This window comes from Myotis daubentonii, chromosome 2 (assembly GCF_963259705.1).
Source record: "Myotis daubentonii chromosome 2, mMyoDau2.1, whole genome shotgun sequence".
In the NCBI taxonomy this organism is placed as follows: Eukaryota; Metazoa; Chordata; class Mammalia; order Chiroptera; family Vespertilionidae; genus Myotis; species Myotis daubentonii.
The window spans coordinates 156549841-156694019 of NC_081841.1; positions in this window are offsets into that span (position 1 = coordinate 156549841).

The window sequence follows — 144179 nt, forward strand, 5'->3', positions numbered from 1 at the left end:
GAGAGCAACCAGAGACCAGAATGACCGTGGCCCTTGGCCTGGCTGGCTCTGCCCCCCAGTGGGGCCTCTACCCCAATCCAGGGCCCCCATCAGGACAGGCTGGCCGGCCCCAATCCATGCACTGAACCTCTATTCTATATAATAAAAGGGTAGTATGCAAATTGACCCTAATGGAGGAATGACCACTCAAACAGTCGCTATGGGGCACACTGACCACCTCTCGGTTCCTTCCCCCAGCCAGCAGCTCCAATTGCCCGATGGTGAACAGGGAGCCAGGGGTGGGTGGTGGAGGATGCTGGTAGCACCAGGCCAAGGCCCCTGCCCTGCTGGTCACCCCACACACAGAAGGTGACCCACAGCGGGGGCAGGGCCGGCAAGTGGGTGGAAATGGTCGACCTCTCAGTCCTTTCCCCTGGCCTCAGACTCCAATCACCAGATGTTGAACAAGGAATTGGGGGGCGGGGGGTGGCAGCAGGGGGCAGGGCCAGCTGTGGGCAGCTGGGGAAGATGACTATGATCACAGGCCACGCCTAGAGACCATACCCATGCACAAATTTCATGCGCCAGGCCTCTAGTATAATATAGTAAGACAAGCATAGGATACCTGTTATCCTATGCTTGTCCTACTATATTATACTAGAGGCCTGGCGTATATATATACACACACACACATACATTCCCACTCAAGAAGGGATAAGATATAAAATAAAAAAGAGTCACTGGTCCCAGTAGTACAGTAATCTTTCTCCTATATCCTAGTTACCTAGCTGCCTGCCTGCTGGTTTTCCCTGAACTTTATGGCTAGAACTGTTTCTTGACATCTTAACAAAGCTCACATTCTTATGTTAATTCCTGATGCTCTCCTTAAGTATTTAGGTGACAGTGGTTTTGTTGTTGTTGACAGTGGTTTTGTTTTTGTTGTCAGTAGTTTTGTTTTAGTCATTGTTTAGTTTTTTGTTCATTTTAATGTATTACTAGAAGCTCTTCAGAAAAAGTAGTTCAGAAAATCTAGCTCAGAAAATATTGGTAAGAGAAATAAGATTCAAATCATGTTGGTGAACTTCTTAACCAACCTGTCCAATTTGACTTTGATCTCACTGGCTCAAAGAAATCAAATAAAAACCTCCATAAGGTCATTAAAATGGCTTGACCTTATGAAATAAAATATAAAATTTTCACATTAAATTTACCTTTTTTATTTTTCCGAAAATATTATATACATTAAATGTAAAATAATATATAGACTGACATATATGAGTCTGCATAAAAACATATGAAGATAGGTATCTTCAAATATAGGAAAATACATTTGCATTTCATTGATTCTTCATAAAATAATAAAAACATAAAATAAGATAGTAAACATATAATAGACAATATTAAATATTATAAAAAGATATATAAATTACACATACATATAATATAGGTGCATAAGTACCAATTAACATGCTATACTAAGTTACACAGATAAATTTAACTTTCACAGATTCAACTTACAATTTTCCAAAACATAATTCCGGGGTTTTGAAAAAAAATTATGAATATTATTAAAGAGACCATGTTCTTGCCTCATTATTCTAAGTGATGGATTAAACAGTAGCAAAGGAATGTTAAACATACCCTGCTATTAGGGTCACTGAAGGAGGAACGCACGAGGCCAAAAGGGGTGAAGAATTATAAATTTATTGTTACATCTGCTCGCAGAAGGGCTGATGTCAAAACGACATCAGTGGATTAGAGTAGGGGGAGCAGGATATTTGTGCCTCTTGTAAATGTCAGAGTAACTGGTGGAACCAGGTGCAGATGAGGGCCAGGTGTAGGCGGTCACTGAAAACTGGGTGAGGCGGTCTAGTAGAAACTGAAGGCTGCTAATCATGAGATCTACAGTGAGAATAACAGGAAAATTGCCAGGAGGGGCAAGAGCCCCCAGCACAGCATAATGGAGCTTTCAGGGAGGGCGAGAGCCCCAAGCAGAGCATAATGGAGTGCAAGAATGTGCCTATCACCTGTCAGATAGTGGACTTTTCTTATAGCCAAGGCAGTACTCTAGGTTTGTGGGAGGATGAGAGAGAAATAACCAATACTACCATACTGGACATGTATTGCATTATATTAAAGAAACAAATATTAGTTCTAATTTTTTGGTTAACTCTGCTCATCAGCTCCACCTATATCTCTATTTGGATTCCTATGGGAAATTAATTGTGATACCTAACTAACTACCTTATTGAAGACTTTCAGGAACTAATTCTATTTATATGTTGGAGTTTTTCACTAAAAGAACATAATTATTACCCTCAGGAAACAACAATGTAGCTGAATGGGTAAGACACTTAAAATAATAAGAAACAATAAAGTCGGAATGTGACCAGAGTCAAATTAGTGATTTTTATTGTGAGTGTTCCTGTAGTTTGGAAGAGTAATAGTACTTCAGAGGAAGAACAAGCTTCACAGAAGTGAGATTGAATGCTCTTTAAAGATGCGTAAGAACACTGGGAAGAAGACATTCCTGCAAAACGACAGAGGTGTGCATATGGAAATCTATAAGCTCCTCTGAAACTTAACACTAAAAATTATTATATTAAATATTTATTGATAAAACAGTAAAGGTGAAGTTAAGGGATTTATTTTGGCAAGTTTGAAGCATACAATTTAAAGACAGCTATAATTATTTTCCCACACTGATGTAGACTCCAGAATCCAGGAAGATCTCTGAGCAGGTGAAGGAAAGAAGTTTTAAAACTTTCTATTTTTTAAATTCTGGTCAAGATGGTGGCATAGGTAAACACATTACTTGCATCATCCCTTAAATACATAAAAATGACAACTAAGCTACAGAATAACCATTCAGAGCTGCCTGAAATCTAACTGAATGGAATTCCTACAACTAAGGATTTAAAAAAGAAACTACAGTGGGGCTTTGCCTTACGAGTTTAATTCGTTCCGTGACGGAGCTCGTGACTCAAATTACTCGTATGTCAAATCAATTTTCACCATTACAATGAATTGAAATGCCATTAATCCGTTCCAGACACCCAAAAAACACCACAATTGTTTTGTTAAACGTTTTTAAATAAGAAAAATGTATTTAAAAATAACGAATATTGTATAAAAACACAATACTGAACAATAGAATGTAGTGCAATAAACTTGTTTTGTTAAGTTTAATGTACAGCATTTACCTTGGAGATCAAATGACTTAAAGATGCTGATGGAGTTGGAGGAGAAAGGCTGAACTGAATAACTGAATCTTACTTGCTGATTTTTGCCCTTTTCGCCACGCTTTCATCACTTTCATCTACAGGAGTTTTTGATAAAAACCTGTCCAATGAGATCGTTTCATCCTCCCTTTCAGAATATTTCTGAAATGAGTTAGGCAAGTGTCATTAAATAGCTCCATTGCACGCCCAGTTGCAATTTTTTCTGGGTGTTTCTTTGGAATAAAGTCTGAAAGTTTCTCCCACATTCCCAACATTTCCTTTATCTCACGTATAGAGATAACCACCTCCTCCTCCTCCGTGTCATCTATTTCCTGCAAAACCGTCCTGTGCTGCTGCGTCTGTAGCTCCTTTAGCTCCTGCATTGTCAGTTCCTCGGAGTGCTCCTCGATGAGCTCGTTGATGTCACCTTCCTTTATATCTGTACTCACTGCCTCACCACGTCTGACAATGGATTGAATGCCTGTCCTCTTTTTAAAATTTTCGAACCAGCCCCGACTGGCTTTAAACGGCTCGCCCGATGCCTCGTCCATTGAAGTGCCTGCGCTCTGCAGCAGCAAATCAGTGTGAATAGCTCGTGCCTTCTCTCAGATTGTAGCCTTCGTCACGGTATCTCCTGCGAGCTGCTTCTCCGCTAACCACACCATTAGCAGCTTCTCCATATTTTCATGGATAGATGTCCGCTGTTTAGAAATTATTTTAACGCCCTTGGCTGTAGTTGTAGCCTGTATCGACTCCTTCTGCTTCAGGATGGTGCAGGTCGTAGAAGTGCTGCGCTCGTACCGCTTTGCCAAGACGATTACATGCACGCCTTGTTCATGTTTTTCGATAATTTCTTTAATTCAATGCACATCATCCGCTTCTTCTTCTCAGCCCTGTCCTTCGCACTTACTTTCTTCAGATCCATGGTTGGAAAAATGAAGTTTTGCAAAATAACTGCAAGCACAAAAGCGAGCACAACACTGATGCTTCAACTAAGAGCTATGCTAACCCCTTAAAGTGAACGAGTGAGACACGTGATGCTGGGCTGATGTTGTTGTGTTCACTGTGACGTTCGCGGCGCCAACTAGTGGTGGGGTATCTGAAGCTGGCTCGTAACCCGAATTTTAGCTCGCAACTCAAAGCAAAAACTCGGCCGAGAGACTGCTCGTATCTCAAAAAACTCCTTAGTCAGGACACTCGTAAGTCAAGGCCCCACTGTATATATAGACTGGTAGGAGGGGTGGAGACATGAGATGGGTTAGTCCCACACCAACTTGTTGCAGATAAGAATTGGGAGGGATATTTCCCAATTCCCCTCTGACGGTCCCCATTGAGGAGCAAGGGGTTACAGCCTCACACAAGGATAACCCCCAGCCCAGGATTCCAGTGCCAGAAAGAGAACTATCCATTATTTCTGGCTATGAAAACCAGTGGGGATTGTGACTGAGTGAGATAAAGAGCTAATGGAGACCCAGGCAGTTCCTCTTAAAGGGACCACACATGGACTTACTGGGACTCACTCACTCTGAGTTCCAGCACTGCGGCAGCAGTTTGAAAGGCACCAGAGAGATATGGGGAGGAACTAAATTTTCTGGAATCAGGGAAATAGGTTGGAAGATAGCTTCCTGCCAGAAAAAAGTGCTGGCAGAGGCCATTGTTCTTCTTCTGAGCGACCCATTCTCCATAGAGCCCAGTAGGCAGGTGCCATATCTGAGTCACACTATTTGTCCTGCCCTGGTGATTCCTGAGACCATGCTTTACCCAACTTTAGGGTCTACCCAAGCTGTTTCTAATGATTTTTTTTTAAAATAAATAGCCTGTTTTGGCTCACAGTTCAGATTTTCCTATAATCTCTCAAACAAGAAGCATCTTTTTGTACCTCTCACTAAGTGGTCCCAGGCCTGATACTAGAAGCAGCCAAACTTAGTTCATAGCTTGGCCTCACCTGGGCACCTTCAAGCCCAACACAATTAGAAGCCATCAGTAGATCATATTGTAGCTCATGTTGGGTGGCATTAGGCAGAACACATATGTGGGTTGACCTTGGCCTGCAACTTCTGGGAGGCCCCAGAGCCAGCATCTCTGGTGGATAGCTTCAGACCATGTCAAAACATCACCCAACCACCTGCATAAGCAACACACTAAAGTGATGGAAGTAAGTCCTGCTCTGTAAGATGGACCCCTGAACAGCTGACCTCCATGGTGGTCAGTTGCCACAGCCAGGCCTTGTAGCCAATTGTCCTGGGGTTAAATCCCTCTCATTGATATGTCAATGGTAATCAAGGCTCAACTACAGCAGGAGCATGTACACAGTCCACACAGGATGGGGATGGGAACTTGAAGTGCTCAGCTTGGATAATCAGGGGGGCTATGCCACTGGACCATACAGAACATCCACTACATTAAGCTACTCTATCAAGCCCAATAGACATAGCAGCTCTACCTAACTCATAGAAACAAACACAGGGAAGCTGCTAAAATAATGAGACAAAGAACATTTTCCAAATGTAAAAAAATGATATGTAGGCAAGTAATCTACTAGATTCAGAATTCAAAATAATGATTATAAGAAAGCTTAATAAACTTAATGACAACTTCAACAGCATAAAAAGAGAAAATTGAAGCCATAAAAAAGAATCAGTCAGAAATGAAGGATATACTAACTGAAATGAAGAACAATTTATAGGGAATCAACAGTAGGGTAGAGAATGCTGAGAGTCCAATCAGTGATTTGGGATACAAGGACGCAAAAAAACAAAACATAAAAAACAACAACAACAACAAAAAACCCATTCAGACCAGCAGGAAACAAACACTCATAAAAAAGAATAAAAAAAGTTAAGATAGTGCAAGGAGACTCTGGGACAACTTCAGGAATACCAACAATCACATCATGGGGGTGCTGGAAGGAAAAGAGAGAATGAAATTGAAAATCTATTTTAAAAAAATGACAGAAAACCTTTTTAATCTTGTGAAGGAAATAGACATACATATCCAGAAAGAATAGTGAGTCCCAAACAGATGAATTCAAAGAGGCTCATACCAAGACATATCATAATTCAAATTCAAAAAGTTGAAGATAAAGAGAGAATATTAAAAGAAAGAGAAAAGCAGTTACCTATAAGCAAGCTCCTGTAAGATTGTCAGCTGACTTCTCAACAGAAACTTTGCAGAGCAGAAGGGATTGACAAGAAACATTAAAAAAAAAAACAAAAAGCAAGGGCCTACAACCAAGGTTACTCTACCCAGCAAAGCTATCATTTAGAATCAAATGACATAGAAAGAGCTTCCCAGAAGAAAAAGATAAAGGAGTTCATCATTAGCAAATTAGTATTGCTAAAATGTTTAAAGATCTTCTTGAAGAAGAAAAAATAGATTAAAAAATATGAATAATAAATATACATCTATCAATGACTGAGTCTAAAAATTAAAACAAATAAAGAAGCAGAACAGAAACAGACTCATAGATACAGAGGACATTTTGATGGTTGCCAGATGGGAGGGGGGATGGAGGAAGGAGTAAGGATTAAAAGTACAAAGTGGTTGTTACAGAATACTTATGGGGATGTAAAGTACAGTATAGGGAATATAGTCAATAATATTGTAATAACTATGTATAATATCAGATGGGTATGAGATTTATTAGGATGATCACTTAGTGATTTATGTAATGTCTAATCACTGCGGTATACACCTGAACGTAATATGATATTACATATCAACTTTCAATTTTAATTGAAAAATAAAAATTGATTAAAATAAAGAAAAACAAAATTTTTATTTTTTTTCTATTTTCTCCTATCTCAGTTCTGCACCGTACAGAGTAATACAAGGCAATCACATAACTGCATCTTAAACAACCCCAGTAGATTAATGAAAGACACTCAAGTCAAATAGATCAAACATCAAGGTTAAGGTAAAAATTTAAACAATAGACTGTGGCCTGGACCAACTTCTGTTAAATTTAGTAAAGTATAGCTATAGAAATAAAAAAAAATACATTATGACTAAAATTTAATATAATATCATAAACTTTTAGGGCAATGGTATCATTCTAAATTAAATCTTTAAAAGCCCTCATTTAACAGAACAGAAAATATAGAACAGTGAGAGTGAATTTACCTTAAATAAATAGCTTGTGAATGATTAAGACAAATTTGAAAGCCAGGTTTTTTCATTTGTTTTAAATTAGGTCCTAGAAGATTAATACTTGCCATAATTCATAAATAATTCAGAATCTATTAGAGCTACTCACGTAACCAGATTCTAACTGGTCAACAGTACTATTAACAAGTGTAGAAAACCTACTTAGAACCAGAACATTAGATATACAATAAGTTCAGTAGTCTTGCCAATAGTACTTTTATTTATTTATTTATTTATTTATTTTTATTTTCATATTTATTTATTTATTTATTTATTTTTATTGCTTAAAGTATTACAAAGGGTATTACATATGTGTCCATTATTTGCCCCCGCCCTAGACAGTCCCCTAGCCTCCCCTATCCCCCGGTGTCTTATGTCCATTGGTTATGCTTATATGCATGCATACAAGTCCTTTGGTTGATCTCTTACCCCCCTACCTCCTGCACCCCAACCCTCCCCGGCCTTCCCGCTGCAGTTTGACAATCTGTTTGAGGCAGCTCTGCCTCTGTATCTATTATTGTTCAAAAGTTCATAATGGTCTCTATTATCCATGAATGAGTGAGAACATGTGGTATTTTTCCTTCATTGACTGGCTTATTTCACTTAGCATAATGCTCTCCAGTTCCATCCATGCTGTTGTAAATGGTAAGAGTTCCTTCCTTTTTACAGCAGCATAGTATTCCATCGTGTAGATGTACCACAGTTTTCTAATCCATTCATCTACTGATGGGCACTTAGGCTGTTTCCAGATCTTAGCTATGGTGAATTGTGCTGCTATGAACATAGGGGTGCATATATCCTTTCTGATTGGTGTTTCTGGTTTCTTGGGATATATTCCTAGAAGTGGGATCACAGGGTCAAATGGGAGTTCCATTTTCAGTTTTTTGAGGAAACTCCATACTGTCTTCCATAGTGGCTGCACCAGTCTGCATTCCCACCAGCAGTGCACAAGTGTTCCTTTTTCTCCACATCCTCTCCAGCACTTGTCGTTTGTTGATTTGTTGATGATAGCCAGTCTGACAGGTGTGAGATGGTACCTCATTGCTGTTTTGATTTGCATCTCTCGGATGATTAGTGACTTTGAGCATGTTTTCATATGTCTCTTGGCTTTCTGAATGTCCTCTTTTGAAAGGTGTCTATTTAGGTCCTTTGCCCATTTTTTGATTGGATTGTTTTTTTTTTAAATAGAAATACACATTGCTCAGATAGCAAATGAATTTCAGAGAAATGGGTTTATTCTTAAATAAAATAAGTTGTGACTGGAGCCCTTTTCTTTTGTGAACCAAAATTTAAATGGTGATCAGTAATTGGATATATAAAAAATCTTGTGTTAAAATGGAAAGCAAAATTTTGGAAAACTGAATCTCTCTCTCTCTCTCTCTCTCTCTCTCTCTATATATATATATATATATATATATATATATATATACACACACATATCAGTACAATGAAGTGAATTAATTATGCAAGTAATAATAATAATAATAATAATAATAATAATAATAAAACCTTGACAGTATTTGCTTAGGAAGTTTTCAATATTCACTATTTTTGGAAGTGTCAATGAAGTACTGAAGGGGTAGTCATAATAATCTGGCTGGTCATAATAATCTGGCCACTCAGTGTATATATACCTGTGTGAATAAATGTTTTATAATCTTATTTTACCAAGTATTGGACTTTGTGATATAGCTGGGCCTGTTTTCTCATTTGAAAAATGAAATAACAATATTATTTATCCCATAGATATTAGTTGCAGATGAAATAACATGATTTATGGTAAAGGCTCAGTGTAGTGTCTGGTACATGGAAAGCATTTAACAAAAGATAGCTAATTTTGTTAAAGACCATATGTGATTTAGCTATAATTTGGGGTAGTATCTCATTATAATAGGAAATGTGAGAAAGAACATATACTCTGCTGCCAGTTCAAAATTTAAAAAATACAAAAAGTTGAAAATGTAGGTAGTGTGGTTTCTTCTACCACTAGTTGAAAAAATTAAATTTAATATAATTTTTCTGTAACTGAAAACCAAATATATTTGTATTTATTTTTGAAAAGGTAAGAATAGGAAATAATCTCAAGTATTTTGATTCACATGAAGACTAATGTTTAATAATCTTTTAAAAATTCAAGAGTGTAATTTTGCAATTAAAGACTAATAGAGCCACATGTTTAGGTTAATATTTCCTTAAACATTTTAGAGAAATTTAATTTTAGAGAAAAAAAAATATGACACAGGACCTAAGTTATCAGTGGTATATATTCATTAAGATATGTTCTATAATCCTATAGGTCACACCAGTCCTGAATTAATTTATTATTGGCAAACTGAGCTCTATACTTTTTCTATGCCACTATAGCTTTCTTGCACTTACTTTGATTAAATTATTGGGGTGCAATGGTCCACAAAACCATACAGATTTCAAGTGCACAACTCAATGAAACATCATCTGCTTACTGCATCGTGTGCCTGTCGCCCAAAGCAGTTTCTTTCTGTCCCCATTTATCTCCCCTTTGCGCACTTCCATCTACCACTTGTTCTTTACTTTATGCTATTTTCAGTATTATGTCAATGCTTTAAACCACAGTCCTCTATTTGATCTGAGATTTTGCCATGTAAATTTTTAATGGACTGAGTGTCACCTTGAGATTTCATGTCTTCACAGGTTCCATTCATCTCATTCTTTTGTATCACTTTCCTTCAGTTCAGTATCTGAACTTCACACTAGTTTTTTCTTTTATTTTTATCATCAGATCCCTTCTTTTCTTTCTCCTTGAAATTTCTATCTGATTTTCTGCCCCAACTTTTTCTTCTGTGATTTTATGGCTTTTTCTTGTGTTTTTTTTTTTCTTTTTTTTTTTGATCCTCTTTAATCCTCACTAGAAGATCTACGCAGAGTCCATGTGCTGCTTTCTCATAAAATGATAATCTTTCCAGACTCAGCATTTCCTACTATGAAAAAGTCTCCATGCACTTATAAACTTTCATTTTGTTTTAATTGGGCATCAAAACTTCAATTGTTGAGCTTATAGATCTAAGCAATTTTCTGTCTTATTTTAACTGTTCAACTAATTTCATCATTCCCTGGGCTGCTTCTACTTTCCTTTCAGATCCTAATTCTTCAATCTGCTTCAGAAATGCATCAATTTGCCTGTTAGAACCTGATTTTTTATTTTATTTTATTTTATTTTTTATATTGGACCAGCTCCTCTCAAAAGACTGTTGGTTTTGAGAGAAGATCAAATAAATATGGCAGTGATGGCGAACCTTTTGAGCTTGGTGTGTCAGCATTTTGAAAAACCCTAACTTAACTCTGGTGCCACATATAGGCATTTTTTGATATTTTCAACCATAGTAAAACAAATATTTATATTTTTGATATTTATTTTATATATTTAAATGCCATTTAACAAAGAAAAATCAACCAAAAAAATGAGTTCGCGTGTCACCTCTGTCACGCGTGTCATAGGTTCGCCATCACTGAAATATGGCCTCATCTAATTCTACATGACACTTTCACAAGTAAGCTCTATAAATATTTTTTAAAATCTCTCACAGCCAAGTTTCATAAAATGAGAGTCTTAGACTATTTTTGTAGGTTGTCACCCATTACCTTTGTGAACACATTGCTTCTCTTTATCTTTGTTACTCCTGTTTTCTTTGTTAATCTTACTTTTCTCTCTCTAGTTACAGATATTTGGCTGACTGTCTGACACATTTGCTTTTGCTTAGACTTCTAAGAAAGAGAAAATCCATACCATCAATTCTCTTTAATTTCCCTAGTTACTGCATTGGCTCTCTCAAACTCCAAAAGTTGCCACTCAAATATAGGGCTTGATCACCAAATATTTATCTAAGCTATAGTAATTCAATTGAGTGAAGATTTTATCTAAATGACCTAAGTCCGTCTCTTCTCCCTTGCACACTATAACTTCTGTTTCCAAAATACTTCCTTTTAATGTATAGCTACTCAAAATATATGATGGTCGAAAGCCAATAAAATAATATATTGAAGTCTGAATTATAGAGTTACAAGTTTTAGAATATAGTAGCCAATTCATTGTAATAGATGGAATGATAGATAAATTATCTTAATTCTACATGTCCTAAAACTACCTAGGATAAAATCAAGGAACCAAAGACTTTTACCTTCAGATAGATAAGGAATTGGGGGGGTAAAATCTAGCTATTCATAAACACTATAGGTATTTTTTTAAAGAAGCAGAAATATCCTTTTTTCATCTTATTTCTCTTGATATCCTGAAACATCTGCCTCACTGAAAGAAAAATATATTCAGAAAAATGTTTTGACATAGAAAGTGTGTATGGGGGGAGGCATTACTTAATTTGATAGAACTTAAAGTAATTTTTTATTAACAAATTTAAGTTCATATTTGATATTAGTCTGCTTTTGACAAAGTATTTTATGGCTTTGTTTCTCATGGTATTTTGAAGCAATTATATCATAGGCAAAGAGCTTTACCACATATGGATTGGTCATCCTTGGGTGAAGGAAGGGGTGTCAAAGGCTGGAATATGATGGCTAAGGGGGAAAAAAGCCATATGGCATTTAGAACTAAGTTCATTTTGTGAACTGGCATATATATTTTATAAGGATTATATGCATATAAAGTTAGTTAATATCCTTGAATATTTAACTAAATAGAAATTTCTCCCATGACATTATTTGAGGATAACGTTCATATTTGATTATGGAATTACATATTTTACTAAAGCATTACAAAAAACTATGTTTAATTTTACCAATCATGAGCACTAATTTTATTTTAAATTACTAGTCATTCTTTTTAACTTGAGAAAATTGGATTCTTTAAACAAGATATTATGTGGAAATGAATCCTCTTATAGGAGGCAGAGAGGTCATTATAGTGCATCTATGAACTTGTCTGATTTATGTAAAAGAAATATAATGCAATCCTCTAATTTTTTAAAAAATATAAGAATATATTGACTCAATCTCCACTGACTGGATTGAATTTGAGAAAATGAGGTTGCTTGGAAAGAAGGCAAAAATTCACCCAGTAACATGATTAGATTCATGTAGACCAAAATAGAACATTCCCTTTTTTACATGCCAATGCTTTCAGGTAGATTGTGTTTACAAAAGTTTAGAATTCAGCTGTGAGACTTTAAAATAAAGTTCTTCATCTAGAGCAGAAAGAGCCATTTTACTCTGAGTGTACTTTGACTTATTTCAGAGAAAACTAGAAAAATGCCATTTTTACAAGGCACCTTGTGTGACTTCCTCCACTGCTCAAGTGAGGCTAGGACATCATTTTTATTCCTGTCACTCCTTCCTCTGCCTGCTTGGCAAACTTAAAACTGCCACCCTTTTTTCTACATGCCTATCTGTTTTTACTCTCATACCACTCAAAATAAACAAAGTAAAGATTTATACCTGTATTTCAACTCACTGAAATGCTGAGTTAGCTAAGAGAAGTAATGACAACATAAGTGGGAAAAGAGAGAATTTAATAAATCTCCATGGCCATACCCTCTGCTCAGTCCCCAATGTTACTAAAAACAGTTTCTTCCTTACGTCTCGGCATAGACATCTTGCTTTTTAAGTTCCTGTTTCAATGGCTCTGATGTGGTATTAACATATGCAGCCTGGAGACTGACTAAATGGCTAATTACTACTCTAAATAGTATTGCTTTAGTCACTGATCTACTGAACATAATCAGTAGTATCAGTTACAAGATCTAAATGAAATTTGGGAAGGTCCTGAGATTTTGGAATACTTTCTGAGAGAGCTCCTTGCAATAATTTTAAAATAATAGTTTTGCAGTGATTGGCAGAGTTCTCCAGAGGAAAATTAAAGACATGTAAGGCCCAAGAGAAAGAAAGACTTGTTCTACTTACGTTTGCAGGGTTATCAGGAAATGATTATATAACTATGGGACTCGGTGCAAAATGAAAGTTCAGGGCCCCTTGTTCAACATTATTAGGAGTTTCAATAGAGAGACAGTAGAGCATTAAAAACCAAACATGAGACTCTTCTAAGCTCAAGTCCCTGAGGGAATGGCAGATCGCATGCCCAGGAAGTTGGGTCTACCGGGATATATTAAAGTTATTTATTTATTTTTTGTAGATAGTTTATGAATTTGTAACTTTCATTGTATATCATGACATATTCTCTCTTTATTTTTTTTCTGCTAGCAGCAATATTCCTTAAAAATATAATGCTATTTTGTGATTATATCAAGATAGATTTGAAGGTGATCAACATGGCTTGCTACGTCTTATTGTAGGTTAAGAATGGGAAAAGTATTTTAACCAAAAGATAGTAGCAAGAGTATAATCTAGATTCCACAAGTCACAGCAGAAGCCAACAGGTATTTGGAGCTAGTTTAGATCCTGTTCCTAAAGCTGTGTAAAATGAGACTCTGGTTCCAAGGCCAAATATGTTATTGGGAGCAAACAAGGCTCTCCTATAATTCCTAAATTGGAACCTTAAAGGCATTCTCAATAAGGTGATTCACTCCTAGTGTAATTAGTATCCACTATGGCACATTTGAGAACTTTCCATTCGTGTCCTTAGGCAGAAATTCAGAATGACCTTTCAGAACCACACCATTTTGGGAACTGGGTTTCTACTTAACAAGAAAAACCTTCCAAATGTAAGATTCTGAAAAGAATTTGCTGTAATGAGACTTTGCTGTAGTCAGACTTAAAAACAAAAACAAAAAGCAAAATTGAAAGCAGAGGAAAGCTTACTTGCTCTGTGTGCTGTAACTTGACCTTACATACCAGGTAGGAGAGGGATGTGATTAGCAGTAGATTTATCAGTACAGTTTATTTTCAAGGAATAAAATAATGACAAGAATCAATTGCCACATTATTTAACCTCAATGAGGACAAAACTGAATTATTAAAGCAATAATAGGCTAAATAAAAATATTCTAGTTACAATACTATTTTAATGGCAAGATGATATTATGAAAGATTCAGTAGTGCCTTGTTTTCTGCAGGGTATAGAATCCCAGTGGATGCTTGAATATGCAGTTAGTACTGAACCTTATATACACTATGTTTAATTTATGTCACACATAGTAAGATATTAACAATAACTATTAATAAAATATTATTATGTAATATTGGTTACAAGGTTAAATGGCTTACTAATAAAGTTCTATATAAAATCTCTCTAGCAAATTATACATGACAATATTAAAACCTAGTTACAGCTCTGTCTAATAGGAAAAAGTGACATGTTACAAGCATTTTCAATCTAGTTTCATTAACTCTGGTATTATATAGGCCATATTACTGACATTCCTTGTTCAACTGTTATGGTTTTATTTGTTTAAGTCTCCAAGTGCTTTCAGATACTCTGCCATGATTCCTTGATAAATATGCATGTGAAGAGGAGAAGACAGACTTGGAAATCTCATGTAATTCAGGAAGACACAGATTTAAGAGTAGCGGCCAATTTTCCCTTCTAATATTCTAGACTCCATAAGTTTGACTTGCATGATCTGAATATGCAGTATCTTTTAAATAGAAAATTTCATTTGAAATATACATAGTACTCTTTTAACATTATACTATCCTATCCTATATAATAAACAGGCAATATGCAAATTAACCACCACACCCTCACAAGATGGCTGCCTATGACCAGGCTGGCAGGGGGGTTAGTGACAGACAACCAAATGACTGAACAAGCAGGCTGCGTGGGGCAACCAGGTCGGCGGGGGGGGGGGGGCTGTGAGGGGTGACCAGGCTGGCAGGACGGCAGTTGGGGGTGACCAGGCCAGCAGGGGGGGAAATTAGGGGCAACCAGGCCAGCAGAGGGGGGCAGTTGGAGGTGACCAGGATGGCAGGGGGACAGTTGGGGGTAATTAGGAATGCGGGGGGGTAGTGAGGCAACTAGGCCGGCAGGGGGGGCAGTTGGGGGTGACCAGGCCAGCAGGAGGGGAAATTAGAGGCAACCAGGATGGCAAAGGGGCGCAGTTAGGGGCGATCAGGCTGGCAGAGTGGACAGTTAGAAGCGATCAGGCCAGCACGCAGAGGCAGTGAGGGGCAATCAGGCAGGCAGGCAGGCAGGTGAGCGATTAGGAACCAGTGGTACAAGATTGTGAGAGGGATGTCCCAGATTGGAGAGGGTGCAGTCTGGGCTGAGAGGACCCCCCATGCACAAATTTCTTGCACCGGGCCTCTTGGTTATATATATATTAAGTAGTTGATATTATTGCATTGTATGAGGTACACACTCTTAATTCTCTTTCAATTATTCAAAAAAAAAGATTAAGTTTTGATAATATTTGAAAAGTTGGGGAGAGTGATGTCATCAAGTTGGCAACAGAGGCCATTTCCACCTTCAGTCCTGCTCCCAAGAAGATTAACTAGCAGCTATCCATAGACCAGATACCACTGTGAAAATTCTAGAACCCAAGAGTGAGGCTGAAGCCCATCCTGGACCATAAATACTGAGAAGGACCTCATTAGAAGGGTAAGAGGGGAAGTTTCATTTTAACTGCATCAATTCTCCTCCAGGTAAACACAGTACCTCACCAACAGCATTCCCCTGAGCCTAGTTTCTCCAGTGGGAAAAGTGAACCCAAGGTATACATCCAGAGCTCATCTCCCAAAGATGAGGGGGAATCTGTGAGGCTCAACCACTAGGGATCAGACAGCAACAAAGAAGGGGGTGGGGCTTACAGCAAGCAGTGCTAGTGTTTTGGCAGACCAAGGCCTTGCTTATAGCAGTGCCCAAGCAAAGATCCCAGCCATTGGCTTTGTCTATGTGTAGAGCTGAGCAAGTGGCCTCATTGTCCAGGGAACTCAGATGGCAGTTCTGCCTAATTTGAGTTCCCAACCAACAGCCTCTACTGGCTGGCTATGAAACTCATTCATTTGACCCACAGGTCAGGGAAGCAAGTTCAAAGCTCCACCTAACTGCTAAACACATTTTACAGCCCACCAGGGTAGGAGAGCAAATATGAAGCTCATGCAACTGGTGAACATAGTCTCCATCCCATCCTATCAGGAAGCCTGGTCAGAGAATCCAAGCAGTCCTTCATGTAGACCTGCATGGGCAGGGGACCAAGCCAGCAGCCTGCCCAACTGCTGAGCATAGTCCTTGGTCTTGAGAAGCCAGGAAGCCTGAACAGTGACCCTAGGCAGCTTGGTACTTGACTGATGTACAGCTGATAACACCACCCAGCAATGTAGCCTAGCCTCTGACCCTGCTCAATAATGTTGTACATAGATTGTGGCTTTGTCCAAACAAGAACCTTGGCTGATGACCCCACTAAATCATGGAACATAAACTGCAGCCTCAACCAATCTAGGAGCTCATTAGGAATCATGCTTGACTATGAAGTAAAGTCTGAAGCCTCAGCTAACTTCAGGGTACAGCTGAGGCCCTGCCCAATCAGAGAGCTCAGAAAGTAACCTGAATAACAGGGAAAAATAAACAACGGCCCACTCACATGTGAAGCCAAGCTTGTGGTCCTGCCCAAATCGGAGGCAGAGCCAGCAGCACCCTCTGATTGGGGAGCAGAGCCTGAAGACCCACCTGGCTAGGGGCAATTATGGAGCCCAGCCTGAAGCTCCATGCAATTGCTGAGTGTAAGTTGTAGCATCATCTTGCTAGAGAACACAGCCTGTGACTCCACAGAGCCCAGCAAAGTGGCCCTACCTGAACATAGTCAGCAGCCCCATCTAACCAGAGAGCCCACACAGCAGCCCCAATTGAACACAGAGCCTAACTATCAGGCCACCCAATTGTGGAGCTCAGCCAGTGACACTACTCCCCACTCCACTCTAATCTCAGAGCGTGGGCAGTGGCCCTGTGCAAGATCAGCTGACGCATCCAGTACACCAAACTGAGCACGCCTGTGAAGGTCTTTCTCTGCTAAAGCAGACCTGTAAAGTCTGGAAGAGGAGACTACTAACTCAAATGTGGATGTCAATGCAAGGATACAAAGAGCACAAATAATCGGATAAACCCAATTAATAAAGTTTCAATAACAGGCCCTAAAGAAATGGAGATCTATGAGCTGTCTGACAAACAATTCAGAATAATCCTTTTAAAGCAGTTTAGTAAATACAAAAACACATAGACAACTAAATAAGATTTTAAAAACACCCCACAATGCATGGAAAAGTGAGTTAAACAAAAATATAAAAACTACCAAAAAAAACCCAAAAAAAACAAAGAGGATGGAAGACTCCTAAACTCATTTTACAAGGCCAGCCTTACCCTGATGGTGTAGTGAAAATTAAAAATAAAGGAATAAGAAAAAAATTATTTCATAGCAACTTTGTTAGTAACTTAAGATATTTTATGTTCTTATTTATCTGGTATATTACATAGTTTTAACTGATTATCTCTCCTCACATTATTTTCCATGCAGCTTTGATCTAAATAAATGGTCAATAGATGACAATAGAGTTATAGTCAGAATAAGGATATCGAGGTCAACAACAGACTGCACAGATGATGATGGTCCCATCTTATCTAATGAAAGAGTAATATGCAAATTAACCATCACTCCATCTCTCCATCACAAAGATGGTGGCATCCACCGAGCTGGAGCGAGCAGGAGGCTTGAGTTGCCACTGGCGATGGAGGAAGCCAAGCGTCCCACCTGTCCTGGCTGGCCCTCAGCTCTGCTCAAGGCTACAAAGTTTCAATCATAGAAGATAAATAAATCCAATATACCTGCTAAAAAAAAAAAAAAGAAAGAAAGAAAAGAAAACAAAAGAAAAAAAGGACAGGCTGGGAGCTTGGGTCGCCGGGGGGCGTGGCCAGCCAGATAATGGCCATCAGCCCCTCACCCAGGCTTTCCAGGCACCCCAGCGGGACCACTCCACCCTGAAGGGGATGTGTCCAGCCTGAAAACAACCCTCAGCCCCACACCCAGGCTGGCCACACCCCCATGGGGTGAGGGTCCCCACTGGGGGGCTTGACCAGCCTGCAAACAGTCATCAGACGGACCCCCACCCTGAAGAGGGTGTGGCCAGCTTGAAAACGGCCCTCAGCCCCTCACCCAGGCTGGCCAGGCACCCCAGTGGGACCCCCACCGTGATCCGGGATATCCTTCAGGGAAAACCAGCCAGCCCTACCCATGCACCAGGCCTCTATTCTATATAATAAAGGGTAATATGCAAATTGACCCTAACAGTAGAAAGACTGGGAATGACTGGTCACTATGACACACACTGACCACCAGGGGGCAGACGCTCAATGCAGGAGCTGCCCCCTGGTGGTCCGTGTGTTCCCACAGGGGGAGCTCTGCTCAGCCACAAGCCAGGCTGATGGCTGCCAGCACAGCGGTGGTGGTGGGAGCCTCTACCGCCTCCTGAGCAGCACTAAGGAAGTCCAACTACAGCTTAGGCCTGGTTCCCGCTGGCAATTGGACATCCCCCGAGGGCTCCTGGGCTGCCAGAGGGATGTCTGACACCAGCTTATGCCCAAACCCCCCAGGGAGTGGGCCCAAGACAGCAGGTGGACATCCCCCGAGGGGCCGCAGACTGCGAGAGGGCACAGGCCGGGCTGAGGGACCCGCCCCCCCCCCCCCCCCCGCCAAGTGCACAAATTTTTGTACACCGGGCCTCTAGTAGATTATAATGGAGCTCAAAAGTTCTTTCATAGCCCTTCATTAGATCTTAGCCTGGTCAATGTAAGGGTGGGATAAAAGTCAGTTTACAGTTGTGAATACACAAAAAGAGTTTATTCTTGTATTATTATCTATTAACTAGGGGCCCGGTGCACGAAATTCGTGCACTGGGTGTGTGTGTGGGGGGGGAGTGTCCCTCAGCCTAGCCTGGCCCCTCTCACATACTGGGAAGCCCTCAGGAGTTGACCCCCATCACCCTCCAATCACAGGATCGGCCCCTTGCCCAGGCCTGACCCCTCTGGCCTAGGCGTCCAGCCCGGGTAGCGGGGACCTGCAGTGGCAGCGGGGGGCGCTACGATCGCACGGGCTCCGCCCCTGTCCCTGCAGGATGCCTCTGGCTGAGGTGTCCGGCCCGGGCAGAGGGGACCCGCAGCTGCAGCGGCCCCGCGATTGTGGGCTTCGCTTTAGGCCCAGGCAAGGGACCCCTAGCTCCTGGGACTGCCAGCTTCGACCGTGCCCAGCTCCCATCGCTGGCTCCACCCCTACTTCCTGCTATCACTGGCCAGGGCGGCAAAGGTGCCTGATTCTCAGATCGTGGCTGGGGGGCAGGGCAAAGGCGGCCCCAGGGCCGCCTTTGCCCTGCCCCCCAGCTCTTAGCTCCCCCCTGGGTTTCTGATCACTGTCAGTGGCAGGGGGCTTCTTCCTGCTTTCCCTTTCGCCTCCCTGCATTGTGCCTACATATGCAAATTAACCGCCATCTTGTTGGCAGTTAACTGCCAATCTTAGTTGGCAGTTAATTTGCATATAGCCCTGATTAGCCAATGAAAAGGGTATCGTCGTACGCCAATTACCATTTTTCTCTTTTATTAGTATAGATTATTTTTTTATTTTCCACACAAACTCTAAACCTACTTTTGCTCAGCTCTGTATTTCTGAATTGTGCCATCTCAGTTTGTTGTTAGTAATGCTACTGCCTAGAAATGCCTGAGGGCACTTACCTTGGCTTCTTAGTGAATATCTCACACACCTCTCGCCTTTCTAAACCAATGTTACTATTGAGCCTACCCTAGTGGTTCTTACTACAATTGCAAGGCACTCTTCAACAGTAACCATTAGGGAATTTTAAAGGAAAAGGAGTTTATTAATTACAGGCCCTGGAGTGTGTAATACATGCCTAGGGACGAGAAAGAACGAGCCAGCATGGGCCTGGGGTTCTGTTTTTATTGGGGTCTAGGATGTGTGCCTAGAGTTTCACAGGCTCACTCTTTATTGGTGAATTTAAAACATCAGAGTGAAAATATAAAGGTGGGAAGAGAAAAAAAAAGCAGCCCAAATGGGTAGTTACTGAACAAAGGAGCCTCAATGGGGGGAGGCGGGCTGGCTCTTTATATCCTCTTCAACTGGCCATGTGAGCTAGCCTCAGTTGGAGCTGATGCGTCTCTGAAATGGATGCCTGTTTATAGTGGATGCCTGGGTGATCTAGGTGATCATGCCCTTGCATTACAAAAACAAAAACCAACTGTCAGTGCTTACACTACAATCACTCGCCCGTTTGTGGTGATGCTGGTGTAAACAAACACACTGCGCTGTCAGTCGCATAAAAGGTTAGTGCATAAAATTGCAGTAGGTTTGTGGAAGTGCACTCTATGATGTTCACACAGGGAAGTTATTTCCTAAGGATGAATTTCTCAGAACATATCCTCTTGGTTAAGCAGCTCATGTCTGTGTTGTTCTTTTTTGAATACTTCTTACATGTTTATACCAAATTGTGACATTAATTATAGGCATTATTTTTGAAGTTAATGTTTTATAAATTAACTTTTTGCAATTTTTAGCTTATTAATGTAAAGACATAATAGCAATGAATTTCAATGCACACATCATGAACATAGAAAACAATCTTACAATTTTTAGGTAAGAAATGTAAAAATGTGGCATTTGATGAGCCATGTTACTCTCTCTGAACCCACAAAGAAATTTACACATATAAACATGCATGTGGATTATTTTTTGTTTTTTAATATTTATTATATTGTAATCATATCTCACATTATTTTTAACACATTTCACACAAATTATGAATTGCTTATGTATTGAATCCTAGTGTTATCTGAGACAGTCTATATTTATTTATTCTTTTTTTATGTGTATATTTTACATACTTTGAAATATATTTATATGACATGTTTTATAAATATGTTTTATATAACATATTTTATATGATGGATATAAAATGGTTTCTTATCAGTCTTCTATTGATGAACAACCATTGAGAATGGGTGTTTCTTAACTTCTAATCCTTTTACCTCTGAAAGATATATATTAATAATTTGTACTTCTAAATTTTAAAATTTTTATCTGTTTTTATATCAATAGATATTGTGTGATTGCTTCACCTCCCCCACCCCCAAATATAGCAAAATATACTTTAATCAACAATAAAATATCCTTAATTATTTTTAACCCTTAATTATTTTTGAATTATATAAATTCAAGCCGTTTATCTGATTAATAATGACTTGAGTAACATGATATAATTTATATTTTAGATATAATTGTTATTGAGAAAGATTAACCTTATCATAAGGCTTCTATCATTTTAATAAACTATTTATATATATAAAAGCCTAAGTGAGCATTACGACCGGACAACCGGATGACCGGCAGGTAGCTATGATGTGCATTGGCCACCAGAGGGCAGATGGTCAATGCAGGAGCTGCCCCTGGTGGTCAGTGCACTCCCACAACCAACCTCCCACGGTCTCACCTCCAGGGCGGCCAGGTGGTCAGTGTGCTCCCACAGCCAACCTCCCATGCCTGGCCAACCTCCTCCCACAGTCCCTCCCCCTGGCTGGCTGGCCCCAATCGGCCCCGATCACCGGCCAGGCCAAGGGACCCCACCAATGCACGAATTCATGCACCAAGCCTCTAGTGCCTGTATAATTTCAAGAGGAACATTCTTTATATTAAAGTTTTAAGTGTCAGAGTGTCTTTTTCTGAAGAAAACAAATCCAAAATAATTTTCAATTTATTTTTGTATATTCAGTTAGTTTATTTGCACACTTAAAATGTAATAGTTTTTAAAAAAAGTCATATTTAACCTCATAATATAATTATAGTCAATAAAAATAAAAAAGATACTGAGATGGTGACAATCATTGATTTTTCAGATATGAATTTTTCCTCTGACATCTGGTATATGTATAGCTTGATAAATTACATCAGTTCAATCTGGTTAGCTTACTTCTCAGCTCCTAGACCAACATAATTCTCCAACCAAGTATAAAATTGGATACATGTGAGTGAAATATAAAGCTACTCAGACATTTTTTGAAGAATTAATATAGGAATCATTTTTATTCATACATTAAACTCAACAGAGAATATATAGGTATATGTGTGAATAGTGAAAAACTATTTTGAAGTAGAGTTGACAACACATACTATTAAGTTCCCGGAGGCCCAAGTTTTTGATTTTACCTTCTTGGTTCCAATAGACTTCCTTTCAAGTAAAATAATGTGTTGAATATTTCAGAAGTCTTACGCTCTCTGGGGAAGTTATTTATCACCTCAAATTAATAAGTTTAAAAAGCATATTTAGTTTAAGTATTGTGTGAGCTTTGTAATTATATATAGCTTTTTGTAACTTTTATGAAACTCATTGGAGATATAATTATTTAAGCTGGAAGTGTTTTTTCATTTCTTGGCTTTCCAAGATGCATCTTGTTTCTAGTGTGGGGTAAAAGAGGTTCCTTTACAGGTCACGTGAACTTTTTGTGTTCTATAGTTACAATCCTATGCAAAGCCAGCTTCATCTATGTGGACCAGGTTCAGAAGGTTTCTTGGTTTCATGCTGTACTGTCTCTGTCCTTTTTAATAAGTCATAATTTATAATTATTAAGAATTAATTTTTGTTTAATTATTACTAATTAATAATATTTATGTTGCATTGGGCCAGTTCATGATGACAGTCCAAAATCCCATCCTCTTACCCATTAAAAAAGTCTCTCAAATGTTTAATGAAATATATGCTGGTCAAAATCAACCTCTCTGAGACCACCTGAAAAATAAACCCAAATCTTCCAACTTTTCACCATTGGCACATATGGAACTACATCTGATTAATCTCACTCATACCCAACCCTTATCATCCTTGACCATCATGCAGAAATGCAAGCCTCACTACTCATTCTGATCATATATAACCTCATTTACATAAAGTCACATACTCTTGCTTTAGCTGATTTTCCTGAGATTGTCAGTCTGAAACTTGCATTATCCCTTTCAAGTGTTTCATACATCACTTTGCTTCCCTTGCACCATTCTCATTTGATAGGTTATTCAGAGTCCTCACAACCCTGGCACCTGGAGGTAGTGTCTCAAAATGTCTTCCACTGCATTTGTGCACCTGTACTATGGGCCTTGTATTCTCAAGAAACAAAGTCCTTTCACTTTTGAAGGCTCAAGTGAGCTGCTTGCGCTAGTGTATCTCATATTGCTGTTTTTATGCCCTCTAATCATTGGAGACATTGAGACCCATCAAATCCAACTATGTTACGGGCATATTCAATCTTTTATAAATGATTCATCATGCAAGGTAACCCCTGCTCCCCATTCCTTCAATTCCACATTTTCATCTCAAGCTACTAACTCATATATTTGGTGCTGTCACTAGTCAGGTCTATTCTTCATGTGAAATCTTTTTTTAAAAATATATTTTATTGATTTTTTTACAGAGAGGAAGGGAGAGGGATAGAGAGTTAGAAACATCAATGAGAGAGAAACATCGATCAGCTGCCTCCTGCACACTCCCCACTGGGGATGTGCCCGCAACCAAGGTACATGCTCTTGGCCGGAATCGAACCTGGGACCCTTGAGTCCATAGGGCGATGCTCTAGCCACTGAGCCAAACCAGTTAGGGCCTTCATGTGAAATCTTAAGACCAACATATTCTCTACTACAACTTCCTAAACTTTAACTTCTATATTCTTTTACCCCTCTGCAACTACTCCACCTGGACTTTTAAAGTTAAAATATTAGTAATCATATCAGCTACTTTCTAAACTCAGATTGTTTAAAACAGAAAACATTTTCTTCCCTCCAGTTTCCTGCATCATCCACTTTATAGAACAACAACAACAAAATATCCATTAATTGCCCATCAAAATTTTTAGGACTCTTCTTACCTGCCCACCTCTTTTACCATTAAACATTCAATTAATTGTCAGTTGGGACATTTTATTTTCCAAATGTTTTCTTTCCTTCTGTCTCTTTTCTTAGTAATAGGACTGTTGTTTTAGCCTTTTAACATGGCTTTCTGTTTCCAGTTTTACCCCTATTTTCTCCAGTCCAACTTACATACTTTAACAGGAAAAATAAATCTAGTGTTTTAATCTCATCAGCTAGATTCATTGTTTTGCCACCACCATAAGTAAAATCTAGTCTTTAAAATATTCTAAAAGGTCTGGTTGTCTGACTATGATCTATAGCCCCAGTCAGATCACCTGATATTTTATCCTGGCATACTCATGCTAATTTACTTGCTTTTTTTTCTAATTAGAAACTGTATATACTAATGTTGGTCTTAATCAGAATCCTTTCTTTGTTGTACCTTTAAAAAACCCTTTTAATATGTACATAATTTGTATAACACAAGTTAAATTTTGATGATTACTCATTTGTTAAATTTTATTACTACTTTTTTATTCTGTGAAGAAAGGGAGTTTTCTATACTTCTTTTAATCTCAGGAAGCTGTCATATTGTCTGGAAAAAAGTAACTGATTTAAAATAGTCATCACTGAGTGAAGGAATAATTTTTACAAGGGGTACATTTGGCTCAGAGTAAACCTTAAGTGTTTGAAATAGAGCTCAATTCATATCTTAAGTAGAAGTGCAGTCTAATTCATGCTGCTATTCTACAGTAAGAGTCAAGCTGATTCAACTATAGGAAAAGATCCACTGTCTTCTTTTGCAGTGGCAAGGCCTGAATACTTTAGCTGTAATGTATTTCTTGCCCTTTCCCATCATCTTCCAATGAGAAAATGAGGTAAAGAGTAATTTAAGCAACAATGGTGACATTTTCCTATACAGGTAGAGTTTACCCTAAAGCTTTAGGTTTTCCAATGTTGTTTTCTTTACATTGTTGCATGCAACCTTGGATGCCAATATATTAAAATAAGGCAAACAATATTAACTTAGAGAAATACATTAGCTGGCAGTATTTTTATTCTAAGACTAGTTATTTTCTATTACTGACATAATACATATTTTCAGTTTCTGTAATTATATTTTTCTGGAGTTTACTGATGAATAAGAATTTTGATTTTTACTATACTTAGATGAAAATTTGGTACAAGGCAAATAAAATGATGAGAGATAATATATGAAAAAGAACAGGTACAAGTGAGTCTTCAACTTAGATGTGTCAATTTAGGAAAATAAAAAGTAAATTTACATTCAGAAAAGATTTTAAGGTCTATCCTTTGAGAAACTCTATAATAATACAACTTCACTTATACAATTGAAAGCATATTATTCTGATAAGAAATCTACTTACAAGTCACAGGCTGTTGTTTAGGGAGAATTATTATATGCAAATATTTTGCATCTGTTAGGACAATAAGATGGATAGAGCTCTTTTTCCTGTGGGGGAAATATGTTTAGTGGTGCTTCCAAGTTATTTGGTAAAATACAAGTGAGAAAAAGAGAAGAAGACAGCATAGCTCATTCCTTTCTGTGTCATTAAGGTAAAACTTACGGGTCATATTGCTTCTTCTCTAGTATTGGCAATGGAGATGGTTCCCACTATCTCATGGTACAAGTCCCAGGTACTCACATGATAAGACTTCTGAGCTTTCTTTATAGAAATCCTTACTATAAAATTATTCAGTCTTCTTTTTTGTATGTGTGTGTGTGTTTCTTATCTTTTGAGAAAAGGCAGCAAAAGACTCCATGTGAATATTTCACTATCAAGTTCTGCAAGGCAAATGTTATACGTCAAACTAAAGAGATGTTTGACTTCAATATATGATTCAAGACAAGTTAGCATTAAATTTCTATTCAAAGTATTAAATAATCAAAACAATGGACAGATTCATCTGATTTAGATAGATAAATGTTAAGTAGAACTATACCATGCAGTGAGTTTCTTTGGCTTATCATGCCATTTTTTCATTCAATCACAGTGTTGGAAGACTAGGTTTTTTTTATTATATATATATATATATATATATATATATATATATATATATATATCGTTATATGGCTATTATAAAAATTATATATGTACTCTACTTATATATTGTGTTGCTGATAATACACTATCATAATTAATGTAGCTTCAAAATACGTCAGAAAGTCAGGCAGTGTTATTTCAAAATTTGTTCATTGTTTCAAAGTTGTTTTGTTTAGTCTAGATCCATTAAAATTTTCAAGGAATTTTTAGAATAATTGTCAATTAAAAAAAGTAATTCTCACCCAAAGATATGTTTTATTAGAGAGAGAAGAAGGGAGAGAGAGAGAGAGAGAGAGAGAGAGAGAGAGAGAGAGAAATATCAATTGGTTGCCTCCCATACATGCCTTGCCCTAAACAGAACCCACAATCTAGTTATTGTCCTGACCAGGAATCACACTCAAAACCCTTTGGTGAACAGAATGATGTGTCAACCAGCTGAACAAACCAGCCAGGGCAATCCTGTCAATTTTTAATTTAAAAAAAAAAGATTTTTCTTGGATGATGTGTATAATCTATAGATCAATTGTGGAAGAATAGATATCTTAATAATAATAAGTCTTTTGATCCATGAACATAGTATATCTTTCTATTATTTATGTCTTTGATTTCTTTCAGCATTATTTTATTGTTTTCAGTGTATGGGTCTTTCACATCTTTTGCCATAGTTATTATTAGGTATTTCATACCTTACTGATATTACTATGAAATGTATTATTTCAATTTGTTCTTTGGTAACATATAAAATATAACTGGCTTTGTATGATTATTCCGTATCCTGCAGAAAAGCCTCATTATATTTTTAATAGATACCACAAATTTTGTTCTAATAAGCAATTATGACAAAAAATAAAGGCCATGTTACTTCTTTGTTTATACATAGGTGATCAATTACTGTGTAAGAAAAAACTGTTTGATTTCTTCCATTCCAATACAGATGCCTTTCATTTGTTTGTTTCATTGAACAGATTAGGATCTCCAGTACAATGTTGAATAAAAGTGGTAAGAGAGGACATCCTCATTTTGTTCCAAATTTTAGAGGAAACACATTTAGCTTTTCAAAAATATGATGTTAGCTGTAGGTTTTTCATATATGCTTTTTATCAAATTGATACATTTTTCTCTGAGATATACTTTCTCTGGTATTAATACATCCATCTGAACTTTATTTATTGATTAGTCTCAGAATTTTATATATATTTTCATCCTTTTTCTTTCAACTAATATTTGTGTTTAAATTTAAACTATATTTTTGGTAAACAGAAGATAATTGCGTCTGACTTTTTATACAATCTGATAATCTCTACTTTTAATTATGGCTGTACAGAACAGCTACGTTTAATGTAATTGCTGACAAAGTGAGCTGTCAGACTATAAACGAGCTGTACATTTTCTATTTTCTTTATCTTTGTTTCCATTTCCTCTTTTATTAGTTGAATTCAGTAAGTTTTATGAGAGTACTTTATATTTTTGTTGGGTTGATAGCTATTACTATTTTGTTAATATAGTGGTTACTTTGGAATTTATCAGATACTTCTGAGACTAACTTAAAATGAAATACCACTTCACATTTACTATAAGAACCTTGCAATACTATACCTACATTTCTCCCTTCCTAGTCTTAATGCTATTATTGTTATGCATTTATGTTACATATATGATAAAGAAAACTTGTATTACAGTCTTTTTGTTTGTCTATCCATCATTGATCCATCTATATGTATGTAATAAAAATAATTATTTTTAATTTAACCTACATAGTTACAATTTGGGGTGCTGTTTTTTTTTTTAATTTCTTTGTGTCAACTGGTGTCATTTTCCTTGTTTTATTTTAGACAAAAGGCCCAGTGCACGTATTTGTGCATGGGTGGGGTTCAGCTGGCCCACCCCGATTGGGGCCCATTGGGCCAAGCTGGCGGGGAGGAGTGGTAGTAGAAGGTTAGCTGGCTGGCCCCGCTCCCAATCGGGGTTTTGGGGGCCAACTGGGGGCTGGGCCGGTTGGGTGGGGAGTGATCAGGGACTGGTTCAGGCCAGTTGGCTCCCGCAGTGCATGTAATAGCCACTGGTTGTTCTGGCTGTTCTGGTTGTTCCACCATTTTTGTTGCTGGGCTTTTATATATAAACACTAGAGGCCCGGTGCACAAAAATTTGTGCACTCGGGGGAGCGGAGGGTCCCTCAGTCCGGCCTGTGCCCTCTTGCAGTCTGGGACCCCTCAGGAGATAACGACCTGCTGGCTTAGGCCTGCTCCTGGGTGGCAGAGGGCAGGCCCAATCCCTAGGTGCAGCCCCTGGTCGGGCTCAGAGCAGGGCCGATTGGGGAGTTGGGGCGCCACCCCCTGTCATGCACAGAGCAGGGCGATCGGGAGATTCTGATGCCACCCTCAGTCACGCTTAGGGTAGGGCCAATTGGGGGGTTGGGGCACCGTCCCCTGTCACACTCAAGGCAGGGTCGATGGGGAGGTTGCAGTGCCACCCCCTGTCACACACAGAGCAGGGCCAATCAGGGGGTTGGGGCACTGCCCCCTGTCACTCACAGAGCAAGGCCCATCAGGGGGGTTGGGGCACTGTACCCTGTCACGCATAGAGCAGGGCCAATCAGGGGGTTGGGGCACCGCCCTCTATCACCCACAGAGCAGGGCCGATGGGAAGGTTATGGCTCTACCCAGTCACACACAGAGCAGGGCCCGTGGTGTGTGTGTGGGGGGGGGGTTGGGGCGCTGCACCCTGTCACACACAGAGTAGGGCCAATCAGGGGGTTGGGGCACCGCCCTCTATCATCCACAGAGCAGGGCCGATGGGAAGGTTATGGCTCTACCCCGTCACACACAGAGCAGGGCCCGTGGTGGCGGGGGGGGGGGGGGGGTTTGGGGCGCCGCACCCTGTCACACACAGAGCAGGGCTGATCAGGGGGTTGGGGCACCACACCCTGTCACACACAGAGCTGCAGGGCGATCAGGGGGTTGGGGGAGCTCCCTCTATCAGGCACAGAGCAGGGCTAATCAGGGGGTTGGGGCGCCTTCCCCTGTCACGAACAGAGCAGGGTGGATAGGGAGGTTGTGGCCCTGCCCCCTGTCACAAACAGAGCCGCAGAGCAATCAAGGGGTTTGGGCGCTGCCCCCTGCCATGCTAATCCTGGTGCCGGGAGGCCTTGCGGCTCCACTGATCCCGGTGCTGGGAGGCATATTACCCTTTTACTATATAGGGTAGAGGCCTGGTGCACAGGAGGGTGCCGGCTGGTTTGCCCTGAAGGGTGTCCTGGATCAGGGTGGGCGTCCCCACTGGGGTGCCTGGCCAGTCTGGGTGAGGGGCTCAGGGCTGTTTTCAGGCTGGGGGTGACTGAAGCTCCCAACTGCTCCTTTTTTTCCTTTTTTTTTTTTTATTCTGGGCCTGCTTTAGCTTTGAGGCTTGGCTCCAGCTCTTAGGCCTCCGCTGCTGAAAGTAGGTTTCTGGCCTTTGCTTACAATGTTGCAATCCTGCTGGCTGAAGCCCGGCGGACTAAAGCAGGTTTCTGGGGTTTTGTTTAGCTTCTATATTTGTTACATAGTTGCTGAGAGTTGCAGCTCAGAGGCCTGCAGTGGCAGGCGGGGAACGTTGGAGTCCTCCATCACTGAAGCAAGCAAGCCTCATGTTAGTTTCAAGCTGCCTGGCTGCTGGCCGCCATCTTGGCTGGCAGTTAATTTGCATATTGCCCTGATTAGCCAATGGGAAGGGTAGCGGTCGTACGCCAATTACCATGTTTCTCTTTTATTAGATAGGATTATTTCATTGTTATGTTTTAAAGGTCATCATGTTTTTCTTCAATTTCTGCTTTGTCAATAATATTATTCAGAATATTTTTCATTTCAGGTATTGTAGTTTTATTTTCATCTAGAAGTTTGATGTTGATCTTTTCATATGTATTATAACCCTAGTTAACTATTTGAACATATGGAATATAGCTTTAACTGCTTTAATGAACTTGTGTACTACAGTCTTGGACCACTTTTATTTGATTGATTTTGCTTCTCATTATAGTTTATATTTTTTCACTTCTTTGTTACCTAGTTGTCTTCAATTGTTAGACATTTAAAAATTTCCTTTGTTTAATTTTTTCTTCAACTTTGTTATATGGCACAGTTAATTATTTGGAAACAGTTTAACGTTCTGGGTTTTACTGTTGAGATTTATTAAATGGTACCACAGAAGTATTTATTCTAATACTAGCTATTTTCTATTACTAACAGTATATCCTTCCACATACTTTTCTAAGAAATTATGAGCTTTTTCATTCTGCTTGTTATAAACAGGTACTATTCCCTCTACTTTTGAATAGTCCTTTCCCAACACTTGGGTAGTTTCCTTAAGCACGTGGAATAATTAGTTACCTGCAGTTGCAAAAAATAGTAGCAAGTCCCATGTACCCCTCACTCTGCTCCTCCAACTGTGATATCTCATATAGCTTTAGTAGAGTATCACTCCATGGATCCTAAAACCAACTACATGCTGATGACCCCACATTTAATTACTTACTTAATTATCTTTTTTAATTTTTCAATTACAGTCCACATTCAACATTGCTCTATATTAGTTTCGGATGTACAACATACTAGTCAGAAAGCCGTGTACACAGTTCTCTTGAAAGACACTTTATCTTTGTCTCCCTGCACATTGAGTTCCAATCTCTTCAATCCAGCATGATTATCATGTTCCTCCTGGTTTCCCTTTACCTGTAACAGTGCCTGGAATCTTGCTTTGTGAGCTAGGCAATCAAAGGACTCATTTCTTTTTTTAAAATATTTGAGTAATCACTCTCCTTCAGTATCTTGAAAAAGGCTGTTTCATGTACTGTTTCCTTCCTCCCTCCCTCCCTCCCTCCCTCCCTCCCTCCCTTCCTTCCTTCCTTCCTTCCTTCCTTCCTTCCTCCCTTCCTTCCTTCCTTCCTTCCTTCCTTTTTCTTTCATTTTTTTCTTTCTTTTTAATCCTTCCTTTTTAATCCTTCCTTCCTCCTTTCCTCCTCCTCTACCTCCTCCTCCTCCTTTCTCTTCTCTCTTTCTTTCTCCCTAGATTGTCTATATATAATTTTTGTCTTTTTTTCCCCTTTCCTTTTTTCATTCTTTGTTATTGCTTCAAGTGAGAGGGTACGTCCAGTCCCTATTATTCTATCTGGGCTAGAAACAGGAGCACAAGTTCTTCTTTCATCCTAACTTGAATTAAATGATTAAAATATTATTTTCCCAGGATTTTTTCATCTTAACTGCTTTTTTACATTTTCTAATTTCTGGGCAGATAATGTGGGAATATTCATATTACTAAACACATTTTACTGATCTAACCAAAACCACTGCAACAGAATCGTAATATGTATTATATGAAAATATCATGCCTTTTGAGAAAGAAATTATACAAGTAAATCTTTAAAAATCATCCGTGGATTACCAAGCACCAAACATCCAAGCACTAATTTGTGTAAACTTCTCTATTGTAATTACATGCTAGTATATCAAAAGTAAGGTAATTGAAAGTAGGTATCATATTTAAATTTTATTGCAAATGATAAAAACTACTCCAAATTTATTTTCAAAATAGTAGAGTTCAAAGTTTAATCTCAGAGTTAGAAAATCAGGATGTTTTATATTCATAAATTCATAAATACAAAAAATCAACAACAGTTTTTCCATTTTCTCTGAGTCTCTATTACTTGTGAATACTGACCTAAAGAGACATCCTGAATATTGAGTAAAATTGAAATCCACCAGGGAAATAAAACAAAATAAAAAATCCCACAAAGATATTTTACAGAGAGGTATTGGCACTGAAAAACGACAACATAGTTAATTCTTCCATTCTCTCTTAATATAAATCCTCCCAATTTTTTGATCCCATCATTTAAGTTGTTCCATCATATTTTAGTTAAGATGAAAATGCTGATTTAGCCCTCACCAGTTTGGCTCAGTGGATAGAGCGTCGTCCTGCGGACTGAAAGGTCCCAGGTTCGATTTCGGTCAAGGGCATGTACCTTGGTTGTGGGCACAGCCTCAGTAGGAGCTGTGCAGGAGGCAGCTGATTGATGTTTCTCTCTCATCGATGTTTCTAACTCTCTATCCCTCTCCCTTCCTCTCTGTAAAAAGTCAATAAAATATATATTAAAAAAAAAGAAAATGCTGATTATATAAGCAAATATCTAGCAATATTACTAAGGAGAAAAGGTGCCAAAATAATCTACCAGGGCAAACTATCACAAGTATAAACAATCAAACTAAAAGATTTCCTATGAAAATCAATTATTAGAATTGAACTAAGGCCACCTAAAGAAATGGAAAAGGGTTGAATTTAGAATTAACAGATTGGTTCCACTCTTTACTATTATTGAAGATTCTAAGATCAATTTTTCAAAAGCATTTCTGTGACGTGATCTTCATATAAATTATCTGCCTCATAGGCTTACCATTCAAACAGATTTTTCTTGGGATCTTAAAATCATAGTGCACATTCTCTCTGGTTGAGGTAACTTTTGTTAAGCTTTCATAAGTACTCACTTAGATCAAGCTGTTTTTTAAATCCTGGCCAAAGAAGTCAGCAAAGGTAGCTAGCATCAAAGCTGTATTGTGCAATAGGCTATATGTATGTATTGTTGCCTATACTTGATTTGCAAGATCTTCAAAACCATCTTTAATTTGCTCAGATTATCTGTGCCTGCATCAGACATTTTCTTTAATGTTTTTAATAACACAATCTTACATTCAGAAAGGTAAATTAATATCTGGCTTAAACTAATATGTAAATTCAAGAGTATTTGTTATTACAACTACCAAAAATAAACAAACAAAAAAAACCCCACCTAAAGTTATTTTGGATGGTAAAAAAGAAAGAAAGAAAAATGAAAGAAGGAAAGAGTAAAAGAGAGAATGAGAGAAATATAATTTAATTACTTTGAGATTCTGCTTAAAATGATGCACATTTTCATGTTTGGAAACTTGATTTAACTCTAAAATATACTGCAGATCTCAATTTTCTGTAAATTCTATAAGAACTATTAATCAAAATCAATAAGACAGGACTTAACATGTGATTATTAGAAGCACATCTTCCCCAGATACACAAATTATCTTTGAGGCTTGGAAAAAAACAAACCAATGGAAACAAATATCTGATCAATATTATATTCTGTTAACCAAAAGCTGATTTTGATTGAATAGGGAGGATTTCTATAATACTTTAAAATTATTTTAAAATAGTACCTAAAAGAGGTTACTAATATAGTTTACAAAGCATTCAATGGAAATTTATTAATGAAAACCAGAATATGGTCTTTCAGTTAGCATTGCTCTTTTGTGTTTGTTATAATTAAGAGTTATAATTATGGAATCTAGCATTTGTATTCACATCTTTCTTTCAGATAGCTCTGGAGATTTGGGTACCTGCAAATCCAACCTAGTGGTCTCATTTCTTTTTCCTTTATGATCTTCTTAGTTTGCTTAAAGCAAACATGTTCAGAGGGGAGGACACCTGAATATTGTGGGCTTATTTGCAGAATACCATGTAATATTGATGAATCCATCCCGAAATAGGTTAAAAAAAAAACTTTCAACTATCATCTTTGCTAGTTCTGCCTTAAATAACAATAGGCTGTATAATTCCAAATTTTAGGGTAAATTGCCAAAAAGACATCAAATTGAGAAAAATCAGCCCATGGTGTTTTTTCCTCCACTATAAAATTGGGGTTGTGGGGGAAACAGAAACATTAGTTCATTTTAGTCTTCCATAGAAGCACAGTTTTAGAACTACATTTCTGAAAAATAGTTCTTTACCATTTTAAAAATTGTTTTACCTTTTGAGGCAAGACTGATATTTTTCATTTTAAATACTTCACTCATGCCCTTCTGTGTGGTTCAGGGACTGAGTATTGACACAGGAACCAAGAGGTCACCTGTTCGATTCAGGTCAGGACACCTGACTGTAGCTTTACCCCAGTAGGGGGATATGATGTTTCTCTCTCATAGATATTTCTCTCAATCCCTCTCCCTTCCTCTCTCTCTAAAAATCAATAAAATATATTTTTAAAAAATTTAAATACCTGGCTCAGGTCCCACCAACTTCCATGAGGTTCAAATGGCGTATGCTGTCTTTCTGTGCTATTTCTCTGTATCAAAGGTTCTGACTTTCAGAAGCAAATTTTCTATCACAAAGCTTTCTTTTAGGCTCCAAAATTAAATTATTTACCTTGTCTAAGTGATCCCCTCATACTTTTGTTTAATTATAAAGTTAAATGCTACAAATGTATCATACTTCAGAAAATTAGTTTGTGTTATCTAATTTGGGCTGAGAAGTCTTCTTTGAAACTTATAAGGCCTTGGGCATTAGGTTCATCTTAATAAGTCTATGTAAACATTCAAACAAGCATAACTTCCACCAAGGGAATAAAAAGAGCTGATTTATAATAACCTTAGTTAGATCCTCTTTTATTATATTCCATTCGTTTGTTTAAGCAGAGGGAAAGGAGAGTTGGCAAAGTGGCCTGAAAAATGTGGTGTCTGGGATCAGATAGCAAAGACTAAAAGTCCAGGAGAGGTAGTAAAGTGTAAACTGAGCCAAATAGATGGTGACAGAAGATGTGACTGTGTATGGTAAACAAACAATGCAATATACAAATAATATATTATAGAATTGTACACTTCAAACCTATATGATTTTATTGACCAATGCCATCCCAATAAGTTTATTAAAAAATAAAGTAAAAGGACTTGTATGCATGCATATAAGCCTAACCAATGGACATAGACACCAGGGGGGTGAGGGCATGAGTGGGGGTGTGGGTGGCAATGGGGGAATAAGGACACTTTTGTAGTACCTTAATCAATAAAGAAAAAAAAAGAAAATATACATTCAACAAAGTACAAGAGACCTTCTGTAATAAAAGAACAAATGAATTAGAACAAAAAAAATTAAAGTTGAATCACAAAACAATTCTAGCTATATTACTTAAAAGTCTGTGACTCTGGGCAAATTGCCTGTTTATATCTCAGTTTTCTCATTTATGTAATCATTGTACCAAAGTGATATGTAATTATATGAGAATCATAGAGTGATTCTGAATATTAAATTACACAATATAAATATTCAATATGCTACCTGCCAAATAACCAGGTTGTAATCAATATCACTCATTATTATTATGAAAAATATTTATTCACTCAACAGCATATATCGAGTACATGTTCTTGGATAGAGATAAAATGATGACCAAAAGAAACACCCTCTCCACTGGGCAACTGTAGTTAACAACAAACAATAAAAGCAACACAACTAATAATGTATGGTGATAAGCTACAATAAGAAATTAAAAAGTAGAGAGCAGTTACTCAAAGAACATACAACAAGAGGATTGCATATTCCAAAAATGTTTTAAGTTAAAAATTTGCCTGGGAGAATTAATGAATGCTTCTCTGAGAAAGGTTCAGATCTTTATGCAAGACATTTCAATGATGAACAGGAATACACTCAGGAAAGGGTGTGTTAAGAAAAGGGGAGTCACTATACAAGTAGAGATAACAAGTTTGTGAGGCCTAGAGGCAGAGAAAATGATAAAGGACATGGAGTCTTGAAGGCAGAGGGTGATGGGGGGGTTGGTGATCGAAGGGCCTTGCTAGCAGATAAGAGACACATCACTCAGGGCCCAGATGCCCAAAGTATGGATTGAGGTCAGAGGATGGTAGAAATGTTTTGTAGATCAGGGGGAGGAGAGCCAGGGATGTGGCGAAATAGTTCAGATTTTATTTTAATATAATTTTCATTGACTCTAGTAAGGAGAATGGATTACAGGTGGCAACATTAATGAAGGAATATAATGCAGATGGCAGTTGAGTTGAAAGAGGACAATATCTTAGAATTGGTGTAGACAACGGGGATGGAGAGAAGTGGGACAAATATGGGGGCATTTTTCAAGTAAAAGTGACAGTTCTAGGTAAAATATTGAAAATTGTGGGAAAGAGGATTTGGGCAAGTAAGACCCAGATTTCTGGTTTGCACAAACCAATGCATAGAGAGCTATCCCCTGACAGGGAAGAAGGACATTGAGCAAAGAGAAGGGGGATCATGAGCTCAATTTTCTACATGTATTTATGCTGTCTCTGTGATTATCACCACAGGGGTTAAGCAGAGAGGTGGATTTGTCAGACCACAGGTCAGGGGGAGGTCTAGGTTTTGAATTGCAAATATAGAAATAGAGTTTAGGGATGGTAACTAAAACCATGGAATCAGATGACTGCATTCTGTGAGAATTCAGAAAATCAAAAAATAAGCAGTCAAACATGATATCTCTTCTACTCACATTTGTACACACTACAAGAATATAAATATTTCTCTTTGGTTTCTCAGTTTATTACATATAAATTTTGGACAAAATTATTCATCTCAAAATACATATACTGATCTGAATAGCTGGGATTTTATACACTTTCCAACAACTAAGTGTGGACAATAGAGAAAAATTATTAAAAGCATAGGTCAGGAGGCTATTACTGTAAAAGTTAGAATTCTTAATGATATAATGGTTGAGGTATTAGAATACTGAGGTTTGTGTATGTATGTCTTACAGGGTGGAATAAGATAAAGGCTGGGTTTGGGCAGCAAATTAGTTTACTGCTGCCTTTATATTTCACCTCCATGATAATTTGACCTTTCTAGAATTCTGAGAATATGGGCAGCTTTTCCCTGAGCATCCTTCAGCTGTTGTTTGAACAACTTAAATCAACGGAGCTGCTTATACTTGTCTAGAACAATGTTTCTAACTTGTCTGAGACCAGATGAATAGAGAGATCAGAATATGTAGGAAGAGAACAGAAAAGAGGCCAACTATTGCTGTATATATGAACATATTTTTTAGCATACCAGTCAGACTTGATAAAACTAATTGCTAAATATCAAGTCACTGACATCACAGTACAATGATATAATAATGACCCCAGTAATCAAGATTATCATGCAGGGTTTATATAGTTTATATACTCATTCATCATTATAAACATTATCTTGATTTGCTGCATAAGTTATGATACGAAACAAAAGTAGATCAACATTACAAATTATTTTATTATTTTCCACTCAGTATATAACTTTGGAAATGTTGTCTCTTCTGTGAAATGAACCTTATTTTTACCATATGTTAATATAATATTGATAATGACTAATTATCAAGGTTAGTAGTATAAATTCAATCAATCTTGATAACAGAACCAATGTTCTATGAAGGTTTAGGTACATGCTATACCCCTGAGAATACAAACCAGTGCTAACTTGTTTGTCCAGTGAGAAATTTAAATTAATCTAAAGGATTTAAGCATTAATAAGAATTTAAAAATAAAATAAAATTTGATTTTTAATATTTTACATATACAAAATCCCATAGGAGACTTCCATTCCAATAGTAAATATGATTTAAGGTGGTGTTAGGCTTGTTTTCAGAATACTTTTCACTTACAACTCTTTGTGAATAAAAACACTGATGTATATTTTTAAAAGGTGGGGGACTGGAAGCTAATTCTGATGGTGTTTTCTCTAACTGAGAGAAACCAATTAGTCATTGGTTTTATTTTTTATTATAATTTCTTATGTCAATATTCCATTAATATTTTCAAATCCTCCAACTTGCAAGAAAGTCTTTCAGAAATTACTCATGCCATATATGACTACATACAACTATATTTGTTATAAAGCAACTTGTTTTTTAAATGATCAAACATTAATATTCCCAGAACATCAAATATTTTAAGCTGACTTGAAGACATCACAAAACAAAATAATTCATCTACTTTTTTATTGAACTGAGTCACAATATATCAATTTCAATAAAATAACAATTAGTAAATGTTTTATCTGTCTTTTAAATATATAAGGTGAATTGGTAAATGTTTATGAGTGATTGCCAAAACTGGGTAAAACCCAACATATTTTATTTAAAAGAAATAATAAATTGGTCTAAAACTACAGGTAATGAGTGAATGCATAAATCAAATAACTTCATGGTGCTATTGGTACCCAAAATTCTAACCTTCTTGGTGAAATATCTTATTTGAGTAATAAATAAACTTACATTTGATTTCCTATATGTCGGGGGGAAACAAAACTTTGACATACTTGAAAAATGCAAATTAAACTACTTCCTCTTTAAAATAATTATCTCACATTTATTTTGTGATTATGTTCAAGGCTGTTAAGATTCAAATTTAAACCAACATAATCCATAACATGAAGCAATTCAAGGATTTCTTTATATCTCTACACTCACATTTGTCAACATAATTAAAGTACACATACATATTATTTTGTTTTATGTATTTATCTGTGACTTAATTCACAAGAAGCTGATTCAATCAGCCAAGTTTAAAAAGTTGCTTCTGTTTCTAATTTGTTAGGTAATTGATTTTTTTTAACATACTCATTATCATTTCCTGTTTCTCCTATACATATCTTCAATATGTGTTTTGATATCACATAAGACAAATGCAGATCTTTTGATATCCTCCCTTCATGCCAAACCTAGTAATTCTCTGTTGCAGAGTAATGAGTCATTCTCCAAAAATGTAAAACTTTGAAGAAGTTTCATGCATGTGAAGGTTTTCTATAAGTCTTAAAAGTAGAACTCTACCCAAAGAGGTAAAATATTAGAAATAAACAAGAAATGATGTTGACCTGCTTGGTAAGGATACACAATCCCATACTGAGCCAACAAATCAGAAACGCTGAAAGCCAGTGGGCTCAGCAACAGTTCAATTCTAAGACTTTGAACAAGACAAAAGTAAAGAGGGATAAAAAGAAGTTGGGATGGAGAATAACACTCTATTTCATGGATGGGAGGTGGGGGGGGGGGGAGAATGCTACTGTCCAGGAGGCTACTCATGTGTGCACCTCATTCCTCCTGGAATATAGATTCAAGCCACAGGGACCCCAGATAACTTGCTAAGTCAGTTATTAGGCCAGTCTGTAAGGTGCAGTTGAGTGATGGTTAAACACGTTTCACCTGACATCAGATAGCTGGAAGACTGATATAATTTAATGACAGAAAATGCTGTATCCTCAGAAACATGAGAACCACTCCCCCTAGAGACTTATCAAAGTGAATCTATGTTCAAATTGTGATTACAACTCTGAGAACTTGCCAAAGGAAAGCAGTATGTTTGAAGCGGTAGAAATTAATGAACAAACTTTTAACGAGATGACAACTTGGGACATAAAAACCCTGCTGGCATCTCTTAGCCAAAATGTTCAACCTGCAACCTTTCAGACTTACTAAGCAGCAAAGCACACAGGGGTTGGGGAAAGGAGTGAAAAGTGGGAGATGCTTGGATGTCCCGTGGGGACTGACTGTACCTGTGTCCACAGCCTTCACCTGTTGCCTGGCTCGAGTTGGCCGGCTCCACTTTGAGCTCCTGCAGGACCAGCCCTTTTTCGTGTGGCCCAGAAAAGTCCATGCCGGGCACTTCCTCCTCCTCTAGGGACTCAACGTAGAAGAGAGTCCTGGCAGGCGGGGGGGTGCCCTGCCTGGGCGCCCCTTGCTGCAGCCGCGTGGCCACTGGCAGCAGGGTGCCATTCAGTGGGTTGAAGGGAGAGGAGGAAGAGGATGGGGAGGAAGACGAAGTGGAGGAGGAAGAAGAAGAAGGCTTCTTCCAGAATGTGCTCACGCTGCCCTTCTCTTGGCTTTTGAGCAGGCGGTTCTGGCTGGGTCCCCAATGCTCGAAACTGCCGCTGCCGTCCTGCTGCAGGCAGCCGCCCCCCGCCGGGCCGCCCGGGGACGGGGAAGGGTGACTGAAGAGTTTCCAGCGGAGTCGCAGGATGTGTTTCACATCGAAGTCTTTTCGTCCAGAGCCCGACATGCTCGATGCAAGGACGGCTCAGGCACCTCAGCGGGCGCGGGAGTGGACGGGCCAGCTGGCGGGGGAAGCCTGCGGAGCCGGGGGTTGCAGGACGAGGCTGGGTGGGCTCTCTGCACCGGGAGCAGGCGACGCAGCCAGGCGGGGTGCGCGCTCCGCCAGGCGATCACAGGGCTCGGACAGCAGAGCTGAGCGGCTCAGCGGCGGTCAGGTCCGCAGGACTTGCGCGTGGGGAGCCCACCGGCCGGGAGCAGAGGCAGGAGAGGGAAGCTGAGGGCTGAGATTCCCCGATCTCCGCTCAGGAGCTCCGTCCTTACGGTGGGAGGGACGACCCTGATGCTGGAGAAGCGCGAGAGAGGGAGGTCCGAGCGCTCCGAAGCTCAGGGAGGTGGAGGCAGCTGGATACACCTCCCTGGGATGCGCCCGCGGCACCGCTTCAGTTGGAAAGGTGTGGGGTCTCCAGTCCTTGCAGCTGAGTTCAGCGCCTGGAGAGCGCCAAGAGGGAGAGAGAGAAAGAGCCCCAAGTCTCCAAGAAGCGCTCCCCTCACCCAGCCTGCTGCGTGCACCTGCGCCCCTGTCCCTCGTCCCTCTGAGATGCTCTGAGAGCTTGCCTGGTGTGTTTCTGAGAAAGTCAAATGCCTTCTGCAAGGTGGAGAAGGGGTGGTTTTATATAGTCAGTTTGTAAGAGAGAAAAAGAAATATTCCGGAAAATATAGGGAGGCGAAAGGAAACGCTGTCAAGGTCCTCACAGTACAATTTTCTCTCTGCCTCAGCGCCTCCTCCTCCCCGTAAGTGACGCAGCTGTGCACTGGGCCCTACGCGGAGAGATGGAGGGAGGGCGGAAGGCTTCAATCTTCTTTATGCAAGTGAAGCTGCTGCTCTCATTGTCCCTTGGCGTGGGTCCTGTCCCCTTTTGCATTCTCCCCATCGCATTACTGGGTAGCAATAGAAGGAAAGCAAACAGGCATCATGCTTTAGCATCAGTAAACACCAAACAGGAATCATAGCAGCGTAAACTTAATAGGCTGCCATCGGTGTGCAGGTTGAAGGTTAATGGCTTGAATTATTTAATAAACCGCATCCTTTAACCTTTAGCCTTAGTGTCTCTGTGGTGAGACACCGAAGTAACCGGGGGGATGCTGGCGTCCAAGGATGATGATGCCACCATCTGACACTTCCATTGTGATGCTGTCATTCATACCCTCCGGCAGTACCCCACCCTGGGGTGGCCAGAGGCAGGCAGTAGAAATCGGAAGGTGAGCACCTGAGTACAGGGGACCAGAGTTGCAAAAGCGGTGCATTGATGTGTAACGTTAGACTGAGAACTCTTCTCAGCGCAAACTGAGATTGGAATAAAATGCTAAAAGAGAATTTGAAGGCATAAGTCTCTTAGTACATAAATCATAACATAAAATGTTTAGAAGAATTTAGGCAATAAAGAAATACAGTAGTCTATCTATATTTGGAGGAAATCTTCCCAAGACCCTCAGTGGGAGCCTGATACCAGGAATAGTACAGCGTCTTATGTATACTGTGCACACACCCCCCCCCCCCCATACATACCTTTTACTTAAAGAAAGCACTTCACGGTTTCTCTTTGGCATATCCACATTGCCAGCATCACAACTCTTGTGGTCTTGTGGTTTGGGGCCATCATTAATTAGAAGAAGGGTAACTTGAGCACAAGCACTGCCATACCTGAATAGTCTGGTAACCGAGAAGGTTTCTAAGGGACCTCCTGGCAGGAGGCATGCACAGTGTTCATAAGCTGGACCAAAGGATAGTTCACATCCTGGGCTGGACTGAGTGGGACAGTGGGAGACTTCATCATGCTACTCAGAATGACACATAATTTAATATTTATGACTTATTTCTGGAATTTTCTATTTAATATTTTCGGCCCAGGGTTGAGTGCCGGTAACTGAAACCGGAGAAAGAGAAACTGCGGTTAAGGAGGTATTACTGGACGTATATCCAAAGGCTACTATCCTACAAAAATCTGTTTGAAGAAGAGAAGATGATGGGGCTGGGTGGGAAGAGATCAGCCAAAGAACCTGTATGACATATACATAACCCATGGACACAGACAATAGGGTAGTGGATGCCTGGGGCGGGAAGCAAAGGCGGGCTACAAGGGGTCAATGGGAGAAAAAAAGGGACATGTAATACTTTTAACAATACAGGCTTTTTTCTTAAAGAAGGGAAGACGTGTCTGCCCCTACATTTATATTAAGAAGGATGATGATTATGATGCATTTCTAGATGTGACTGGTTGGAGATTTTTCATACCAATCCCCTTTGCTGAAGGTAGGAGATTAGAGAATTAGTGGATTCCCTAACATAGCCAGGAGTTTGGTAGTTGTCCATTCATGAAATCGCCAGTTTCAGCAACCCTAACAGGGCACAGGAATCAAACATTAAAGTGCAATTGTATTAATGTTCTTGTACTGGTTATTGAGCAGTACATTTAAATAGAAACCAAAGCTAAATTTGAAGGCCTTCCTAGACACAGTTTGACATTTTAATAAAACAAGAAATTAAGCACAAAATAATTCCTACTTTGGAGGGAAGAAAAGTCACTATTATGCATTTTAAATATTGATTTATACCACAGCAGCTGATCTGTAATCCCTTGTGCCTTGATTTTTCTTTCAGTATTCAGTGTTTTTGTTGTTAAAAAAGCAAAAGCCCTTTAAAGCAAACAATAGTGACAGGCCATTTTTATCCAAGAACTGAATCAAGTAAGTATTTCCTTTAGGGAAGGAAACAGTGTATGAAATTACACAACAAAAACAGGACAGAGAAAACTTTCCATCAGAGATTATGTAGAAATTTGAGTGCATATAATTAAATGGTTTCCATAGTAATTGGTGCTTTGTGGATTTTCTAACTTGATATTAACTTTAATTTAATTAAAATGATATAAAATAAACAGTACAAATATGCTATGCCTACATTTTCATCATAATATCAATAACCATTCAAAAATGGCAATGTAAAATTTGTTTTGGTTGTTCTCCTAAAAATCCATTTTGTATTTCCCTTTTACTCTGCAGTACTTTGTTTAAAGATCAGTAATGTAAATGACTCCAACAAAATGTACTATTGAGTTTCATTAAAGGAATATGAATTAAACATATTAAGGCATACTTAACAGATGAAGAGTAATTTTTATTTTTTATACCTACAGTAATATTTCATATGCTTAAAACACTGTTTCAGCCTATTATGTAAACTAACTACTTTTCTATATTTATCAATCTGCATATAATATTTTGCTGAGAAAGATAGTTAAATATAATTTATTGAAATTATGAAATAAAATACATAGGATTTAGAAAATAAAGTATGCCTAAAATTATGTAAAGGGAGATAATTAGATAAAATGCCATTATATATTTTTTAGTTTATTGCTACTATACTATTATTAGGGAAGAAGTGGGGTGAGAAGGAGGAAGGTAAAAAGAAGGAAGGAAGAAAGGAAGGGAAGGAAGAGAAAGAAGGAAGGAGTGAGAAAAAAGTAATAGAAGGAAAGAGGAAAAGTAGTACTTTACCAAAATATGACTTAGCTTTACATATTAGAAAAAAATCTTTGAAAATATGACTTTTGAAATACTGCATTCATTCATTTACTTATCCACTATTCAAAATAAAAAGTTTAATTGAGCACTTACAGCATACTGGGTTTAATGCTAAGAGGTAGTAAACATGGAAGAAATATGTTCCTTGCAGCTGGCTGGAAGATCTAACAAAGAATGATTGTTTAGCCTCCCCTAAGTTACAATGGACTGTGAGTCAATTAAATTAAGATTTGAGATATCCAAGCTTATAGAGAAGAAGACATTGACATAATAAAAACTACTTTTTTAAGAATCCTAATAGTCATATTACACTGTGTTCTAAAGGCAAAATAAACTCAATTATTCTGATTCTAATGTTTAATTAAATTAAACTGTCATTTTAGTCAATGAGAGTCTTTTACATGATATGAATGTTCATATTATTGTGATAGTTCCCTGATACAGTTGTAAGATAGTCAAGAATTTACTACTAAAAACATATATAAAACTTTTCATATAATTATTAACTTTAACATGGATATTCAATAAATTACACTGAAAGTTCATACTCAAACATTTAAGCAATAAACAATGCATTTGGATTCAAGCAATTTCTTGGCTGAAACATTTCTCTTTTAGTAATCCTTTTCTAAATACATTTAATTAGATGTGTGCTTATCCAGGAAAAGTGAATTTTGATTCTCTTGCATCTTTTTGACAACCCTCCTACAATGACTATTAAGTTGCTTCTATATAATTATATAGAAGCATTTGAATGGGAATTATAATCCAATTAGAAAGTTCATGCCTCATGATGGTTCCTATATATTTCTCATTTTTGTTTATCTTTGTTTTATTTTAATGAAACATATCTATGCACATTACTAGAAAATATCATTTAAAATGAATGGATGTCATTGAAAATAAGTGCACAACATTGTGGATTGGAAATTAAATGAAGATAGTCTTGTAATGACATTTACTTTCCAAGAATGATTGAAATCTAATACCACATAGCACTAATATTAACTAATCTAATGCATACTATCAAGGGATCCTATTTCTTCTTCAAATATATAAACACTAGAGTCTGGGTGCACGAATTCATGCACAGATGGGGTCCTTTGGCCTGGCCAGCAATTGAGGACAATCAGGGCCTTTTGGGTGGGCCAGCAGGGGTGGAGTGGGGAGTGGGACTATGGGAGATTGGCCAGCCATGGAGGTTGGCTGTAGGAGTACACTGGCCATCAGGCAGCAGCTCTTGCGTTGAGTGTCTGCCCCCTGGTGATCAGTGCATGTCATAGCTACCGGTCAACCAGTTGTTTGGTCATTTGGTCATTCGGTCACTTAGGCATATATATATATATATATATATATATATATATATATATATATATATGGCTTATATATATCCTGTTCAAAGTCTATTAATCATCATTACAATATACATATAGTTAACTAAGTAGCAATTAAATGACTGCTTAATAAACATTGTAGGTGTTAATTGACCTACAATGTTATTGTAAAACTGTTTTTTAATAAATCATTTTGCTTGAAGTCAGTTTCCAAAGTCCTTTCCACAATGTTAAATGAGGACTTCATGTACACTGTTTTAGAAAGAGTACTGTGATTTTTTATTCAAGGAGTTTTATTCTGAGAAATAAAATTCATTCTAAACATTATTACTATAAGTATAAATAGGCTTCTAATTTCTAATTTGGGTATTGTTACACAAGGTATTTAGTATATTTTTATGACTTTTATCACTAGTCAAGATCCTTTTGGTCCCCACTCCAAAAGAACATGACTGTCAGCTTTGTGGGAAGCTAACCAAGGGACCCCTTACTCCTGCAACTACAGTGGGCTCACCTTTCTATGCTATTATAGTTGTTAGCCATCATAAAAGATGAAAAGTCTCATTTTTTTATAGAGCATGGAATATATGACATGCACTGAATACAGGCATACTGTAAAGTCTAAAAAGTATTATGGTAGATAAATCTAAAAACCATCACAGTACATAGAGTTCCTGAGACTGTAGTCTACTTACATTTTAATTTATATTTCTAGGACAAAATTATAGTTGAAGATGACAGTGGAAATACAAAAGATAAATTTGAAGGTCATATTAGATTTCTAAATCTATTCATATAAGCTTTCCAGGTTCATTTATAATAGACAAAATGAACTAACAAGCAAAATAGAGACAGACTCTTAGATAGAGAACAAGCTCACATCTTTGGGGTGGGGTGTTTAGGGGACTGGCTGGGAAAGTGGAGGGATTGGGCAATAAAAAGAAAATAAAGAAAGAAACTCATGGACGCTGTGTGGAGACTTCTGGGGGGAGGGAATTGGGGAAAGTGGGGGAGAGCATGGGGGTATAAATAGTGATGGATAGAGACTTGACTTGGGATGGTGAACATACAATACAGTGTACAGACAATGTGTTGTGAAATTGTGCACCTGAAACCTTTATAGTTTTCCTAACTAGTAAGCAAATAAATTCAATAGTAAGGAAAAAAATGTAAAAAATAAATCTATTCATACAAGATAGACTCTCAGATTAAGTGTGAATTATCTTTAGATATAGACATTTTAATGTTATAATTTTCTTCTTAAATAATGATCTGGAAAACCAAGAGAACTATAATTTTGTGACATCCCACTAAAAGTCAGACAACTGTTTCATTTAGTCTTTATAAAAATCTCATTAGGTAGGCATTATAAAAGACACTTAATATATAAAAATAAATTTAAGACTGTAATTGCCACAGGTATTGTCTTTTATTATCTGTCTTAGACACTCTTTCATAGCTATGTTTTTCTTCTTATAATGTCCAAGAATAAATTCCTTAAAAGGATACACTAATGATTTGGGAGTTCTCAATATTCTTTTATGAATTGTGGGATTATGCTGGAAGCCGGCCCATCCTTGCTGCTTGACACAGTCACTGCAGGGAAGAAACATCTGCACAGCATATGTTTCAAGGGACCTGGGGTATATGGCATACTGTTCTTAATATGTTTGCTCCCCTTCTTAGTGCTATGTGTTTTAACCAAGGTCACCTCTCCGGGAAAAGTAGTTTCCCCAGGTGGGGATTTTTCCCTGGAGTTAGGGATTAACAGGACTAAGGAAGGGAATCAGTAAAACCCCTTAACTAAATGCCAGGCGGGTAGTTAATCTCTTTAAAATATATTTTATTGATTTTTTACAGAGAGGAAGGGAGAGGGACAGATAGTTAGAAACATCAATCAGCTGCCTCCTGCACACCTCCTACTGGTGATGTGCCCACAACCAAGGTACATGCCCTTGACTGGAATCGAACCTGGGACCTTTCAGTCTGCAGGCTGACGCTCTATCCACTGAGCCAAACCAGCTAGGGCAATCACTTTAACTAAGAACAATCACGCTTAAGCTACATAATCTTTACTTAGGATAATCTCCTTCAGTTACTTCCTTGTAGCTTAACAGAACAATAGAGTAGTGACCTTAGAATGGAGATAACAAATGCCCTAACCTTTGGAATAGAATGGATAGGATTAAAATCAAAAGGTATAAATACAGATGCAACAGGAGAATAAAAAAAGAACCTCGCTATGCTGATCAACTGAACGCTGTCTCTGTGTCATTCCTTCTTCGCTGACTCCATCCACACCTTTAGGAACCCCTGGACCTGCTGGGGCTGAACCACAACAGGATTATTACTTTGGAGGCTGGCAATTATCTCTAAACTAGAGGCCCAGTGCATTAAATTTGTGCATGGGTAGGGTCCCTAGCAGCTGTTGGCTGCCGGCCAGGGCTTCCCTTCCCCCAGCTGCCTGCCACTACCACCAACTGGGGCCTCCCTTTGTACCCACCTTGGCCTGACACCACCTGTTCACCTGCTCCACCATCCCGCCACGGTCCCGCTCTCTTCAGGGGCCCATTGGGGCTGGCAGCACCTCCACTGTGGTCCGCTGCCAAGGCCGCATCGCTGACGCCCACCATGTCCTGCGCTGCCCCCTTGTGGTCAGTTCATGTCTAACTCCTGGTTGGTCGAACTCTCATCCATAGGGAGAATTTGCATATTAGTCTTTTATTATATACTAGAGGCCCGTTGCATGAAGATTCATGCAATAGGCCTTCTTTCCCCTGGCTGCCAGCACCAGTTTTCCTCTGGCACCCGGAACCCAGACCTTCACTCTGGCCACCACCTTCCATCTTCGCTCTGGACACAATCTTTGCTGCGGATGGAGCCTTCAGTCTTTGCTCCTCACTCCGGCGGGAGTCTTCAGTCTCTGGCCAGAGCTGCTCCTGTAGCTCCTTCCGCCCCCACCCTACCCTTCATAGCTTGATCGCTGCTTCGCCTGCAGACCTCGCCAATGGGCTCCTGGGTCCCAGGGGGCCGCCTTGCCTGCGGCCCGGTTTCTGATCACTATCACGGCCGCGGGGTCCTGCTGCCCAGGGCCGCACACGGGGGTCCCGGTTGGTGATGGGGCTTAGGCGGCACACGGGGGTCTGGATGGTGGATCACGCTGGCCCGCCCTGCCTGCAGTATGCAAATTAACCGCCATCTTTGTTGGCAGTTAATTTGCATATCATGGTGATTAGCCAATGGGAGGCATAGCAAAGGTAAGGTCAATTATCATGTTTGTCTATTATTAGATAGGATAGGATAGGATTACTCTGCTTTAATAAAAGAGAGACTTGTAGTATTTTTACAAGTGAGTTTTCTGATAGTGTGTATTTGTGTGTGTGCATGTGCATGTGTGTGTGTGTGTATCAAGATTTGAAAACAAAAAAAAATGTTTTCCTTTTTGGGGCAGTAATTTCTGGAAAAATAGAGATTATCTTACAAGGCTAGGATGGTTCTAGAGGTCATAGAATATGTCTTATTTAATAGTGAATTTGTAAAGCCTAACATGGTTGTGCATGGGAAATAAAAAAAAAAAATTTGAATTATTAATAGGAGGGGAATGGTACTTTATAGTGACAGAGAGAACAAAAATCATATCTAAAGTAAAGTATAATAAATTTTGTGTCTGAAGTTATTTGGTATCAGAGCAAAAAGAATTATAAAATAGTTTCTGAAATATTTTAGTACTTCATTTATATTATTAAAGGACTCTAAAACAGTAAAATATTCAGCTTATATTCTGCCAGCTCATTTTAAGAAAGAGGCAATGCATTAGCAGTAAATTTAGAAGACATGGATTGTATTTGTTAAAATTTATTTTAAAGTGTTCACATTTAAATTCATAAACTTTATTTATATTAAAATTCATCCCTCCATTCATTTTTTATTCAAACACATTTTTAAATGTTTGACACCATTTTATTAATCTTCAATTTCAGTGAAAATATATCATATTTTTCAAGTGCCACTTCCGTCACAAGAGTTCTAGTATCTCTCTCTCTCTCTCTCTCTCTCTCTCTCTCTCTCTCTCTCTCTCTCTCTCTATATATATATATATATATATATATATATATATATATTAGTATGCATCTGTGGTTCTTGTTGATGTTAGTAGCTTTTGGAGTGTAGCAAGAGACCAAGGTCATACTGCAGTCAATCAAATACAAGAGAATGGAAGGACAAGAAGTTATTTACCAGATTATTAAATATTAAAAGTATCCAAGTTTGATGTGTGTGTGTTTACTTTTATTGCACATTTGTTTTCTAATCTCTTTGGCACAATTTTCTGTGGGTGTTCAGATTGCCACAATACATGATATTCAAACACACTTTTTTAAATTTAGCATTTATTGTGTGCTAAGTTCTGATCAAAGTGATGGGAATGTGTCAATAAAAAGAAGTAAGTTAAACCAAAATCCATGCTCTCATTGAACTTACATTTTTGAGGTAAAATTCAACAAATAAATGAGACTATCAGATGATGAAGACATATACAGAGAAAATTAAATCAGAAAAGGGAGATGGGGCGTGGTGGAGAGAAGAAGTTCAAATCTGAATGGCCAGGCTCTATTAATATGATACAGCAGTGTCCAAGAAGAAGTGAAAGCACTTCTATTCATGTTTATGGGACAGTACCCCAGGCAGAAATTATAGAAAAGCAAGGAACCTGAGGCATACTAAATTTTGGCAATTTTAAAGAGAACCTGGAACTGAGGCAAAAAAGGGTGGGGGCGCATTGCTGGAGGTGCTTATGGAATCTTACCAGTGCAAAAGGTTAGTTTTTATTCTGACTGAAATGGGCAGCTATTGTAGGATGTAGAAAACTGTTGTGAGGACATCTGATATATTTCCTAAGAACACTTTAGCAGCCATGTTAAGAATAACCAGAAGAAAGCAAAACAAGGGAATGGAAACAGGGGGCTATGCCAATCTATCTATCTATCTATCTATCTATCTATCTATCTATCTATCGATCTATCTATCTATCTATCTATCATCTATCTATCTATCTATCTATCTATCTATCTATCTAAAAAGAGGTAATATGCAAATGAGCCAGGATGCCGTAACAGTCATGACTGGCTCAGGAGGAGGCTGGGAACGCAGATGGGTTGGAGGGGACTGCATGCTGCCCTCAGCCCCAGCCCCAGCCGCCGTGGCCCTGCAGTCCCTGGAGCCGGGGGTGGGCCTGGAGCGGAGATACAACACACAGAGGGGCCTGCCCTCCTGGGAGACAGCACTCCAGCAGTCCCACCTCTGCATGTGAGCTGCAGAGGAAACACCTTTTCTGACTGCTCATTGGCTAAGCTCCCTGTATGCCACTTGCAGTGTTCTTGGTAACTTGGGTAATAAGAATCCAAGAAGGTGATCTAGGGTTTTTCCACCTCACTCCTGGAGGAAAAAATGAAGGTCCACTGCTGGAGGGGCCAGAAATGCCGTATCCTGCCCTAGCCGGTTTGGCTCAGTGGATACAGCCTTGGCCTGTGGACCGTGGGCCTGGGTTCAATTCTTATCAAGGGCATGTACCTAGGTTGCAGGCTTCTCTCTGGCCGGGGCCCAGGTCAGGGCTCATGGAGGAGGCAACCAATTGAAGTGTCCCTGTCACATTGATGTCTCTCTCTGTCTTTCCCTTTCTCTCCCATACTCTCTAAAAATCAATGGAAAAATATCCTCAGGTGAGGATAAAAAGAAAAGAAAGAAAGAAATGTCGTATCCAATGAAAGATACATCTTGAAAATGCCTAAAGAAAGTTGTCATTTTTTCGTGGTGAAGGGACTGGAGTCCGTGTTAATGAAAACACCTTGATGCTATGGCGGCCAGCGGTGGCAGCAGCAGCAGGGTGATGGGGGTGGCACCTTCCCCTGATCAGCCAGTCACCTACCGCAGAGGGAAGCCAGACTTCGGCTTAGGCCCGCTCCCCATGGGGAACGGGACTAAGCCATCAGTAGGACATCCCCTGAGAGCTCCTGGACTATGAGAGGGGGCAGGTTGGGCTGAGGGACCCCTCTTCCCCCAGTGCACAAATTTCATGCACAAGGCCTCTAGTCTATAATAATAAAAGTGTATAAGCTAATTAGACCAGTTGTCCTTCCGGACAACCTTCCAGAAGAAGCTGGGGCTGTGAGGGAAGCCTGGGTCCTGGGTGCCAGAGGGAAGCCTGTGCTGGCAGCTGGGGGGAAGGAAGGCCTACTCTTGTACAAATTTTGTGCATTGGGCCTCTAGTTAAGCCATAAGAGATGATGGTAAGAGATGATGTCAGCAGTCAGCCGTGGGCAAACTATGGCCCACGGGCCGGATCCAGCCCGTTTGAAATGAATAAAACTAAAAAAAAAAAAAGACCGTACCCTTTTATGTAATGATGTTTACTTTGAATTTATATTAGTTCACACAAACACTCCATCCATGCTTTTGTTCCGGCCCTCCGGTCCAGTTTAAGAACCCATTGTGGCCCTCGAGTCAAAAAGTTTGCCCACCCCTGTGTTAGGTTGTTCCAAAACTGGTAACATTCCTGGAAAGGTCCAGCATGCCCAGGGAATAGATTTTCCTCAAAGCTCATAGATATGTTTTTTTAGACTATTATGTTTTAGAAAGTCCTGTCCATATTTTTCTCCTCAAAGATAACCTGTTTCTCCCTGTTTTTGGTTTTTATTTACCAGCCATCTTCACTGGTGTGGGATGCTCACATCATTTAAGACATGCTCAGGTTTGATGGGCTATTCCTACCAGGTAATATAATTTCCAGTTCATCAAAATTTAATAAAGTCTATTAATGCTTTTCCCAAGCATTTTTTGTTTGTTTTACATTTGTCCAAAGGGATTATCACTCTTTACAGGTTGCCAAAAATGTTAGGGAGAGCATAAGCAGTCACAACCTGTGTTATGTACCCCAGCTTGAATAAAGACAATACTTTATTCTGTCCTATAACTTGCTTTTACTTTGTTTTATAAATTAGGCTTCTGCAAAAGTCTATATTTATAAAAGGCGTCTACTATTAAATAATTCTTTTTTAAAAACAACTATTGTAATGTGAAAGTAAATTTAATTTAGATAATTTCAAGAATTTTGGCAGGATCCAATATGGATTAGTTCTGAGTGAATGGATGTTCTTATTGTTCAAGTCCCTCTAACCACATGTTACCCAATGTTACTATGCATATGTTATTATGTATATGAGTAAGTTTGATCGAAGGGCATATTATGACACATATCAAATATTGACACCAGATCCTGTTCAGGTATGATTTCTAAAGAGTTCATGATTTGGATTTTGAAGGAAAAGAGAAATTAATTAACAGTAAAAAAAAAAAAAAGGCAGCTTTGTCATTGTATATTTCAGTCATTTGATAAGTGTTTATTGAGCACTATTAAATTGCCAAACAGTTGCAGGGACTGAAGATACAAATACAAATGCACATAGCTCAGTAAGTAGATAGAATTGTAAGCAAACAATTTTAAAACAATACATACTATAATGATTAATTATAACATAGTATTACTAATAAGATAATAAATAATAATAGATATACTATAATACAACCATGTGCAATATGCCCTGGAAGTAAAAAGTATATTAATTGAGGAAGTAGACAGTCTAGCTAGACATGTATTGCAGTTTTAGAAAATATTTGAAATATTATTTGCATAAGGATATTTAAATTACAATGCTGGCAAAGGATCATATATACTATTCTTCCTACTTGCATATTAATAGGGAAGCAACATTGCAGGTTGGAAACCTCACAGGCTTTGAAATGAAACTATGACCAATCCAAACCTTCTTCTGCTACTTACTAGCCAGATGGCTTCAGGCAATGCACCTAATTTCTTTGACTCTCAGCTTCCTCATCTGCACAATGGAAGTTAATGATGAGGTCTGCTTCATTGGACTTTTGTATGGATCAAATAAAAAACCTGCTAGCCAACCAGCACTTCGCTGATGCGTAAGTTGTGGATATTTATATTCATCTGAAGATTATTTGTATAATTAACTGACCTTCATCTTGGTTTGAACGTAATTTTGAAAATAAAGCTTTCAATAGTTGTTCTTGCAATTTTTACAAGCATTTTTTAAAAAATACAACTTACTGTACAATTGAGTTCTTATAATATATGATTCCTAATTAATCACAACATTGTTTTTCTGGTGATCTGGAAGGTTTGCAAATGACTGACAGAAATTGAAAAATCAATTTTTTACATAATTTTATTAAAGAATGGCGACTATTCATAAATGTCTGCATATAAAGTATATTCTAAAATCATTTTAGGTAGGAGAAATATACTAAAATACTTGCTTCAGTTGCCAAATCTCTTAATTTTACTTTCTAACCTGAGAGGGAAGGATAATGAGAAATTTATGAGCAAATAAAGTAATTTAGAGATTACAAAAATATTATTAGTATTAGGATGTGAGGAGTTAAGAGAAATCCTGTGCACTAAGTAAATTCTTGATAGTGTGAGTGAAATGATAAGTTATTCATTTTATCATTTTAGGCTATTTTGCCAGTTATGGAACTTGCCTGGTAATATTTATTGAATTGCATACATGGAATTTATATATATTAACTACCAGATATGATACATTATAAAGACATCATTATACTTTTATTTGTAATAAAAATTTAGTCAAATGAAGAAAATACGTGTATTAGTCAAACTGCTAGGTTTGCATAAGAATGCAAATTTTTTAAACTTTAATTTGCTTTGAAGAGACAAATTTTTAATAAATGAATGTTTTTTCATTTACTAATGTGTATATGAATATAATAGACTACTAGAACAATTTATACACAGAATAGGCTCCAAATTTTGTTCTGACTTTCTAGATTCCTGATTGGGAAATCTCAGATTGACACTGAATCCAACAGAACAAAGTTTACCAGAAGATTCATTCATTATTTATAATCTACTGCTACAAAGCTATACTTCTATATAAGCATTGAAAACTCTGGCTATAGATTTCTGACACTCACAAAAATGTCTAGCCATGCAGAGCTAATTGAAACTACAGGATATTTCAATAAGTCAATCAGTTAGTATTGAAATTGGCTGAGTACTCAGCTCTGTGCAGTGAAGGGTATAGGGACTTATCATGGTAGAAAACACACATACAAAGAAATATTTTAAATTATGACTAACCCACAACATAAGATGTTTTAAATATTTTTCTAATAATAACTGTGACTTTTAGGTAGAAATGATTAAATATTTGACAATATCATTAAATTGCTGGAATCCTTTTGTGGAACAAATATTAATTGAGCACTTGTCATGTTCCTGTAATGTGCAGTGTGAAGGGGCTTCCCATTGTCCACTCAGAGCTTACATTTTATTTAGGGAGAAAACCTATAAACAACTGAACATTTTGGTGTGAAGTCATCAATATGGTGAGATAGCAACTGGCACTGCATGGACATTTCTCTGGTTAGATAGGATCCTTAGAGAAGTGTTCCCCAATAAAATAGACATTAGAGCCACTTAGGTAGCAAAAAGCATAGGACATTGGAAGAGCATAAAGGCCACTGTTAGTATTTGGGGAGGAGAGGGCAAGAAATAGTATTATTTTATAACTCATGGAATATTGTTTCAAATTTAATCGTACCTACAATGGAAAATTAGTGCAATGATTTAAGCAGGGAGATAATCTATAATTTAAGATTTTTTTTAAAGGTCACCTTAATTAGACAGAAAAATGAAAGAATAAAAATGAATTAAAGGCATCATTCGGGAATATTTCTTCAAGAGAAAGACTCAGTAATTTGGCTAAGAATCATCAGTAATCAGTTTTGGACATAAAAATGTGGTCAGTATTGCTTTCATACAGAGGTGCCATCTTAATTTAATTCAGGATATTTGAATCAGAATTGGCGTTTATTAAATTAAATAGATATAAATTACAGACTTGGATTTCGTATTTTTAAAGCGCTTGAACATATGTTATATCACTCTGTATACTGTGCTGGCTCTCAAGAAGAAAACAGGGCTTTATACATATAATAAGCTGAGACCTGACAAATGAGGCAAAGCAAATCATGGGAAAAGCAAGAAGAAAAAGAAATATATGTGGAAATACCCTGGGTCAGGGAATGCCCGGGTTCTTGTTCCAGCGGTTTCAGCAATCTGGAGAAGGGGCTGTATGTAACTTAAAGAGTCCAGGGACAAAGAATAATTCTGAAAGGCATTTGGGGGTCAGAGGAGCCTAGTTAAAGAAACTAAGTTCTCCTCCTCTCAGGATCCCATGCTTTTTATTAACACAGTTTGTCCTGAGGCGAGGTAGAGATATACACTTCAAAAGGTCAGGTTTTTGTCTACAGAGTCCATTGTCAGATTGGAAGAATTAGCCTATGGCTGTTCAGGTGTTTGGCCAGTAGGAGGCAATAACATGTAGATTGAAATGCCCTGAGCTGTCTGGCAGCAAACAATCAATTTAATGCATCCTTTTCAGCTTTGGGGAAATGCCCTTGCTACTCCAGATGATTCAGCCCCTGCCTACATGCTGGAAGTGGCTTCTGGCAAGGGAAGAGCTTGGCATAATGAATGACCTACAAGGACACTGTGATAAACAAAGTAATTTTGAAAGAAAGGAGTGGTAGTGAGTATTCTATTCTAGATTATTAACTAGAATTAAGACAATGATGTAACTTGTACACATTTTTTTATTAGTCTCTAGTATTTTCAGAAGTAGGGTCTAGGTTTCTAAAAGTGCCATACCATATTGATCCCTTCCTGCCAAAGTTGAGGTAATATGTTCATAACAAATAATACCATATCCCAAGTAAAATTGTAGATTTTAAACCTACGTTATCAGTGCATCACATCAGTTGACATATGTCCCAGATATTGTATCTGAGTAATCTCTAAACTATTACTCTTCCACTAGAACGGTTATGATTACTCTGAAGATTTACTCAATTTTATTGTGTTCTGTTCATCTAATATTCTGCATTTAGCCTGTAATTTAAACTTCCTGAATGAAAAGTTTACAATTTCTCTAACACTAAAGTATTAGTAGTCCATTTTATCCTGATAATTTGACTTCAGAGAAAGTTGTGTAGTTTTGAATAAAACATGATTGTTAATACCCATGAATCATTGAAAATTAACTAAATAAAATATTTAATACCATCTGTAATCTACTTTCTTTCTTAAACAGGGATCTAAATCAATATTAGCTCCGAGATAAAAAAGATTCATAAAGAAATTGAAACTCTCAATAAGTCAAAAATGACATATTCTTTAATGTGTATAAGGAAAAACAAAATATTTGTTCATTTTTAGGAAGATGTAGTATCTATTATTTGGTATTCTTTAAAAACAGTATATAGAAAATATAATGGAATTGAAGAAAGTCCAGGAAGAAAAGAGCGGACTAACACAGAAACCATGGAAAGAGCTCAAGCTGACAAATGTATTGGCGGATCTTCAATCTTTACTAAAGGAGAGGGGCATTAACAAACTCTACCAAAATCTTAACATGATACAGCTAGAGCTTACTCTTGGAGCAACCAGCTCTGGATTTGAATTATTGTTTCAGCACTTAATTACTGTGTAAACTTGAAATCGTTGCAAGAGTCTCTCAGAGTCTGTTTCCCAGTCAGTAAAACAGAAGTTATAATACTTCAAAAGGTTTTAGGGAAAATAAATTACATCTTTCATCATAGGACCCAGCATATACACTTTAAAAGATACTCAACAAATCATAATCACTTTCTTCCTATATTCCTGTATCTAAATGGAAATAGTATGTACATTATGGAACTCTTAGTTAATAAGTAAATTATGAAATAAAGTATTATAGACAGAAAATATCACTGCTGTTTAGGTACTAAAATAGTGCATTGATGCTCATAAGTTATAAGGAAAAATTGGACTTTTAAAAGTTGCCCTTAAAGAACAATCATGTACAATAATCTTTGATAGCAATTTCAGACTGTTACATTGATTGATTAATGATAGAGTTGTGACAATAATTATGTTATCAAAATTTTTGTTCATTGATCATAATTATCAGAGTGAGCCTTGTGATTATTCTAAAATCATTATTTTAGAATATAAAGTCATTATTTTAGATTATTCTAGAATATAAAAATATTCTAAATTTAATTTACTATTAAAATATTACCAATTTTTAATATTGAAGCACTCCTATATTCCCTTTACCTGACCCGGACATACAGGATCATTCTGGGAAGATAGTGGCCAGAGGGTAATGTTTCTTACTCTGTCACTCTCCCACACTAGGGGAAGACTGAGGATGTCAATGATAGATAACATCCCTAGTCAGTCAAAAGAAAGCAAATGATAATATTTTGGGGAATGGAACAGATTCTAAATGTATTAGGTTAAATCAAGAAGAATTCATCACTGAGTAATAGGGAATACATGTGAAAAAGAGAGGCCTAGAGAGAAATAGTTATTTGCACACAGAAAACCCTTCTCATAGTAAATATTTAACTCAATGCCGGTGAGGTTGTCACCAAAGATCCCACTTTGTTGAATTCATGTGTTTATTTGAGATCACAATATATGAAAGGTACATAACTTTGGTTATTTGCATTTTGCAGTCAGTAACACTTGAGCGTGTTAAAGACAAGAGGTAGGCTTTTGAAAGTAACAGTTTCTTTGATAAAATGCAAAAAGAATTGAACTCATTTTGTGAATTTAGTTTGTAAAAATACACTTAGAAACAAAATGTTAAATCCAGTGAAAATCATCTGTTATTGAACTTCATATGTCACTGTTGTTCATATTCTTTCCTTCAAATTTAAAGAAGATACAAATAACATAATTTTCCCGTATGATTTTTCTGCCTTTGCACATTAAGAAGTAACCATCATTTCCCAAAAACGCGTTGGGTTGGGAAGGGGTCTCAGCTCATTCCTTTCCAAAACACGGAATAGTTAATAATCTTTCCTGTCTCATGCTACTGTCAAATCAGTAACGCCAAATTAGTGGCGTTTACTTCCTGGTGGGAAAAGACAAACAAGTAAATAATGTCATGGGATTCAATTATTATGTAGGAAAAAGAAGCAAGGAGGAAGTAGAGAATGCTGAGGAAGCCGCAACAATTATTTTAAATAATATGGTTAGCGGAATTCTCTGTGATAAAGTGACATTTGAGAAGAGGCCTGATTAAAGAGGTAGGAGGGAGCTTGCTGTTACAAGGGCAGAAGTTAGCAGGGCAGGTGGAAATCCAGGGCAAGGCTCTGAGGCATGTCTTTGGCATGTTAAAGCAGCAATAAATGGTGTAGAAAAATAATTAAATAGATGACTCAATTAACTGTTATCTCCAGTGATAGAAAAATCTCAGTAACGCTCCATCTCCTTGTTGCTGTTTTATGTCATTTTTTCCCCTTCTAGAATCTGTCTTTTCCCAAAGCCTCACCATCCCATTCAGCTGTTTTTACCATTTTTGGGCTGAAGATATATAGTGGCCATCTATCTTCCTATACTAACGGTGGTTTAGCTTTAAAACAAAGTTCCCTTAAGTTTGCCTTTAGCATGCAATGTCTTTAATGAAAAAGCAAGTTCATATATTTATACACACAACTTTTTTGCTTGCATCACTGATAATCAAGTTCATTTATTAAAAATATTTTTGACTTTGCTATGTACATGATGTAAAATTCTTCCACAATACACCCAGTTTGAACTGATTTTTTTTTTCATTCATTCTATTTTAATTCAGTGGCATTCTGAGGATATGAGGTGTGTGTGTGTGTGTGTGTGTGTGTGTGTTTTCAGGTCTGTGTTGTTGCTTTTTCACATATACTTTATTCCCTTCTCTTAAAACATTAATTAGACAAAGTTGTAAATTATCAATATTTTATTTACAGTTAAACTTCTAAGACACAACCTGCCAAATTACTCTGATTTTCTCAAACTATTTTTCTAATTCATTAAATTGTTCCTTATCTTTGCATCCTTTCCTTTTCTGTAAATTTAGAGCATATGCAAATATGGATAAATAGTGTAATAATGTCTCATGTACCAATCACCTGAATTTTCCTATCAGCTCATTAATCTTTTTTCATCTTTACTTCATTCAATCATTCACTTACTCCTCTAGTGGATTATTTTAAAGCAAATCTCAGCTATTATATCATTTTATGTCAAAATATATATTAATGAACAGGTAGAGAATAAGGCTTTTTTTATTTAATAAGTGCATACATCTGAAACCATAAAACTCTTAGAAGAAAACATATTCAGTAAGCCTTTTGACATCAGCCTTGGTTATAATTTTTAGGATCTGACACCAAAAACAAAAAGAAAAAACGTGGCCTATATAAATCTAAAAAGTTTCTGTACAGCACAGGAAATCATCAACAAAATGAAAAGGCAACCTACTGAATAGGAGAAAATATTTGCAATCATATCAATTATATATTTAATAAGAGATTAACACCTTAATTTCTCTACCAAAATATAAGTCAATAGCAATTTTTTAACTTAGAAATGGGCAGAAGATCTGAATAGACACCCCCCCCCCAAATAAGATATGCACATGGTAAATGGGTACATGAAAAGATTCTTAGCATCACTAATTATCAGGGAAATGCAAATTAAAACCACCATTATTAAAAAGACAAGAAATAACTAGTATTGGTGAGAATGTGGGGAAAATAGAAACTTTCGTCTTGTTGGTGGGAATGTAAAGTGGTGCAGCCACTGTGAAAGTTCCTCAAAAAAATTAAAAATAGAACTACCATATGATCTCTATAGCTATTTTGTTTCTTTGGTTTGAAACTCAAGTAAGATTCAGACCATTTCAAATTTTAAATATGGATGCTCATGTTATAATTCTTAAAATCCCCATTGTATAAAAGATTTGTACATTAATTACTTTTATTTACTGCTTTTTTTTGTCATCTTGTTTCTTTAAAAGTTTGTTCTGGGTTTGAGAATTTTTTTTAGGTTTTGTTGATTTTTGTGAAATCTTTGATGATGCTTGCTTGTATGCTCAGATGTAAGGTGATGTCTGGTTGGTGTGAGAATCCCTGTTTGTTTCTCGGTCAATCAGTTATAGATATTGATTTCAGAGCTCTCCCCACTCCTGTGGGTAGAGTGGGGTGTGCTGCTGCAGGTGGCCTATCTTGATTTTCAGGTCCTCACATTCCTTTTAAACCTTACTCATAATTGAGATATTTTCTGTCTTTCTCTTACTCCCAAACTCCATCCTGGGGATGTAGAGACAGGAGGTGAAAATATGGCTGCTTTTTTTTTTTTTTTTTTCCCTGTGGAAAAGTGGTATAAAGGGAAGAGGAAGGGGCCAAATCATCATATTAGTGGAGGTTTGTAATTAATCTCCCTGACAATTACCAGAAGGACCTCCCTGGATTACTTTCATCTTTTGAATTTGTGCTTGGAGCATGCACAGAAGTGCCCTCACCACTATAATCATACACTCCTATAAGTGTGAAGATCTGGTTATCTCTGGTATGTCAGCTCATTATCTTTCTAACTTTTGAGTGTTTTTCAAAGTTTATTTCTTATTCATGATACTTTGTAAACACAATAATGGCCATGCATGCATAAATGCAAATACACCATTTCATAGATATATTTATATATGTACATATATTATTTTCTATTACTCTTTTATGGCATAAGAAAAAATGCTATACACATACATTCTCTCTAATTCAGGATAAGACAAAAGGTGGACAGAGTGCTCAATCTAATTTATTGATTCAATACATTGCTTATTTCTTTGTAATCTTAAATTAGATTGTTATACTAATTATTTGTATTAAATCCAACTCTATATAAAGATATCTGTACATCTATCTACCTATCATCTATCTATCCATCTATCTATATCTATCTATCTATCTATCTATCTATCTATCTATCTATCTATCACCTATCATCATCCATGGAAAAAATTTAAGATCCAAAACTGAATTTAGAAAAAACAAAACAAAACAAATTGCATAATCTAATCATCTATATTTTGTCATCTCATTCTTTCTATCATTTAGATATGCATCAACTCTTAAAATAATTATGATTTAATGAGACAAAAATATTCAAGGTAGATCTAGATCCAATTAACTTTGTCATTTAAGTGAGAGTATTGCTAGCTGATCTTTAATAAGCAAGGTCAAAACTAAACTCTTAATATGAAGGTTTACAATCATGGTAAGATGTTGATAATATCCTTTAATCCAGACTTTATTATTAAATTTGTATTCTAGAAATAAACTAATATATAGAGGTGTATGGATGTTAATGTTTATGGGAATGATCTTTATAATCATTCATTTCATAACATAAATGTTTTACAGGCATTGGAAACATTATAAATCAGATAAAGAGAGAACGTTCTGATGTATCCTTCTACCAACACACACTTGCACTATCTGAAGGTCTATCATATGAAAATAAATATGACATTTGCCTTGCCTCAAAGAACAAGTTAAAATTTTGCAGAGGTGTTTAAAGAGTACACACTTCAAGTCATTAATAACAAGAACTAATTAAAAAGCACCCTAGCTGGTTTGGCTCAGTGGCTAGAGCATTGGCTGGGGGACCTGCGAGTCCCAGGATCTATTTTGGTCAAAGATATACCTCGGTTGCAGGGTCCTCCCTGGCCCTGGCCTTGACTTTGGTTGGGGCTCCTGTAGGAGGCAAACAATTGATGTATTTCTCTTACATTGATGTTTGTCTCTGTCTTTCCCTCTCTCTTCCACTCTCTCTAGAAACCAATGGGGGAAAAAGCAATGCTGCCTAATAATGAAATGTTTTTATTAGGTAGTGAGTTTTGGTTTTGAGTTATTCAAATAGAGGCTAAATTGTAACATGTTTATGTAATTGTAGATACAATTCTTGATACAGGAGGATGTGTGTTAGGTGGATGAGCTAGTTGTCATTAATAGCCCTATCTGCTTTAAGACACTTTGATTCATATAAATTATGCTAGGGACCTGTTGGTATTGAAAAAAATATTTACATAAGGTTTACATTAATTGAGAAATTGCCTTTTATCATATTTTTGTTTATATAACTTTACAAGCTTAGACATTTAAAGGCTGATTTACCTGACAGCTTTTACTTTCATTACATAAATTCACTAACTGCTTTGTGGCCTGGTCTAATGACCATTAAGTGAAAATGGGCATCTGGAATAACACAGCTGGGGTCCACTTTACCCAGATTCTTTTTGGCAGTTGGATAGCTACATGATGGTCATACCCACTGTTCTCTCTGAACATTAGTGCTCCATAACTGTCTTTTACAATGCAATCCATTTGCTTCCTTCACTTGACTGTATTGAAGAACTACATAGACTTAAGCTGTGCTTATACTAAGGAGAGAGTAAGTGGTGGTGGTATGGAGGAGAAATACCTTACTTAAAAGTAACATTAAGATTTATGGGCCCATTGAATCTGTATTTACTTGAATATTTTTTAAATAACAAGAATCTCTAGTAAATTTTAGAGGTTCAGAACTATTGATTCAGATAGAAATTCATAACTCAAGAGGCTAACATTTATATGACAGGGGGCGCTAATTGCCATACTGTTCTTCATGATGTAAAAGTTCATTCTTATGAGTATTGTTTCTTTAGTGTAGAGATTCTCTTTCCCAATGGCTTAGGCCCTTATGTCCATATGTCATTTTTTCACATATATGGGGCATTTGTATATGTAATATTGCTTTAAAATGATAGATTTAACCCCCACAAAACAGTTCTTAGACCTATTTAGACTTTTTTCCTAAATAAGCACATGTTTTAGAAAACCAATGTATCAGATATGCCAATATAATGGACATTTTTTATAGTTATTTATTCATAATATATTAGTGCTTTCCAACATAAAGGTTTAACTGAAAGATTGATATATTGTTAATACAAATTTTAAAATGTTATCATACTTTGATTATGAATTGTTAGATTAAAAACATAAAATCTGTGGTTGTGATTTACTCTGAGTATGTGTACACTGAGTGTATACATGTGTTATATGTGGGCAGTGCATTTTCACAGATCCAGGATTCTTGCCAGTGTTTTCCTTTTGGATATAGTCAAGTTTCTCTTCCTAATACTATTTCCTCTATGTGTATGTACCCAAATGACTCTTCCTTTTTCTGACTGTATTAATATAAGATAATTCAGTATAATATATTTAATTGACAGACTTGCCACATTCTATGTAGGGTAAATATACTCAGGAGCAAATGGCTCTTTGTTCAACTTTGACTTTCACATTAGAATTTAGTTTGTGTTTGTGGCAAAATCTTAATCTTGAAACCCAGGTTTTATAGAAATAGTCAAATGCCTCTAATGTTGAAAGTCTATATTTAAATATCAAGAACAAGACTTGATGAGTATACTTGGAGAAATAAAGTATAAACTTTATTCTGATACAGCTTTTTGAAGAGAGGATGTATATTATAGAAACACATAATACAATGTAGGGAAAGTTTCTTCTTACAAGAAATCAGTAAGACTAGTGAGATACTGAGTATGAGTTTGAGTCGGGGGAGAGATGATTAAATGAGGCAGAGAAACAAAAATGTCTAGAAATAGAGACAAGCATTCTGTCTTTCTATTTGAAATAAAAATCTCATAGGGAGGAAAAACACCCAGATAGATTTGGGGTAATTCAAAATTATTGGAAGCAAGTGTTCTGTTTCCAAAATAATAGAAGAGACTTAACTTTAGATGGACCTCAGTGACAGAGTGAAGGGCAACTTGTTGACAGCATAGAGAAGACAGAAAAACACACAAGCAACCCTTTTCCCACCAGCGTGGTCATATCTAGACCTCTCATTTCAACTGTGGAGAGAAGAAAGGAAGAGAATACACATTGACAGAGGGAAGTGACACTTAGTGGGAGCTGAAAATTGAATTGACTGAATATCCCAAAAAGAATTTGGAGGTGACACTGAGGTGTACTGAATCACTATTCATTGGCAAGTTTTGTTTTATTGTTAATCCATATATTTGCATCTCCCAATACAATTAATAGAAGTATGAATAGGCACATATATGTCATAAGCAGGAATGGTGTTCTAAGAAGAGGTAATATATATATAGTATAAGAAATAGTTGGATCTTTTTGCATTTCTATATCATAGTGCATACGTGCTACACATCTTAAAGATTCATCCAATTCATTTACTTCTATGTCCAACCCCTTGTCCAAGCTATAAATATATTTTTCTTAAAATCTCCTAAATTATTTCCCTGAACCAATTTTTTTCTCTCTCCAAGTTGTAGGCAGGATTATATTTTCAAATTGCAAATATGACCATATTGCTTAAAATCACTAACCTGGCCTGCAGCTTCCTGCCAGTTTTTTTCTTCAGTCTTCCTGACTTTTCTTCTGTCTCATTTTACACATTTTCTCACAAGATCTCTACACTTTTTGAATTAATCTTATTTTTTCAGGGCCTTTGGAATGCCTCTTTCCTCTGTATCAAATATTTTCTACCACTCATCTCTTGGTTCAGTTAATTACTACTCAATTACAAGTTTAGTGAAAGGTATCACTTTGTCATGGACACCTTCTCTGATCAACCCAAGCTAGTCCACATTCCCTTGCTGTTTGCTTTCATATCTCCCTCTGTATTTCATTCACAACACTTTGGAAGTGTGTAATTTTATACCTGTATCATAATTTTATGTCCTTTCCCTTACATGTTCTGTAAACTCAGAGCAAGTTAGAACCTGCCCATTTGTTTCCCTATGCTACATCTAACGCCAAGCAGAGAGTTAAACATAATAGGCACCAAAATACGTTAAATCATTGTGTGAATGCATGAATTAATGAATATGTGAATACAAATACATTAGTCTAAACATGCTTCCATGACACATACAAATATAGGAGTTCCTAAGAAAATGGAGAATGATAATGAACCATTTCCAGAAATAATCTGATAATACTTTTGTTTTCCAGATAGTTAAATATCATTTATATTAATATTCATGCAAATTAAGTTTCTTTTAAAATGCATTGAAAATACTTGGGGAGATAATTATTAGTCACAAGTTGTTGTTGTTGTTGTTGTGTTTTATTTTGTTTATATTTTATAATATGGCTCACAGGGATACAAGAAGGTATATACTAAATCTTGAGAGAAAGCTAACTATAAGAATACTAGAGGCCCCATGCACAAATTCATGCACAAGCGGTGTCCAGGTAGCCCACCCCAATCAGGGCCAATCAGGGTGGGGCCGGCCAGAGGGAAGGGCCATGGGCAATTGAACACCCAGTCAAACTCCTGGTTGAGGGGACAATTTGCATATTAGCATTTTATTATATAGGATAAAACAAACTTAAATTGAGGGTTGAAATAGTTCTAATTTTGCCCTTTATTTTATATATTGTGTTAATTTAATAATGAGCATTTGAGAGTGAAACCTTGCCTTAATATATATGTGCATGTTGGTCGAGTTAGTTTATCTGTATCTCATTGGCTTAACAATAAAAGAAGAGATTCCTGGAAGCTATTCCCTAAATGTGACTCAGTGACTCAAGCAGATTCCATTGTGGGGAAACTACATATTCAAAGAGTGGCCTCTAAAATGTCCACACTCAGCTTTAGGATTGGTATTCCATTCTTGGACTATGATTTCATTGACTACTGTTCCATCACCTACCTGTACCTTGCTTTAAAAGAGCAGGAAAAGGCACATTAGGAATGCTTCAGAAAAAAGGAGGCAGGAATATGTATTGAAAAATGGTGACTCTTGGCTTTTTTTGGGAAACTATTATGGGTTAAATTGTGTCTCCCCAAAAGACATATTGAGGTTTTATGTATGGGCAGTGCATTTTCACATTATTTGGAAATAATAGGCCCTTTATAGATCTAATCAAGTTAAGATCAGGTCATACTGAGTTAGAGTGGGCCCTACCACAATATGACTATTGTCCTTATAAGAAGAGAAAACAAAAACACAGGGAGGAGAAGGCCATGTAAGAATATATTGCCCTGGCCGGTTTGGCTGAGTGGATAGAGCATCGGCCTGTGGACTCAGGGGTCCCGGGTTCGATTCCGGTCAGGGGCATGTGCCTTGGTTGTGGGCACATCCCCAGTGGGGAGTGTGCAGGAGGCAGCTGATCGGTGTTTCTCTCTCATCGATGTTTCTAACTCTCTATCCCTCTCCCTTCCTCTCTGTAAAAAATCAATAAAATATATTTTAAAAAAAAGAATATAGAGACACACATGCAGAGAAGGAAGTCAGCATTGTGAAGCCATGGACAGAGACTGGTGCGATGCTGCCACAAGGCAAAGGATGCCTACAGCTATCAGAAGCTGGAAGAGGCAAAGAAGTATCCTCATGTAGCGGTTTAGGAAGAAGCGTGGCTCTGCTAACAACAGGATTCTGGGCGTCTAGCCTCCACAACTGGGAAATAATAAATTTCTGTTGTTTTATGCCTCCCAGTTTGTGGTAATTTGTTATGGCAGCCCTGGGGAACTAATAGAGATTTTTGATAAATAGAAACATGGAACAAAGTAGAAAGTTAATCATATCCTTCCAAAAGTAAAACAAGTTGTGAGAAGAGGTAGATTACTTTATTCATGGGATTTACAATAAATCTAGTCTATTTTTTGTTGCTCTAGGTATTTGCTGAAGAGCCACAATAACATTTTTATTTTGTTTGACATTTAAAAAAGAGAAAAGAATGAGCTAAATACCAGAATTATGACCATTTGGGGATATGAGTTTAATACCAAAAGCTTATAAATTAGAATGGGGCGACAGATGAGTAACACATGGCTGTTGGCCACCCATATTATCTAACTATGTGTATTATGCAGAACACAGAAGGCATACTTTGTGGTTGAAGAAGAAATTAAGGGCTCAGAGAGTTCTGCAGTGTAATAATTCCTGTGCGGCCATTTACTCTATCCTCCCTAGTATATTGCAGTAAATTCATGTCCTTGCATAAAATATAAACTTGTTTCTAGTAGGGGCCTCTTCTCTTACCTAAACTTACAATCTTTAAGTCTATTTTTATTTCCCTTCACTTATTATCTTAATTTGTTATACTCACTATAAAAAAAATGGTCCTCAATTTTACTCATTAAGTAAATGAACTAGTTTTTCCCTTCCTTGGTACCTAACTTCTTTCAAAACCTTCTCTTTACTGAATAATTTTCAAAGAAAATGTTTTATTCCCCAAAGCACTGTAATCTAATTTCTTTCCAAACCATGTGCTAATTCTTTCATTTAGGAAATCAGTGAACTTCTCATCTCATTACTACTTTTCAAGTTTGTTCTACTTCAAATGTTTGAACATTTGTGTAGTTAATAAAACTGTTATTTTTTTTTCTTCACTCATTTAAAAAAGCAATCCCAATCTTCTTCCTACATGGGAGGAAAATGCACAAATTTTCCCTTTCTTTCTTATAAATTCAGTGGTAATAGCAAGCTGATCAAACAATGAAGCATCGATGCCTTAGCCCCATGCGACATATCATCTTTGTAGGTTTGAATGCTGCACTGGCAAGTACAGAACTGGGCACGTGTCTCCTGGTGGCCAGCAGCTGGCATTCAAAGAAAGAAAAGTAGACTAGAGAACCAAGCAGGGAATGCAGATCCACTAAACCCACTCTTCCTCGTTTTCCTTTCTTTTGCCTGATCTTTCTTTTCCTGACATTTGAATACTTGAGAAAGTCACCATAAATCAGTTCTTCAGTGCAGTCACAGGGCCAAGGGGGAAGAACTTCCCCTCCCTGCCCATGCCCCTATGTAACAAATCAGGTCTTTTGTTCAGATTTGTCAGTACTATTTCCTTCTTTTGTAAACTCCTCATTTGGTTTCCATGACACCAGACTTCTCTTGCTATCTCACTGACCATAAGGTTAGGGTTCTTTTCATTAATTATTGAATCTCTCACTTAAATTCCAATGCCCTGCCTCCGTGTTTTCCCTGGTTTTGGACCCATGCTTTCTTTTCCTACTGAGAAGTTCTGGGAACATTTCTAATTTACTGATATTCTAATTACCAATATTGAACATACCTTTCCTTTACTATTAATATGACGATTTATAGTAGGATTTTTATATGAATTTTGCCCTAGCTGGTTTCTCTCAGTAGATAGAGCCTCGGCCTGGGACCTGAAGAGTCCCGGGTTCGATTCTATTCAAGGGCATGTACCTCAGTTGCAGGCTTCTCGCTGGCCCAGGACAGGGTTGGGGTGCATGCAGGGGCAACCAATTGATGTGTTTCTCTCACATCGATATTTCTCTCTGTCTTTCCTTCTCTTCCACTCTCTCTCTCTCTAAAAAAAAAAAAAAAAAAAAAAAAAATCATTAGAAAAATATCCTCTGGTGAGGATTATAAAGAAAAATTACGTATATATATGCTTGCAATTCATGGGATCTTCCACCCTACCTCTTCCTCTCTTTCTTTTTTTTTTTTTTAATTAAATCTTTATTGTTCAGATTATTACATTTGTTCCTCTTTTTTCCCCCAATAACTCCCCTCCTCCCAGTTCCCGCCCCACCCTCCGCCCTCACTCCCCACCCACTGTCCTCTTCCATAGGTGCACGATTTTTGTCCAGTCTCTTCCCACATCTCCCACACCCCTTTCCCCCCCAAGAATAGTCAGTCCATTCCCTTTCTATGTCCATGATTCTATTATGATCACCAGATTATTTATTCACTTGATTCTTAGATTCACTTGTTGATAGATGGATGTTTGTTGTTCATAATTTGTATCTTTACCTTTTTCTTCTTCTTCCTCTTCTTAAAGGATACCTTTCAGCATTTCATATCATACTGGTCTGGTGGTTATGAACTCCTTTAGCTTTTCCTTATCTGTGAAGCTCTTTATCTGACCTTCAGTTCTGAATGATAGCTTTGCTGGATAAAGTAATCTTGGTTGTAGGTTCTTGGTATTCATCACTTTGAATATTTCTTGCCATTCCCTTCTGGTCTGCAAAGTTTCTGTTGAGAAATCAGCTGACAATCATATGGGTACTCCCTTGTAGGTAACTGAGTTTCTTTCTCTTGCCGCTCTTAAGAGTCTCTCTTTGTCTTTTGCTCTTGGCATTTTAATTATGATGTATCTTGGTGTGGTCCTCTTTGGATTCCTTTTGTTTGGGGTTCTCTGCACTTCCTGGACTTGTAAGTCTATTTCTTTCACCAGGTGGGGGAAGTTTTCTGTCATTATTTCTTCAAATAGGTTTTCAATATCTTGGTCTCTCTCATCTTCTGGCACCCCTATAATTCTGATGTTGGTACGCTTGAAGCTGTCCCAGAGGCTCCTTACACTATCCTCACATCTTCGGATTCTTTTTTCATTTTGCTTTTCCGGTTGGGTGTTTTTTGCTTCTTCACATTTCAAATCTTTGCCTTGATTCTTGTGCTCCTCTGGTCTGCTGTTGGGAGTCTGTACAATATTCGTTATTTTAGTCCGTGTATGTTTAATTTATAGTTGGTTCTTTATCATAACATCGAGGGTCTCATTAGATTTGTTGAGGATCTCAATAACTTTATCGGCGGCTTCTAGACAGTTCTTGAAAGACCTTAAAAGTGTGGTTCTGAACTGAATATCCTCCATTGACAGTTTTGTCCTGTTTCTTTGTCTCCGCATTTTTTATGCTTTCTTGGTGCACCCCCTAGTGGTCTTTGTGTGCAGTCTTCCTGTAGTTAAGCCTTGATTGTTGTAGTTAATACTAGGGGGATTTGACCTCCAGGCCAACTGGCTGTGAGAATCAGCTGTGTCTGCAGTGGGAAAACTTCTGTCCTCTAGGGAGGTGCTAATCTAGCCTTTGCCTGAGGCTATCTGGCAAATGGTTCTTTGCAGGGCTTGGGCGGGGCGGGTGGGTCGCTCCGGATCAACAGGGTGGGCCGGAGAGAGCAGTTATGGCAGCTCTCAGTTCCGTCCCTAGGGGCTCTGCCTCACAGAGTCCCAGCAACCACTGCAAACCTTGGAGAGAAAGCTGCCTTCGAGTTCTAAGCAATGATTTTCATAAAATCACTAATTAATGTTGCTAGTTACATTTACTAAATAGAGTATGAGCTGCATACCTAGTATTTTTTAAATGTCTATCTTAAATCATACCTTGAAAAATGTGAAGTACCCATCATATTTGGTATATAATACCTTTAGTTTTTTACAAGTTCCTGGCTCCAAATTACTGTTTTTGATCTGTTGCACTATTTTCTTATTTCTGAGACACTCCAAATTCTGTTTATGACATTTTCTACCAGTCCCCACTTGTCCCTGCATTCAGATCTCTTCTTTTTTACTTCCAACTTAGAGAGATTCACCATGTTGGCTGCCATCCCATTCCCACTACCTTAGCTAAATCTTGGGAACTTCATTTTATAACTCTACTACCACTAATAGTGCTATTATTATTATTATTATTACTATTATTGTTAATTTTACCCACTTCCTCACACCTTCTACCTCTTAATTATTAATTTAATAGTCATTTCTGCCCTGGTCAAGTGGCTAGGTTGGGGCATCATTCCATACATCAAAATGGTTGCCAGTCTGATTCCAGTCAGGGCACATACCTAGGTTGTGAGTTCAGTTCCTGGTCAGGTCCATACGGGAGGCAACTGATCTCTCTCTCTCTCTCTCTCTCTCTCTCTCTCTCTCTCTCTCTGTCTTAAAAAAATCAATAAAAACATATCCTCTGGTGAAAATTCAAAAATCATTTTAATTAAATGTATTGGGGTAACATTGGTTAACAAAATTATATAGGTTCCCAGTGTACAATTCTATAATACATCATCTGTATATTTAATTTTTACCACCTGAAGTCCGATCACCTTCTATTATATATTTGACCTCCTTTAAGCATTGATTTTTTAATAAAACCTCCCCCAAATCTTCTCAAGTTAGGTTTGTTGTTTTCTCCTCTAAGTTCTGAAATCAGAAGAGTCTTTCTTAAACATAATACATATTTTTTTAAAATTGCATCCACCGATGCACTTAGAGGATTTTCTCAAGTTTTTTAGTGTATGAGCCAAAATTAATTGTATATTTGTCATTTTAATCCCACTGTAAAGAACTTGATAGAAATTATTTGAATGGTTGAATACTTTCTCTTTCTTTTTAAAAGTAACTCTTCTTTTTTCACAAAATTGATATACATTTTTGATAATCAATGAATTCCTTTATCTAATTATTATTTTTTTTAATTTTGGAAAGTTTTAGATATTTTCAAAGTTTGGGTTATTTTTATTTAACCATAGTATAAATTATAATCTCCTGAAGCCTAAACCCTACAGTTCTCTCTATATAAGGAAAAACATATTCTCATTGAAATGTTGTAGTTAATAAGTAGAATTACAATACTTCATGACAAATTCTCTGCTTGAAACAAGAAAAGGTTACCGTGTCTAATTATTATTATTCACTGAAAGTGGAATTAGTACTAGAAACTAGTGAAAATAATATATATCAAGTACATTCTGAGTCTATATTATATATTATATATGAGCATACAGTGAGGTGTAATATAAACTTTATACTATGTGCTTTGAACTTATTATTTTCATGTAGAACTTTAAGAATAATTAAATTTCATAACTAAAATGTCCCTCTGTCAAACCATAGCCCTTTGTTTTTTGTGTTTTACAGGTCATCTTGCACAGTTCCTGGAATAAGTGTTCAGTATGTTTTAAAAATTCATTTTTATCATTTTAATCACCATGTCCACTGAACATTTTCAGTAGGTAAGCCTGCCTCAATCTTAAAAATACTTCATCCTGCAATATGAATGGACTGATCATGACAAACAGTGTCACATTCATGGTATGTGCCTTAAACAATATGCAGATTTACTAATTATTCCTTATTTTTCTCAGAATTGTTTACCATGATATATGATTGGAAAACTGGGAAGAAATTCAAAGTCATCAATAAAAGTAATGCAATGGTTTTTAGCTATAATACTACATTCAAAATATCTTCACTCAGCTACATATAACTCAGAAATCCTAATACATGCTTTAATATTCATGTGCATGAAATTTTAGAGAAAAAGTTGAAATGCTTGAAATCAATCAAATAGAAAGAAATGAAGGAAAGTCTTATTCTATCTTTGTGGTAAATAACAGTAAGGATATGTTCATTGGTGTAAGGACAAAACCCCAATAACTTATAGATGAACACATAAACTTAAGAATGAAAAAAAACTTCCAGGCTTGATGGACTAGAACTGAAAATCTAATAGTTTCCAAGATTAGTTTTCATCTCTCTCTCTCTCTCTCTCTCTCTCTCTCTCTCTCTCTCTCTCTCTCTTTCTCTCTCCCACCTCTCTGGACACTGCTTCATTCATCTTTTTGCATGTGGTTTAGCTTTCTTTGTTTTTCTATTACAGAAGCATAAATGTTTCCATACCATTTTCCTGATTTAATACCACCTAATATCTAACCCTGTTTTAATAAGCCCAATTCAAATTATTTGAAAGAAAGAAAGAAAGAAAGAAAGAAAGAAAGAAAGAAAGAAAGAAAGAAAGAAAGAAAGAAAGAAAAAAGAAAGAAAGAAAGAGGGAAGGGGGCGAGAGGGAGGGAGGGAGGGAGGAAGGAAGGAAGGAAGGAAGGGAGGAAGGGAGGGAGGGAGGGAGGGAGGGAGGGAGGAAGGAAGGAAGGAAGACAACCCAAGTGTCCAGGCTCATTCTATGAACTAGTCCTTCTGGGCCAGGTTTCTATAGTAGATAAATTAAGGATGATCAGTAGAGAGAAGGCTATCCACTATGGACAGAATTGAAGAGACCCACTTCTTTTTTGTGAGGATGTTATTACAATAGATAAATAGAGCCTAAGAATAGCAAATCTACTGAAATTCTCATTATTGCCATAGTTGAGCCATTTAACAGTGGTAGAAAGTTACATAATTAGAGAAATCCATTAGTCAGGACATTAAAAGACTATAATTAATTAACATATTTAGTGATGAGTTCAGAGACTTATTGAGCATCCTCATGCACTACATCCTCTTGCTCTAGATCTTTAAGGCTGCCCTAGTTTCTAGGGTACCTCTATGTGAATGAGAAAAAGCTGATCCTTTCTCAAGGTTCTTTTATCCATCTGTTTAAAGACTATTGTAACAAACAGATCTTTGTTAATCAAGACATAATCTCCTGGAAATATGTTGTAATAAATATTAAATCTACAATGTCTATGATGTGAACATAACCACTTACATGTAGTACAAAGTGCAATTGGCCCAAATGTATGTGGCAGTCTTACTAATTCCTAGCATTTTTTACTTGAACTGCAAAATATTTTAATACTTAAAATTATGTTTAATAGTATGCAACTTATTCTTTGCAGAATATAGTGTTTGTAGCACTACTTGAAATGAAGAAAATTTGTAATCCCTTGACCAATTCTGGTCAAAAAATTATATTTTTTACTTTCTTAACTTTAATGTATTGTTTTACCATCCCCTGTCCCACTCTCATCCCAAAGAGAACAGTGGTTATAATATTTTCATTTATGCACCACAATAGATCCTATATAGCAAGGATGACTCTAGATATAGAAAATATAGTAGTAAAATTATTAGGCCAACCTTGCTCTATTATACAGGTTAAAATCAAGAGAAAGAGATAAAAACAACAAAAAATACATTTAAAAAATTTTGAAATAATTTCATAGAATAATAAATGTAAACACAATAATATAAAGTAACATAAGTAATGCTAAGAGTTTAATTTGACCTGGGAAGTTCCAGGAGTTCCCTGTTAGGAAATACTCTTTAAGCTGAAACTAAGAGACCTTGGAGTTGAGAAGTCTTATTGAAAGTATATTCTTTCATGGGAAATACTAGTTAATAAATTTTGCTTGAGCTCTATTAAAAAATAATGTTTCAGACTATCAGTATAGTGAAACCACTAGCATGGTTGAGTCCTCTGAATGTATTTTATTTTTTATTGAATTCATTAGGGCGACATTGGTTAATGAAACATACAGGTTTCAAGTGTACAACTCAATAAAACTTCATCTGCACACTAAATCATGTACCCATTGCCCATAGCAAAGTTTCTTTCCATCCACATTTTCCCTGATTTGCCCACTTCCACCATCCCCAGGCCCCTTCCCCTCTATCACTCTACTGTTATATATACACTAGTAGCCCTGCACACAAATCCATGTGCCAGTAGCGCGCCAGTAGCTCACTGCCACCCTCCAGTAGCTCTTTGCCTGCTGCCCCACCCATCTGTAGCTCCCTCCGCCCCCCCACCCCCTCTCATGTTTGCTGCCCTGCCCCCTCCTGTTGCTCTCCACTGCCCACTTGTAGCTCGCTGCTCCACCCTCCTGCTGATCTGTGATCCGGTCATTATGCAGTGGTCATTGCATTTCACAGCATAACAACCATTTGCATATTACATCTTTATTATATAGGATTTACATATATGTATGTATGTTTTTAATCCCTCCACCTCTTTTCACGCAGCCCCAATCTTCTTCCGTCTGACAGCTGTCAGTCCATTTGATGGATCCATGCTTCTGTTTCTATTTTGTTTGTTAAGTAATTTAGTTCATTAGATTCCACATCTAACTGAAATAATATGGTATTTGTCTTTCTCTGAGTGGCTTTTTTCACTTAGCATAATAATCTTGAGGTCCATTCATGCTGTTGCAAAAGGTAAGATTTCCTTCTTTTTTTATGGCTGAGTAGTATTACATCATGTAAATGTGAAATAACATTTTTATCCACTCATCTACTGATGGGCACTTGGTGTGTTTCCAGATTTTGGCTATTGTAAATAACAATACAAATTAGTGTTTTGGGTTTCTTCAGAAATATTTCCAGAACTGGGATCTCTGTATATCCTCTCTGTAGAAGAGTCTATTCAGATTATTTTCCTATTTTTAAAAATTGGGCTCTTTGTTTTCCTGGTGTTGAGTTGTGTAAGTTCTTTATATGTTTTGGAAATTAGCACCTTATCAGATGTATCATTGGCAAATATGTTCTCACATTCATTGGGTTGTCTTTCCATTTTGCTGATGGTTTCTTTAGTTGTGCAGAAGCTTTTAAGTTCGATGGTCTATTTGTTTATTTTTACCTTTGTTTCTTTTGCCCTGGGAGATATATTGGAAAAAATATTGCTATGGGAGATATCTGAGATTTTACTGCTCTTGTTATATCTTCTATGATTCTTATGGTTTTGTGATTTACATTTAAGTCTTTTATCCATTTTGAGTTTATTCTTGTATATGGTGTAAGTAGATGGTCTACTTGGATTTTTTTGCATGTATCTGCCCACTTTTCCCCACACCTTTTATTGAAGAAACTATTTTTACTCCATTGTATGTTTTTGCCTCCTTCGTCAAATATTAATTAACTGTAAAGACATGGGTTTATTTCTGGGCTCTTGGTTCTGTTCCATTCATCTATATACCTGTTCTTATGCCAGTACCAGTCTGTTTGAATACAATGGCCTTGTAGTATAGTTTGATATCAGGCAGTGTGATACCTCCAACTTTGTTCTTTTTTATCAAGATTGCTGTGGTTATTGGGGGTCTTTTGTGGTTCCATATACATTTTTGGAATATTTGTGTTATATCTGTAAAATATGCCATTGTGATTTTAATAGGAATTGCATTGAATCTATAGATTGCTTTGGATAGTATGGGCATTTTACTTCCAATCTATGAACATGGAATACGCTCCCACTTATTTGTATATTCTGCAATTTCTTTTTTTTTTTATTATTCTACCATTTTCTGAGTACAGGTCTTGCTTAAATTTATCCTAGCTATCTTATTTGTTGTTATTGTTGCAACAGTAGATGGGATTGTTTTCTTAATTTCTTTTTCTGATAGTTCATTATTGGTGTATAACAATGACACTGATTTCTAAATATTAATTTTGTGTCTTTCTACTTTACCAAATTCATTCATCAATTCTCAGTTTTTTGGTAGAATCATTAGAGTTTAGCATCTTATAGTATATGAATATTCATGTGTTTATAGTATGTATGTTGATTAAGAGAGAAATGTACAAAATATCTCGTGTTATCACGAATTATAAATTGGTTTATAATTTGGGATTGTGTGTCCTCTGTGCTTTGGACTTAAACCTTCATTTCCCACACCTCTTTACATTTAAATTGCTATTTACAATGCTGAACATTTACCTTTAAAGGCCCCGTTAGGACATAATTTTCTATACTATTGAAGATAGTCAATTTAAAACATGTTCCCTTGAGCATGTTGCCATAGGTCTCTTGGCCTCTGTATGTCCTCTTTTGAAAAGTGTCTATTTACGTCCTTTGCCCATTTTTTTTTATTGGATTGTTTATCTTTCTTTTGTTAAGTTGAATAAGTTCCCTGTTAATTTTGGAGATTAAACCCTGATCTGAAATAGCATTGGCAAATATCAACATAAACTGATGAACAAAAATAGATCCAGAGATAAGGTATCACTGAACAGACCATCCAACCTTAGAGAGAAGACAGAAGAAGGGAAGTTAGAGATCAACCAAAAGACTTGTATGCATATTAGCATAACCAATGGACACAAACATTGGAGTCATGGGGGCTTGCCCTCAGGGGTGGGAGTGGCTGGGGGGGTTAATAGGGGAGGAAAAGGAGACCTGTAATACTTTAAACAATAAAACAAAACAAAAGAAAGAAACACAAAACAAACAAACAAAATCTGTTGATCAGAAAGAAGGTTCTGGAATTTTTTTGTGTGAAGTCCTCATTGGCTACTATGGGCAGCAGAGTCAATGGCTACTATGCTTTAGCCATGGCATAGTAAGGTGTTTTTGTTACTTTATATGAGCTAACCGGCAAGGTGTGCTTCAAATGTTGTTTGTCTTTTCATGACTTCATGTCTGCATTTTGTGGTAATCACCGTTAGACAATGCTGTTGCCTGATTTGATAGCATAAATCTAGGAGGAAAGGTTTTTTCACACCCTGGACCAGATTATCTGGGTAATATGCTTTTGCTAAAACAATGTTTTTCAGGGAATAAAATATGAATAGATACTAGACTTTAATATAAGTTAGTAAATTTATATAGCATCTTGAAGTCTATAGTGTGTGTTTCATGTTGTATCTAACTCACTCTTAAGAGATACTTTACAATGTGGTAAGAAGTAATTAAAAGAAGTTATGCTTGAACTATTAGCTTATTTTCTATTTACATGCTTCTTTGTTTAATCTAAGGTTTTCAACATGATCCATCTCTCTCGTTCTCTCTCCCTCCATCCCTCTCACCCTCCTTCTCCCTCTTTCTAGAATATTTTCTGTTCTGAGGTATCACCCACAGGATTTTACCTATTGCTCTTGATGTGTGTGTGTGTTTTTTTTTAATTTAAAGCATCAGTAATAAATATGAAACACCTTAGGCAGTAAATTTGTTTCAATTAGTTAATAAGCATAAACTTAGTTCTTTTATCTCTGTTGGTGTTCTTTATTTCGGACAGAAGAATTAAGTTTTTGTTTGTTTTGTTATATTTTTAATAATGCGTGTTGACTGTTTTCTGAAAACTTACACTGAGTTCATGGATAAGATGAGGCCATTTGTCTCCTCTTGGGTGTAATGTGTACTTAAGCTTAGTCAGAGAGAATGTGGGCTGAGCTTCAGAGTATCTCACAGCAACCTTTTGTCTTCTAGACACACATGTTTTGAGTTGTATATTGCAGCAAATTTACATAAATATACATGCCTGGGGCTCTATGAATTTTTTTATGGCATAAATTATTTTTAAGTGCATTATCTCCCTAAAAAATAATTTATGTATAGAAAGATATAATTAAATTTGGAGTAATGAAAATAGTTACGTTGCATAGTGTATTGACATAAATCCTTAGTAGTTTCCTTTTAAACTTAATAGTATATTAAAAGTTTAAATAATTACTGTTCACAAATTCTATTTTTATATATAGAAAATTTAGATGTAAATTAAAAGATTAGATCATTTGATTCTATGCCTCCACTATTTCTTATAAGGAAATAAAATTGACCCAGAATAGTGTTGTGAAGATAAATTGGGATTATTCAGTTGGACCACATAATACAGTCCCTGTACAATAAAAACTTGGTAAATGTTAATTTTTAGTGTTCACGTTTTTCTTATTACCCAGATCTCTGTGTAGATTATTATCCTTTTCATCTTTCCCCATCCCATGTGAAAGTGGCTTATCACATTTGTACTGCCCTTTAAAAGTATAATTTCCTCCATCTGTTTATATTTCCAGTGACTATATTCTATTTCATTATATTGGTCACCTAGGAATTCACCATGTGTGCAGCTCAACATGTCTCTGAATATCATTACTTCCTTTCTTGAATTTCTATAATACTAGAGACCCAGTGCACGAAATCATGCACTGGGGGTTGGAGGGTGTCCCTCAGCCCAGCCTGAACCCTCTTGCAGTCCAGGTCCCTTTGCTCCTTACCACCCAATTGCTTGCTGCTCCTTATCCCTTGACTCGCTAACCTTAGTGCTGCTCCTTAGGCTCCCGCCACCAAAGCCGCACTCTCCAGCCGTGGCAGCTGTGAGCCGGCTTCTGGCTGAGTGGCACTACTCCTGTGGGAGCACACTGATCACCAGGGGGCAACTCCTGCGTTGAGCATCTGCCCCCTGGTGGTCAGTGCACATCATAGTGACTGGTCATTCTGGTTCTGCTGTAATGGTCACTTAGGCTTTTATTATATAGACTAGAGGCCCGGTGCATGAAAATTTGTGCACTTGGAGGGTCCCTCAGCCAGGCGTGAACCCTCTCATAATCCAGGACCCCTCAGGTAGGGTCCTTAGGCCTGGCCTGTGATCAGGGCCTATCCAGGCTTTCCTTCCCCCCGGCTGCAGGAAGCTGGCCCCACCCAAGCTGCTGCCACTGCTTGCCCTCTGTGCAGTGCTGCCCCCCCCCCCCCAGTGGCCTCCCTCTGCAGGGGACAGGCTGGGGTGTGATGGCTTGACTTGCCTGGGCCTCCCTCTTTCTTTGCTGGGGGGTGGGGCCAGCCCTGCGAGGGGTTGTCTGTCTACCTGATCACTCCTAACCACTCTGCCTGCCTACCTGATCACCCCTAACCCCTGGTCTGCCTGCTTGATCACCCCTAACCACTTGCTTGGGGGCTTGGCCAACCCTGCCAGGGGCTGTGGTGTCCTGGTCTCTGGTCATTCCAGTTGTTACATGGTAACTGGCCTTTTATTATATAGGATTGCATATTAGGTTTGTGTTTTGTGTCATAACATTCTGGTTGAATACTTATTATTATTTTCCTAAGTAGAGATGTAACATACCTATTTATTTTAATATCTAACACTCTGACATAGAGTTCAATATGTAATGTTCTCTTAATGAACAATTGTTGAATTAAACCTAGTTGTGTACTAGGATCTTTCCACATATTAAAGCCAAAGTTGACATAGAAGCAACTGATTTGATTTCTGTGGGAAAACTACTGTTGAGTTCTAGGCTCTTTGTCCTTAATTCTGTTTTCTGATGTTGTCAAATATAAAGGATAACCAAATATCCTGATTTGCCCAACAAAGATTTCCTGGGTCATGGGACTTTTAGTGTTAAAACCAGGAAAGTCCTAGGCAAACCAGATAGTTAATAGTCTTAGTAGATATCCTAAATAAAAGCATTAATGTCTGATATATTTATAGAGAAAGAAAGTGTAATTAAATGATTTCAGACACCCTTAGCAAAGGTTAACCAACCAATATAATTTAATAATATTTAAAATATTAGAACTATAGAAATAATCAATATTCTTGCTCATATCACATGAGGTTCATTGTTAATCTTTTTTTGTATTCCCTTATCCTCATTTATGCATATCCCACCTAAAATACAATGTATTGTATAAATAACACATAAATATTTTTACATTAATATATTGATTTGAAAATAAGTATCTCTAAGTTAAAAAATTTAAAGAGAAACTGTTCCCAGAAATGACAAATGACCTTAAAACACTTTATGGTCTATCTCTGATATATAATTTGTAACATATTATATTATTAAACAAAAAGGTCTTATTTTTAGTCTTTAATTAGAATAGTATATTTAAAAAATATTTCAGTTAAAACTTGATCATTAATTGCTCAACTTTTCAGGGAATCTTCAGAAACAGTATAATGTAGAAGTCAACACCCTAGATCAGGGGTGGGCAAACTTTTTGACTCGAGGGCCACAATGGGTTCTTAAACTGGACCGGAGGGCCGGAACAAAAGCATAGATGGAGTGTTTGTGTGAACTAATATTAATTCAAAGTAAACATCATTGCATAAAAGGGTATGGTCTTTTTTTTTTTTTTTTTAGTTTTATTCATTTCAAACGGGCTGGATCCGGCCCGCGGGCCGTAGTTTGACCACGGCTGCCCTAGATTCATGTCTCAGTCTTGGGACTTACTGACTAACCCTTAATACAAAAACCTAACTGTCCATCTGGTTTTTCACCCATGAAGCACATATAATAATGGTAATAATAATAATACCTTTATTTGTAACATTGGTAGGGGGATAAAGTAATTTCATTACCTGACTGATAGAAAATACTATTTCCTTTTTTATTTCAAAATCCTATATAATAAAAGGGTAATATGCAAACTGACCCTAACAGCAGAATGACTGGGAATGACTGGTCACTATGACACACACTGACCACCTGGGGTAGACCCTCAATGCAGGAGCTGCTCCCTGGTAGCCGGTGCGCTCCCACAGGGGGAGCTCTGTTCAGCCACAAGCCAGGCTGCCAGCTGCCAGCACAGCAGTGGTGGTGGGAGCCTCTCCAACCTCCTCAGCAGCGCTAAGGATGTCTGACTTCAGCTTAGGCCTGCTCCCCGCTGGCAAGTGGACTTTCCGGGTTGCCAGAGAGATGTCTGACTGCCAGCTTAGGCCCGACCCCCCTGGGAAGTGGGCCTAAGCCAGCAGGTGGACATCCCCCAAGGGGTCCCAGACTGCAAGAGGGCACAGGCCAGGCTGAGGGATCCCCTCCCCTCCCCCCCCCCACCGAGTGCACAAATTTTTGTGCACTGGGCCTCTAGTTCTATAATAAACAGATAAATTTTCTTGTTCTCATTTATCCAAATTCCAATTATAAAAGTCAAGTTCTTTTTTCATGTTATTAAATATAAATACTGAATAAAAAACAAATTTTTGTGCCTGAAAAAATAGGTGTATGAGAGAAAACAATTTTATCCCTTTTTTAAAATTTGGTCAAAGGTAAGGTTTTTGAATTATTTTGTCTCTGAAACCTTTTATTATCATATTTTTCTATTTTCTTTTCTTTTTTCTTTTTTCTTTTTCCTTTTTAATTTGTTTCTGGCACCCATGACCGGAATGGAACCTGGGACCTTTGGGTCCACAGGCCAACGCTCTATCCACTGAGCCAAACCTGTCAGGGCCTCATATTTTTGAAACAAAGTTTTCACTAACCCACTTTTGAACATTTTATATTACTTTTTGTTTTTTAGATTTATTTTAAAACTTCCAAATAAAACTATGATTTTTTAAAACTATTTAATATATAAATAATTTTATCCTTAATATTCAATAAAATGTCTTTAATAGATACAAAAATTGGAGAAAATATATCTACTAGTAGAAACATGCAATATTACCCTGTCTGGCCTGCAGAAAAAAGGGTGCATTGTGAGAATAACTCACGTACAATGCAATCATTTGCAAGGTATTGCTTAAAGGGGTTTTGCAAAGGGATTTAAATCATGTTTTCATTTCTTTTTAATTAAAGTTAGTGTTATTTCCTGGAAGTAAATTGGGTACTTAATTTTTTATTGTGTAGTCTTAAAATATTTCTTATCATATGGTCTTACAATAACAGTACTTTAAAAAAAGCATTATCTTATAAATTTTAGAATGACTTGCAAATTTTCTTCTCTCTTTTTTATTTTTTCCTGGAAAACCATGGAGGATACAAAACCACAAAAAAATCAATGTCTAAGTCTCTTGAAGAGTGTGTATATATTATTGCTTTATTCTTTTTTAACTAGGTAAATTTGTAAAGAAAAACTAATATGTGTTTTGTCTTAATTCTTTGCATGTCAAAGTATCATGCCTTGTCAAAACAAGTGATAGATATAATTGCTATTACTGCAACTTAGACTGTTTATTATTTCTGAAATGGACTTTTCAATGATTTGCTAACTAGGATTGAATGTGTTCTGTGTCTTCTTTTTCTAATAAGGTATAAAAAGTTTCCAAAAGAGAGAAAACCAATAGGTTAAAATAATGAGGTGATACTGACACCTGATTTCCAAAAGGAATTTCATTAAAAATATTTTGTTCAATGTTTTTAAAACTAGTATGAGCATACTAAACTTCAAATAAAATAAATTTTTTTAAAAAAATACAAAATCTTAGATAAAAGAAGTATAATTTAAAATATCTAATAGGATATAGTCTAAATCTGGATAAAGCTCAACGGACCTTGAATTTTTTTAAAAATATAATTTTCCCCCATTTATTGGCTTAGCTGGTAGCATGATATAGACAGAACATATGCTACTTTACCCAATGTTTTCCTCTTGCCAATCCTTTCTTATATCTCTTGAATGATCAGAATTGAGCCTAATGGCTTTCTAATCAGCAGAAAAGTTATTCACATGTCATTTACTTATTCTTTTTTGTGTTTCAAATATAGATATGCGACTGATGCTAATTTTAAATATAGTAAATAAGTAAAATTGATGACTAATTATTTTCCCTCTTTCCTTTCTTTCTTAAGAATTTTTTTTAATATGTTTTATTGATTTTTTACAGAGAGGAAAGGAGAGGGATAGAGAGTTTGAAACATCGATGAGAGAGAAACATCAGTCAGCTGCCTCCTGCACACCCCCTCCTGGGGATGTGCCAGCAACCAAGGTACATGCCCTTGACCGGAATTGAACCTGGGACCATTCAGTCTGCAGGCCGACGCTCTATCCACTGAGCCAAACCAACCAGGGCTTACTTTTTTTCTTTAAAAATGTTTCATTTTACTCCTAACCCTTTTGGCTCAGTGGATAGAGCATAAGCCTGCAGACTGAAGGGTCCCAGGTTCAATTCTGGTCAAGGGCATATACCTTCGTTTCGTGGAACATCCCCAGTGGGAGGTATGCAAGAGGCAGCTGATCAATGTTTCTCTCTCATCCATGTTTCTAACTCTCTATCCCTCTCCCTCTCTGTAGAAATTCAATAAAATATATTTTTTAAAATGCTTCATTTTATAATTTAAAATTCTATAATAAAAACTGTTGTAAGCTAACTTTGACAATTCAGGAGAATTTTCTAGACAAATGTTTTCATTCTCGAGAAAGAATATGTAGCTATATTTATTATTTAAAAATATATGAGATACTAGAAGAGAAGCAGTTTTGATGAGACCCATAAAAATAGGTCCTGGTGAAAATATATATTAACATGGAATATCTTCAAGTAAATATTACCAGTTATATATGTGTTATACATGTGATTGTACATGTATAGAAAATTTAAGGAAAGATAAAAGAGAAATGATACAGATAAAACTATTAACTTTTATAAGCAAATAACTCAGACTGTTTATAAAGTTCAGACCATTTTTCATGCTTTAAATTTTGCACAGTTAGAATTTTAAGACGTATAAAATATTTTTAAGAATTTGACTTAAAAGAATGACTTTTGTCTCATAATTATGCCAGTTGGAATAACTTTCTGTAATATTGTTTTGGTTTTTTTTACCAAGAATGCAATCTAAGTGTTCATTTCAACTAATTAAATAATCAAAAGGAATCAATTTTCATTAGATGCTTTCCTTCAAAAATATGAAAAAATTCTCACACTATTTCTTCATCTAAAGTAGAGTCAGTATGCTTAATGCCAATTTGTACATTTTTAAGTGGACTTTAATATTGTTTTGTAATCATCTTAAAATTAAAAAATATAATTTATATGAAATATAAACCCTAAAATCAATTGAGGAGGATAACAAAAATAATTGTTTCCTGACATCTTTTGCTTATACAGCAATAAGACAATAACTATAAGAGTGTTAATTTTACAAAATTTCCATAAATATTGATATATGGATTAATAACCAACAGACATTCACTTAAAATAAATATTTACTTTCTGGGGCATAAGACATTATCTGACTAAAGTTTGGCACATGGGAACATGTAACTTATTTCAACTAAAACAACCACCATGGGTATTAGTGAAGATTGAGGACACATTAAAAACAAAAACTTTTTCTTTTTCTTTTTCTTTTCTTTTCTTTTTTTTTTTTTTTGCCTTTTGGAGAATATTGCTTATGTCAGTGAAAAATAAATAAATAAAGTAAGCAAATTAGGAAGGAAGTTAGGGAATGAGAAACACACAAAACAAACAAACAAACAAACAAAATCTCTATTGTAGAATCCCCCAAAGACATACTGTCCCACCTACTCAAAGGCAGCCTTGGAGGACTGTGTAGGATTATCCCAAGTCTCCACTGATGTATAGGAACAGAAGAATAAATGTTTCCTCCAAGTTAGCTAAGCTCCCAAGATAAAGGAGAAATGAAAAAGCAGAGCTATCCTTGTCTTTATTATCTTAAACTCAGCTTCAATAAGTGCACTCCTCCTATCCTGAGAGTAAAGGAGGTGACAGACAGGAGCCAGGACTACAATGCTAATGAGTAGCCCTGATCATGGAATAAAATATCAGGGATGAAGATTGTTTTCCCCAATAACTTGTCTTTGGGGAGAGTATGTAGTAGGGTATTGTATGAAGACAGTGATAAACTTGGTTTTGAACTATGAGGCCAACAGTTGCTTGGCACATATGACAGGAAAGGCTCCATGAGCTTTCTAATCTCCAGTACCTAGAATTGAAGGGATAGGATAGAGATTATGTTGACTCTGTGCAAGGCAGGACACAGTGGCTGTTGGATATACAAAAAAGTAGACCCAGCTCCCAAAGTCAGGGTGTATATACTTCAGAAAACGTAAGACATGAACAGACATTCCTCCTCTCTGAACTGCCCTTGCCCACATTTGGTCTAAAAGCTTTTGTCTTCAGTAGGCATGCCTCCTTTGTAAAGCCACATCTGACCCCTCTAAAGCTACTTAGTGTTTGCCCTTTGAGCTCACATCGATAGTATATATGTTTACTTCAGAAATTATCAAATTACAACACTGCATAATACACCTTCCATTTGTGCAAAAAGGCATGTTTCTCTCTCACTACCAGAAAACCTGTCACATTTATCTATAAAAACACACATACACACACACGAAAAACAACAATAACAAAAAACCCACCACAGTGTTTAGCAGAATGGCTGTCATATTACAACTCTGTGTACCTATTTGTCTAATTAATTTATCGATAAAGTTATAATACAATGAAGAGTGAAGGACACACTATCTGGCTTGAATTGGTCAAAGGTTCTGTGGGCCACAAAAAGAGCATTAAGATTATGTTTTCATGCATTGAAAGAATTTCAACATACTGAGAAAGAAGAGCGTAAGGGCACAGGAAAGAGCTTGAGGAAAATAATGGGAAGGGACAGTAGTTGCAAGTATGTGTAAGAAATGTGGAGGTGTTCAAGATGATTGCTAGCTCAATTGTAGTGTAAAATAGGAGAGGAGACAAGAATAGAAAGCTCTGTCAAGCTAAGGAATCGGGCACTTTAGCTAATGAGGAGTCACTGAGTAGGAAAAAGAAGATCAAAGCCGCACTTCAACAAGAATCTACATTTGAGAGGGCTTTCAAAGTCTTGTTTAATAGTTCAAGTGAGGAATAATAAGGACCTGGATTAGTGCATTTATTAGAACTTTCAGAGAAGTGGCCACAGGAATGAGAATATGGAATCACTTTTAAAGATATTATTGAGATAAATCAGTAAACGTGACACTGATCATTTCACTCACCAGGTTAAGATGCTCTACTGATTTTATCCACTGCACTTACCATAAATTTCAGAATCTTTATCTTAATCTACAAAAGCCTCCATGATTTGGCCCTTTCCTAACTTTTTATCTGTCATCATCTTGTGTCACTTAGCCCCACCCCTTCTACACTTGCTTCATCTATAATTTCCTTACAATTTTCTTTTAAAACTCCTGATTGTTTTCCTTAAGTACCTTAAAAATATTTATTTATTAAATTTATTGGCTTAAATATTTTTATACCAGACAATAAATTTCCTTGCAATAATCTTTTTTTTTCTTTTTTCCTGTCTAACATGTATGTATATTTCAAGTTTCAGTTGAAACAGCCCTTCCTCAGAGGGGATTTATGGGTACCTTGTCTTTTAGCATGAACATGTTTAATTTAAGGTCATTAGCACAGTTTTACTGTGTGTGTGTGTCTGTGTGTGTGTGTGCTTAATTGTTTTATGGAAGCTATTTGAGTCTTTCTTCCTTCCCATATCACTTTATTGCAGGGGTTTTATCATTTAATTTATTATACATGTAGCCCCTATGCCTAGTACAACAGTTGGCATGGAGAAGGTGATCAATAATACTAATACTTTTTTATATAAGTACTAGGGTCCCAGTGCACAAATTCATGTGCCTCAAAAAGAACTGTGGGCCACAAGGCTATGATGGGCACAGTGGCTGGTCTGGCCAATCCTCCACACCCATGCCTGGCCCCTCCTGCCATGGTCCCTGGTCCCTTGTTTGACGGCAGCCTGGCTGCCGCCGTGCTCCCACATGCTGACAGCGCCGGCCCTGCTCACACATGCTGACAGTACGGAGCGACTGGGGCTGGCACCAGCAGCCGGGACGAGCGGCGGCTGCTACCCTGATCACCCCTCAGCAGCAGGGGGTTGTGGAGAAGCCCTCAGGTGATAGGGGCCAGCAGCTGCCACTTGCACCTGCTGATGGCGCCGAGCTATCGGAACTGGCCCCATGTGCCAGCAGCGGGTGTGAGTGGCAGCTCTGGTGCTGGAAGCAGGTGCAAGTGCTGGGTGGGACCGTGGTGTGTGGGAGCAAAGAATTTTCAGTAACCAACAGAGGCTCACCCCAATGACAACAACTGGTGCCCTGCCTGGGCCTGGCGCCCCTGCTCACCTGCTCCACCATCCCACTGTAGCTGACACCCACTATGTTCTGTGCTCTGCCGCCTGCTGCCGACACCTGCCATGTTCCGCTTGCGCCCCCTGGTGGTCAGTGCACATCATAGGGACTGGATGTTTGGTTGGTCCACCATTTGGTCTATTTGCATATTAGCCTTTTATTATACAGGATATGAGAACATCCTTTAATTTAGCAAGAGAAATTATCTCTATTTCAACCATGTTCAGGTTAGTCTTTGGGGAAAAAATAAAGATGTCAAAAAGATTCAGAGGTTGGTTGATCTATCAGCTATCTATCTATCTATCTATCTATCTATCTATCTATCTATCATCTATCTATCTATCTATCTATCTATCTATCATCATCATCATCTATTATCTATCTATCTATATCTATCTATCATCTATCTATCTATCTATCTATCTATCTATCTATCTATCTATCTATCATCTATCTATCTATCTAATCTGTCTATCCTGTAATCTTTCCCATCATGATAGCGCATTGTATATGGAATTGAAGAAAAGAAGTTACTAGATTACTAAAATCATTTAAAGAAAGAAAAGAACTAACTCATACCCATGTTTATAAAGTAAGATGAGGGAGACCTAAACTGAGATCATAAGAAGATAAAAAAGGAGAGTTAATGAATGAGTTAAAAAGTAACATGTAGTATGGAGGATATTATATGATAAGTGGTGGCAATTAGTGCAGAACAAGTGAGCAGGACACGGTGATTAAATAACTTCTTATGTATTTGAGAGCAGAAGACATTACAGGAAAGGAATAGCTAAGTAGTCAAAAGAGTGAACAAGTATAAGATAGTATTTAGCTTGCCTTCTGTCACAAGGGAGAAAGACTGCTTCATACAAAGTTACATAAAGTTTATTTGTGTCATCTAAACTATCTTCTTTTATCATTGTAATAATTTAATTTGTATTGAAGACAATTTCTATTCCAAATTTTGGAATTAGCATAATGTATTATCAACAAACAAATATTGTTCTTCTAATTGCCCTCTATCTCTCTTTAGTTTTGTGCCTAGAAGGCCTCTAGGGTCTCACTAAACTGTCTCCTGTGACACCTTAAGTATGATATTTATAACCATGTTAAATGAGTGGGACTTAGTTAAGGATGAGCAGACAGTAATTTTATTTTTCTAAAGATTTTTTAAAACTATGCTCTAGACTATTTTTTTTTTGGGGGGGGGGGGGCTCTTGAATAAACTTTTATGTAGATCTCATTGCTTTTTTAGTCCATGTCACTCACAAGTAAAATTTTATTTTATTAATTAAGTGGTACTGTTTTGTCTAATATTTAATCCTTCTTTTTAAATTTAGTTTAAAGGTTTTTCTCAATTCCAAATCAGGTCTGCCTCTGGCCATAAAGCTTGCAGTTAAGAAAAACTGTTTCTTTTCCCTTCCTTCCTCCTTTTTCTATCCAACTCTTTATCAGCTATTTGGGGACCTGCTGGGTTGAAAGGAGTAGGAAAGGGGGAGATGGAGGAACAATAATATATCTATGGTTCTTATCTAATTAGTAGAGATGTCTTTTGGTGTTGGTATCCTCTTAATGACAAATGTACAATTGGTGGATATAACTTTTCAATTTCTGATCAAATTGCAATTTCCTGGTATTACAATGCTTCCTATGGATGGCAACTTTCTGCTATCTCCTTAGCCTTCAGACTTTAAGAAATCTGTTCATTATTAAACCCCTAAGCAACCTTTTTAAAGTGAGATCTCTTTTAAGCAGATCCTAGATAGATTCCCTTCCTTGATTTCCTATTTGGTCCATTAACAATATACTTGCTATATAATGCAGATTTATGTGGCCTTTCTTCACTCCATTGTCAGAAAATGCAGCCCCATCTTAGTGTCCCTGCACTTTAGGAAGCTCATAGCAACCTGTCCTGTGGTTGTCTTAAAACTCCCTATATTAATTTTTAAGAAAAGGAAGAAGCACCCTTCTTCATTTCCAAAAGTAGTATGGAAGCCAGGAATCTGAAATGCTCTCTCCCAACTGGATTTTTCAACTTCCAGTCTGATGCAGACCAGAGGTAGCAGAAGTAATTTCACAATGTAATATGCCTTTAAGAGCTAGGTCACCTCTTTAGTTTAGCATCTTGGGTACTTTGCATCTATTAAATTGCCTGTGACCTTTGAAGCATCAGCCAAAACAGACACAAAAAACAAAAACACAAATAAACTATTTTAACTTTCTGTAATATATTATGCCACCAGGAAAAAAAAAAATCAGGTTTCAATTCTTGCCACTCTCTATTTTCCAGTTTCTTTCTCTTACACAAGTACCTATATATACAATTTCAAATATCATTTATATCTTGCTTTAATGTCTATTATGCTTTTGATTATTCTTGTCAATGCAATATATAGGTTGTATGTTACCAGATCAGATTGCCATATTTTAATTAACAATATTGAATTGATTTTTCTAAGTTTATACATAGAAAGTTAATCTTTGATATTTATAGTTTCCAGATATATAGTCTGGTTCACGTAATACAAAAATGAATACATATTTTTCTTAGCACCTGTAAATAGCCCTTAACTTTTCACTTATTTTCTACTTTTCCTTCAACAACTGGCTTCTGTGAGCATGTGTGCGCATATATGTTGAAATTACTTGCTAGGTCCAAGGTGGAATTCTTTCTGCCTCGGGTATCACATCAGCAAACTGAAATTTACATAAATTCCTTATCCCTATAAATGATCAGCTTGAACAGAAATGCAATCTCTTCAGTCAGCCAGTCCCTGAAAGGCCAAGTCAACGTTGGGCTTTACATGCATTTCTTTGTTCTTTCTCACCCCAAATAAGGTTGATAATGTGGCCCCAGCCAAATAAATATTTTATATTTTTCTCTTCCTTGGTTTCAAATTTTTTTACTCTGTAGTGTAAAAGCTCCTGCCTTCCACCTCATTTTGCAGTTCTCAGAAGACTGTTTGCTTCATGCATGCAATGTTACATAAAGTTTGTTTGTGTCATCTGAACTGTCTTCTTTTATCATTTTAAACAGTTTTTGACTATGAGGAATGAGATTCCCAAGCTGGCTGCTAATGGCCTACAGGAAAACAGATGCCCTTGCTGATCTCTTTAAGTTCACTGTTCCTCTTATCTGAACCAAGGGCCATGGGTAAGTCCTTCTCAGATGTGATATATGCTTCCTTGCATGAAGCTCTCTGATCCAAACATCCTTTATTTAAAAATATATATTTCCCAGGAAGATTCTGGGATCTTGGAAAGGTTCTGGGGGTTATTAAGATGTGTAGATCCAATATAAAAATGGAGTCATTTATGTTTGGGAAAAATGGAGTTGGCTAATAAAGGCACATTAAAAAAAAATGAAACTTAACCTTACCTGGGTTGCAGGAATTTGAAGTTCTTCTCAGAAGTCAGAAGAGGATGGCCAGCTTATCCCCAAATGCCAAGTTTATTCATGCTATCATTGGACGTTCTTGTTTCCCTGACTCAGCTACCCTGATCCAAGTAAGGAAGACCAATAGGCAAAAAATTAGCTGAAAAAGCCAAGAAACTTTCACATTTACCTCATAAAAATACCTTAGGCCCTGGAGCAACCGAGTAGCCATGAGTTTCCTGCTTGTGGTTTGAAACTCTTGCAATACACTCATTTTTCTGCTTCATTTTAGTGTGTAGAATTTTTTGACAGTTCCCAGAATGGTTCTGGGTCCACAAAAGATAACTGGGTTTGTTAGTTTCCTGAAATGTTCTGGGGTAGTTAGATTGGGAGTCCACAATGGGTGGCAGTCATTAATGGACTTAGAAAACCTCAAGGTTAATCCATAGCATAAACTGCTGGGGGGAAATAAATTAAAACAAGAAATTCTAACTCTTTTGACCAACAGAACATCAACATATGCAAGAACAACTGAAAATATTAAAAGCCATTAGTGCATCTGCCATTATAATAATACTAGAGGCCCGGTGCACAAAAATTTGTGCACTCGGGGGGGAGAGGGGTTCCTCAGCCTGGCCTGTGCCCTCTCGCAGTCTGGGACCCCTCGGGAGATAACGACCTGCTGGCTTAGGCCTGCTCTCGGGTGGCAGAGGGCAGGCACAATCCCTAGGTGCAGCCCCTGGTCGGGCTCAGAGCAGGGCCGATTGGGGAGTTGGGGCACCGCCCCCTGTCGCACTCAAGGCAGGGTCGATGGGGAGGTTGCGGCGCCATCCCCTGTCACTCACAGAGCAGGGCCGATCAGAGGGGTTGGAGTTCCATACCCTGTCACGCACAGAGCAGGGCCCATCAGAGGGTTGGGGCGCCGCCCTCTATCACCCACAGAGCAGGGCCGATCAGGGGGTTGGGGTGCCGCACCCTGTCACACACAGAGCTGCAGGGCGATCAGGGGGTTTGGGCGCTGCCCCCTGTCATGCTGATCCCAGTGCCGGGAGGCCTGATCCCGGTGCTGGGAGGCATATTACCCTTTTACTATATAGGGTAGAGGCCTGGTGCACGGGTGGGTGCCGGCTGGTTTGCCCTGAAGGGTGTCCTGGATCAGGGTGGGGGTCCCACTGGGGTGCCTGGCCAGCCTAGGTGAGGGGATGATGGCTGTTTGCAGTTGGTCACACATCCTTCAGGGTGGGGGTCCCCACTGGGGTGCCTGGCCAGTCTGGGTGAGGGGCTGAGGGCTGTTTTCAGGCTGGGGGTGACTGAAGCTCCCAACCGCTCCTTTTTTTCTTTTTTTTTATTCTGGGCCAGCTTTAGCTTTGAGCCTTGGCTCCAGCTCTTAGGCCTCCACTGCTGAAAGTAGGTTTCTGGCCTTTGCTTACAATGTTGTGATCCTGCTGGCTGAAGCCAGGCGGACTAAAGCAGGTTTCTGAGGTTTTGTTTAGCTTCTATATTTGTGACATAGTTGCTTAGAGTTGCAGCTCAGAGGCCTGCAGTGGCAGGCGGGGAATGTTGGAGTCCTCCGTCACTGAAGCAAGCAAGCCTCATGTTAGTTTCAAGCTGCCTGGCTGCTGGCCGCTATCTTGGCTGGCAGTTAATTTGCATATTGCCCTGATTAGCCAATGGGAAGTGTAGCAGTTGTACACCAATTATCATGTTTCTCTTTTATTAGATAGGATCTTCTTGTGAAAAGAGTAATTGACCTATTGCTAACAGGAATCTCTCAGAAGCCATAGCCACAAAATTGGTGGGTATGGGTCAAGTATTTAAAAGCTGTTAGACTATCGCCACTTAAGTCTAAGACTCCTGTGCTGGATAAATGTGTTAGATCAACAGGAATTATCTGTCAATCTCAAGAAAATTGCTATGTGATGAGATACACTGTAAACCACCACAAAATCCCCAACCCAACAGTACATCCCCCTTATGTATTAAGTAGGGGCCCAGTGCACAAATTCATGCACCTTAAAAGGAACTGTGGGCCATGAGGCTGCAGTGGGCATAGGGACGGGCCTCAGCCCATCCTCTGTGCCCCTGCCTGGCCCCTTTCACCTCAGCACCCGGTCCCCTCTCTGCTGGCAGCCCCTCTCCCACCACTGCCACTCCCACATCCTGACAGTGCTGGCCCTGCTCGCACCTGCTGACAATACAGAGTGATTGCAGTTGGCACCAGCAGTGGGTGCAAATGGGGCCAGTGCTATCAGCTGATACAAACAGTGGCTGCTGCCCCAATCACCCCTCAGGAGCAGGGGGAGGTGTACAAGCCCTCAGGGGCAATTGTGGCTGGCAGCCACCACTCACACCCACTGATGGTGGGGAGCAATCAGGACTGGTGCCGAGCACTGGCAGTGAGTGTGAGTGCCAGGTGGGACTGTGGCACACGAGAACAAAGAATTTTCAGTAACCACCAGAAGCTTGCCCTGATTTTAGCGACTGGCACCCTTGGTCTGGTGCCCCTGCTCACCTGCTCCACCATCCCACCGCAGCCAACGCCCACCATGTTCCACACTCTGCCTGCTGCCAAGGCCCGCCATGTTCCACATGCACCTCCTGGTGGTCAATGCACGTCATAAAGACTGGTTGTTCAGTTGTTCCGCTGTTTGTTCTATTTGCATTTTAGGGTTTTATACATATAGATTTGGTTCTGAGAAACACAAGACTTAACTAGAGTTTAGTTTCGAAGATTAAGCAAGCCTCCTTCAGACACACCTGCTTATTTTTTTCTAAGAACTTTGGTCCTGGAAGCTGTAGATATCTATAAAAATGACAAAATATTACTAAGACAACTGAAAATTGCAAAGGCCATTATTGAGAACTTTTCCATTAGAGAAGATTATCCATTTAAGAAGTGTACTTAAGAACAAAAATCCCAAATCAAACACACTGAATAGGATGCCTATTTAAATCAGCAGGCAGAGGCCTCCAAAAGATTTCAATATTCTAAAATAAACTCATTGAAAGATTTATTGCAAAAGGTTAATAAAAAATTAAAGACAAAAGAGGAAACTAAAACAAGACTATTACACTGATGTGACTCCTACTATTCCCCTCTATCCTTCTTTACTTGAATTCTCATTCTACTAATCCTCTGTGTGAATTGCCTCCCACTCTTAAGAGACCACAAGACCATAAATGAAAGTCCACTAAGTTGGTGGCTTTATACATGCCTCAATTCCAAGGTCAGAAACCTAAGACAACACCTGGACCTCTGCTCTTGCACCCTAGTAGGGCATCTGTCATCAAAACACTGGCCCAGAAATCAGTGTCTCAGTAGCAATCAACCAGGCACTGGAGAAAAGATTGATCTCAAAGGTTTTATCCAACCCTTCCACACCAACTTGAAGACCCTTATATCTACTCTCAAAAGAAGATCCCTCCCAGTGATGAGGGAACTCTGAAAGATACTTCAGTAAATTATTACTAGTTTTCTTAAATAGCCAAAGGGAAACTAAAATTGAAATAAATAAAGAAACTTGCCAAATTCTGATAAATACCAGGGTTACAGTCTCACCTTTAAACACTGCTTGCTCCAGAGCCTGCGGATAGGATCCTGAGGAGACTGGCTGAAGCTCGTGAAGGGAGAGAATTTTTACCAGAGTTAGTTTTTCAGGATCTCTGTAGTGTCCAGTCAATAGACAAAGGTAAACTTTCACATTTTCCCTTCTTGGTCCCTTATGTCTACTTAATAATAGTTTCTCAATCTTTTTGGTAATTTGAAACCTTAAAGTTATACTGAAATAAGTTTAATGAAGGATATTCATTAAATATCTAGATTACTTTTAAATAAAATAAAATACTGAAATAAATTACTGACCACAGGCTATCTACTTTGGCTTCCTTTTAGAGAAAAAAAATTAAGATATTTGGGTCTACTAGTAAACATGTTTTGTGCCCATTGTAAAATTTACTATGAAGAAGAATATACTTCTAGAAATTATGAAATGCATTTATAATTTTGTCAATCCACAGAATGCTAATGTGCCACAGAAATAATAAAATTCCCTCGTCAATACTATTATAATGAACTCTAATCAGATATTTAATAATGGACATTTCAATGTCTTCTGTCATTTCCAGAGAGTTACTTTTCTACTCTGCTGTTTTTGCAAAAGTAAGATTCATGTGAAAGACTTGACCAAAAAATTTGACTACTCACACCACTGACAAATTTCAAGATATCAAACTGTGGATGCATACTTCACAACTAAAGAAGTCTCCACCTGACATTTGGTTCTGTATAAACCCAGGAAATCTCAAAATTAAATTGACTAGGAAAAGAAGTAACTGACATGGAGGCAGACTGCTTCCTTCCAAGACATTGGGTCAAAAATGTTTCTTTCCATTCTCTTTTTCCTTTCTGACCATCTTTCTCCTAATGTTACACCATAAACATGTTTTAAATATTTTCCACCATTTTCTTTGTCCTGGGTTGAAAAGAAAATACAGCTGTTCACATATCTCAGGCCATTGCAAAGGAGGGTAATCCATCCTCCAACTGATTGCTAATTTGCTGTGATGCTGGTAATCTTATAGTTTATCTGCTTGTCACACATTTCTCCCTACTTTCCAACACCTCGAGTTTTCTGGATAAATACTTTTGGTGAAGTAGAGACACAGCTGCAGAAAAGCCTACCAGATATGGCTCATGGGGACCCTGGTCAGGAGTGCTCTCCATCCATGGTCATTGTTTGATTTCTAATAGTTTTTATTTTCTCCCTGTTATTCTGTGTTCTCAGAAGTTTTAAATGTATGTGGGCAGCCATTGACCAGCCAGCAGATGATCTCTCTCTGACTATATCAACAAAAGATAACAGAATAACTTAACCAGTTCCCAAGAATATGGGTCTGACATCATCTCTTGAGAATATTGCACTTAAACCCAAAGAAGCAACACTAAGACCAATGGTTTTTATCAAACCTCTTGAGTAGTCATGAGGATGATCCAAACTGGGGACCGTTGAAATCACTTTCTATCTGCAAGATAGAGCTACTCCTGCCTAGGATGCCACATCAACAAAGTGAAAATTAGGTAACTTTCTTTCCCTGTAAATGCTCCACTTGACCAGAAATGCTGTCTATCCAGTCAGCTAATCCCCAAATGCCAAGCCAACTCAGGGCCCTATACTTATTTCATTGTCCCTTCTCACCCCAAAGAAGGTTAAATATGTGGCCCCAGACAATCAGTTATTTTAAAATTTAAATTTTTTTAAAAACTTTTGCATTATGTAAAATTTTCCTGCCTTTCATTTCCATTTTGGAGTTAGCTGGACTCTTGGGAATAGAGACTGTCTGCTTCATGAAGTGTTAAGTTTGTTTGCATCTTTAGTCATTTATAATGTGTGTGTGTGTGTGTGTTTTAATGCAATTACTTTTTCAAATTATTTACTGTATTTTGTGTTTGAAATTTCAGTTGGTCTGAGAAGGGATTTGAAAGTTGATCACAGAATTTTATGAAGACATCACTAAATTGATACATTCAAAATATTTTATTTTTACTTGATATTATAGATGATTAAAGCTTTCTGAAAACATTAACTACAAGAAATAATGTATTATTATATTTTATGAAAATGTCTATATGTAAAGGAAACCAGTTCCCATTTGCCTCACATAGATTGCTAGAAAATAAATGCCCACATAGTCATAGTGAAATTGACCTTGATTAATCATTCACAACATGCAATACCTTTTTTGAAAACTAGAGTCAGAAAAATAAAGATCATTGGTATTCCAAAAAAGTGACAAATATAAGCCCTATTTTATGTTTTCTATGAGAAGTGTGAATTCTCATAAACTATAATGATAAGTAGATCATTGCTGAAAAGGTTGTGCCCCACTGTCAAATTAACTCCGAATTTCTATTTCTGTGGTCTTTAACATCCTATGATTCACCAGAAAACTATGCTTTTACTTTCAGCTATATGTTAAAAGTCTAAATAAATTTTCTTTTTATTGCAATTTTATTTTATTGTTTAAAGTATTACAAATAGTAGTGAATATGTCTCCTTTTTTTCCCCATTGACCTCCCCCTGGGCTCCTCTACCCCCCGGCACATGCCCACTTGCTCCCGCTTCCCCCCAGTGTCTTGTGTCCATTGGTTATGCTTATATGCATGAATATAAGTTCTTTGGTTGATCTCTTATGCACCCAAACCTCCCCTGCCTTCCCACAGTAGTTTGACAGTCTGTTTGATGCTTCTTTGCCTCTGTATCTATTTTTCTTCATCAGTTTATGATGTTCTTTATATTACACAAATGAGTGAGATCATGTGGTATTTATCTTTCACTAATGGCTTACACTTAGCATAATTCTCTCCAGTTCCATCCATGCTGTTGCAAAAGGTAAGAATTCCTTCTTTTTTACAGCAGCATATTCCATTGTGTAGATGTACCACAGTTTTCTAATCCATTCATCTTGGATGGGCATTTAGCGCTGGGCCAGACAGCTTCACAGGGGAGTTTTATCAAACATTCAAAAAAGAAATAAAACCTATCATCCTCAGACTATTCCAAAAAACTCAAGAGGAAGGAACATTTTCAAGATATTTCTACAAAGCCAGCATTACCCTAATCCCAAAACCAGATAAAGTCAATACAAAGAAAGAGAATTACAGGCCAATATCCCTCATGAACACAGATGCCGAAATTCTCAACAAAATTCTAGCAAATCAAATCCAACATTACATTAGAAATATCATACAACATGACCAAATGGGATTTATTCCAGGGATGTCAGGATGGTACAATATCTGCAAATCAATAAAAGTGATACACCACATAAACAAACTGAGAGATAAAAACCACATAATCATATCCACTGATGCAGAAAAAGCATTTGACAAAATCAAACAAGCTTTCTTGATAAAAACTCTCAGCAAGATGAGAATAGAAGGATCATACCTCAACATAATAAAAGCCATATATGACAAACCCACAAACAACATCATACATAATGGGCAAAAACTAAAACCATTTCCCCTAAGAACAGGAACAAGACAGGGATGCCCACTCTCATCACTCCTGTTCAACATAGTATTGGAAGTACTAGCCATTGTGGTCAGATAAGAAGAAAAAATAAAAGGTATCCAAATAGGAAAAGAAGTAGTAAGATTGTCATTATTCACAGATGACATGATATTGTACATAGAAAACCCCAAAGTCTCCATCAAAAAACTACTAGACTTAACAAATGAATTCAGCAATGTAGCAGGATACAAAATTAACACCCAGAAGTCTATGGCTTTTCTATACATGAATAATGAACTCACAGAAAGAGAAACTAAAAAAGCAATCTCATTTACCATAGCAACAAAAAAAAATTAAGATACCTAGGAATAAATTTAACCAAGGAGATAAAGGAAGTGTACTTAGAAAATTTCAGGATGTTGAAAAAAGAGATAGAGAAGACAAGAACAAATGGAAGAATATACCATGTTCATGGATTGGTAGAATCAATATCATTAAAATGACCATACTACCCAAAGCAATCTGTAAATTCAATGCCATTCTTATCCCTATTAAAATACCAACAGCATACTTCAAAGACCTAGAACAAACTCTCCAAAAATTCATCTGGAATAAAAAAGGACCCAGAATAGCTGCAGCAATCTTGAGAAAAAGGAACAATGTTGGAGGGATCACAATACCAGATATCAAGCTATACTACAAAGCCACTGTTCTCAAAACTGCCTCGTACTGGCACAAGAAAAGACATATAGACCAGTGGAACAGAACAGAGAACCCAGAAATTGAAACAAGCCATTATGCTCAATTAATTGAGCATATTGGTTCGGGCCGATTTCTGAGCTCTCTATTCTATTCAACAGTCTAAGTGCCCATCAGTAGATGAATGGATTAGAAAAATGTGGTACATCTACACGATGGAATACTATGCTGCTCGAAAAAGGAAGGAACTCTAACCATTTGCAACGTCATGGATGGAACTGGAGAGCATTTTGCTAAGTGAAATAAGCCAGTCAATGAAGGAAAAATACCACGTGATCTCACTCATTCATGGATAATAGAGACCATTAAAAACTTTTGAACAATAATAGATACAGAGGCAGAGCTGCCTCAAACAGATTATCAAACTGCAGTGGGAAGGCCAGGGAGGGATGGGGGGCAGGAGGTAGGGGGGTAAGAGATCTACTAAAGGACTTGTATGCATGCATATAAGCATAACCAATGGACATAAGACACTGGGGGATAGGGGAGGCTAGGGGACTGTCTAGGGCGGGGGGATAAAATGGATACATATGTAATACCCTTTGTAATACTTTAAGCAATAAAAAAAATACAATGGAGTCAAGATAGTCTCTTCAATAAATGGTGTTGGGAAAATCGGACAGATACTTGCAAAAAAAAAAAAAAAAAAGAAACTAGACCACCAACTTAAACCATACACAAAAATAAACTCAAAATGGATAAAGGACTTAAATGTAAGATGGGAAACCATAAAAATCCTAGAAGAAGCCATAGGCACCAAAATGGCACACATTTATCGTAGCAATATCTTTACTGATACAGCTCCTAGAGCAATGGAAACTAAAAGGAGAAAATAAACAAATGGGACTACATAAAAATAAAAGGCTTCTGCACAGCAAAAGAAACCATCAACAATACAACAAGAAAGCCCACTGCATGGGAGAACATATCTGCCAATGATATCTCCAATAAGGGTTTAACCTCCAACATTTACAGGGAACTCACACAACTTAACAAAAGGAAGATAAACAACCTAATCAAAAAATGGGCAAAGGACATAAATAGACACTTTTCAAAAGAGGACCTACAGAAACCCAAGAGACATATGAAAACATGCTCAAAGTCACTAATCATCTGAGAGATGCAAATCAAAACAACAATGAGATGCCATCTCACACCTGTCAGAATGGCTATCATCAACAAATCAACAAATGACAAGTGCTGGAAAGGATGCAGAGAAAAAGGAACCCTCCTTCACTGCTAGTGGGAATGCAGACTAGTGCAGCCTCTGTGGAAAGCAGTATGGTGTTTCCTCAAATAATTAAAAATGGAACTGTCATTTGACCCAGTAATCCCACTTCTAGGAATAATCCCAAGAAACCAGAAGCACCAATCAGAAAGGATATATGCACCCCTATGTTTACAATAGCTAATATTTGGAAACAGCCTAATGTCCATCAGCAGATGAGTGGATTTTTTAATTGGTGCATCTACACAATGGAATACTACGCTGCTGTAAAAGAGAAGGAACTAGAGTCCCCAGTCCCCTCAGCCTCTCAGCTGCCTAGGGCTGGCCCAAGGCACAGTCAAGCCTCAGATGTTGGTTGCCCAGCTGCCCAGGGTCACCCAAGACTCAGGTAACCAGGGCCAGCGGAGGCTTGCGCTGCCAGCAGTGGCAGCAGCAGAGGTGTGATGGGGCTGTCGCCTTCCCCTGATCACTGGGTTGCCTCCTGCCCCTGAGGGCTCCTAGACTGTGAGAGGGGGCAGGCCGGGCTGAGGGGCCCTGTACTGGGCTGCATATCTGGCACTTCGGCCAGACAGGTCATGCTGTGCTGTCTGTTCCTAAAACACATAGTTAGGAAGGTATTGACATCAGGCCAGGCCTTGAGATATGGTCTCATGGCCCTTTCCCAGTATGCAGGCCTTCTTTCTCAGAAGGCCTGGAAGTCTCATTCCAAATTTGGGAGACAAAGGACTGGAAAAAGTATAAATAAAGAGTTTCCTCCATATTGGGGGGCCCAGAATTTGAAAGACACATTTTTCTCTGGGCCTCCACAAAATTTAATAATAAAATGTAACTCTTGCAGTCAGTGCTGCAGTTCGGCCTCTGCTTCGGCAGGGTGCTATAACTGTAGTCGCTGGCCATGGAAGTCGGTGCTGCAGTTCAGCCTCTGCTTTGGCAGGGTGCTGTAACTGTAGTCAGCTGGCCAGCTTAATAAAGGCTCTTAAATTTAAATTCTGAGTTGGTGGTCTATCTCGCTGAGTGAACCCATAACAACCCCACCTCCAGTACATGAATTTTCATGCACCGGGCCTCTAGTACTATTTATAAGGATTGAAACCAAATTTGCAACAAGATTTAATTAAGAAAAAAGAAAGATAATCAATTGATTTCATAAAACTTAAAGATTCACAGTTCCACCTGTTCCCTGTGCTTCTCCTTTCAGGGGTTTAAACAACACTGTTAGTTCCCCCACCCTTATTCCTACTCTCAGCATTTCTCTCCGAGTATGGGGTCATTCTCTTGTACTGAACACAGCTGAGCATGTAGATTGGGAATACTGGCACATGGACTGCCTTCTCAGAACTCCAGGCCCTAGAAAGAGAAAAAAAAAGTTTTTTTTTTTCTGGTGTATGGTTCCAACATTCTGACCCCAATTGACCAAACTTAATAATTGCTCATCTATATGGAATAGGGAATCATGAATACTTAAATAAATGCTACTGGGAAGACAAGAGATATATTTGCATTAAACAAATTGGGCTTTGATGGCACATGATTTAAACTTGTCAATTAGTACAGCCTTAAAAATAAGCTTGCAAAAATTATTAGAACCATGAGGATTTCATTCAGCATGCAAAATGTGCATTAACCCCAGTTGCATGTAGTCAGCAAAATAGTTATCTTGTATGATACTGCCAGCTTCTCTTACTGGGAGATTGTCTATAAGGCCACTAGGAAGAACCTCAATATAGGCTTATTACACTCTTAAGTTATAGAACAGGAATATAAAAAAGGCACTCAAAATATCTGAGTCCTTCTGCTGCTTTAATCCCTTGCAAAACAATGACTATGGTCTCACATAAATGTGGAATCTAAGAAAACCAAAACAAAAATAGACTTGAGCAGAGTTAAGCAGTTGAAACAGAGACTAAAGGGATTACCATAAGGGAGAAGGTAGGGAGGTGAGTGAAAAAGGTGAAGGGGAATATTGTCAATAATATTATGATAAATCTACATGGTTACAGATGATTACTATAATTAATGGGATGATTACAATCTATAAAATGTTGAATCACTATATTATACAGCTGAAACTATTATAACTAATATAACATTATATACCAACTATACTTAAATAAATAAAAAAACCAACATGCCTAGACAGCAGCTGTATCTTCTTCTCAGTGCACTATGTGCTAAAACAGAGGTTGGTAAATTTTTGCTATAAAAGGTTAGATGGTAAATATATTCAGAGCTGCAGGCCATATAGTCTTTATTTCAACCGCTCAACTCTGCCGTGTAGCATGAAAGAAAGCATAGACAACATAGAAACAAATGAACATGGTTGTGTTGCAATAAAAAATGTATTCAGAACCCGGCCAGTGTTGCTCAGTGGCTTAGATTCGACCTATGAACCAGGGGTCACAGTTTGACTCCAGGTCAGGGCAGATGCCCAGTTGTGGGCATGCAGGAAGCAGCCAATCAATGATTCTCTCTCATCATTGATGTTTCTAGCTCTCTTTCCCTCTCCCCTCCTCTATGAATTCAATTAAAAAATATATTTTTAAAAATTTATTCATGGGCACTAGAATATGAATTTCATATACTTTTTACATGTCTTAGAGTATATTCATAGTTTGATATCTCTCCAACCATTTAAAAATCACTCTTAGCTTGTGGTCTGTACAATAGGCAGTTGCCAGATTTGGTCCATAGGGCAGAGTCTGCTGATCCCTGTGTTAAAGAAGTCAAGATCTCAAGTCTTTTATTTATGGGTTTCAATAGAATAGAAAATGTTCTACTTTAACTTTGATAGTTTATGAATTTCCAGGCATTTTACCGTGTGTGTGTGTGTGTGTGTGTGTACTTAAATAGCATTTTACTATAAAAATATTGTGTGCTTGTGTCTTTTGATGTGTGTATCCACAAAGTGATTATTATGCTATCAACTGCTGTTGGGCTCATATTAGATGGCCAATAAAGTAGAGTGAATGAAAGTAAAATTATTTCTAAAAAGAACATCAACCATAAGCTAGTATTCTATATGTAACCTTTCCATAATGCTATAATTTAAATACAAAAAGTTAAAACATGTAACTAAATTTGTGAAATTTAAAAATGATAATATAAATATGTATTACTAAGTTCTGTAAAATAATTATAGCTAAATGTATTTATATCATTCTTACTTTATTATAGAGGTTGTCTGACTTTTATTTTACTTTCTCTCTTTTAGGATCTGAATTTTAGAGAGTAGGAATTTTATAAAAGCAGTCTCTGCTATACAGAATTTTTTTAGTTTGATGTAGTCCTATTTGTTTATTTTCTCTTTAGTTTCCATTGCCCTAGGAGCTGTATCCATGAAGAAATTGCTTCAGCATATGTCTGCAATTTAGCTGCCTGTGGATGCCTCTATTTTTATGGTTTCCTGTCATATTTTTAAATCCTTTATCTATTTTGAGTTTATTTTTATGGATGGTGTAAGTTGGTGGTCTAGTTTCATTTTTTGTATGTATCTGTCCAATTTCCTAACACCATTTATTGAAGAAACTGTCTTGACTCCATTGTATGTTCTTGCCTACTTTGTCAAATATTAATTGAGCACAGTGGTTTGGGTCAATTTCTGGGTTATCTATTTTATTCCATTGATCTATATGTCTTTTCTTTTGCCAGTACCAGGCAGTTTTGAGAACAGTGGGTTTGTATTACAGCTTGATATCTGGTATTGAGATCCCACCTACTTTGTTCTTCTTTCTCAAGATTGCTGCAGCTATTCAGGGTCTTTTTTTATTCCAGATGAATTTTTGGAGAATTCATTCTACATCTGTGATATATGCCATTGGTATTTTAATGGGGATTGTATTGAATCTATAGATTGCTTTGGGTAGTATGGACATTTTAATGATGTTGATTCTATTAATCCACAAACATGGTATGTTCTTCCATCTGTTTATTTCTTCTTCTATCTCTTTTCTGAGTGTCCTGTAGTTTTTCAAGTATAGGTATTTTACCTCCTTAGTTAAGTTTATTCTTAGGTATCTTAATTTTTTTGGTGCAATGGTAAATGGGATTTTTTTTTAAATCTCTCTTTCTGTAATTTCACTATTGATGTATAAAAATGCCATAAATTTCTTGGCATTAATTTTGTACCCTGCAACATTGCCGAATTCATTTATTAAGTCTAATAATTTTTTGATGGAGTCTTTAGTGTTTTCTATTTACAATATCATGTCATCTGTGAATAATGAGAATCTTACTTCTTCTTTTCCAGTTTGGATACCGTTTATTTCTTATTGTTGTCTAATTGCTATGGCTAGCACTTCCAGTACTATGTTGAACGGGAGTGGTCAAAGTGGGCATCCCTGTATCATTCCTTTTCTTAGATAAAATGGTTTTAGTTTTTGCCCATTGAGTATGATGTTGGCTGTAGGTTTGTCATATAAGGCTTTGATTATGTTGAGGTATGATCCCCAATCCCATTTTGCTGAGAGTTTTTACCAAGAAAAGGTGTTGAATCTTGTCAAATGCTTTTTCTTCATCAATTGATATGACTATGTGATTTTTATCTCTCAATTTGTTTATGTGATGTATCACGTTTATTGATTTGCAGATATTGTATCATCCTTGCATCCCCGGGATAAATCCTACTTGGTCATGGTGTATGATCTTTCTGATGTACTGCTGGATCCGATTTGCTAGAATTTTGTTGAGGATTTTGGCATCTATGTTCATGAGGGATATTGGCCTGTAATTCTCTTTCATTTTGTTGTCTTTGTCTGGTTTTGGTATTAGGGTGATGGTGGCTTCATAGAATGAGCTTGGAAGTGTTCCTTCCTCTTGAGTTTTTTGGAATAGTCTGAGGAGCACAGGTTTTATTTTTTCTTTGAGTGTTTGATAAAACTCCCCTGTGAAGCCATCTGGACCCGGGCTTTTGTTTGCTGGAAGCCTTTTGATGACTGCTTCAATAACCTCCATAGTTATCGGCCTCGAGATTTTTAGATTCTTCCTGATTGAGTTTTGGAAGGTTGTATTTTTCTAGGAATTTGTCCATTTCCTCTAAGTTGTCTAGTTTGTTGGAATAGAGTTGTTCATAGTGTGTGTGTGTGTGTGTGTGTGTGTGTGTGTGTGTGTGTGTGTGTGTGTTTTAACAATCTTTTGTATTCCTGTGGGGTCTTTTGTTATGTCGCCTCTTTCATTTGTGATTTTGTTTATTTGGATCCTCTCTCTTTGCTTCTTGGTGAACCTGGCTGCACATTCATCAATATTGTTTATCCTTTCAAAGAACCAGCTCTTGGTTTCATTGATCTTTTCTTTGTTTTTTGTTTGTTTGCTTGTCTTTTTGGTCTCTTTGTCATTTATTTCTGTTGTGATCTTTATTATCTCCTTTCTTCTGCACATTCGGGGCTTTTCTTGTTACTTTCTTTCTAATTCTTTAAGTTGTAAAGTTAAATAATTTATTACCATTTTTTTTGTTCTTTTAGGTAGGCCTGTAGAGCTATAAACTTACTTGTCAGGACTGCTTTCACCAAGTCCCATAGATTTTGGATTTTTGTGTTTTCATTGTCATTAATTTCAAAATCACTATGCTCAATTAATATTTGACAAAGAAAACAAGAACATACAATGGAGTCAAGACAGTCTCTTCAATAAATGATGTTGAGAAAATTGGACAGATACATGCAAAAAAAAAAGAAAAGAAACTAGAACACCAACTTACACCATACACAAAAATAAACTCAAAATGGATAAAGGACTTAAATATAAGATGGGATGCCATAAAAATATTAGTGGAATCCACAGGCAGCAAATTCTCAGACATATGCTGAAGCAATTTCTTCACTGATACAATTCCTAGGGCAATGGAAACTAAAGAGAAAATAAACAAATAGGACTACATCAAAATAAAAAGCTCTGTACAACAAAAGAAACCATCAACAAAACAACAAGAAAGCCCACTGCATGAGAGAACATATTTGCCAATGTTATCACCAATAAGGGTTTAATCTCCAACATTTACAGGGAACTCATACAACTTAACAGAAGGAAGATAAACAACCCAATAAAAAAATAGGCAATGGACCTAAATAGATACTTTTTGAAAGAGAACATACAGAAAGCCAAGAGACATATGAAAACATGCTCAAAGTCACGAATCATCTGAGAGATGCAAATCATAATGACAATACGGTACCATCTCTGTGCCAAGCGAGCTCAGCCACAGGTTCACAAGCCTGAGTGAGGGTGGTGAAGGATGAAGAAATAACAGACAAAGAGAATAAGATGGGTCTAGGTGGATCTTCCTGTGCCTGGCTGAGGCCACAGAGAGAGATCCAGAGGCAAGTTGAGCCTTTATTTTATAGCCAGAGGTAAACTAGGAAGTGGTCACCATAGTTACAATGTTCTTGTGAGTTTCACTTGTTTTGGCAGCACTGGCTACATCTCCCTCAGCCTATTAGCTTCCCAGATAAGATCTAGGGAGCGTCATATGGTCAAGCCTAATTATGCTAAGAGGACTGTGCCCTCTAAGCTGGGACTTGTTTGTGGCTTTGCCAACAGGGCAGTGCGAGGCTTAACCCTATAGCCGCACCCTACATCTCACCCTTTTTTATTTTTAAGAAAGTAAAACTTAAGCATCAAGAACAAAACTCTGGCTATTAAAACAATAACAAAACAATGCTAATGCAAAACCCAAACTACAGACATGTTAATATTTTAAAACTTAAACAAAGCTCTGGCTATTAACAAAACAATGCCAATGTGTTAATATTTTTAAAATTAGTAAGAAAAACAAAACAATGCCAATGCAAAACAGCAACAAGTGAGTTTCTGCTAAATTAAAGGTTTTTTTGTTGACTTACTCAGAGTCCTTGGACTTGGCTGCGCAAGATTTTGCAGAAGACTGGCACCTAACCAATGCTAGCATAGCCAGAAACATGATTGAGGGAGTAGCTTCCACATCTTGTTTTTCTACCATCTGCTGGGCCTCAGTTAACTTCTTCAGCTGACCCCATGTTGGCACCTCAGTCCCTTGCTTAGCCTTCGTTTCTCCTTTTTCCACTTTGCTGTCATCGGAGCAACTCTCAGTCCTTTGAATGATGGGACAAGGAGCTTCTCTGGGTCCATTGTGGTGATGTACATAACGCTCTGGTACCCAAATTGGCTGCACTACTCCTTCTGGAAAGATAAAAAACACAACCTCTTCCCCACATCATAACTAGATCTGGTAAAACTCTTGCCTGGTTTTTGTATCCTTCAACTGGGCTAAGTTGGCAGAGGCTATTGCACTGGAGGTCCGATGCCTTTCAGCTGCTGTACAACTCTCTGCATTGTAATACAAAAAGTTTAACACATAACATTCTTCTCCCCCTTTTTTTTGTCTTTATAGTTGCATTTTAAGAGTAGGATTGGTGCTTTCCCCTATTGTCTGAGTCCTGATCTATCACCCCAGGGAGAACTTGCCAATCCTGTGCTTCTCAGGGTGGCATGATGGAGGTTTACTGAGCCAGCTGGAAAGGCTGAAGTGGGGTTTAGGATAAGGCCCTACTGTTTGGTGGGATCGGGGTTGGCACCGCTTGAAGTTTCCCTGCCTAGGGGACATTGGATTATCATCAACATCAGTCATTTACCCAATTGCTTTCCTCTCCTGCATCCAGGCTGCTTGTTTCCACTCCCTGTAGCCCTTTGACTTTCATTTCTAGATGCTTGTTTGGGGGGTAAAAGGAGAGGCTTCTGAGCAACAGTAAGCTCCCCAAATGTTTGCACCAGACCCCCATCATCCCAAACCTGCCGGCGCCGTTACCTTGTTTCCTCCAATCCTTGTTCATATTTGCGAGGAAGCGCATTGTCCGGAGGGCTCTCTCCCACAGGAGCTGTAGCCCCAGGGACTGGAGGAGGCAGCGGAGGCACCAATGGTACAGGTGGAGTCAGAAGCCTCTGGTAGCCTTCCCCCATCTGTCTTGATTACCCTGCCACATTCATCCACTCCCATTCTGGAGTGGGATCTAGGCAGACCCAAATCAGGGACACAGACTGAAAGCAGAGGCAAGCATTTCCTCTGGACCTTCAGCTATATAATGATCTCTAAGTTGTTTTCCTACCTTCTCCCATGCCTTTATATTTACCTTTGCTTCCTTAGAAAACCACGGGCAGGTTTTACTTACGAAATCCAACAAATCGAAGAGCTGTTGATACCTCACAGAACAGCCCCGTGCTTGGAGCATAGCCTTAAGCAGGGATACGTATATACGATCCTGAATTTCCCATGTTTTACACCTAGTTATCACTAAACTTTGCTCCTTACCTTCCTTTTTACTTTCTGCACGTGCTTCACTGGAGTGACCTTTCACCTGACAACTGAAGTTCCCCCGAACCCAGGCCCTGCGTTGGGCACCACATGTGCCGAGCCAGCTCAGCCAAGGGTTCACAAGCCTGAGTAAAGGTGGTGAAGGATGAAGAAATGACATACAAAGAGAATAAGATGGGTATAGGTGGATCTTCCTGTGCCTGGCTGAGGCCACAGAGAGAGATCCAGAGGCAAGCTGAGCCTTTATTTTATAGCCAGAGGTAAACTAGGAAGTGGTCACCATAGTTACAATGTTCTTGTGAGTTTCACTTGTTTTGGCAGCACTGGCTACATCTCCCTCAGCCTATTAGCTTCCCAAATAAGATCTAGGGAGCGTCATATGGTCAAGCCTAATTATGCTAAGAGGACTGTGCCCTCTAAGCTGGGACTTGTTTGTGGCTTTGCCAACAGGTCAGTCCTAGGCTTAACCCTATAGCTGCACCTTACACATCTCAAACCTTTCAGACTGGCTATCATCAACAAATCAACAAATGAGAAGTGATGGCAAGGATGCAGAGAAAAAGGAACCCTCGTGCACTGCTGGTGGGAATGCAGACTAGTGCAGCCACTGTGGAAAACAGTATGGAGTTTCCTCAAAAAACTAAAAATGGAACTGCCATTTGACCCAGTGATCCCATTTCTAGGACTATATCCCAAGAAGCTAGAAACACTAATCAGAAAAGACATATGTACCCATATGTTCATAGCAGCACAATTTACCATAGCTAATATTTGGAACAGCCTATGTGCCCATCAGCAGATGAGTGGATTATAAAACTTTGGTACATCTACACAGTGGAATACCACGCTGCTGTAAAAAAGAAGGAATTCTTACCATTTGCAACAGTATGGATAGAACTGGAGAGCATTATGCTAAGTGAAATAAGCCAGTCAGAGAAAGATAAATATCACATGATCTCACTCATTTGTGGAATATAATGAACAACATAAACTGATGAACAAAAACAGATCCAGAGACAGAGAAACATCAATCAAACCATCAAACCTCAGAGGGAAGGTAGGGGAGGGTGGGGGTAAGGGGGAGAGATCAACCAAGGGACTTGTATGCATGCATATAAGCCGAACCAATGGACACAGACACCAGAGGGGTGAGGGCATGAGTGAGGGTGGTGGTGGGGGCAAAAGGGGGATAAGGACACATATGTAATACCTTAATAAATTAAGAAAAAAAATAAAAATAAAGAAAGCAGTCTCTGACTTGAACAAGCTTTCAGTTCTGTCCAATAGCAACAGGGATAGTTTTGCTCTTAGTTCTAATTTTCACACAGTATCCCATTAACTTCAGACATTATTATAAATGACAATTTCTTCTCTAGTTCATTTAAAGCTGTATTGATTTCACGTAAGTTTTTAGCTTTAATAAAATAGATTTGGAAGTAGTGGTAGATGAAGATACAATCCTTCATTGTTGCATTTTCTCTCAGGGAGAAAATTACTACTCCTTTTAACTTCAGGCTTTATCCTTGGTGGATATCCAATGATTCATATTATTTACTCAAGATTAAAATCTCTTCATTTCATTTACTAAAGATTGAAATTATATGTTAGCTTATTTCAGTTCTCACTGCAAATTACTATTTTCAGTTTGTTTTTTATCTGTTTTCTTTCTTTCAACTTTTTATTGAACACACAATCTAAATTTATATTTAAGAGGTAATACATTTTTAATATTTCTTTTGAATTTTCTATATACATTCATGTCATCTTTAAAATAAACATTTTATTTTATCAATTCCAATATTTATACTTGATCGAACCTTCAGAACAATGCTTTACATGTAATGTAATGCTAACCAATGCTCTTGTCTCATTGGCAGGGAATGTATTAATAAATTCTCCATTAAATATGATGTTCTACTTTAATTGTGCTCTTTATTAGATTTAAATAGATCCCTCTCTTACCAAGTTTCCAATGAGATTTAGGATTAGTATTAATATATACCATAACATTTACTATTTTAGGAGTATGTTTTCATGTATGCAGCATATGTATACATTTCCATAAATACCACTACAATAAGAATGCAGAACAGTCCCATTATTACAAAAATCTTTATTGTGCTGTCTCATTTGTAGTCAAAAGTTTCCACCAACCAAACCCTGGCAACAACTAATCTGTTCTCGGTTCCTGTAGATTTGCCTTTTCCAGGATGGCTTCTTTCTCTCATTGTAATGCATTTAAAAACCACCCATATTGCTGTGACTGTTGGTATTTTGTTCTTTATTCTTATTTAACAGTATAAAATTATATGAATATGTACAATCTGTTTATACATTTATGGGTACTTGGGTTGTTTCTCGTTTTGGTCAATTATAAGTAGAGTCACTATAAACATTCATGTACAGTTTTTACATGAACAAAATATTTCATTTCTCCAGGGCAAAAAATTAGTAGTGGGATTATTAGGTCATATAGTAGGAGTATATTTAATTTAATATGAAACATTCCAGCAGAATTATTGTATAACTTTGTATTCCCAATGGCAATGAAGGCAAGTTCCAGTTGTTTTGCCTCCTTGCTAGCACTGGGCATACTGTACATATTTTTCATTTAAAAATATACATTATGGAATATTTAGTTTTCATATTAATAGATATGTATTATTACCTCATTATGGTTATAGTTTGCATTACCCTAATGTCTCATGATGTTGAGCGATAAAAGCGTTTTTATTTTTATAATGTGTTGGATATAATCATTAAAGAAAACAGAATCTGAATGAAGGAAAGCATGGGCATGTACATTGAAAGAAAACAAATTGACTTTTGGAAGACATAATTCAAATAGATTAATACCAATATAGATTTTTTTAAAAAAATTGCTAGCAATCATCACTGAAGAATTCTCTGAACTTCCAGAGCACAAACTACATACATAGGGGGGAAACCTAAATAGAGAAAGATTAGGCTCAATTTATACTTCTGTAGGGCAGCAATCTATGACAGAACACAATGGAGCAAAGTTTTAAAATCTCAGGAAAAGAAAAAAATGTACACATTTTATTTTCAGTTAAATTCCCATTCAAGGTGTAAAGTAACAGAAAATATGTTCACATATGCAAACCTGAATGAACTAGACCCACTCCATGTGTTTTTGAGAAAAATCAGACAACAAAATAAAATGACACAACAAATAATGGTGTCTGTAACAACCAGCAAAGAAAAAAAAAATCTAAGCACACCAGTTAGTTTTGAACATATTGAGAAATGAAATATTCTGTTTATATAATTTTCTTATAACCGTATATATGTAAATATATATATTATTCTCTATTTTATCTTTATGTTTGTGCATAAATAGAGAAATAATGTAAGTCAGTAAGAGAATATCTTATAATAAGAGAATATCATAATTAATGATGAAACACATGGACCTCTCATTAACATAAGGAACAAAATAAGTTGATAACCATAATTATTACTTAACATTATAGAAGTGTCAGTCAATGCTCTGATTAAGTTTATGATGTTGTAAAAATTGGAGAGGATAAAAATTATTTTCCCAAAAGATATATCCTAAAATATGTCCATTTGATATATAAAATTTTAACTTTCCACATCCTTTTTCCTGCTGAGTGGCATTTCTTTGCATGATTGAGCTGATCAGATCTCCCATGGCTTGAAGGCAGCTCAACACTGGAAAGCGAGCAGCCAGAAAGTTATCTTCCTTGGTGAGCAGTTGGCACCGTAGCATTAAAGTCTTTTTTCAGATTACTCCAGCTTTGTCAGTGAGTAGTTGCAGTTTCATGCATTATTTGCTATGTTAATATTGATTTATTTTGTCTGTGCTATTCTTACATACTAGAAGCCTGGTACATGAAATTCATGTATGGTGGGGGTGTCCCTCAGCCCGGCCTGCATCCTCTCCAATCCGGGACCTCTCAGGGGATATTTGACTGCCAGTTAGGCCTAAACTGGCAGTCGGATATCCCTCTCACAATCCGGGACCACTGGCTCCTAACCGCTCACCTGCCTGCCTGCCCTAACCACTTTGCCTGCCTGCCTGATCCCCCTAACTGCTCTCCCCTGCTGGTCTGATCACCCCTAACCGCCTCTGCCTTGGCCCCACCACTGTGGCTTTGTCCGGAAGGACATCCAGAAGACGTCCAGTCTAATTAGCATATTACCCTTTTATTAATACAGATATTTTTCATGAAAATTTCAATTGCACTATCACACGATTGTTTTCTTTGTTAACTACTGAAGCAATTGTAAACCAATAATGCCATATATTCAATGTTCTAATGAAGATAATTGACCTATTTTTTTTTTTTCAGGAACAAGTTCCTATTTTAAGTCAAGGACAGACTAGAGGTGCGTGCACATGGATAATCATATAGCTGTAGAAAGTAAGATAATAAAATAGAAAAGTAATTCAGTAAATAGCTAATTATGTATTTAATTATTAGACAAAAACTCCAGTTTTCCCCCATCAGAAAATCTTTTAGAAAATATAATGGAGGAAATATTTGCATTAATAGTGACAAAAGAATAACATGTCTGTAAACAAATTTAATGCTAATGGGAAACACTTAACCTTAGAGAGATTATTGTCAAGAGTAATAGGGATCTGTCTGGATGCCCCTTTCAGGGCCCACATGTCAATTTCACTTGAGGATAGAAAAACCAGCAGAATGTTCCCACCTGTGCCTCTTACTGGAACTTGCCCTGGACCACAGGAAATGTCTCCCCAAGGTTACAAGTCCTTTCAGGGATCTGCCAACAGTAGCTGACTATGAAGGAGAAAAGGAAATTTTCCTCAGCTTTCTCAAGGTTCCTAGCCAGATCAGAAAATTAAAATGACAAAGATAGATTAATAGGAGAAAAGCAATAAAATTTTATGGAATTTTTACATGTACATAGATCCTTCACAAGAGTATAAAGACCTAAAGAAGTGATAAAAGCAGGAAGTTTGTATGCCTTTTAGACAAAGAAACAATAAATTTGTGAAGAATTGGTAAAACAGAGGGGATTTAATTAGGGGTAGTAAATGGTGAAGAAGTAGGAATATAAGGATTATTTTAATAAGGTTTGTACTGATTTCTTGGCCCTAAATTCCTTATCTGTGTGATAAAAATGCTCTCCATCCTTCTGCTACGGGAAACATACCTGTCTTCTGCTTTTACAGAAGAAGGGCAAGAGTGGGGAGAGGTCAAAGTGACCTTCTTGCTTCTGCTGTTTCTCAGACTCCTTTAGCTTAAGATGCGCAATATGCCTCGTATGGATCTGTGTTCTGGAGCTCACCAACTGGCTTAGGTGAGGATATAAAGGCCTTGTCCTTGTGCCTCAATTTGGGACAATTATGAAGGGCCATCCCAACACCATAGCTCCTCCCAAAATTAGCTGTGACCTGTATTACAAATGCTTTGTGAGACAGCTTTCTTTCAGCCCAAACCTACTTTTTTTTCAAGCCTTTCCTACTGCTCTCTTAGGTGTACTTGGGATTGGCATCCCTTGTGCTCTTAGGTTAAAGCCATGGTATAAATAGAGGAAGTAGGGTGTTCTTTACAGTTCCTCCTGCCGTAGCATCTTTCAAGTTTACCAGATGATTCCTTTATTCATAGGTGAGCAAATGCTTGCCTAAATCAAGTCATTTCCCCCCTCTTTTGCTATTTATCACTCGTTAGGGGAATCCTTATAAGGGGAATCCTCAAAGATACGTGAGTGAGTTTATGCAGGCGAGTGTAACCTAGGGGTCTTTACATACCTAAATATTTCAAAGTCTCTATTCCTTTAATGCCCAAATAAAAAAGTCCACATATGTCAGAAGATCTTGGAAGTCTTCATGTGAGATATATTTTCCAAGGCAGAATTAAGGATTTTTCAGCTGGAGCAGAGATGAGAAAGCAATACATTCTGCTTTGGGGATAGTGAATCACAAAAGGAAACACATAAATTGGATCCTGAAGGAATGTAGAAAAGTAAGCAAGATTTCACATTGGCTTCTAGGCTTAGAAAATTCAGAGTTTACCATCTCGTGGGCAAATGGCAAACCACACTTTTATTTCAAATTTCAAAAACTGCAGTTCTTCTCATAGTATGGTGAAAAATAATGTAATTTAAATGTGGAACAGTTTTGTAAACTTAACTTTTAAATTCAATTATATATATGATTAAAATATATATAAATATATTTATGAACTGTCACTGACTTCATTTTTGTTGCATGTAAAAGAGATAGTATGAAACTTTCTACATTTTTCCATTAGTTCATGGATCAAAATGAGAAACAAGGAAATGGCCCTGGATTGTTTTTCTCAATGGTTAGAACATTGACAATTGACTGAAGGGTCACAGGTTCAATTCCCAGTCAAGGGCAAGTTACCTCAATCCCCAGCTCAGTCAGGGCATGTGCCAGAGGCAATCAATCAATATGTCTCATGTTTACTCTCTCTTTCCCCCTCTTCACTCTTTAAAAAAAAAAAATGAATAAAATATACTTGGGAGAGAGGATAAAAATACAAAGAATAAAGAAATGTATGCAAAAGCATTTTGAGAAATGTGCAGTATTAAGAAAAATTTAAAGTATTATTATTGCTATTACTGCTTTAAATATTTACTATTATTACAACACTACCACTATTCCAAAATATGTGTAATCTATTGCAAAAGATGGAGAAATCCATTGCGTAATAATAATAATAATAATAAAACATCCTACAGACTGCTAGATCCTTGAGGATTAAAATGGTCTTATTTCTCTTGATATTACACCGTGGATAGATACATTAGCCTTTGATTGGTTACTGCATTAGTTAGGAATCCCCAGAGCAACATAACCAATAGAATATACATGGAAGATTATTGTGAGGAATTGTCTCACTTGATGATGGAGGCTAAGTAGTCCCACAATCTGCTGTCTGCAAATGGAGACCCAGGAAAGCCCGTGGTGTAATTCAGTCTTGTTCGAAAGGCCCGGGAAGCAGGGGGACTGATGGCAAGGAAAAGAAGATGAAATGAGAAGTCCTGGATGAGTGAGGCAGAAGCATTTATTTTTCCCCTGCCTTTTGTTCTCTTCAGACCCTCAGTGAATTGAAGGATACCCAACCACATTGAAGAGGACAACTGACTACTAAGTCCAATTCAAATGCTAATTTCATCCAGAAAAATTCTCATAGACACACCTAGAAACAATATTTAATCCGCGCATCCTTGGTCCAATCAAATCAACCTATAAAATTAACTATTAGTTATAATACTAACATATCAAACAGATAGATAGATATTACATAATTGATATAACATGAAAATAAAGTATTAATATATAATATAATAATATACCTACTATAATAAAGTTACCTAATTTTCTTTTGAAAATTTTATGAGTAATTGTAAAATATAATTAATAATATTTTAGATCTTTAATGCATTGTAGTCACTCTGATCACAGTGAACATTGTGATTTATAACACATATTTAATGAATTCTAATTAGAGAAACAGTGAATGACTGAAAGAACCAGATCAGCCTGCAGTATATTATGTTATTTCTCTTAATGAAAATACAGAAAAATACTAAGGCTTTATAACTAACATTAAATCATACATATTAAATTTACATTGTATAATTAGTGGAAAAACTTAAACGTGTCTCCAGGTGAGATTGCAAAGAATAAATGGCATCCAGTCATTTAATAAATATATGTTGAAGGCTCACTACACGTCTCGTGCTGTGCTAGATTGGGGGACACAGGCATTGTAAAAATGCACTCGTGAAGCTTTCATGCTACTGCGACAATATAATGATCTAAATAATGTGATTCACATTGAGTAGATATTTGTCTGGAAGAATATGCTGATGAATATCAGCCTGAATGATTTAATTCATAATTAGTTCAGCTTCATAAAACATTCTATAAAACAGGTTAATTTAATCTCTTTGGCTACAGAAAAAAAAATCAGGTAAAGTTATTAATTGCTTAGTAATTAAAGTATTCCAAATAATTTGCCTTTGCATCTTTAAGTGACCGTAATTAACCTGGAATATGACTTGGTCACGCTTGTCACCTGTAGGTTGACAGCAATCCAGATAGTGCTCCCATCTTAGCATGAAGTTTATATAAGCACCTGATTCAAGGGCCCTTTTATTCTGTGACTTGATATGTACATCTGACCTTCAAATGAATGGCATTAGTTCCTGTAAAGTTTGTGTGTTGGTCATTCACCTGTTGACTGTCTGCCATATATCTCCCCACTTCCATCCTCCTTTGAGGTGCTAGGGCTGGGAATTTGCAAATCACACTTCTCTTCTGGTACATCATTCCCTGCTGATGCTTTTATAAGCATCATTGCTAATATGGTTCACTAGATGGAGACTGGTAAGGAAGAGGGAGGAGAAGGGACTTACTGTGCTTATTAATTGTTCCTATCAGCATCATCTTAACATCAATGCTCCACTTTGCCCCAAGAAGTTGGTCTGGTGTTCAATGCTTTTTCTACTTTCCAGGGACCTCATAACCTTCAGAGACCAGTTGGGCAGCTCTCCTCAAATGTAAGAGTTTCTGTTCTGAAGAAACTCACAGTTCCCGGGATGCCAGACCCAGGTAGGTTATGTCTCATCGTCAGTGGTTTGAGCTCCCTTTCGAGGGAACTTCTTCCAAGTTTTTAGGCTCTAATAAACTCCAACCTCAGCCCCCCCTTTTTTTTTTCACAAAACAGGACAGTATTGATCCCCATAAATATCATTTATGTTATGCCTTCATTTCCCCCTCTGCTTTTCTGTCCTCTAATTACTGTTTAATATCTTACATGATTTTTTTCCACTTAAAATAATTGGCATGATTTCTGTTTTCTGTCTGGATCCCAACTGATAATGTATTATCTGTGTATCCATTTGTTAGTAGGAACCGGCAGGCTACAGCAAGAATGGGGTTAGGATGAAGTAGGTTAGTTTATTATGTAGTCTAGGAATTATCTGAGCATTTATTTAATTTTTGTACTAGAGGAAATAATTTAAAGGAGTCTTTATTCCTAGAAATCTGTCCTTTTTTATGTTGCTTAGCAGTGAGAACAGTTGTACAGATAATTTCCTAGAGCATGCATCGTATATAAGATGCCTGTCTGAATTCTTGAGCTAGCACTATATATGAGCAGCAGTGAATTGGAAGAAAATAACTTCTAGGACTAGGGAACTGTGGTTGGTGACATTTTTGCATTTTAATGTGTGAACTCTGAGCAATTGCAGTTATTGGTAAGACTTTTACATCCTGTACAAGGAGGCTATTGGTCAAATCACATGAGAAAAAACTGGCCTGAGGCTTTGCAGATAGTGAACTGTGGGCACCAAACCAGTTGACAAAAGTAGATGTTTTCAACAGGATCAAACAAAAGTTTTTGGTAAGGGATTATTGAGTATTTTAAAGATAAATCTCTAAATACTTATCTATGTTATTAGTAGTTGCACTTATCTATTATTGCAGTTGAATTATGGAGAATATTGAATTCTGCTTATGGAAGTCACTGTGCAAGTAATTGAATTTACAAAAGCAAAAGAAAAAAAAAATGCATGACTCTTTACCTGAGAAAGCTAGTCTAAAAAGAGACGTGGTTAAATCCTAGAAGAATGTACACAGTATACGTGGGTATAGTATTTTAAAAAACATATTGTTCAGAAATATTACAGAGAAGTTGGTGATTAACCATATCTCTTTGGGGAAAAAAGTGTCAGTCACAGATGAAACCCTCAACAGAGTAAATGAATTTAAATTCAGTCTTGTTGTTTTGAGCTTAGGACCTTCAATGAATTAAAAACAAAGTTTATCAAGTAGGTGAAGGAAAAGAGCATAATGGGAAAAGGAAATTTTAAATAGTGTGCCCTCTATGCAAACAGCAAATTAGTGTGGAATACTCAGGGTATAGTGTCCCAGGAAGAGGAGTGTTGTGGCTAGAATAGATAAAAATCATCTAAAATTTAAAATTACTTTAAATATTACAAGAATTTATTGAAAGATAAAAGTACAGGAGAAAAATAAATCATAATATTGTCTTTATGGAAAGGCAAAGATGGAGGTAGCAAGAATTATAAAATTTGATCCAGAGTCCAGGTGAAAGATGAAAAACTAAAGGAGGTGTCAACATAGATGGTGAGGTGAAGAGATGTATATCCTAGTCACCCATGGGATTGTCTGTAAAAGTGAATGGAGTAAAAGGGAAGTGTGTGGAAGGCAGGGCCATTCTCTGGTTTGTATAAATGGGTGCCATCAATTAAAGTAGGACATTTAGTGGAAGGTTCTATTTTGGAGGAATGAAAGGAAAAAGATAATTTTAGTACTCAGTGTATTGTGTTTGTAGGTCCTATATCCAATATGCAGACACACTTTAAGCAATCATATACTGTTATTTGTATACTAAATGATTGGTGCATGAAATTCATGCATGGCGGGGGGTGGGGGGGAGGTCCCTCAGCCTGACCTGGACCCTCTCGCAGTCCGGGACCCCTTGGGGGGATGTCTGACTGCCAGCTTAGGCCCGATCCCCCAGATCGGACCTAAGCCGGCAGTCGGACAACCATCTCACAATCCAGGATCCCTCATACCTTACTGCCTGCTTGCTCACTCCTTGTCACTCGGCTCACTGCTTCTTAGCACTGCCATGGAGGCAGGAGAGGCTCCCACCATCGCCACTGAACTCATCAGCCATGAGACTGGCTTCTGGCTGAGCGGCCCTCCTCCTGTGGGAGCACACTGACCACCAGGGGGCAGCTCCTGCATTGAGCATCTGCCACCTAGTGGCCAGTGTGCATCATAGTGATTGGTCGTTCTTAGGCTTTTATTATATAGACTAGAGGCCCGGTGCACAAAAATTTGTGCACTGGCAGGGGAGGGGGGTGAAGGGGGTATCTCTCAGCACCACTTGTGCCCTCTCACAGTCTGGGACCCCTAGGGAGATAACCACCTACTGGCTTAGGCCCGCTCCCGGGTGGCAGATGGCAGGCCCGATCCCTTGGTGCCTGCCCAGCCTCCCCTGGTCGCACACACTGCAGGGCCAATCCAGGGATTGGGGCACCACCCCGAATCGGGTCACACACGGGATGCCTGGGCAGGCCAGCCTATCACTGGTGCCCCGCCCGGCTGCCCCAGGTTGGGTCGCACACGGGACACCGCCACCCTGGGTCACAGATAGCAGGCCTGGATGGCGGCGGGGCAGGTGGGATGGCGCTGTCCCACCGTGCCTGCAGTATGAAAATTAGCCTCCATCTTTGTTGGCAGTTAATTTGCATATCATGCTGATTAGCCAATGGGAGGCATAGCGAAGGTACAGTCAATTACCATGTTTGTCTATTATTAGATAGGACTAGAGGCCTGGTGCACACAAATTCGTGCACTGGCGGGAGGGGTGTCCCTCAGCCCCACTTGTGCCCTCTCACAGTCTGGGACCCCTCGGGAGATAACGACCTGCTGCCTTAGGCCCACTCCCGGGTGGCAGAGGGCAGGCCCAATCCCTAGGTGCAGCTGCTGGTAGGGCTCAGAGCAGGGCCGATTGGGGATTAGGGGCGCCGTCCCCTGTCATGCACAGAGCAGGGCGGATCAGGAGGTTGCAATGCTATCCCCAGTCACGCTCAGGGTAGGGCCAATTGGGGGTTGGGGTGCCGCCCCCTGTCAACTCAAGGCAGGGTCAATGGGGAGGTTGCGGCGCCATCCCCTTCACCCACAGAACAGGGCCAATCAGGGGCTTGGGGAGCTCCCCCCGTCACACTCAGGGCAGGGTTGATGGGGAGGGTGCGGCTCCACCCCGTCACCCATAGAGCAGGGCTTATGGGGGGGGTTGGGAGCCACACCCTGTCACACAGAGAGCAGGGCCGAACAGGTTTGGGGAGCTCCCCCCTATCAGGCACAGAGCAGGGCCGATCAGGGGGTTGGGGTGCCTTCCTCTGTAATGAACAGAGCAGGGCGGATAGAGAGGTTTCGGCCCCACCCCCTGTCACACACAGAGCTGCAGGGCAATCAGGTGGTTTGTGCGCTTCCCCCTATCATGCTGCTCCAGGGGCCAGTAGGCCTCGCAACTCCACTGATCCCAGTGCTGGGAGGCCTCACTGCTCAGCTGCTCCCAGTGCTAGGAGGCCTCGCGGCTCCGCTGATCCCAAGTTCGGGAGGCCTTGCGGCTCTGCTGATCCCGGTGCTGGGAGGCATATTACCCTTTTACTATATAGGATAGAGGCCTGGTGCATGGGTGGGGACTGGCTGGTTTGCCCTGAAGGGTGTCCCGGATCAGGGTGGGGGTCCCGCTTGGGTGCCTGGCCAGCCTGGATGAGGGAATGATGGCTGTTTGCAGCTGGTCACACACCCTTCAGGGTGGGGGTCCCCACTGGGGTGCCTGGCCAGTCTGGGTGAGGGGCTGAGGGCCATTTTCAGGCTGGTAGGTGACTGAAGCACCCAACCTCTACTTTTTTTCTTTTCTTCTTTTATTCTGGGATTTATTTACCTTCTATGGCTGTCACTGGAGCTGAGAGCTGGCTTTAGCTCTGAGGCTTGGCTCCAGCTCTGAGACCTCAGCTGCTGATCTGGGTTTGTTTCACTTCTATAATTGAAACACTGTTTCAACTCCAGCTCTGAGGCCCGGCTGGCAGAAAGCAGGTTTCTGGGGATGGTTTAGCTTCTATAATTGCAACATTGTTTCTTAGACTGCAGCTCAGAGCCCAGCAGCGGCAGGCGGGGAACCTTGGCTTCCTCCTTCACTGGAGCTAGCAAGCCTCCTGTTCGCTTCAGCTGCCTGGCTGCTGGCCGCCATCTTGGTTGGCAGTTAATTTGCATATCTCGCTGATTAGCCAATGGGAAGGGTAGCAAAGTTACGGTTAATTGCCATGTTTCTCTATTATTAGATAAGATGGGTGTGAAGACTTGCAGCTTGGAATATAGACTGTGGAGTGAAATGTACATTTAATGGCATATTAAACTAAGCAACTAAATAGGGATTCCTAGGAACACCTACTAGTATAGAGCCAAGAAGGAAGAGTGTTAAGGATAGAAATTCAGAAAACCTAATATGTAAAATGTGCCCAGAGCACTCATTCTATATTATGCACTTAGTTGACTATCTTTTTATTATTTTATAAACATCATAGTTAAAAGAATACCTTGCTTAAATAAATATGACATTTCTATGTAATAAATTCTACATAGAATTGAACTTATTTTTAAAATACCTTAGAGTTATGTGTACACTAAAAGAATAAAAAAATACGTTCAACAAAAAAAGTTTCCAAACTGCATGTATAGTGTCACGTCAATCAAAACCTATAGATATATAAAAGCCTAATATGGACATTGTCCCCTCGAGAGTTTGACCAGGAGACCAGGAGTTCAATCGCTTGCTATGACATGCGCTGACCACCAGGGAGTGGCATGGAACAAAGGAAGGCCCTGGCCAGCAGCTGGGGAAGGGAGGCCCCAGCCGGAAGCCCCCTGATTTCCAGCCAAACCTAGGAGCCCTATCCATGCACAAATTTTGTGCACCAGACCTCTAGTACATAGATATTTATAGAAAATAAGTATTGGAAAAAATATATATACTTATGACATTAAACCTCAAAAATATAAATATGTTTAAAATTTAATTTTAAATATTGCTGTTGAGATTTACTAAAAATATGACCTCAAGTGGCATTAGCAGCCAATTCTTAGTGTCAATACAGAGAAGATGATTCAAAAAAAGACCTCCTCTAAGAATGCATATCTATAATAATAAAAGCATAATATGCTAATGAGACTGGACATCCTTCCAGATTACCTCCCAGATGAAGTCGGGGCTGCGAGGGAAGCCCAGGTCCCAGGTGCCAGAGGGAAGCTGGTGGCGGCAGCCAGCGAACGGAAGGCCTACTCTTGCACGAATTTCGTGCATCAGGCCTCTAGTGTAATCTAATGATTTAAATTGGCCTCTACTTTAACATGCATGTGTAATATAACAATATAAAGTGACCTATAATTTAATCACCCTAGTTTAAGCCACCCACATATCTGACCTGGTCTTTGCCCTTGCTGACCTCCCTCCTTTCCTTACTCTTTACGTTCAGAGCTTATTCTCCATAGAGCAGTCTGAGTGTTAGTTTGCCAGCTGTACTGGTTAATAATGCGGATTTTTTTCAATAGATGGAGTTACACATATCTTGATATATATGCGATTTGATATTAGGCTACTTTGTTGTATTGACAGCAAGCTTCAAAACTTCTTAGGTCAAATTTGCTGAAGGTGTTAACATCATAGATTTTTTTTCACTTAAAAATGTCGACTATCATGCCAAAAAAGAGCATTTGTGGGAAGTTTTAATTCACTACTTTATTTTGAAGAAAAGTGCTGCTGAAAGTTATCATATACTTCTGGAAGCTTATAGTGAACGTGCTACATCTCAAGATACTTGTGAATGCTGGTTTAAATGCTTTAAGAGTGATTATTTTGATATGAAAGACAAAGAACATCCAGGTCAACTGAAAAAGTTTGAAGACCAACAATTACAAGCATTATTGAAGATGCATGTCAAACTCAAAAACAACTTGCAGAAAGATGAAACATTGTACAGCAAACAATTTCCGATCGTTTACGTGCAATGGGAAAGATTTTAAAGGAAGGAAAATGGGTGCCACATCAACTGAAGGAAAGACAAATGGAAAACCGAAAAGTCATCAGTAAAATGTTGCTTCAACAGCATAAAAGAAAGTCTTTTTTGCATCAAATTGTGACTAGTGATGAAAAGTGGGTTTATTTTGAGAATCCCAAATGCACAAAATCATGGGTTGATCCAGGTCAACCATCAACATCGACTGCAAGGCCAAATCGCTTCAGAAAGAAGACAACTCTCTGCGTTTGGTGGGATCAGGAAGGTGTGGTGTAGTATGAGCTTCTAAAACCAGGTGAAACCCTTAATACTGATCACTACTGACAACAAATAATCAATTTGAACTACGCTTTGATAGTGAAACGACCAGAATGGGCTAGAAGACACGGCAAAGTAATTTTGCTTCATGATAACGCACCATCACACGCTTAAAAACTAGTTAAAGACACATTAAAAGATCTTGCCTGGGAAGTATTAACCCACCCACTGTATTCACCAGAACTTGCTCCTTCAGATTACCACTTGTTCTGTTCGATGGAACATGCACTTTCTGAGCAGCACTTGAAAACGTAAGAAGAAATGGAAAATTGGGTCTCTGAATGGTTTACCTCAAAACAAGAAAAGTTCTATTGGGACAGTATCCACATATTACCTGAAAGATGGGGGAAATGTGTAGCTAGCGATGGACATTGCTTTGAATAAAGCACTTTTGATATTTCTCTTCAAATTATTGTGTTTTCTTTGATTACAAAATCCACATTATTAACTGGTACACCCAGTAAAAGTATAATTGGGATTACATTACTCCTTGGCACAAAGCCTAAGGGCCTTATCTTGCATTATTTATAACCATAATTTGGCATTCAACCCCATCTCTGAACTTGACCCATAACTTTCTCCCCTTGTTGACTCTTTTCCAGGGACTTTGATCACTTTCCTAATCTGTGAATATTCTAAACACACTCTTACCCACGCCTTTTGCCTTCGATGTCCTTTCTTATTGAAATGTTTTTGTGTATCTCTGCTAGGAATTGCTCCCTCAATTTATTTGAACCTCAGAATAGTGTTACTTTCTCACATATAAGCTACCCATCTTATCTTAAATGTTAGTTTCTTTCATTTCATGTTTGCTCACCATGCTTAATTTACTTGTATAGCCTTTACTAGCTGGGATATTACATATGAATAAATGTATGTGTATTTGCATATGTTGCTTCTCCCCCTATCAGAATGGAAACTCAATGAGAGAGAGAAAAACTTTATTTGTCTTGTTTACTGGTGAATTATTAATCCTAAAAGAGCAGGTTCTCCAATAAATATTTCTGCACCTGACAAAAAGCTAGTCCTTTTTGGGTGTAGGTGCTTATTAGGAAATGCTAAGAAATTTGCAATAGAAATTTCATAAATGCAAAATTAAAAAGCATTTATCTGCAAACAAGTTACCTGTGGCACGTTAAAGAAATTACTCATGAATTCATCCACCTTATCATTAAAGACTTTGATTCATGAAATCTCAATTGGGTAGATGGGTTTTTTTGTTTTTTAAAGTTTGGTAGGAAAAATAGTGCTGATTCATATCAGAAACTCTTTATTATATAATTTTTTTAACATAAAAGAGCACATGTTTATTTTTTTAGTTAGTAATTAATTTTAGCATGTTGGTCAGACAATGTGTAAAGATACACAATTAATTTTGATTTACATATAAAAATATAAACCTTTATAAAGTATTTATAATTATGAACTTTAGTATCATATTGGAGAAATTTCTGCATATTCAACAGCATGTGTTTTGACTTTCACTTTATATTCATGGAAATTCATGCTATAGCATATTCATAGCATCTAACATGAATTTTAATGAATAATTAGAAATATGAATTCACAAACATTCATTAAAAATTAATTACTCTGTTGGAATGTTAGGAAAAGCACTAACTGTCCAGGCTTAACAGCACATTTCTTTTCCTTATTTTACTTCATTGACCTCCTCTAAAGATGTCTCATTTGCATAACAGAATAATTTTTTTAGGATTATGATCAAATTGCCTCCAGAGAAATTTAACATCACCACATTAAATCCAAAGACTATTTTATGTGACAAACTATTAATATACACAAAATCTACTTTATAAGTAACTGTTTTGAGTAAGATAGGAAAATAAACATTCCTTTATTAATAGTTTTATTTGATGGGAAAATTGGTAACATTTATAGAAACCTGTGGAGAACCAGGTCAGATAGGAGGCAATTTAAAGTGACCTTTGAAATGGTTTATCTTGCTTTTTATTCTCCTATGAAGGAACAAGAACACTCAGGCACTCTATAAAGATGTCTGAGTGATGAGATAATACAGATGAGTCCTTATAAAGACAGAAACAGGTGGAATGTTAAAACACTGAAGAATTCAACTGATAGACAACCAATACCCAAATATAATCTTATTATGGCCTTTACTTCATGATGCCTGGAAAGATAGACAGACCCACGGCCCTCCACCCTTCCCAAGTCAGAGTTTCTACATCCAGAGCAGACTGAAAATTATAGAAAAAAAGTATATGGGTGAATATTATTAGAAAACAGGTGGAGCCCTAACCTATTTGGCTCAGTGAATAGAGTGTCGACATGCGGACTGAAGGGTCCCAGGCTTGATTCTGGTCAAGGGCATGTGCCTTAGTTGTGGGCACATCCCCAGTAGGGGGTGTGCAGGAGGCAGCTGATTGATATTTCTCTCTCATCGATGTTTCTAACTCTATCCTTCTCCCTTCCTCTCTGTAAAAAATCAATAAAATATATTTTTATAAAAAGAGAAGAAAACAGGTGGAATTATATTCTAGCTACAGTCTCCTACTGACTGGTCAGATTAAAAAGAAAAGGTTTGGTAGAAATTTAGTCTAGGTGGGTTCTGTGGTTTTTAAGAGGCAATAAATATATTTTTGTTAATAAAAATATCCAATGTTGGATATAAGGCAAAAGGATGTACTAAATGCCTTCAATATTATACTGGAGCATTGTCTTACAAGACCACGTGGGACTATTTAATTGTCTAAGGATAATTTTCATGTTCTCTTTTTGACTTGTTTTTGACCATTGACAAGAGCCTAGACATGATATGGTTATGTGTTTATTGTATATTTTCCCCAATAAAAATGAAAATGATTTCTGTTTGGTAGAGAGGTAATTCCCAAAGTTTCAGTTTGTCACCCACTAGGATAGGCAACAGTGTTGTCTCTAATTTAATGAACTTATTGTAGCATGTCATCCTTGACTGACTACATAAATCTCCCTTCCTCATTTTTTTTCAACTATCATTACTATGCTACTGATTTTCTCATTAAATACATCTTTAGCATGTTTGAAGCCTATATTTATCAATTATACTTTGACACTACCATGATGGTAAAAGGAGACTATTATTTTAGTAGAAAGGGAATTCTTTAAGTTTCTGCTATAAATGAGAATGTGAGCAGAATAGAGAACTGCTTCCTTAAATTTTTCTTTGTTTGAAGGTACTCTCCTATCTAGATTTCCCTACCTGCCTATAAAGTGTAACCTCCAATGCCTTTTTCTTAAAAAACTATCATACAAATCTCTTAAAATCTTTTGTTCTTATATGATCTATTCTAGCCAAACTAGAATCCTAGATGAACTCAACCAACCACTCTTTTCATGTTTATACAGATGTAGCTGCACACTGCCAGATGCCATAAGGAATGGATAGGCTGAAACCAATGCGCATCCATGGTTACCGATACAAGTACCATAGAAGTCTTATTATGCTTCATCAATCGGTTTGCTCTCCATAATTTTATAAATTCTCAGCAGATGACCTTGCCTCATACTTGGAAAGGAAAAACAATAGGATTGAATTTTTCTCTACTTCTTGATATAAAAACCTACACTGTATAAAACTACCTGACTTTACATAATACTGCATACAGCCTTTGACATTCAGTAGTAGGTAAGTGATTAATATTTCCAGGTTTCCATTGAACATATGGATTTAGGAATACATAATGAGAAATAAGGTCAGTTATTAATAACAGTAAGATACAAAAATATGTAATAGGAGCCAATTGTCTTAAAAGTTAAATAGGAGTATTGCAGAAAATATGAGATTTTAAAATGTGAAATTATTCAGAATTGTTCTCTGTTGTGAGTTTTTTATTATTTTAACTAGTAGCCCTGCGCACAAATCCTTTTGCCAGTAGCTCTCTGCAGGGCTTGGCCGCTCCGCACCTGCTTCCCAGAGGCTCTCTGCGGCCAGGCGTGGAACACTTGCCTCGTCGCCAGAGTGATGCAAGCATTCCGTGCCCCAGCCTGGCCAGAGGCCCCTCCATGGCCAGGTGCGAAATGCTTGTCCCATTGCTGGAGCAACGAGCAAGCATTACCCCCTCGCTGCTCCGTGCCCACTGCCCAGGCTCCCATCCACGGCTGGGGTGGGACACTTGCCTTGTCACCGCAGCGATGAAGCAAGCATTTCTCCAGGCCACTCATGCTGCCCACTCTCAGCAGCCATGCCCCCCCGGGACTGGGGACTCCAGTGAGGCTGAGAGGATTGGGCACCGCCATCTTGTGGCTATGGGTGCTGCCATCTTTGTGATGGAGTGACAGTTAATTTGCATTGTTACCCTTTAATTAGATAGGATTTTCTCTTTTATATTTTGTGTGCTTCAAGTTCTAACAATCTGGATCTTTCAAAAGGTGTTTGTGGTCTACTCAGCTAGTAATTTGCTTTTATAAAACGATGTTATCATGTTTCCTTAGGCTATCTATCAAATAATTCCCTTCATTGAATCTAAAGTTTTTTCTCAGTTCAAAATGTTCTTTTTGTTTTGGGTTGTTTTGTTTTACTGAAAGATTAAAACCAACCAAATAAACACAATTTTTTGTTGACCTTTCCACATATTAGTCTCAACCTAGCTGGAAGTTGATCCTTAATAAGAGACATCATCCCCCCCGCCCCCTCACTCCCCAGGGATATCAAGCTCATTATATGGGAAAACATTTTCCTTTTATCAAGTATCTTAATTCAGTGATCTATGATGGACATATTTTATAAAGTTCACGTAATAAGTAATTTAAGCTGTCAACTGAGAGAAATTTACTTTTATAACTAAGTTAAACTTTTCCCAAAGAATCATTCTTAGGTTTTAACTTCTTAATTTCATATGTTGTGAAGCCTCCTCTGTATTCTCTACCAGTCAGTCACAGAGATTTTCATAAAAAAAGAGAAGTTTAGTAGGTAGAGTTTTAAATTATCCACATTTATGAGTCCATAGATTTTCATAGCAACTAATCTTTCCAGTGTAGCTATTCAAACACTAGTTATTCAAAGAACACTTGGCAGGGTTTTATATTTTAGGGTACAAGTCTAAATGCTAGCAATAAATATTTTAGTAGTTAATGAATGCTTCAAGAATTAAAACATGTATTTCAATTTAAAATATAACTATGCTTTTTAACTTCATCTAAATAATGTCATGTAAAAAGAAATGAACCTAAATAAATTAACGTTATTTTAACTCCACCAGAGTTAATGGAGTTGCGGGGGGTAATAAAAGAAGAAAATGATTTGGAGAGTCAGCAAAAGAAAAACCCCCAGTCTTCCAGAAATTAAAGTGAATTGGGAAGCTATTGTGGCACCTTTCTATTACTGAATTTAAATGATAGATTTCTTCACACATACTGAATTTAAAGAAATGTTACAAAATTATATTTTAAAATAATACTGGATTTTATAAAATGAGATTCAAGAAATCCTAAGATGTTTGACTTCTATGTGGAATTACATATAGTTTGAAATTTTATTCCTATGATTAAAGTGAAAAAGAATACTGACTTGTTTTATTTATTGATTAACCCAATATTTATTAAATACCCAATGTGTCTAAGTTATTATATATTCCAAAGGCTGCCTGTATGATAATGCATAAAATCTATAATAATACATTGATGATGCAAAATGTGCTCCTAAACAAAACTGAGAAAAAATTTGATAATTATAAATGAGGACTTCACTAGGACATCTTGACAGTTAAGAAAATAGTGTAGATGACATTGCCTGATTAAGCAGAAATTGTGTGCTGTTAACACAGCAAGTTATCTATAATAATAAAATTGTAATATGCTAATTAGACCAGACAGCTGAACGACCTTCTGGACCTTATTCTGGACATCCTTCTGGATGAAGCTGCAGCAGCAGTGGCTAAGGCAGAGGTGGTTAGGGGCTATGAGGCAGGCAGGAAGACGGGTTAGGGCTGATCAGGAAGGCAGGTAGGCAAGCGGTTAGGAGCCAGTGGTCCTGGATTGTGAGAGGGATGTCTGACTGCTGGTTTAGTCACCAAACTGGTAGTGGGACATCCTCTGAGGGGTCCTGGATTGCAAGAGGGTGCAGGCCGGGCTGAGAGACTGCCCCCTCGAATTTCCTGTACCAGGCCTCTAGTTAGTTATAAAAGTCATAGTTTGCTATATATTGATTAAAATGTTACAGTGCTGATGCAATATCAGCTCTGTCCTATAATAGAAAACAATAAGTAAATTTATCAAATAGGGATTCAATTTTAATGTGTAAACATTATCTAATCCATCTTTAATGCATTCAAAAATTTATTAATAGATTTTCATAATCACCATCATGTTTAAAAGTTTTTTTAGTTTGAAATCACATTAGATTTACAGAAAAGTTGCAAAGATAATACATAGTTTCTATATACAGTTCATCTAACTTCCATTAATGTTAAAATAACTATGGTACATTTGTTTAAACCAAGAAATTATTATTGGCACATAACTATAAAGTAAATAATAGACTTTCTCAGAATTCATTAGTTTTTCTATTAATGTTCCTTTTCTGTTTCAGGATCCCATCCTGGATTCCATGCTTATTTTTTGGTGGGGTGGGACTGAGTTAATTGTTTTATTTATTTTTGTTTTGTTTCCCAATTACTGTATATATATATATATATATATATATATATATATATATATATATATCCATTATTATTTTATATTAGTTTCAGGTGTACAACATAGTGGTTAGACAATCATACACTTTATAAAGTGTTCCCCTTGATATTTCCAGTAACCACCTGGACCCATGCTGTCTTGATTATATTTGTCTCCTTACTCTCCTCCCCTGGGAATTTATCAGTATTTGATTTTCCTGACCTTGAAGTTTTGATGAGTGCTGGTATTTGTAAAATGTTCCATAGTTGGGGGTTTATCTGGTGTTTTCTTCATAATTGGATTGAGGTAATGGGTTTTGGAAAGAATGTGCAGAGATCAAATATCCTTTTCATCACATCATCTCAGAAGTATGTGATAATCACACAACATTATTAAGGATGTTAACTTTTATTACTTAGTTAAGGTAGTATGTTTCAGATGTCTCCATTGTAAAATTACTATTTCTTTTCTTTACATACTTTATTTTCAGAAGTATGTCACTAAGTCTGTTCCATGCTTAATGGTGAGAGAAGATTAAGCTCTATCCCCAAAAGATGGAGTATCTGCAGATAGTATTTGAAAAAACCTTGCAATAAGAAGTCAGGTTCTTAAAACTACAATGAGGAATCACCTCATACCTGCTAAAATAAGTCAATAAACAACAGGTGATGGTGAAGATGTGAAGAAAAGAGAACCCTAATGCACTGTTGATGGGAATGCAGACTAGAACAGCCACTGTTGAAAACACTATGAAGTTTCCTCAAAAAATTAAAAATGGAACAACCTTCTAACCCAGTGATCTCACTTCTGGGAATATATCCTAAGAATCCTGAACCACAAAACAGTAGGAATATATGCACCCCTAGGTTCCTAGCCGTGTTATTCAAAAAACTCAAGTTCTGGAAACATCCCAAGTGCCCATCAGTTGATGAGTGGATAAAAAAGCTGTGGTACATTTACACCATGCAATACTATCTATATTGTAAAAGCCTAAGCGACAGTTACAGCGTAACAACCAGAACGACTGGTCACTACGATGCACACTGACCACTGGGGGGCAGATGCTCAATGCAGAAGCTGCCCCCTGGTGGTCAGTGCGCTCCCATAGGGGGCGCGCTGCTTAGCCAGAAGCTGGGCTCATGGCTGGCGAGCACTGCGGTGGTAGTGGGAGCCTCTCCTGACCCTGTGGCAGTGCTAAGGAGCAGTGAGCCAAGCAGTAAGGAGCAGTGAGCAGGCGGGCAGTAAGGAGCGAGGGGTCCCAGACTGAGAGAGGGATGTCTGCCTGCCGGCTTAGGCCCAATCTCTGGCCTAAGCCAGAAGGCAGACATCCCCCAAGGGATCCCAGACTGCGAGAGGTTACAGGCTGGGCTGAGGGACCCCTCACCTCCCCCAGTTCACGAATTTCATTCACCAGACCTCTAGTGCAGCTATAAAAAAAGAAGGGTCTCTTACCCTTTGAGACACCATGGATGAACCTGGAGAATATTACACTAACTGAAATAAGCCAGTCAGAGGAAGAAAAGTGTCATATGATCTCACCCATATGTGGAATCTAAAGAACAAAATAAACTGATGAACAAAATCAATCCAGAAGCATGGATACATGGAAGAAACTGAAAGATGTCAGAGGGAAGGGGGTAAGGGGGACTGGATAATAGAAGGTAAAGAGATTAACCAAAAAACATCTATGCTTGGCCTGTGGACACAGACAACAGTGTGGTGAAGGCCAAGGGAAGGTAGAGGGGGACACTGGGTGGAGGTGGGAAAAGGGGTGGGGGAAATGGGGGACATTTGTAATAGTGTCAACAATAAAAATCCTATCTAATAAAAGAGAAAAATGGTAATTGGCGTACGACGATACCCTTTCCATTGGCTAATCAGGGCTATATGCAAATTAACTGCCAACTAAGATTGGCAGTTAACTGCCAACAAGATGGCGGCTAATTTGCATATGTAGGGACAATGCAGGGAGGCGAAAGGGAAAGCAGGAAGAAGCCCCCTGCCACTGACAGTGATCAGGAACCCAGGGGGGAGCTAAGAGCTGGGGGGCAGGGCAAAGGCGGCCCCAGCCATGATCGGAGAATCAGGCGCCTTTGCCGCCCTGGCCAGTGATAGCAGGAAGTAGGGGTGGAGCCAGCAATGGGAGCTGGGCACGGTCGAAGCTGGCAGTCCCGGGAGCTAGGGGTCCCTTGCCTGGGCCTAAAGCGGAGCCCACGATCGCGGGGCCGTTGCAGCTGCGGGTCCCCGCTGCCCGAGCCGGACGCCTCAGCCAGAGGCGTTAGGCCTGGGCAGGGGCGGAGCCTGCAACCGTGGGGAGCTGGGGGTCCCCTGCCCAGGCCTGACGCCTCTGCCAGAGGCCTCAGGCCTGGTCAAGGGGCCGATCCGGTGATTGGTGATTGGAGGGTGATGAGGGTCAACTCCTCTGGCCGAGGCATCAGGCCTGGGCGGGGGGCGGAGCCAGGGATTGGGGGGATATGATGGTCCCCTTGCCCAGGCCTGAAGCCTGGGTCAGAGGCGTCAGGCTTGGGCGAGGGGTGGAGCAAGCAATCAGAGGGAGATGGGGGTCCCTTGCCCAGGCATGATTCCTGGGCCAGATGCCTCAGGCCTGGGCGGGGGCCAGAGCCAGTGATCGGGGGGAGATAGGGGTCCCCTGTCCAAGCCTGACACCTCTGGTGGAGGCGTCAGGCCTGGGCAAGGAGCCTATCAGGCGATCGGAGGGTGATGGGGGTCTACGCCTCTGGCCGAGGCATCAGGCCTGGGCAAGGGGCAGAGCCAGCAATCGGAGGGGTCTGGGGGTCCCCTGCCCAGGCCTGATGCCTGGGCCAGAGGCATCAGGCCTGGGCTGGGGGCAGAACCAGTGATGGGGGGAAATGAGGGTCCCCTGCCCAGGCCTGATGCCTCTGTCTGAGGCGTCAGGCCTGGGCAAGGAGCCGATCCTGGGATTGGAGGGTGATGGGGGTCAACGCCTGAGGGCTCCCAGTATGTGAGAGGGGGCAGACTGGGCTGAGGGACACTCCCCCCACACACACACCCAGTGCACGAATTTCGTGCACCGGGCCCCTAGTAACAAATAAAAAGTCAGGCTCTCACTATCACTCATTACTTACTTTTTAAACCCTGGTATACCTGTAAGGTAGTGTCAGAATTATTAATCTATACTTTTGTCAGCAATGCATTTACCAAATAGACTACCATGTTTCTGCACAATTCTTTTATTGTTAACCTTAGTCTTTCTAGTCAACACACTGTTTTTCAACATACTCAGGTCAGCTCCTTTTTCACTCCACCTCCTGCAGTAAGATTATATCAAGCATCTGTAATACAGTTAGATTAAATTTTTTATTCCATCCTGAGACCTCCAGACATCTGGGTTGATCCTTTTTTAAGAAAAAGTTTAGACATAAATTCACACTTTGTGAAATACATTTTTCTGGTATAGAACAATTACATATATCAAATGATGTATCTAGCACTGGTATCATATAGGGCAGCTCTATCACTCTAAAATTTCTTCTGTGTAAGCCATTTGTCATCAAAACACATTCCACTCCTCCCATCTCTGGTAAGCACTGATCATTTTCTGTTCCTATAGATTTGCCTTTCTGGAATGTTATATGAATGTAATACTACAATCAGTAGCCTTTTGAGTTCTGGTTTATTTCATCTGGCAAAATGCATTTTGTTTGGCCATGTTTTTGTGGGCATCAATATATTTTTCTTTTTATTGTTGAGTAGATATTCTGTTATACAGAGGTACTAGTTTATTTAGCTATTCCCTGTTGAGGATAACTTGGTTGCTTCCAGTTTTTGGCAATTCTGAATAAAGCTGCTACAAATATTCTTGTGAATGTGTTTGTGTTAACATGAGTTTTTCATTTACTTGAATAAACATATATGCACGTGATCGCTTGGTCTATGATGAATTTTATAAAATTATCTAAACTGGCTTCCAAAGTATCTATTCTATTTGGTATTGACACCAGCAATGAATGACTTATTTTTTTCTCTTCATTTATTTCTGTGTTTTTTTTTTAAGACATTATATTCAAGAACAAGATTCTAGCATATTGTTCAAAATTTTCTAATTAAAAAACTCATCATAGTGTTTGTCGATTTCTAATAATATTAATAATCTATATGTATAAACAAATAATATGCAAAGTGTCCCCTCAGGAGTTCAACCAGGAAAACAGGAGTTTGATTACTCACTATGACGTGTGCTGACCACCAGAGGGTGGCACAGAACATGGCTGGTGACCAGCAGCGGCAGTGGGGCACTGAGGGAGCAAGGGAAGGAGGAGATGGGGAGGTGGGGAGGTGGGGAGGCAGGGGAACCTGATTGGCCCTTATTGCTGGCCAGGCCTAGGTACCCTACCCATACATAAATTTCTTGCACCAGGCCTCTAATATTGATAATATTAGAGATTATTTGTTGATTAGTTACCATGTAATAACCACCTTGTTCAATTTGGAGAATACACAAATTTTAAAAAATAATTTTGCAAATTAGTTTACATGGATTGTGTAATTTCATCTCAAAATAGCTCTATAACTGGGCATTATCATAACTATTGTTATCCACTTAAAAATATGTTTTTATTGTTTTGTTCTTGTTTTTAGAGTGAGAGTATGGGAGAGGGAGGGAGAGAAATAAACATCTATGTGAAAGAGAAACATCTATTGGCTGCCTCCTGCATGCACCTTATGGGAGATCAAGCCCGCAACTCGGGTATCTGTCCTAAATGGAACCTGTGCCTTCTTGGTGAATGGGATGATGCTCAACCAACTGAACCACACTGGCCAGGGTTATCCACATTTTACATATACTGATATGAGGCACAGCCCTGTTAAGCGAGTTGCCCATCATCACAAAACTAACAAGTGGTAGAGTCAAGATTCAACTAGGTCTTCATAAATAATAAAACTATGTGATACTATTATCTTGACTCAAAGACTATTTTATAAATATTATATCCATAATATCTCCATGTCATCACCAACTATTAAGCCTGGAATCCACATGACTTAAAAAAACAAAAGAGAATAATAGTTAAGCTAGTTAAGATGGTGGTTAAATATATATATAGAGATGATGATATAAATATAGGTATAGATAGATGATACATAGAGATAGATATAGATATAGATGATATAGATGATAGATATAGATAGATATAGATAGATATAGATATAGATATAGATATAGATATAGATATAGATATAGATATAGATATAGATCTGCCAAAGAGTCTTTTCTGGCTGCAGACTTAGGAAATTTTCCAACTTGCACACATTATATATTATTTCTCTATCTTTGTTTTCTCCACTGGAAAACAACATCCTATCTTATGAAGATGGAATATGCAAATTGATCATCAATTCATGATTAAGATGGTGTCACCCACAACCAATAAGGAGGGAATATGCAAATTAACACGACCAAATGGCAACTTCCAGCCCCGGAGTGAAGAATGCGGGAGGCAGCAGCCAGAATGAATGCCTGAGTCCTGGGTGTTGGAGGGAAACCGGTGCCGGCAGCCAGGGGAAGGAAGGCCTATTCTTGAATGAATCTTCATGCATCAGGCATCTAGTTAATTGTAATATTTATTTCATAGAACAATGCCTCAAACTTGGTAGCATATAGTACATTTTACCTCTGAACATTAGTATTTGTTAACAACTCTATTTGATAATACAGAGCAAGGTATGGTTGATACATGGATACTGACTTTTTAAAAAATATATATTATCGTTAAGTTTTTATCTAGATATTACCAAGACAGGCAGAAATCTAGTAACTCTCAAAGTATAGTTCCCTCTTTATCATCTCATAATTGAAAACAATATTTTTCAGTTAAAAGATGATAAAATTATAAGTTCCCTTTTCACATATCATCACTTTTCTAAGACACAATATTTGTGGGTTCAAAACTTAATACCTTCTTTGAAAAAATTAAAAGTAAGAATATAAACTTAGTACTAATTTTGATATGGTCTTGCTGCAACTTATTCATTACCTTTCACTTATGTACTTTCCATGAGCTTTATAAGAAGTTGAGGAGCACAGAATGTTGATGCAATATAAAATTGTTTTGTTTTAAAATATAAACTTTTGAGTTTAACTTCAGATTTTCATAGTTTCTTTATTTGACGCCTAGAATTCAAGTTAAACTTATAAAAACTGTAATTTAAATTCATATTACTGGCATTTACATGAAAGTGAAAAATAGATTTATGTGTCTATGACATGAAGGCAAGTGACATTTCAATTAATATAGTCCAAATTCCATTAAACCTAAAAATCATACTGTCATGTTATTTGATTTTATAATAGATTTTTTAGCAATCAGCATGTAGATAACAATATCTGTAATAAAATAAATATACATTTATAACTGGTACTATGAAATCCATAATCTGTACTGGACAATAATACCCAAATTGGTATAAAAGTATGTTTTGAAAAATATGTATCTGAAACAATAAAACAAAAATTTAACCTAAAATCAAAGCTGGTGTCATACTCAAGCTACATCCATCTCTAGGTTCTCAGACAGTTTTATGTGTGATTATTTTTCAGAAACTATAATATATTCATCGCTAGGCTCACTGGAGTATCTGATCTTTACATGAGGTTTGCTTCTTCCACTTTCACTTAGTTAAGCAGCTGAACATGCACTCCTTTGGTACCTCATTAATTTTAACCGGATGTGGTTGAATTATGAAAGACCGTCATACTTCAGAAGTTACAAAAACGTCAGTGATCAAGATATCCTAGACATTCAAATCTCTTTTTCTTGGAGGTCTAGCCAGTCATTTCCCCCTCCAGTCAGAGGCTATTACCTTTTAGTCTCAAGAACTATTTGGAAGACTTCTGTTTCACTTGAATAAATATCCTTATGACAAATGTAGGAAAAAAATTAATGAGATATATAGATATATCTTTTCACTATATTTCCTTCTCCCACAAGTTTTCTAGAATACTCTGGAGATTACTGAAAAGAAAAAAAAGTTTGCATAGATGCATGGTATTGTGTAAGTTTAGCTAATCTTCTGATTTATTCATTTATTTTAAAATTATAATTCTGGGAGTAGAATGAGTCAAGGTTGACTTAGACCTAAGTCTGTTGTGCCCTTTTTAGTCTGTGCTAATTCCCAGAAAAGTCAATAGGCAATTTCATTCTAATTTATTTCTCTGCCTCCAGTTGCACCCTGATATATTTTCTAATATTACACATTAATTCAAATGTGTTTTTTCCAAGGTAATAAATTTGAGAGAAAAAAAATCTAGCTACTTTGTCACATCACAATTAAATAATTCCCAGTCAACCATGAATAAACTTACCGTGAAGTCATTACAAAATTTTTGACTGTGTCCATAAGTAAGCCTATGGGCACATAGAAATCTTTGGATCGTGCACCTGCTCTGAATTTAAGAAGCTAGTTTTAAAAATAAACAGCTTCTAAAATTTCTAATTCCTGAACATTTTTCTGTCATAGCATAGACTAATGGTTATAAACTTTAGACTCCCTAAATTACAGCACAGGACCAAGCTGTATACTTTATAAATGTTTCCATGCTGGTTTGTTTCTGGCAACTTCCATTTACCACTCACTGAACTTTGAGGTTTTCTGTGTGTTTTATATGTATTCCTACCTTTTGTTTTTATTAGTGCAAATAGTAATGAAATGAACATAGAATATATTGTATATATAATAAACTTTGATGGAGAATATATAATCAGGTCTAAATGTGGGCAACAACTTTAGTTCCAAATGCAGAAAAATTTAAGTAAAATGTGCACAATTCTCAATGTGAGATAAATATAGATACCCTTATACAAATTTAGAATTCTTCATCAATTCCCAATTTAAAAACAGATAATATGTCTAAAGATTTATTTTGAATTTTTTTTTGGGGGGGGGCAAGAGGAAATTAGTGTTTCATAGAAATGCAGTAATAACTATACTGGACAATTTCCTAGGATATAGTTTAAATTATAACAGGCAAGTTAATAGGCTTTTTGACCAGTGATGACATTCTATCTATCGCTTGATCATTATTAGTTCTATTTGGGTATTAAGAATTTTAAAAATATCCAGCTCTCTCTTTTCTCTTTTTTCTTTTGACCAATATTTACTCTTTCATTACTCCAACTTCCAACTATGCGTCTGAAAGCATAAACACACTCATGCAGACACACACACCCTTACCTCCTTTAGGTACTAAAATTAGAGTTGAAGTTAGGCTATCTCTTTACTTGCTACATGAGTCAGGGTTTTCCAGAAAAATGGGACCAATGGTGTGTGTGTGTGTGTGTGTGTGTGTGTGTGTGTGTGTGTGTGTGATGGTGTAGACAAGCAGGTTGGAAACTAAGGGAAGAATTGCTGTTCAATTCCTAAAGTAGCTTCCTGGAAGAATTACTTTTTTGGGAGGCAGTCAATAATTTTCTGTTAAAGGCCTTCAACTGATTGGATGAAACCCATCCACATTACCATAAAGAGTAATTTGCTTTACTCAAAGACCACCAAGGTAAATATTTATCTCATCCCAAAAAAACACCTACACAGAACATGCAGAATATATTAACACTAAGGCCCAACCAAGCTGACACACTGACCATTATTTAAAACAGGAATTTTAGAATATTTATGATATGGAAAATACCTATAGACAGTACTGAGGAATCTACTAGTTGATCTTGATGGGCCACTTGGAATCTCAGGGTTAGATGACTTTACTTTTAATGCTAAGATTGGGAAAATCCTAATTTATCTTTTTAAATAAATTTTATCCTGATGGTAATGATAGTTGGCATAATGTTATAAGGATTAAAAAATGCAGTCAGCCCTAGCTGGTTTGGCTCAGTGGATAGAGCATCAGCCTGTGGACTGAAGGTTCCCAGGTTCAATTCTTGTCAAGGGCACATGCCCAGGTTGAAGGTTCAATCCCTAGTAGGGGGCATGCAGGAGGCAGCCGATCAATGATTCTCTCTCATCATTGATGTTTCTATCTCTCTCTCCCTCTCCCTGCCTCTTTGAAATCAATAAAAATATATTATATATAAAAAAGAAAAATACATTCAAGAATTAATGCAATAAATTTGCCATGAAATACTGCTGTAATAATTGTTAATAATACCTACCCCAATAAATATAACATCATTTGTATAGTCGGTTGATTGGAATTAAATAAATAGATTGATAGAAATTTAATCTATAGTGCTAACATATTTTTAAAAAGTTCTAATCATTTCATGTTTATAACAGTCTTTTCAACTCACTAGAGGGAGTTAATTCTATGGATGGTAGAAAGTATATCAAATGTTAAATTTTATTGACAGTATGATTTCTCTGAACAAATTAATGGTGATAATAAAAGAAAAGAATACTAATTATAAAGTGGTAGCATAGGATGCTAAAATCCTGTGTTATCAGGAGTGCTATTCTTTAAATTCAAATTTTATTATTTGATGTAATAATCTGGATATAGATATACAATTTCCTCTGCAACTCTCACATTCTCAATACATTATTAATTAATACTTTTTAAATGTATCCTTTTACAATTTGACCTCAAAAAATGAGATCTAGATTTTAACATCTAGACTAATATCAGTGAAGGTATTTGAATTATATTATTAAATATCAAACAAAATATACTATATAATTTTTAAAATGTTTAAGTTAAATATAGAGAAGCCTAGGCAAAATTTAAAATAAAAATTTTAATAAATCATTTTAAGCCCTCTTTTCTATTCCTTTTCCTTCTTCACCCCTCATTTCAGACACTTATCAAAGTGTTCACCGTCTGTCTTTTCTACTAAAAATTATTTTCTAAGAAAAGCTTCTTGGAGTATAGGAAGCCTATGTAAAAATTGTGAACTATGAATTGGAAGTTAGCCAAGTGCAGATGGCCAGAAGGCATTAAGCCTGGGGAGCAGCATGTGCAAAGGCACAGATGCGTGAGAAAGCATCACCTAATCAGGAAAAGGCCATTACTCAGATCGACACAACCTCAAGGGGAAAAAAATGAAAAAGCGAAGAGAAGAACGGGCTTTGTCTTCATGAGAGAGGCAATGGCTGTATAAATTGCAGCCAAGAATACAACTATGGTAGAATGCGCTGACAGTTGAAATTGTAGTAGTACTAGTGTTGCTGCTGTTATTGACATTTTTTTGGGGGGATATGTCATTAAAAAGAGGGAGCTATTATACATGCGCATTATTTTGTTGTTATTGTTCTGGGAAGATGATCTAACTGGCCTTCTATTTATTCACAAGTCTGTGCTGGGCATGTTTCTAAACCCACATTCCAAGGCAACCATGAAATAATGAATCTGTTTTCTTTGAAACTAACAAATTTCTAATAGTATATCTATCCGGCCATTCTACAAGTCTCCTACCTCCAGTTAATCTGTGCAAAAGTTTTGGACATTTAATAAACCATTCATTAATTTATTGACTAAATAAACATTTAATATTTACTAGAATTGTTATAGGCACCTCTTACCAACACCAGAGAGGTGTTACCAGGCAGCCCCCTGAGTCAGGGAGAGGGCTGTTCCCAACCTCAGTCCTTGTCTTCTCATACAAATGAATTTATGTGAGAGACTTTGACTGCATTGTGAAAAGCCAATTTTTAAAGTATGCACCTTTATTGAAAAAGCAAAGCAAGCAAGCAAACCTATACATCTGGCTTATGAAGCACAGACAGGCTCTCAGCTAATCTGAAGAGCAGGTTGGGTGGGAGTCTGAGGTGTTATATACTCTCTTGTCTCAAAATTCCTCTGCTGACTATAATTCTCAAGGTACCTTTTTTGTGTGTGTGTTTTTTTTACTTTGTTGTGCCTTCCCAGAATTCATGAGAAGCACCTGGCAACTTTGTGTTGCCAAGCCTTGAGACTGCCGGCTTCTCTGCTTAGGGAGTAAAATTGCTCTTTTTTCCCTTCCCCTTTCCTCCCTCTCTTTCAGCAGTCTCTCATTAGCTTAACTCTAATGTTCATGCTGAGGTTTTCTTTTTCCCCGTTTCTCAGATCTGAGAACGCTGTTTCTTCTTCCATGTTATATATGAGACCCAAGAATCTTCACAAAAGATGCTATATACCACCATCTTGGGAAACTGACCTAGAATAGTGTATGTGTGTTCCCATTTTTCAGAAGATTAACAGATATTTCTGTCTCCCAATTATGAAACTCATAAGAGGTACTCTTCATTTTACTGTGCTCCCACCAGCACTCTGAATAATCAAATCAGACAGGGAACATTTTAACAAAAGAAGGGAAGTAGTTTGACCTAACGTTGCATCTGTTCCTTACCTTATTAAAGCCACCAAAGTGGGAAATTACAAAGCTTCTCTGTCTAGCCAAAGGAAGCAAAGGAAAGATACATAAACGATCACAAAAATGAATGTCCTTCAAAATTATCCTGCCATAAAAATTAGGAAAATATCTACTTCTTACTTATAAAGCAGTCCTGAGCTGTTGTGACTCCATAATCTAAACTCTTTATATAGTAGTTTACCATTTAGTTGGTAGAAGGAAAAGGTTAGCAATTACCAAGGAAAGATGGGACCCCTGTGTGATTGGTGGGAGTTAGTTTAACTTTAATTTTACTTTCATGATAACACTATGAGGGAGTGAATGTCCAATTTTCAGTTGAAGGGAATGCAGTACGGATAAGTAAGTATTCTACAATATGCTTAGTAAATAACAGGCTCAATAGTCACTCCGACCCAGCCGTGCAGTTCAAGAGTGCACGTTTTTAACTAGCAGACTGCCTGGAGGGAGGGGCTTCCTGAGACTCATAACTTGATAATGACAAAGAGAAAAGTGTCCCCTGAAAGCTAGAGCTGGTCTGGCACTTCCGGCTAGGATATGGCGTTCCTCTGTCAAACATAGTAATTTCACAGAATATCATCATCAATTGTACCCTGTGACTGTGATGGATTCAAACAAAACAGGACACTCTATAATCCTGTCTGAACAGACAAAATAGAGCTACAAAATGACCAAATGCATCCCTATCCTGGTTAACAGGAATGACTTCTGCTTCTTTACTAGTTACAGCTTCAGCTTCTGTGCAGTCTTCCTTCCCCCACTTCCTTAAACTCACCCTACATTGATCTAACATAAGCTCAAGTTCTAGAATATTTTTTTTCAACACCCTCATAGTGAGACACTCCATGGTGTGTGTTCTTCTTCTTGCAACAATCATTAAAGTCAACATCTTAAAGTACATGTGAATTCCTGGTGGTCCTTTTCTGGGTAGCATGAACTTGTTATTTGGGCATTCAAAAGTGCATCTGATACCAACTAGTATCAGATACCAAAAGTGCATCTGATGCACAACTAGTGAAGTGGAACAGAATCCTTACACTGAAATTTTTTTTTAAAAAAAGAACAACAACAAAAAAGAAATTAAAAGAAGAAAGAGCCGATGAAGAGAAGAGAGGATAAAGATAGAGATGAGAAATAGAGTTACAGGGATGGAGGGAGGAAGAGAGGGGATTCCTTGGGCTCCATCTAGGCCTAGGAGCTGGAGAAAAAATTATTTGGTTGATGATTACAGACATACAATTTACTGCTTCCCTAACTTTGATATTGATAATTCTATATTATACTTGAGGCCTGGTGCATGAAATTCATGCATAGGAGGGGTCCCTCAGCTTGGCCTGTACCCTCTCGCAATCCAGGACCCCTCAGGGGATGCCTGCGGGATTGGGCCTAAACCGGCAGTTGGACATCCCTCTTGCAATCCAGGACTGCTGGCTCCTAACTGCTCACCTGCCTGCCTGTCTGCCTGATTGCCCCTAACCACTTTCCTGCCTGCCTCATCACCCCTAACCACTTGCCTGCTTGCCTCATCTCCCCTAACCACTTTGCCTGCCTGCCTGATCACCACTAACTGCTCACCTACCTGTCTGATCGCTCCTAACTACCTCTGCCTCGGCCCCAGCCGTGGCGGCATCATTGGGCGGGACATCCAGAATGACATCTGGAAGGTTGTTGGGCTCTCCAGTCTAATTAGTATATTACACTTTTATTATTATAGAATAGTAGCCCATTGGGCAATATTGCACACAGTAGGCTGCCCACCACTTCCCCAGGAGCCAGCAGGAAGCACAGCACACCGCTGGAAGCCCCTCTGCTTCGATGGGAGGTGGGAGGGACCCGTGCTGCTTCCGCGGGAGGCAGGCCTGCCATCTCCTCTCCAGGCCTGTACTCGGCTGCAGAAGCTGTGGGCCAGCCCACCTGTCCCTGTCAGTGTCCTTTCCAGGCCTGGAGGGCTGGCCCAAGCCGGGTGAGGCGATGAAGCAAGCATTCCGCCAGGCCACTCAGGCTGCTTGCTCTCAGCGCCCGCCCCCCTGGTGCTGGGGGACTCTGGTGGGGCTGAGAGGACTGGGCGCTGCCATCTTGTGGATATGGGCACCACTATTTTTGTGACAGAGTGATGGTTAACTTGCATATTACCCTTTCATTAGGTAGGACAACCTGACTTTAAAACAGGGTGTTATTTCTTCCAGGGATATACTTTAACATTTCTCCAAAACCATAGAGTGAAACATATTTAACAAGCAAATAAAGAAGACATATGTAGGTAGGAACAAGAGGTGTTTTCTGGAGCCACCCAAACATACAAGCATAGTAAACTGCAAACTTATGAAGCAAGCCTTAAGTAGTAAAAGTCAAATACTAAATAAACAGAATTTCAAAACAACATATTTTTATCTTTTATAAATTGTGTAAGATAACATTATTTAAGAGGTGCCTTAAATGATACAAGAGTTTAAAACCCCACTTGCAAACCATAATATATCTGCCTATTTCCCAGCAAAATTATGTTGAAAATATCTTAGCTATAGTTCAAGGTTAAAACATGGAAAAGGCTAGTAATTATTAACATATGCATAAATTATATTCCCATTATAACTTCCACATTATATGACTTACTGTGGTGCTAGAAAGTATATGGCAAAAAAGTCCACAGTTGCCATTGCCCATTATTCTTCTCCTATTAGCACATAGCTCTTACTTGAAAGAAATGACCTTGAGGTTGTCATCCAGCTTAGCTTTCTCCAGAGATGAGATCATCAGGTTAGCTATTGTCACCTTAGATAAAAGTCTGAAACCCTGATGGAATTAGATTCACTGCAATTTTCATTAAGATTAGTCTTTGGTAAATCTCTCTTCATCCTTGTGCATATTTATTTTAAGAGGTGAAATGTACAATGTGTTGCCCTTTGTTCTTCCAGTTCAATAGTACACAGGAGAAAGTAAAACGAGTTGATCTAAAAATGAATGCATTGATTACTGATATTATCTCTTTCAACACAAAACACTCCAATTACATCTTAGCCTTGGAATGTGAAATCTGCTAAAAATAGCCGACTTGAGCTGGAAAACAAAACAAAACAACATAAACATTAGAGACCAACTCCTCCTTCCTTCTGTAACATTTGATGAAAATAAATTTCAGGAAAAGCAAATCAGACCCTAATCTACCTATGCCATGCAGAGATTTAGAGGCAGAATGAGAAATAGAGGTTTGCTCTTTTCTTAATTCAGTGTTTCTTTTGCCATTTGTGTTCATCTGTGTGTGCACATACATACATGTGCATGTGTTTTTTAGTTATTTTTAAACAAAATAATTTAATATGACTGCATTACATGTATTTCCTATGGGATATGATAGATGCTAAAATTTCAAATTTGCCAATGATAGTTATAAATTACAATTGCCCCAGCATAGCCACAGAGGATTGAGTCCAGGACCCTTGAAGATACCAAAATTGACAATGTTAAAGTCCCTAATATAAAATAGCATGGAATTTGCATGTAATTGTGCATATCCTTTCATCTACTTTAAATCATCTCTAAATCACTTACAGTATCTAACACAATGTAAAAGCTATGTAAATAATTTTTATACTGTATTGTTGAGGAAATAATGACAAGGAAATAAAAGTCTGCATATGTTCAATACAGACATAAATATCACCAGCTTAGCAACACGTAATATTTTTCCCAAATATTTTCAGCTACAGTTGG